The sequence below is a fragment of the Castor canadensis genome, chromosome 3, assembly GCF_047511655.1.
Source record: "Castor canadensis chromosome 3, mCasCan1.hap1v2, whole genome shotgun sequence".
NCBI classification, from domain to species: domain Eukaryota; kingdom Metazoa; phylum Chordata; class Mammalia; order Rodentia; family Castoridae; genus Castor; species Castor canadensis.
Genome location: NC_133388.1, coordinates 141,000,086 through 141,144,264, shown reverse-complemented (window position 1 = coordinate 141,144,264; position 144,179 = coordinate 141,000,086).

Genomic DNA, 144,179 nt, shown 5'->3' with positions numbered 1-144,179 from the left:
CAGAGCTGTATAAGATAGTTCCTGGTCTTAAGTGGCTGAAAACAGTAGTTAGTAAATATTAGTTTACTCTGAGGAAGTTAAAGATGATGCTGTGGGAATTTCATTTATAAGGTTAAGTTTATTATATTAAATGAATATTTTATTTTTGAAATTAGAATGTCCTGCTTTCATTCTAAGAATGCTGATAATAAATTGTAGTTGCATTTTGTAGAGTTTTCATGGGGCAAAATAAAAAGTTGACAGTATGACATAAGTTGGTTCCCCTGAAGATGAATTTTTTTGGCATTTATATTGTTGTCACTGATTTACTTTTTTGGGAACTGGTGCAAAAATATATAAATCAAATCTAATAAAAAAGAATAACAAAAAGCCTCAGATAATTAGAGATTGTTCATAATCTGTAAATTAGAAATACATTCATGCACAGAGAAACAGTGTTGGAAGTTTTGCTTATTTTAAAACTTTAATACCAAGTTATCTAGGGGACTCAAGTATAGGAAAGAATGTTAGTCAGTGATGGAGCAGTTAGTAAAATTTGGAAGAATTTCTTTGTATTAAAAATCACTTAGACTTCTGTTTCTGGCTAATATTGAATGACAAGAGCTATCTTTATCCTCCTGTTTCCAACAAATAAAAGGTAAAACATATTAAACAATGTTTTTAGCCATTGGAAAAAATAGCAAAGGGCAATGAGACTTTCTAAGGCTGTTACATAGTTATAATAACCCCTAAAACCCAGAGGCACAAAGTCTGTGTATAAATCAGTAAAATGTTGGTATTAAAATAAGCCCTTCATCATCTGCAAAAACTAAAGCAGCATTCTTTTTGAGTGTTTTACTGGCAAAATGAATATAATATGGATCAAATATTTAAATATATTAAAATACCACAATTACTAGAAGACATACTTTTATAAGGCTGAAGTTATTATTTTAAGATGTATATAAATAGCTGGGTGTCTAAGGCTTACGCCTGTAGTCCTACCTGCTTGGGAAACTGAGATTGCAAGGATTGGGGTTTGAGGTCAATGGGAACCCAACTGCTGGGTGTGGTGTTATGCTCCTGTCATCCCAGCTACTGCAGGACGCATGAAAACAGAACGATCTGTGATTGTCCTGGGTAAAAAGCAAGACTTTATCTCGAAAATAACCAGAGGAAAAAGGTTTGGATGTGTGACTCTCAAGTGGTAGAGCACCTGCCTAGCAAGTGCTAAGTCCTGAGTTTAAACTCCAGTACTGCCAAAATGAATATCTATACCTATTTGATGTAACTTAAATTATATAACATCAGTACTCAAGAGTACAGTCTTAGTAGTAGTATCAAATTAACCCCAGACTAAATTCTATTTTTCTTGCATATAATAAAGTTTATAAGCAAGCCTCAAAAAGATCAAATTATTTCTTAGCTAGATGCCATAATTAAGTTAAAATATTGAAAGCAATACAAAAATATACAGCAACTAACAAAATGAAATTTACATCTGACATATGACCTAAAATAACTGGGAATGTAAAGAAGAAGGAAAATATAGTTCAAAAGAAAAAAAATTATTCAATTAATACAGAATAATGATACATATGGTATAATCAGGAAATAAAAAAATTAACAGTTATTATTGCTTATTAACATAGACTAATAAGGGTAGAAGAAAGCACCCATGTCTTAAACAGAGACATGAAAGATATAACCCAAACTGAACATCTGGAGAGGAAAATTACAGTTTATTGGATAAAACAATATACTAGAAAGGACCAGAAGGGAGGAGACAATGTGGAAGTACAAATTAGCATCTCCGGGAAAGTAAATTTTCATTATTGTAATCTAATCTGTCAAATTGATAAATTCAAATGTGAAGTCTATAACAAAATAAATGCCAACTTGGGTTATCTCTCTAAATTTACTTTCCTCTTTCTGTTTTATGTTTCTAAAAAATGTCATTAAAATATTTAATTATGAAAAATTTCTGCATTGATATTAAAATTAAAACTTTGAGATACAAATTATTAAAATAAGCATTGTAAAGATCTTCCAGCAGAACATAAATATCTAAAGTTTAAATACTGAATTTATAGATCATTGGTAGAATAGATTCTTAAGGCACAAAACAAGCTGTTGAGAAATATAACAGACACACAAGCATAAGTTTAGTTTTTACTTATTTGTCAGATATAGTTTACCCGTACTATGAAAAAATTATGCAAGCTTCTTTCTAAGGAATAGGACTCACTTTAAAAATTTAAATTGGGCAGATAAACTTTAAAGATGGCTAATTTTAACACATTAAGTTCTTTTTAATTTTATTTTATTTTTAATGACATCTCTTGCAAAAATTATAAGATTTTTCAGAATAGATGGTGAAGGGTTAGATACCAAGATTTGTAATGACTATAAAAGCAGCCATTAGTACATTCTTTCTTTGAACTTCAGTACAGAAAACAATGTGCTGTATGACAACGTGAACTTGAACTAAATCATATTCCAGAGCAGCTCAGAAACAATAGGGTATACTATTCTGGTCTATCCTACACCTCCTGTATCCTTTATGTTGTGCACATGTATATACTGTAGAATTGTTTAAGGAAATACACTACATACAGTGAATTCATATTTTTGATAAAGCTGTTTTTGTAGCCACTGACAAAATTATTACTAATCATGATCCCCTTTATCTAAAATATGTGAGATAAGAGAAAAGCGCTAAAGACTTTAACCATCTTCTAACTTTGTTATTGGCAATTTTAGAAGAGGATACAATAAATTGATTGTAAACATTTTATCCCTAGTTTGTTAGAAATAAACTAAATCTATTAAGACTTGAAGAGTTTGTTTCTGAAAACAATATCTGTGGTCTTATCTTACATAAGTAAGCATATCACTGGTGAATGATCAGGCAAATATGTAAATACCAGAATACTGGAAGGACACAAAAAAACATCAATGGCATATTTTTTGGGGTTAGAAAAATATATGTTTTGATCCTCTATCAAAAATTTCCATATTTTTCAAATTTTCTACAATGAAATTTTATTGGTGTAGTTTGAATCGTCAATGTCCCCTAAGGCCCATGCATTAAAGGATTAATTCCCTGCTTGGCTCTGTGCATAATGCTGGAGTCTTTATTAGATGCTTGTGCGAGGTCTTAGGTCACTGAAAGGATGCCCTTTCCAGGGACTGTGAGTCCCTGCTCTCTTCCTTTTTGTCATCTTCCAGCAGTGAGGTAAGTGTCTCTTCCATCACCATGCACTTTCACCAAAATATACAATTTACAGTATGCATAAAATAATGAGATCATTCAGTCATGAACTAAAATCTCCAAAACTGTGAGCTGAAATAAACCTTTCCATTTTTAAAGTTAACTTATCTTGCGACTTTATTATAGTAACCGAAAACTGTTTAAAACAATTATAAATAGTCAACAGCATTATGAATAGGAATATATAAACAAAACTATTAATAGCCATGACTATTAAACACTATTTTGTGTACATCCTCTAAGACTTTTGAGAATGTTACACTTCATAATTTTTTCCTTGAAATGAAATTAATTCTGCTAATATCCATGATTTTTAGACTTTTTTGCTTACCTTATTAATGGTTAGATTTATGTACCCCTGTAGAATCTTTAATCTGAAATTATGTACATTCAGCTCATCAAAAAAGCCAAAAAGCTATCATGCAGTAAATATTACTAGTTCAATTATTTTACCAAAGTAATTAAACTTTATAAACTTGAAGGAATGTTTTTAGTGATTTTTTTTGTCAGTGACCATAGTTTATTTATTTTTTTATATTTAAGATGTTTTTTAAGATTTCTTTTTCTGATTTTTGACAGTACTTACTTCTGCTTAAAATTATTATAAACTTTTATTTGTATATCTTTTTGCTCTATGACTCCCATAGTAAGAATCTATACTCTGGTAGAATAGAGTTCTTCTCTATCCCTACAGCCTGCAATAATTCCACACACAAAAACCACACTCATAAATTATTTCTCGTTGAATGTTCTATTTAAACAGGGTTGAGCTATTCTTTTACAATCACCTGCCTCTGTGCTGCATACAAATTATTCATTATGGACAAAGCTAATAAAAACAACTTTTGACACATAGAAAAGTTTAGTAGTATATTTTAACTATAATTTTTCTGATGGAAATAAGGGAGAAATGTGTGAAAATTTTTGCCAATATATTTGGCTAAGTCAATAATTCTCTTAATCATATCTTTATTCCATAATGGGAACTTCCATTATTCTCAAAAAACTTAAAATATTAGGATTTCAAGATATGTACTACTAAAGTTTTGCTTATGCTTAGGATATAGAGAGTTTCAAAGTGTTTTCCCCAGACTAAAGATCATTTAAAAAAAAAGCTACAATTAAAATCTTAAGCATATATGGGTATTAATGTAAATTATTATAATTCTTTTAAAAAGAACATCAGGTTTTACAAACTATTTCAGAGAATGGAAAAACTTGAAACATTTCCAAGGAAGCATTGATTATAAAATGTCATAAGAAAGTTGGGTGTGGTGGGCACACACCTGCGCACACCTGTGATCCCAGAACTCAAGAGCATGAAGCACAAGTGTTATAAGTTTGAGGCCTATTTGAGCTACATAGTGAGTGTCCCGACATAAAAAGTAACCAAATAACAGAGTTAATAAATAAATGTGACATGACTATTATAAGAAAAGAATTATAGACTGAGCAATAATATAAAACAAGAAAAACATTGATTACCTATGATTGACAGATCATTTGAAAAACTCAACACCCATTTATGATAAAAAGGTGTTATCACCTAGAAAAGCAATGGAGTGTTTTTTTTTTTTTTTTTTGGTTGAGGACATCTACCTAAAGCCCTATGGGAGACATCAGACTTAATGATGAAACCTGAAATTAATTCCATTCAAAATAATCTTTATTGACATTACTTCTCATCAACATTGCATGAAGGTACTGGTCTATGAAATAAAGGAAACATTTATGAAAAAGTCATAAAAATAAAAATGGAAAAATATTGTCATTCATAGACAATATGATATACTGAGTAAATGAAAGAAAAAAAATAAAATTACAGAAATAAAAGAATCAGTATCAATGAAAACAGGTCATTATAAAAAATGCATATTTAAATAAAATATGTAAATATGTAATTTAAAATAAACTACCTAGCAATAATTTAAACAAAAAAGCATTACTTTAAAATCCATAGAACATTTTTCAGATAATTTAAAGACCTAAATAAGTAGAGAGATATTTTATTTACAGTTTGAAGACAATGTTTTAAAATTTTAACTACATCTATAATTCCTCAGTAAACATATTGGAATTTCAATTCAAATTGTAATATATTTCTTTTCCTCCTTTTTTCCTGTTACTTTCCTTCCTTCCTTTCTTTAGTAAATGCTGACATGCTGATTATAAAATCTATACATCTTGCACGTACCCTGTGCTAATCAGTTGGAATTAAGGACACTGTCCCCCAAATGTTGGGGCTCTGTTCTTATTGCTTCTTACTGCTCTTGATCATGTAGGTGCAGACATAGAGGTAGCCAGTAGTTGTTGCACTATATCTTCATTATTGCAAGCATCTCCCCTTCTAACTGAAGTGGCTTCTAGGGAATTTAATTGCTTTTTCTCTTTTTCTTGTTTTGGAAGCCAGACTCTAAAGAGTAGAGGATTCAAAGCAATCCCTGGTACAAGATTCCAGTGTAAGTTTAAGTAGTGAAGTTTAAGTTCAAAACTGTAAAAATGTTTTGCTAATTAATTTAGAATGAGGATTGAGTAATGCTGATCTAAATTCTTATTTATATAATATGATCTGAAAATTTTACCAATATGAATGTAGCTTTTAATTACTTTTTATGTCTAATAATTTTTATTTTATATATTTCAATACAGTGTTTCTAATTTACTAAAAATTCAATCACATTATACTTTTATAAACTATGAATTTTGTTAGCTATTCTCCTACATAGAACCAATAATATATCATTACTTTATTAATTTATAATTTTAACAGTTAGTAGAGATTAGTAGCTTTCCAAATATGAGGAAGGGGTTTTTTCTTCTGTGAGTTGCCTTTTCATTTTTGCCTATTTTACAATGGTTCTGTTTTTTCTTACCTCATAGCAGAAATAGTTTGCATAGTATCAATACTAAACTTTTTCATTTATAACTGTTGCAAACATGTTTTCCAAATTTGAGTCTTCCATATTGTATTTTCCATTAGATATTTGGATTAATAAAGAAAAACTACTTTGCAATTATTAGTTAGAAAAAGGGCAGCAAATCTACTTGGCCAATTCAAAGGAGAGGATCAACACGCACGCATAACTTAATAATTGCTATATAACAGATTTCCTTTCTTCCTCTTGTTGTCCAATTCCCATGTAGTTTACATTTAAAATTTTTCTCTGTGAGTTAGATGATCTGCAGGGTAGAAAGCAAGCCAGTGACTGCTGAAACTTGGGTGCTCTGGTAGAGAAGATACCCAAGGAAATTGCGCACCATAGCCCTGGTAGAGAAGCAGAGACAGTGTTACCTTGATTTGGCATCTATACAGTTGCAACTTAATCAGGGAGTATTTGAGAGTCAATATTAGTATTTCAGTTTTGCTGCACTGAGATTCCCAAGTTAACCCAGGACATATTTCTGAATTCTGGACAGGAATTCACAAGTACTTTACTGGATTATTTCAATTCTCCTTTCACAAGTCACAGATTTGAGTCATGGATACCTAATATAAAAGTCTAATTCAAGTAGGATGAGCAGTACAAATGATTAAAAGAGGAATTGGTTGGAAGTAGGGAGAGGAAATGAACAAAATACACAATGAGTTGGTCTTCAGCAGTTTTGTAAAATAATCTGAAGTGATTCAATGTTAGCAATTCCCAGTGTTGATTACTTCTTTCTTGAGGAAAATCTGCTGAAGTTTAAATGTTATTCCCTGTTGTTGTGTTTTGGTTCTTCTTTTATTTTAAATACATTTTTATTTTGTAAAAGAATGGTTTCACTATGATATTTTCATATAGGTATAAAAGGTACTTTGATCATATTTACTCCCATTACCCTTTCTTGTCTCCCTCATCCTCCTGTTGCTCTCCCACATAGTTCTGTTTGTATTTTCATGACTTTTTGCTTGTTCATTTGTTTGTTTTTAGGTTCAGATTCTGAATATGAGAGAAAAATATGTGATATTTATCTTTCTGAAACTAGCTTATTCCACTGAACATGATGATCTTAGTTGCATTCATTTTTTGCCAATGACATAATTTTAATCTTTCTTTTGGCTCAATCATAATCCATTGTGTATATACCTACCATAATTTCTTTACCCATTCATCTGTTGTTGGACACCTAGGCTTATCCTACAACTTATCTACTGTGAATTGTGCCACAATAAGCATGCATCTCTACTGTATGCTGACTTTGATTCCATGGAATCAATATCACTCATATTGCCTAGGAGTGGTACAGCAGAATCATAGTTCTATTTTTAGATTTTTGAAGAAACTCCATACTGATTTCCATAGTGGCTGGACCAGTTTACCTTCCCACCAACAGGGGTTCCTTTCTCTCTTACATTCTGACCAGCATTTGTTATTGTTACTGTTTCCTTGATGATACACATTCTGGATGGGGAAAGGGGGAATCTCAATGTAATTTTGATTTTTATATTCTTGATGGCTAATGTTGAACATTATTTTCATGTATTTATTGACTATTTGTACATTTTTGGAGAACATTTGGTTTTTGATAATCCAACCACTTTGTATCAAAAAGGTAAGATATCAATATTAGTCAACTAATTTAAGTCAGAAATCTGAAAATTTTCTTAGACTTATCTATTTTATTTCATATATTGTCTGGTTACCCTTTATCATGTAACATACTATTCCAAAATTTGACAGTATAAAACAAATATTTTATTATTGTATCTATTGAGTGTATGTGCTATGATTTAAGTTTAAAATCCCATCAACTCATGTAGAATAGATTAAAGCATTTTTAACTGTGAAATAGGCTAACTAAAGAGTATGGTATTGCTTCATGAATATGGCAATGAATATTGGAGCAAATAGCTGTAAAGCTGAGCTCTGATGGAAATATCTATCACATCATCATGAAGCAATCTTAAAATAGTTGGACTTCTTAAATTGTTGCTCAGAGATTCCATAGAGGGTGCTTCAAAGGTCAAGGAGTGGAAGCCACCACTAGTTTTTGAAGGTCTGTATATTGACATGTCACATTATCATGTCTTCTGCATTGTTTTGGCTAAAGCAGTCATACAAACCAGCCCAAATTCAAAGACAGGGAACCTAATAGCAGAGGTGAATTTATGACCAGTTTTAATTAATCATACATACCCAGTCTTTTTATTTTTGAGGCAGTGCAGGGCCTGGGCTTGCTAGGCAGGCAAGTGCTCTACCACTTGAGCCTCTCCTCTAGCCCTTTTTATACTGGCCATTTTGCACTGAGATAGAATCTCCCTTTATGCCTGGACCAGTCCAGACCATAATCTTCCTATTTGTGTTTTCTTGTGCAGCTGAGATGGAGAGCACATCACCAGGCTAAGTCAATGATTGTGATGAGTTCTTGCCAAATTTTTGCCTATACTGGCCTCTAATATCAATTCCCCTGATCTCTGCATCCTGAGTAGCTAGGATTATAGGTTTGAGCTACTGCACCTTGTCTATGTACACTCTTTAATAGTGTAGATTCTTTATGGTTATGGTCTCTTAAAATTATCTATCTCATTTATCCCTTTGCTTCTTCTTACTCAGGCTTTCATAACATGTCATTAATTTAGCCGCGTTGTAAACAAAGTGCCATTGTTTAAACAATTCAACAAGTCATTTTATTTAATAGAGCACCATTCAAATCATACACTGTTATGATCTTGCTCCTGTTTAGATCTAATATTATTTCTTGATTTGTTATCGACCTCATAAAATTATCTGAATGGAATGATTGGATTAACTATTTAAAATTACAGCAAAAATGGCCATACCACCCTGAACATGCCTGATCTCATCTAAAATTACAGCAAGAAAATAATTTGCTTTAATTCCTAGATAAGGGGTTAGTTATCTTTCAAGATATTATTCTAGTTTGACTTTTGTTTGAAGCCTTTAATAAACACATACCATATCATATTGGCCACTTCTTTGTGCCTCATTGTTTATTGGCAATACTTGTGGTACTATTATGCAAAGGCACGTTATCGTTACAGAACATTATGTACTTGCCTTTAAACTCATTAAAAGGAGTTACTATACTCCTATGTCTTGGTCATATTTGTAATTCCTTGCATCAGATGGCTCTTTCATTGACATGTAAGCATTTTTCATTAGGTAAATAAATATAATTAAAAAACACGGACCCTTATGCTGAGTCAGGCATTGCCCAGAGGCTCACACATGATGAAGAAGAAAAGGAAAATATGCAAAATTTAATATATTAAAAAGGAATGAAAAAGTTAAGGTAAATATAAAATTTAGGCTACACTATTGAATTCAGAATGTGGCTGAATTTCTTAAACAATTCAACTTTCTAGAAACAGCTAATTTCAGAGTGGGTCACTTTTTGTCCAAACTGAGTTGCTGACATAAATCAAGCCATTCTGAGAAACAGATGAACATATGAGTATTCTATGTAAATGATGACAATGACTGAAATTAATATAACTGGCCATTAGATTCTGGTTAGAAATGCCTAATACCTTTATTCTAAGGAGCTTGGGTAAAAGGTGGAAGGTATAGTAGTTATAGCACTGTACATCTCTGGGGTGAACAGAAAGTTCAGCTGAGCACCACCAGAACTCTCTTTTCTCTTCTAGCATATTAAGTCTGATTCCTTTGTGGTTGATTTCATTTTCTCAGGCTAGCTTCTCTTTTGGGTAGAAAACAAAGCTTCTAATAGACTACTGGCTCACCATTCATTAGCTCCCCATCTTTGAAAAACAAGATTTTTTTCTCTTGGATGCTAAAGTCAAGCATCCAGGGAAATTTCCAACAGGTGCAATTTGAAGTACATGCTCGTTGCAAGATGAATCAGTAGCATTAGGGGTGGAAGTAAGGGTGAATTGTGCTATAAGGGTGAATTTGTGCTTTGTTCAAGTACCCATCATGAGCCAATAGATAATGGAAGGAAAGCAGGTTTTATAAAAAGATGGCAGTTCTCACTGGGAAGTATGTATAGTTGAAAGAAGATTTTCCACAAAAAAGAAAATTGATGTTATAGAGAGACACCTGGTATGCACTACATATCTCATATCTTCTAGGAAAAGTCTTTGATAAGGACTTGTAATAACAATATTTACAATAAAATAGGATTTTTTCTGTCCCTAATAATAAAATTGTAATGATTAGCAGTCTAACATAGCATTGTGGTATCACAATGTGCTTGTTGACTTGGATCTTGATTTTTCTCTTCCATCATTTTTCGGTAGTTTCTATCTGCAAGCTTATTTATGCTCTCAACATGACTGCTGGAGCTCTAAATTTTACATATATAATGCATCATGAAAAAGAGAGAAATTAGCAAAGTAAAGGAAGGAGTTTGTTATCTGAAAAAAAATTCATAGGACCCTTACCCTTATGTGGAAATTTTTAGCTGAATCCATTGTCATCCTCTAAGAATTTCAGGAATTAAAATAAGTAACATAAAAATGGATATTGGACAAGCCATGAACCATCTCTTCTACATGCCTCAGTTTCTCTGATAAGATTCATTGTTGATTTACTGACCTTAAAATGTAAGTATTTTAAGAAGCGACAAATACATTATAAGTAAATTTTAAATTTGACTAAAAAGTCACATTTTGAACTGTTATTTTGAAATATTTATTATACCAAAATATCTTATAGTCTGAGCTTCTATCAAAGTCATTCATTCTTTTATCAGATTAAGTAAATCAAGACAACATTCTGCATTATTGGCAAACTGCAGCCTGTGATCATGAACATGGGTGCAATAAAGGTTAAGCACCAGGAGAACTATATACAAACTTGATTTTCCAAAGTTATTTATTCAACACCTTTAATGATGATGGATGAAAACTACCCTTGAATTTCTATATTTTCCTTTCCAATCAGAAAAATAAAAGCTACATGAAACATGACTGGTTCTTGAATCAAAAGCATGTTTTTGTTTTGGCTATTATTCTTGTGTTCATTTAGAGACACAAAATATTTTGGTTATAAATACTACCAAATGTTTTGAAAATACTATAACTTGGCAATTAAATTTGAAAATACCATTAAGAGAAATACCTTATAAATGTTATTTTCTTTCAAAGAAAATGATTTAAAAATATTCTGCATCCAAAGATGAGGAATTTAAAAAAATATTTGTAGATAGTGTCACTGTCTGGTAAGACTTTTAAAACAATTATTTCATTAATTTCTAAGACTGAAAAAATTCCAAGGCATTCTGAGTTGCTTAAACCCCAGAATGCTTACCATTCTGACTCTTCAGCCACAGTATTCAGTTACTACTTTGTCAAATGCCTAAATTGAGAGAAGTAGCATAAAAGTTTTCAAGCTGCAGACTACAATTATATATTTTGTACTTTCCTAGGTCAAAGAAATGCATGCTGCATATGCATTCATGTGTGTCCAGGGATGGCTAAATAGAATGTGAACACTAATGATGGCAATTTAATGAACTAGAACATAAGATATGACTCTCCACTGAGAGTTATAGATGAGCCCATGGACAGAGTAACAAATATGCTGGGTATAAAATTTGGATAGAATGTTTTTAAAAACTGCTTGAGGTTCTGAACACCAAATACTTAACCAGCAGATTAGAGAAGAGTAGAATTCAAAGAAATACCAAATTGCCAATAACTATGATGCTTTTTTCTTCTAGTATTCTCCGTTCTGGTTTTAAAATGCCTTGAAATCCAGAAATGGACATTGGTAATGAGAAAGAAGTCTACAATGCACCTCCTATGGTTCTGCTGTGAGTAGTGGGCAGGGAATTTCAATGTTCAGAGGGAGTGGGGAAAATCTTCCATTGCTGTTTGTCCTTGCTTCATCCCGTTGTTAATCACCAAACATTCTCATTGTGTTGGCACCTTGTGGAACTACAACGGCCTATAACCCTGAAAAACACAAGCCTCATTTGTACTTAAAGAGGTATGATCCATGAGGGTGGTGCACAGCTATGTTGTTTGTATTTCTCTCTCTGACTTCATTGCTCAAAGAGGAAAGTCCCAGATCTCTGGTTAGAGACCAAAAAGATGAGACCAGAATATCAGAAAATACTAGACATATTATAGAGTGAGAGTAGCATGGGAAAGTGACACCCTTGATTTATTAATGAAATTTTTTACTTTCTCATGGTTTTTTTTTTTAATCCATAGATTATGATTCCAAACAGCATAAGACCTCAACAACTAAACTTAAGATTTGTTACCTAGGTCACACATGTCCACTGACATGCAGTCTGCATGTGGGTGATGAGAAGTGCACTGTAGATGTTGCGGGAACAACGAGGGAAACAAAGTCACTAAGACCATTTTTACAGGAAGCAGGGAGTTTATTATGCCAGAGGATTCAGGAGAGACCATTTCTCAAAGCCCTGAGCCCCAATCTGTGTCAGGAGTTTGGTTACTCTTTAGGTGAGTTACACAATCAGGGGGATTTGCAGTAGAAGGGTTACAGGTGGTCACAGGAAAACAAGTCAGTTACAAAATGTAGGTTGGTTACAGAGTTTGCCTCTTAACACCCCTCATCCCCCTACCATACTATATGTAGTTACAGTTTCCCGAAACTTTGCAAGGCTCACAGGTGGCTGCAATATTGAGAACTAGCAGAAAGCTGTTTGTAGCCTCAGAGTGGGAAACCAAGGTGAATACCAGACACAATAAATCCCAGTAAAATAGCCAAGCTGGCCCCAACATAGACATCAAAACTTCCATACACAGAAGCTCATTTGAAATTGTTATCTGCATTCAACTGGTCTGCTAAAACAAAAATGTTAACACTCATCATAGGATTTAAGTAAGATCCATTGTCTCATATAATATTCAAAATATACAGGATAAAATCCAGTGAAATAAAAAGGAGGAAAATCTCAGCTTATAGAGAAATTGTAGAAGAGATAAAGCCAAAATGCAAAGATGTTGCTAGTTTGGCAGACTTTAAAGCAGCTACTATAAAAGTTCTCCAATAAGAAGGTATGAATCACCTAGAGTAAATAAAAAGGTAGAAAACTCAGCAAAGAAGTAGAAGTTATAGGAAGAGGCCAATGGAAAATGTACTATGTAGTAACTGAAATAAAAACCCACCAATTGGAATCAATAGTCAAATGAAGATAATTAAGGAAAGAATCAGTGACTTTAAAAATAAATTAATAAAAATTATTTAATCTAAATAATATAAAGCTAAAAAATGAAAATACTTTTAAAAATGAGAGGACTTCATAGAATTTGAGGAAAATAGCAGAATATCACAATTTCAGAAGGAAAGATGAAAAGTGTTCTTAAAAATTAAAATACTGAAAAATTTGGTGAAAGATATAAATCTACAGTTTCAAGAAATTCAGAGTTATAAAGATAAAGAAAAATTATATTATAGTCAAACTGATAAAAACTAAATATAAAATTGACTTTTAAAAGCAACATGAGAAAAATGGCCCATTATTTCTAAGGGAAAATTATAGAATGATAGATTTCTCATCAGAAATCATGTATGACAGAAGTAGAGTGATATTTGTAAAATGATACAATGCCAACCCATAATTCTATACCCAGATAAAATATCTTTATGGAAGGAAGACAAAGGCATTCTTACATGAATAATAACTTGGAGAATTTCTTTCCGGAGCATAAACTCTCAAATAATTGCTGAAGTAAGTTTGTCAGACGGCAAGGAAATGCTATCAAAGAAAACTTTGGAACTTCAAGAATGAAAAAAGGGCAAAAGAAATGGCAAATATTCCAATAAATATAATGGCTTAGTCTTTCTGTTCTTAATTTTTAAAAGAATGTTTTATGGTTGAGAGCAAAGTCTATAAAGTTGTCTGATGGAATTCCATACATATAAATGTAATGCATATGACAAGTAACATGCAGATGGGAAGGATAAAGGAACCTAGATGATAGTTTTATATATTTTACTTAAGGTGCTGAAAATATACCTCTAAACACACAATGAAAGCTAAAGAATGTATATTACAATCCAAAGAACAACCATTGAACCAAATATCAAAGAATATAAACAAAAAGACACTAAATGCACTAAAAAAAGATTGATGTAACCCCAAAGATGATAGGAAGAAATGAAAAACAGGTAAAACAGAGGGGTAAGAGCTTCCGGAATGTCTGAGGATCTCAGAATATCTTATTCCCAAATTAAAATAATAAATCCTACAAAATTTTCACATGTAGCTATATAAAGAGTCTAAAATTGACCAAAAATATGAAATGGAACAAAAATGTGAATCATTTCTTCAACAAAATCTACTGAACCTCAGTAAGAACAATGGGAGTTTGTGACTTTTAACCTGAGCCTTCCCCCTTCCTCTCACCTCAGTTCAGTGGACACAAGTGGGACCAGGGCAGTGGGAAGGCCTGGTTTTATTTGGAGGAGAATGCTGAAAATGTCACCTGGGTTCCTGCCAAAACCAGTGCAGATCTCAGTGGCAAACAATCAGGGCAGACCAAAATCCCAGCTAGGTGTGGCTTCATTGAATTTTGGATCAACAGTAGATCAGAAGACCAGCTAGACATTTAACAGGGAGACCTGTGGTATAAAACGGTCACAGCTGATCTTTAATACATCATGGACTAGACGATTACAGCATACAGGTGGTTACACACACACTTGGAGAAACTAGAAAGGGCCTTGTTCCTGATTGAATGTGAGACCCTGAGAACACAAACAGAAAGAAAAATGTCAAATGTTTGTCAACTGTCTTTCTTTAGATTCAATGTTGATAGCCTTTTTGTATAATTTGTACTGAATTTCTATTTTGCCTTGAATTGGTTGAACAATTTATCACTCTACATCATCTTAGGTATTCTAACAATTATTTAAAACAAAAAACTATTGTTTGTATAATTTTAAGGAATTATTTTTATTAGTTGGGGTGGTAAAAGCCATTCAATAATTCAAACTATCAATTTTTCCTCACTGTTCTCAGTGAGTGACTCAGAACTCAAAAATAAATTATAGAAAGAAGAGCAAATAACAAGTGATGTGAATAAAGGGAAAAGGAAAACAACTTCATGCATGACTGTAATTGAGCTTGTGAAGCATAGTTCTTACTTTTTTTTTTGCTGAAAATAGTTTAAGAAATACAGAGATAAAGAACATTAGATTAGATAATAAAAACCACAAATTAAAATTTTTATAATGAAATACTATGTCCAGAAAAGGAATATTCTAGCAGTTTCAACCAGTACAGGTAAAAAAAAATGTATGCTTTGTCCCTGTGGTGTAGACAAAAAAATTAACTTGTCAATTGTCTTGTCAACTTCCTCTTATTTACCTGATAATGGAAAATATTCCTAACTACAATGTTCTATCCTCATTTTCTTGTTACAATATCTTAATAGTTTATTCTGATTGCAATTCTTTCTGTGACACTTTCTTTTGTATTCTTCACAGTTGAATGTTCATCATAGGACTTAGTTCAAAGAATGCATTGATTGGCCAGCTACTATACTGAATTCTGAGGTACAAAACAAGTAAAAGTTGTGACCTTTGGAAGCAGATAGATTGCAATTTGAAATTCAGTTCCCATTTATGAATTATGTGACCTTTTGTTTCTCTTACCTTCATTTTTTTTTCATGCATAAAATTGAAATAATACCTATTGGGTTTTTGTGAGAGTTAAATAAGATAAATTATGTATGGTGAGAAGCACAATTTTTGATGGATAAATGGGAACTATAATTATAATTAAAAATAGATGTTGCAGCTCAAAGCTGTTAAATAATGTATATTTAGAAGTGCTGTTTTGTTTATTGTTTATTTCAAATTTCTCATGCCTTTTCCTAGTGGCAAAAGTATGATCTCCTCCATAGTGGATCAGCTATGTTTTAGTTATCTGCATTTTCACATATGGCTTTTTGAAAGCATCTAGACCTTGGCAATAAATACACAGTATCTATTTACCAAATGAATAGAAGAAAATAGTCATATTTCATAGTAAACAAAAGCTTCCAAATACTAAATTGAATAACTGTTTCAGGTGTTATATAAAATAACATACACACAAACACACAGATATCTACATAGACATAATACATGGATAACATGTAATACATGTATTTTTTTCTATTTCATGGACTATGGTCCATATTTTATAATATACTTATATAATGCATTCACACACACACACACACACACACACACACACACACACAGAAGCCCACAATGCATTCACATGCACACACACATTGTAAATTGTCTGGTAATGAGAGGCACCACAGAAATATTTGTGTCATGCAATACTTTTCCTCTTCTTCAGCTGAGCACTAGATGTGGCCCTACAGCTTTAGCTGTAGAACTAAACCAAGATAATCTGAACTGTGGAAAGTGATCCAGATGTTGCTGCTACTGCTAAGATACATACTTCAGAGCTTGTCAGCTGGGCATTACATTGCCAAAATTCTTGCCTTGGACACAGTTATTTGTTGTCTTGCTGAAAATGATGGAAAAATAGAACATTTGAAAGTCTTGCCCAAATAACTAGAGGCAGCTACAAAATGACACATTAGTGTAAAAGTCATTGTTCAATTTGCTTTATGACAATTCTGATACAATAGAATATAATAGGTTAATTGCAACACTATATATATACATATATAATTTATACTTATTACTGTGCTACATTACTGTATTAAAAGCATGATTTCAAAGTTCATAAAAACTTAACCAGCTATTGGTTAAATTTATTAAGAAACTCTTTAACAAAATGTTAATATATGAGTTAAAACTGAACTTTGAGATATAAATCCCTATTCATGCATTTTAACAACCTTAGTATTTGTTTATAGATAACTTTTCATATTTGAACCTCCTATAGTGCCTAACAAACTTTGTATTTCATAGTATATGTTAAATAAATTCTGCTGAAATTTTTTTTTATTATTCATTTATTCAAATGTGCATACATTGTTTGGGTCATTTCTCCCTCCTATTCCCCTACTCCACCCTCTCCTTCTTTCCCCCCCTCAGTTCCAGGCAGGTCCTGTTCTGCCCTTATCACTAATTTTGTTGAAGAAAAGACACAAGCATAATAAGAAAGACAAAGTATTTTTACTAGTTGAGTTAAGGATAGCTATACAGAAATATTCCTAGCATTGCTTTCGTGTACACGTGTTATGGCCCATGTTGATTCATCTCTAACTGATCTTTACACTGGTTACTGATCTCCTTCTCATGATAACCTCTTTCACTTTAAGGTTTCTGTATTAGTTCCTCTGGAGTGGGAACATCAAATGCTTTCATGTTTTGGGTTTTCTACCTATTTCTATATCACCCATATGTGCTCTCCCCTTGTCATGTGATTTAAGCCCAACCACATTGCTGCATTTGCCCTAGATCTAAAGTTGATATATGAAGGAGAATATACTATTTTTGGTCTTCTCAGCTTGGCTGACCTCACTCAGAATGATGCTCTCCAGTTCCATCCATTTACCTGGAGATGATAAGATTTCATTCTTCTTCATGGGTGAGTAAAATTCCATTGTGTATAAATACATTTTCTTCCATTCGTCAGTAGTGGGGCATCTTGGCTGTTTCCATAACTTGGCTATTGTGAATAGTGCTGCAATAAACATGGGTGTGCAGGTGCCTCTGGAGTAACCTGTGTTGCATTCCTTTGGGTATATCCCCAGGAGTGGGATTGCTGGATCACCTGGCAGGTCTATTTTTATATTTTTAAGAAGTCTTTAAATGTTTTTCCAGAGTGGTTGCGCCAGCTTGCATTCCCAACAGCAGTGGACTAGGGTTCCTTTTTCCTCACATCCTCACCAACACATGTTGTTGGTGGTGTTTTTGATGATGGCTATTCTAACAGGGGTGAGGTGGAATCTTAGTGCGGTTTTGATTTGCATTTCCTTTATGGCTAGAGATGGTGAGCATTTTTTCATGTGTTTTTTGGACATTTGAATTTATTCTGTTGACAAAGTTCTGTTTAGTTCAGTTGGTGATTTCTTAATTGGTTCATTGATTTTGGGAGAGTTTAATTTCTTAAGGTCCCTGTATATTCTGGTTATCAGTCCTTTGTCTGATGTATAGCTGGGGAATATTTTCTCCCACTCTGTAGGTGTTCTCTTCAGTTTTAGGGACCATTTCTTTTGTTGTGCAGATTCTTTTTGATTTTATGAAGTCCCATTTGTCCATCCTTTCTCAGGTATTTGATTTTTTCTGAGGCTATTGTGAATGGAATTATTTCCATATATTCCTTCTCAGTTTGTTCGTTGATGGTGTAGAGAAATCTAATGATTTTTGTAGGTTGATTTTGTATCCTGCCACCTTACTGTAGTTGTTTATGGTTTCCAAGAGTTTTTGGGTAGAGTTTTTTGGGTCTTCAAAGTATAGGATCATATCGTCTGCAAATAGAGATATTTTGACAGTTTCTTTACCTATTGCATTCCTCTTATTTCTTCTTCTTGCCTTATTGATCTGGCTGAAATTCCAGTACTACATTAAATATGAGTGGTATTTTAGCTAAATAAAGTTAAATTGAGCTCAACTGAATTGAACTGAATCTAATCAATTGGTTTCAAAAGTTAACATTTGATCTTTGATTTTCTATGACGTCAAACTGGTACACATATCTTATTTTTAGTAACTTATAAGATATTTCCCTGTAATGATCAACATATAAAAACAGATAAAAGTCAGGTGTTGTGCATACCTGTAGTATCAACTCTTGAAAGTTGGAAGAGGGGGAACATGAATTTGAAGGCAGATTAAGCCACGTAGAGAAACCCTATCTCAAAACACCAAAACCAAAAATAAAGTCTGAATAAAAGTTTGTTCAGACACCCATGTTAATGCACACTACAGATATTTATGATAATTTACTTCTTTTTTATGTTAAGTTTTTAATGTATAAATTACAATAAGAACTATATAGTGGAAATCCACTTAAAAATAAAAAGAATGAATTTTGTCATAGAAAAAGGATAAAATATTTTCCCATTAATATGTAGCATCTTACTCCATTTGTTCATTTATTCTATAAACATCTTTTGAGCAACCACTTTGTGCAAAAAATGAACTCCTAAAAGGGAGTATATAAAAAGATAAGAGACAATCCTCAAAACATGTATACATAAGGGAGATATACGAGTAACACAAGGAATCCATACATAATAAGAGTAGTTTATAATATCATGGTAATTGTAACATAAATATACACAGGTATTCTGTCTGGGCAGAGAAGCCAGAGAAGGACTAGTGGAAAGATCAGGCTTGTGCACACTCTTTAAAGAAATGCACAGGGATCCAGTTAAGCACATAGAGGAAATGCAAGAAACATTCTACAAAAAAAAGGGCAAAATATATAAACTGAGGGAATCACAAAACTACATTTACAAGTAACTAAGATTCTTCTTGCAGTATTGTAGTCACCTGTGGTTTTGTTGTTTGTTTTTTGTTTTTTTCTTTTTTTGATGTTTCTTATCACTTGAATGCTGCAGAATTTTAACTCAAAGAATCTTTCATAGAGGCATTAGTTTGATTTCAAGTTCGTTTCTTGATTTCCCTGAAAGTGATCATAGAGACACAGAAATCATAAACAATTCTTTTGACAGATAGATAGATAGATAGTCTTAAAAGATAGTCTCTGGGCATGCATCAAAGTGTTGAGAAAACAAGGACATAAGTGTGGCTAAAACAAAGGACAAGATCCAAGATGGCGACTGGGACACAGCCACAGACTGTGTAAGCTCTGTGAACCAGGGACTTTGCTGAGACACTGGAGACACACTTTGCTGAGGTAAAGCATCAGGGAGAGCCAAAACTTTGGCAATCTGAACCGTTAGCTCCTGGAGGCTTCTCCATGCCACCATTTACTAACAGAACAGCCGGTGCTACATGCCAAGCCCTGCCCCACAGGCCTGTGGAGCTGCTCCTCTACAGGCCATGGGATCTCCTTAGGCCTGTGTTCCTCAGGCCTGCACAAACTCTGCCAGGACCATGCCCCTCGGGCCTGCCAGGCCCACACTCCACAGGCTGGCTATATCATCTCAATGACAGGCCTCCACTTCCAGAGCCATGGGGCCCTACCACCACAAGAGGGCTCCAAACCTGACTAAGAGACACAGACAGACAGGTCTAGATGTTAAAGGAGTAACACCAGAACTACTAAGACTGAAATTTCACTGTTCCTGAACTGGTGATTTTTTTTTTTTTTTTGCCTTCCTTTAAAGGTTTGGCTGTATGGTTTGCTGTTTGATCATCCACCATCTCTCCCTGCTGTTTTCCTTGGTTTACTTTTTCTTTCTTTCTTTTTCTTCTATTTCTCTTTCATTCTCTTTTTCTCCTCCTTCCTTGGTTCAGTTAGTTTCACTATTGTAACTCAGCTAACACTAAATTACACATAGTCCAGGGACAGAAACAGTACCAAGGGGAAATATGGGAAGATGAAAAAGGGATGGAAACCACTCTCCCCCCAAAAATAAATTAGAACAGTGTTCAGAGGGAAATGAAGAAAATAGATACCCAGATCCAGACACCAACAAAACAAAGATAAACTATGCCAAAGAATCCAACGAAGCCCACAGAACACCCTGAAAGATGAAATTCTGCAAGTAATCACTGAGAAATTCATGGAGCTGTTACTAGACATGGTCAAACAAAACATACAAGAAGAATTCAAGAAATTCCAAGTGGACAAAAATAAAGGATATGAGAAAACACAAAAACAAATAAATGAAATCATAGGAGCCCTAAATAAACACCAAAATGAGAACACCATAAATAGAGAGATAAATAAATTAAGGGTGAAAGTTGACAACATTAAAGAGGAAGTGACCCACGATATGGAAAACCTCAGAGAAAAGAATGAAACAGAAATACAAAATAAAATGAAGGCCATTCCAGCAAAATAGAACAAAAAGAAGACAGACTCTCAGAACTTGAAGACAAAATGGTAATTAAAGGAAAAACTGAAGAACTATTAGTCAAACAACTCAAGACCTGTGAATGCAATATGCAAGAACTCACTTATTCCATTAAAAGACCAAACCTGAGAATTATGGGCATTGAAGAAGGAGAAGAGGTGTAAACAAAAGGAATGTATAGTATATTCAACAAAATAATAACAGAAAATTACCCAAATCTAGAGACAACTATGCCCATCCAGTTACAGGAAGCCTCCAGAACACCAAACACCCTTGACCAAAATAGAACTACCCCACGACATATTGTTATTGAAACAACAAACACAGAGACTAGAGAAAGAATATTGAAGGCTGTAAGAGAGAAAAAACAAATACCATACAAAGGTAAACCCATCAAAATCACAGCAGATTTCTCCATGGAAACCTTCAAAGCAAGAAGAGCATGGAGTGAGGTATTCTAGGCACTGAATGAAAATAACTTCAACCTTAGGATACTCTACCCAGCAAAACTGTCATTCAAAATAGATTGAGCAATACAAGTCTTCCATGATAGGCAGAAACTAAAACAATATATGACCACCAAGCCACCACTACAAAAGATTCTCCAAGGAATTCCTCACACAGGAAGTGAAAGCAAACAAAACCATGAAAGGGCAGGCAATACCAAACCACAGGAGAAGAAAAGACAAGAAAGTAGACAGTAACATTGATTTAGCTACACATAATCAAATCCTTAAACAACAATGACAGGGATCACCACATACTTATCAGTATTAACACTAAACATTAATGGATTTAATTCCCCCATCAAAAGACACTGATTGACAAACTGTATTAAAAAGGATGAACCAACAATCTGCTTCCTACAGGAGACCCACCTCATCAACAGAAATAAGCACTGGCTGAGAGTGAAAGGCTGGAAGAAGATCTACCAAGCCAACGGCCCCCATAAACAGGCAGGGGAAGCAAAACTTAATGCAGATAAAGTAGACTTCAAACCTACTTTGATCAAACGAGATAAAGAAGGACACGCCATACTAATCAAAGGGGAAATACACCAAAAGGAAATAACAATTATCAACCTATATGTGCCCAATGTCAATGCACCCAATTTCATCAAACATACTCTAAAGGACCTAAAAACATATAAACTCCAACACAGTGATAATGGGAGACTTTAATACTCCCCCATCACCAATAGATAGGTCTTCCAAACAAAAAATTATTAAAGAAATTCTAGAACTAAATCATACCATTTACCATGTGGACCTAGCTTGATATCTACAGAATATTTCATCAAACTTCTGCAAAATATACATTCTTCTCAGTAGCTTATAGAACTGTCTCCAAAATTGATCATATCTTAGGGCACAAAGCAAGCCTCACTAAATATAAGAAAATAGAAATAGTAACATGCATTCTATCTGACCACAATACATTAAAACTAGAAATAAACACCAAAAACAGCAGTAAAAAACATGCAAACAATTGGAAGCTGAACAACACACTGTTCAGTGATCAATGGGTCATTGATGAAATAAAAGAGGAAATTAAAAGTTTCCTGGAAGTTAATGAAAATGAAAACACGACCTACCAGAACCTATTGGACATAGCAAAGGCAGTTCTAGGAGGAAAGTTTATAGCCATGAGTGCATATATAGAAAGGTCAGAAAGATCTCAAACCAATGATCTAATACTACAACTCAAACTTCTAGAAAAAGAAGAACAAGAAAAGCCCTAAACAAGCAAAAGGAGAGAAATAAGTAAAATAAGGGCTGAAATCAATGAAATAGAAACAACATCAACAAAAATCATACAAAGAATTAATGAAACAAAAAGTTGGTTCTTTGAAAAAATAAATAAGATTGACAGACCCCTGGCAAACCTGACTAAAATGAGGAAAGAAAAAACCCAAATCAGTAAAACCAGAAATGCAAAAGGGCAGATAACAACAAACACCACGGAAATCACCAGAGACTACTTTGAGAGCCTATACTCTAATAAATTTGAAAATTTTGAAGAAATGGACAGATTTCTAGATATGACAATCCAAAACTGAACCAAGTGGATATTAATCACCTGAATAGATCTGTAACACAAAGCAAAATTGAAGCAACAATTAAGAGTCTCCCAAAAAAGAAAAATCCAGGACCTGATGGATTCACTGCTGAATTCTATCAGATACATAAAGAAGAACTAATATCCACTCTCCTTAAACTATTCCATGAAATAGAAAGGGAAGGAACACTGCCTAACTGGTTTTATGAAGCCAAGATTACTCTCATCCCAAAACCAGACAAAGACACCTCCAAAAAGGAGAATTATAAGCCAATTTCCTTAATGAATACCAATGCAAAAAATCCTCAATAAAATAATGGCAAACCAAATCCAACAACTCATCAGAAAGATCATAAACCATTACCAAGTCGGCTTCATCCCAGAGATGCAGGGATGATTCAACATACGCAGATCTATAAAGGTAATACTGCACATTAATAGAATCAAAGACAAAAAACACTTGATTATCTCAATAGATGCAGAAAAAGCCTTTGACAAGATCCAACACCATTTCATGATAAAAGCTCTAAGAAAACTAGGAATAGAAGGAATGTACTTCAACATTGTGAAGACTATATATGATTAATCTACAGCCAACATCATACTAAACAGTGTAAAGCTGAAACCATTTCCCCTAAAATTAAGAAGGAGACAAGGATGCCCACTATCCCCAGTCCTTTTCAACATAGTACTGGAATTCTAGCCAGAGCAATTAGGCAAGAAGAAGAAATAAAGGGAATACAAATGGGTAAAGAAACTGTCAAAATATCCCTATTTGCAGATGATATGATCCTATACCTTAAAGACCCAAAAAAAAAAAAAAAAACTACCCAAAAACTCTTAGACACCATAAACAGCTGTAGCAAGATGGCAGCATACAAATTCAAAATACAAAAATCATTAGCTTTTCTATACACCAACAGTGAAGAAACTGAGAAGGAATATATGGAAACAATTCCACTAACAATACCCTCAAAAAAATCAAATACCTAGGAATAAACTTAACAAGAGATGTGAATGAACTTTACAAGGAGAACTACAAACCCCTGAAGAAAGAGCTCGAGGAAGGCTACAGAAGATGGATAGATCTCCCGTGCTCATGGATTGGTAGAATCAACATTGTAGCAATGGCTATACTACCGACAGAAATCTACATGTTTAATGCAATTCCCATCAAAATTCCAATGACATTCATCACAGAGATTGAAAAATCTACCAAAAGTTCATTTGGAAACACAAGAGAATGCAAATAGCCAAGGTAATATTCAGCAAAAAGAACAATGCTGGTGGTACCACAATATCCTACTTCAAACTATATTACAAAGAAATAGCAATAAAAACAGCATGGAACTGCCACAAAAACAGACATGAAGAGCAATGGAACAGAATAGAGGACTCAAATATGAATCTACACAACTATATCCAACTAATTTTTAACAAAGGGGCCAAAAATATATGATGGAGAATAGACAGCCTCTTCAACAAATGTTGCTGGGAAAAGTGGTTATCTGTCTGCAAGAAACTGAAACTAGATCCATGCCTATCACCCTATACTAGTATCAACTCAAATGGATCAAGGACCTTTATATCTGAAACTCTGAAGTTAGTACAGGAAGGAGCAGGAAACACTCTGGAACTAATAGGTATAGGCAGGGACTTTCTCAATAGAACACCAACAACCCAGCAACTAAGAGAAAGAATGGACAAACGGGACTTCATAAAATTAAAAGCCTTCTGCACAATAAAAGAAATGGTCTCTAAACTGAAGAAACCACCTATATAGTGGGAGAAAATATTTGCCAGCTACACATCAGACAAAGGACTGATAACCAGAATATACAGGGACTTTAAGAAACTAAACTCTCCCAAAATCCATGAACCTATTAAGAAATTGGCAACTGAACTAAATAGAATTTTCTCAAAAGAAAAAATTCAAATGGCCAAAAAGCACATGAAAAAATGCTCACCATCTCTAGCCATAAAGGAAATGCAAATCAAAACTACACTAAGATTCCACCTCACCCCTGTTAGAATAGCCATGATTGAAAACACCAGCAACAACATGTGTTGGTGAAGATGTGGGGAAAAAGGAACCCTCGTACACTGCTGGTGGGAATGCAAGCTGGTGCAACCACTCTGGAAAAAAATATGGAGGCTTCTTAAAAATCTAAACATAGATCTGCCATATGATCCAGCAATCCCACTCCAGGGCATATACCCAAAGGAATGTGACACAGGTTACTCCAGAGGCACCTGCACATCCATGTTTATTGCAGCACTTTTCACAATAGCCAGTTATGGAAACAACCAAGATGCTCTACTATTGATGAATGGATCAAGAAAATGTGGTATTTATACACAATGGAATTTACTCAGCCATGAAGAAGAATGAAATCTTATCATTTGCAGGTAAATGGATGAAACTGGAGAACATCATTCTGAGCAAGGTTAGCAGACCCAGAAGACCAAAAATCATATGTTCTCCCTCATATATGGACTTTAGATATAGGGCAATTACAGCAATGTTGTTGGACTTGAGTCACATGACAATGGGAGAGCACATATGGGAGGAATGGGGATAGGTAGAAAACCCAAAACAGGAAAGCATTTGATGGCTCCACTCCAGAAGAACTAATACAGAAACCTTAAAGCAACAGAGGTCAACACAAGAAAGAAAGGGATCAGGAACCAGTGTAAAGATCAGTTAGAGATGAATCAGCCTGGGTTTAACAATTTGTACATGAAAACAATGTTAGAACTCTTTCTGTATAGCTGTCCTTATCTGAACTAGCAAAAACACTATGTCTTTTCTTATTATTGCTTATTTGTACTCCTCAACAGAACTGGAGAAAAGCACAGAAAAGGTTCTGCCTAGAAGTGAGGGGGTTGGTTAGAGAGGGTAGGGGTGGGAGTCAGGGGGGAGAAATGAACCAAACAATGTACTCACATGTGAATAAATGGATAATAAAAATAAGAAACATAAAGAAATAAAAAATAAAACAAAGGACAAAATTCTTTCTTGGATTTTTTCCTTATTCTTTCAAGACACATAATGACTTTGTCACATATTCAAAATCAAGACTACAGCTCTTCACTTTTTTCCTTTCTCATGTCATAAGATGAACAAGAATATTTCCCATAAGTTCCAGTTAGTAGTTTTTTAAAGGTCACTAATTTTCCCTCCTTGAGACATATGCCAATATCTGAACACATCTCTGAGGCCAAATAGGGAAGTAATACCATTATCTCAATCTTTCTGATAGCAAAAAATTCTGTGACCATAAGGAATAGTTGAAGTTGACCGGAATCATACAAAGTTGAGAAGATGCTTTCTCTAAAGATTAGAAAAGCTGGTACCTCAAAATAAAGGCAGAAAGAGAATAACCTGGTAAACAAATCATCTTAATCTGCTGAAGCATTTGGAATTTTTCCATGACATGTAAAATTTTCACAGGATTATGATCAGAGGAGTAATGTATGTGTACATGTGTGTATACATGCACTTTATTTTTTATTGGTTGTATGGAGATTGGTTCTATGGAGAGATAATGAGAATCTACAGTATCACTTCCATAGATGTAGAGATATAGGGAATATATTTGAGTAATTGGCAGTCTTTGTCAAAGTAGTAATTGTTTAAATGGGAGATAGGTTTAGAAAAGGAGAAGGTGAACATACATGAGAAAGGGAAAAGAATCAAGAATGCCCCTTACCAAATTACTTGTTAGTTCTGATTTAATTACATATAAAATGCCTGTTCCATTTATTCCTTTTTTTGAGCTTTGTAGTCACTTCATTTAATCTAGTCTTCATTATCGCTTGTATAGAATATTTTAAGAAATGTTCATCAATCTGTATGATTCCAATATCTTACCTTTTTTGTTCTATAATCTTTCTAAAATACAGTATTTTTTTTACTTTTGTTTATAAATATTAAATGCTGCTCTGAAAACTAAGGCAGATAAAGAATTCTAGTTTTTCAATATGATATGTGAGATTTATCACAAATATTAACCCATCAGCTATGTTGGATAAAATTTACAATCTGTAAGTAACTACAACCCAGTAGAAACCAAAATCAACCACACTAATGTAATATAAGTTCCTTTATACAAGAAAATCTGAAGTTTCTCAGCCTTGTTTGTAGCCTATGTTTTCCCAGATGGAAGTCCACTAATTTTTTTCCCCTATAATCTCTATTAAGAGGGTCAGGTTGAGAGTGTAAAAATGAGAAACATTAAAAAATGAAAGAATTGGAAAAAAAGAAGATGACAGATGCTTATTACAATCCTGTAATGGAGAACAAATCATGAGCTTTATTAGTCATGAATTGTTGTTACAATATCCATGAGTTTTCCTGCAAATATTCAACCTAATATCTAAAGCCAGATTTGTTCATTACCAAAGGTTTCTTATGCTTTGTGCAAGTTTATGACTGTTCCAAGGTTAGTGGCAAATCTGAGACCTTTTAATAGTTTTTCTGAATTTCAAAATGTCTAGCGTTTTCATCGACTTTGTGCAAAGGGCTACTCTAATTAAATCTCTTTCTATTTGAAACATCTGTGATTATCGTAATTATCACCAAGTAAAAACTGAGAATTTTATTGCCAGAAATGTTCTATGAAACCAACAATAGAGATTGGATTCTGGAATTTATTAACTGATGTATTTATATTTCAAAACAGAGAGGATATACCAGTCAGAAATAGGATATCTACAGTCTATAGCCTACATTGTATGCAGTTGAGGAAACAAATTTTCCTGATATGTTATAGGAGAATAGGAATATAGGAATGCTTGGGTTGATTAATACTGTAACAGCAATCACAACCATGTACTCAGGTCCCCAGAACACTCCCTTCATATATTAATGAAGTGATCTCAGGACTCATGGAAAGGTCCCTGGTGACTGTCCTCCTGGAATGGTAGAGCTCTCAGTGCTGCACTGACCATCAGCAACAGGGAAAAATGTTACCAAAGTGGTGAACAGGATGAGAGCAGAAATTAAAAGGGACTTGTATGAAGAAGTGGCTATTTTATCGTAGAATTCTCAGGATAGAAATGAGTTGTTATCTATAAAATCACAAGTTATTTTATATAATTTAAAGAACCCTCAGAGAATTCCAAGATGGCGGCTAGAGGTAGGAAGCAGAAAGCGACCCTCCTATAGTGAAATCTTGGAGAGACACTGGAGACACACTTTGCAGGCATAATCACTGAGAAAAGGCATAACTTTGACCCCTCCACATCTCCAGCCGGCGCAGAGAATCTGCACTTCACGTTAAACGGAGAAACGAGGAGGCCCCCTGGGCGGCCAGTGGCCGGCACCCATACGGCTTGGGAAGACGCGGACCAGGTGAGCTTCGCGGTACCGCGGTAGCCCCACAGACAAGCCTGGGCCAGAGCAGCATAGCCCCCTGGACAGACCGACCTCCACCCGGGAAAAAAAGAGAAACTGAGTACTAAGCAATAAGAACAGTTAGGACACGCTGGAAAGAGGGTGGGGCGCCCTTAGCGCTGAAGATCAGGGGAAGGGAATCCTTCCCGGGACTGTAAATAAACGAGCCGGGCGGGCCAGAGAGGCTCTGGCGGGAGCGGGGCGCGCCCAGCAACCAGGAGCAGGGAAGCTTGTGAGAGGAGGGAAGACCCACTTCCCACGTGAACTGTAAATAAACACGCAGGCCTGACAACGTGGGGCAGTGTCACCTTTCCCAGTGTTTGGAAAGGGAAAAGCCTGTAGCAGAGGCCCCCGCACAGGAGAACTCTGAGCAAACAAAGCCTGTGGGACCAGGTGAGTGCTAGCTCACCCCAGAGATCTGCATAAATAACATCGCCAGCTACAGGCTGAGAGCAGCAGGCAGGCAAGCCACAGTTGCAGATACCACTCTCAGAACTGCCTCCAGATGCTTTTTTCTCTTTTTCTCCCTACCTTTGATGAGAGAACAACCGAATTACACCTGCAAGCCGAAAAACTTACTGAAACTGTATTGCATTTGAACTGGGGACACTTGGTGGGGCTTTTTTTTTTTTTTATCTTCTGTGTGTGTGTGAGTGTAGTTTTGTTCTACTTTATGCATCCCCTTTGATGAGACAACTACAGAACAACATCTGAGGCACCAACTCCAGGACTGGAGATTGAGACGGACATCCAAATTATTAAGACTGAAATTGCATTGCATATAAACTTGGAAGTTTTTTGGTTTTTTTTTTTTTAATTTTCTATTTTCCATTTTATTTTAATTCATTTTTATATATAGATATTACTTTCATATACTTATTTTTTATTTTTTTATCTTTGATTTTCAATCCTCTCTCTGTCTCTCTATTGTCTGTTCAGCTTACTGTCGATTAGCACACTAACACTCCCTGTTTATACCTTTGAAACTCTCTTGTCTGATACCTTGTTCTGCTTTCTCCCTCCTGTCTGTATATTTGTTTTCCCCTTTTCTTTAACTTCTTGCTTTCCATCTCAGCTCACTCTTCCATTCTCAATATTACCATTGTTATTATTACAAGCTAGAAAACACTTAATTACACACAGTACAGGGACAGTAACAACACCAAGGACAATGACAGGAAGACAGAAAAAACAGGGAAACCAGTTTCCCCACAGCAAAAAATTAGTACAGGAACCAGAGGGGAATGAAGAGAACAGAAACTCAGATCCAGACTCCAACAAAATGAAGATAAACTATGCCAAAGGACCCAATGAAGCCCACAAGAATAATTTAAAAGAAGACATACTACAAGTACTCAATGAGAATTTTATAGAGATGATACTGGACAGGGTCAACCAAAATGTACAGGAGACACTCAAGAAATTCCAAGACAATAAAAATAGAGAATTTGAAAAAGCAAAAGAAGAAATAAAGGAAACCATAGAAGCACTGTATAAACACCAAAGTGAAAGAGAGAACACAATGAATAAATGGATAAATGAACTCAGGACAAAAATAGACAACAATGAAGAAGAAAACTGCCAGGATATGGAAAACCTCAGAAAAAAGAATGAAACAGAACTGCAAAACAAAACGGAAGGCCAATCCAGCAGAATAGAACAAACAGAAGACAGAGTCTCAGAACTTGAAGATGAAATGGTAATTAAAGGAAAAACCAAAGAACTATTAATTAAACAACTCAAGACCTGTGAAAAGAAAATGCAAGAACTCACTGACTCCATCAAAAGACCAAACTTGAGAATCATGGGCATCAAAGAAGGAGAAGAGGTGCAAGCGAAGGGAATGCGTAATATATTCAACAAAATAATAACGGAAAATTTCCCAAATCTACAGAAAGATATTCCCATACAGATGCAAGAGGCCTCCAGGACACCAAACAGACTAGATCAAAATAGAACTACTCCACGACATATCATCATTAAAACAACAAGTTCAGAAACTCAGGAAACAATATTGAAGGCTGTGAGAGAGAAAAAACAAGTAACATACAAAGGTAAACCCATCAAAATCACAGCAGAATTCTCAACAGAAACATTAAAAGCAAGAAGAGTGTGGGGTGAGATCTTCCGGGCACTGAATGAAAATAACTTCAACCCCAGGATACTCTACCCAGCAAAGCTATCATTCAAAATAGATGGAGCAATAAAAGTCTTCCATGATAAGCAGAAACTAAAACAATATGTGACCACAAAGCCACCATTACAAAAGATTCTGCAAGGGATCCTGCACACAGAAAGTGACACCCAACTTAACCATGAAAAGGCAGGCAGCACCAAACCACAGGATAAGAAAAAGCAAGACAGTAGAGAGTAACATCAAGTTAGGTACACACAATCAAACCTTCAAACAACTAAGATAACTAAATGGCAGGAATCACCACATACCTATCAGTACTAACACTTAATGTTAATGGACTTAATTCACCCATCAAAAGACACCGTTTGACAAAATGGATTAAAAAAGAAGATCCAACAATTTGTTGCTTACAGGAGACTCATCTCACCGACAGAAATAAGCATATGCTTAGGATGAAAGGGTGGAAGAAGATTTACCAAGCCAATGGCCCCTGAAAACAAGCAGGAGTAGCAATACTTATCTCTGACAAAGTAGACTTCAAACCTACATTGATTCAACGAGATAAAGAAGGACATTCCATACTAATAAAAGGGGAAATAGACCAAAAGGAAATAATAATCATCAATCTGTACGCACCGAATGTCAACGCACCCAATTTCATCAAACATACCCTGAAAGACCTAAAAGCATATATAAACGCCAACACAGTGGTTGTGGGAGACTTTAACACTCCATTATCATCAATAGATAGGTCATCCAAACAAAAACTCAATAAAGAAATCCAAGATCTAAAATATGCAATAGATTAAGTGGACCTAGTAGATGTCTACAGAACATTTCATCCAACCTCTACACAATATACATTCTTCTCAGCAGCCCATGGAACCTTCTCCAAAATAGATCATATCCTAGGGCACAAAGCAAGCCTCAGCAAATATAAGAAAATAGAAATAATACCATGCATACTATCTGACCACAATGCAGTAAAAGTAGAACTCAACAACAAAAGTAAAGACAAAAAACATGCAAACAGCTGGAAACTAAATAACTCATTACTTAATGAAGAATGGATCATCGATGCAATAAAAGAGGAAATTAAAATGTTCCTGGAAGTCAATGAAAATGAAAACACAACCTACCGGAACCTATGGGACACAGCTAAGGCAGTCTTGAGAGGAAAGATTATAGCCATGAGTGCATATATTAAAAAGATTGAAAGATCCCAAATCAATGACCTAATGATACATCTCAAACTCCTAGAAAAACAAGAACAAGCAAATCCCAAAACAAATAGAAGGAGAGAAATAATAAAAATAAGAGCTGAAATCAACGAAATAGAAACCAAAAAAACCATACAAAGAATTAATGAAACAAAAAGTTGGTTCTTTGAAAAAATAAACAAGATCGATAGACCCCTGGCAAACCTGACTAAAATGAGGAGAGAAAAAACCCAAAGTAGTAGAATTAGGAATGCAAAAGGGGAGATAACAACAAACACCATGGAAGTCCAGGAAATCATCAGAGACTACTTTGAGAACCTATATTCAAATAAATTTGAAAATCTAAAAGAAATGGACAGATTTCTAGATACATATGATCACCCAAAACTGAACCAAGAGGAAATTAATCACCTGAATAGACCTATAACACAAAATGAAATTGAAGCAGCAATCAAGAGTCTCCCCAAAAAGAAAAGTCCAGGACCTGATGGATTCTCTGCTGAATTCTATCAGACCTTTAAAGAAGAACTGATACCAACCCTCCTTAAACTGTTCCATGAAATAGAAAGGGAAGGAAAACTGCCAAACACCTTTTATGAAGCCAGTATTACACTTATCCCAAAACCAGGCAAAGACACCTCCAAAACGGAGAACTATAGGCCAATCTCCTTAATGAACATTGATGCAAAAATCCTCAACAAAATAACGGCAAATCGAATTCAGCAACACATCAAAAAGATTATTCACCACGACCAAGTAGGCTTCATCCCAGGGATGCAGGGGTGGTTCAACATACGAAAATCAATCAACGTAATAAACCACATTAACAGAAGCAAAGACAAAAACCACTTGATCATCTCAATAGATGCAGAAAAAGCCTTTGATAAGATCCAACATCATTTCATGATAAAAGCTCTAAGAAAACTAGGAATAGAAGGAAAGTTCCTCAACATTATAAAAGCTATATATGACAAACCTACAGCCAGCATTATACTTAACGGAGAAAAATTAAAACCATTCCCTCTAAAATCAGGAACCAGACAAGGATGCCCACTATCTCCACTCCTATTCAACATAGTATTGGAATTCCTAGCCAGAGCAGTTAGGCAAGAAGAAGGAATAAAAGGAATACAAATAGGTAAAGAAACTGTCAAAATATCCCTATTTGCAGACGACATGATCCTATACCTTAAAGACCCAAAAAACTCTACTCAGAAGCTTCTAGACATCATCAATAGCTATAGCAAGGTAGCAGGATATAAAATCAACATAGAAAAATCATTAGCATTTCTATACACTAACAATGAGCAAACGGAAAAAGAATAGCCTCAAACAAAATCAAATACCTAGGTGTAAACCTAACAAAAGATGTGAAAGACCTCTACAAGGAAAACTATACACTTCTGAAGAAAGAGATTGAGGAAGACTATAGAAAGTGGAGAGATCTCCCATGCTCATGGATTGGTAGAACCAACATAGTAAAAATGTCGATACTCCCCAAAGTAATCTACATGTTTAATGCAATTCCCATCAAAATTCCAATGACATTCATTAAAGAGATTGAAAAATCTACTGTTAAATTTATATGGAAACACAAGAGGCCACGAATAGCCAAGGCAATACTCAGTCAAAAGAACAATGCAGGAGGTATCACAATACCTGACTTCAAACTATATTACAAAGCAATAACAATAAAAACAGCATGGTACTGGCACAAAAACAGACCTGAAGACCAGTGGAACAGAATAGAGGATCCAGATATGAAGCCACACAACTATGAGCAACTTATCTTTGACAAAGGAGCTAAAAATATACGATGGAGAAATAGCAGCCTCTTCAACAAAAACTGCTGGGAAAACTGGTTAGCAGTCTGCAAAAACCTGAAACTAGATCCATGTATATCACCCTATACCAAGATTAACTCAAAATGGATCAAGGATCTTAATATCAGACCCAAACTCTTAAGTTGATACAAGAAAGAATAGGAAATACTCTGGAGTTAGTAGGTATAGGTAAGAACTTTCTCAATGAAACCCCAGCAGCACAGCAACTAAGAGATAGCATAGATCAATGGGACCTCATAAAACTAAAAAGCTTCTGTTCATCAAAAGAAATGGTCTCTAAACTGAAGAGAATACCCACAGAGTGGGAGAAAATATTTGCCAATTATACATCAGACAAAGGACTGATAACCAGAATATACAGGGAACTTAAAAAACTAAATTCTCCCAAAACTAATGAACCAATAAAGAAATGGGCATGTGAACTAAACAGAACTTTCTCCAAAGAAGAAATTCAAATGGCCATAAAACACATGAAAAAATGCTCACCATCTCTAGCAATAAAGGAAATGCAAATTAAAACCACGCTAAGATTCCACCTCACCCCTGTTAGAATAGCCATCATCAGCAACACCACCAACAACAGGTGTTGGCGAGGATGCGGGGAAAAAGGAACCCTCTTACACTGTTGGTGGGAATGTAGACTAGTACAACCACTCTGGAAAAAAATTTGGAGGCTACTTAAAAAGCTGGACATCGATCTACCATTTGATCCAGCAATACCACTCTTGGGGATATACCCAAAAGACTGTTACTCCAGAGGCACCTGCACATCCATGTTTACTGCGGCACTATTCACAATAGCCAAGTTATGGAAACAGCCAAGATGCCCCAGCACAGACGAATGGATTAAGAAAATGTGGTATCTATACACAATGGAATTCTATGCAGCCATGAAGAAGAACCAAATGTTATCATTCACTGGTAAATGGATGGAACTGGAGAACATCATTCTGAGTGAGGTTAGCCTGGCCCAAAAGACCAAAAATCGTATGTTCTCCCTCATATGTGGACATTAGATCAAGGGCAAACACAACAAGGGGATTGGACTATGAGCACATGATAAAAGCGAGAGCATACAAGGGAGGGGTGAGGATAGGTAAGACACCTAAAAAACTAGCTAGCATTTGTTGCCCTCAATGCAGAGAAACTAAAGCAGATACCTTAAAGCAACTGAGGCCAATAGGAAAAGGGGACCAGGAACTAGAGAAAAGGTTAGATCAAAAAGAATTAACCTAGAAGGTAACACCCATGCACAGGAAATCAATGTGAGTCAATGCCCTGTATAGCTATCCTTATCTCAACCAGCAAAACCCCTTGTTCCTTCCTATTATTGCTTATACTCTCTCTACAACAAAATTAGAGATAAGGGCAAAATAGTTTCTGCTGGGTATTGAGGGGGGGGGGGACCGGGAGGGGGTGGAATGGGTGGTAAGGGAGGGGGTGGGGGCAGGGGGGAGAAATGAACCAAGCCTTGTATGCACATATGAATAATAAAAGAAAAATGAAAATAAAATAAAATAAAATAAAAAACTGAAAAAAAAAATAAATAAAGAACCCTCTTACACTGTTGGTGGGAATGTAGACTAGTACAACCACTCTGGAAAAAAATTTGGAGGCTACTTAAAAGCTGGACATCGATCTACCATTTGATCCAGCAATACCACTCTTGGGGATATACCCAAAAGACTGTTACTCCAGAGGCACCTGCACATCCATGTTTATTGCGGCACTATTCACAATAGCTAAGTTATGGAAACAGCCAAGATGCCCCACCACTGACGAATGGATTAAGAAAATGTGGTATCTATACACAATGGAATTTTATGCAGCCATGAAGAAGAACGAAATGTTATCATTCACTGTTAAATGGATGGAATTGGAGAACATCATTCTGAGTGAGGTTAGCCTGGCCCAAAAGACCAAAAATCGTATGTTCTCCCTCATATGTGGACATTAGATCAAGGGCAAATACAACAAGGGGATTGGACTATGAGCCCATGATAAAAGCGAGAGCACACAAGGAAGGGATGAGGATAGGTAAGACACCTAAAAAACTAGTTAGCATTTGTTGCCCTTAACGCAGAGAAACTAAAGCAGATACCTTAAAGGAAAAGGGGAAGAAGTACTAGAGAAAAGGTTAGATCAAAAAGAATTAACCTAGAAGGTAACACCCACGCACAGGAAATCAATGTGAGTCAATGCCCTGTATAGCTATCCTTATCTCAACCAGCAAAAACCCTTGTTCCTTCCTATTATTGCTTATACTCTCTCTACAACAAAATTAGAAATAAGGGCAAAATAGTTTCTGCTGGGTATTGAGGGTGGGGGGAGAGGGAGGGAAGGGAGTGGGTGGTAAGGGAGGAGATGGGGGCAGTGGGGAGAAATGATCCAAGCCTTGTATGCACATATGAATAATAAAAGTAAAATGAAAAAAAAATAAATAAAATATGGCAGAGACAGGATTGGAAAAAAAAATAAAGAAATAGAATTTTGGTCTGATATATAGAAAGCAGACTGGAAGTATGACACTACATAGGTTTTGTTTCTCACTCACTTTCCAGATCTTTACCACTGTCCATTCTCAGAGCACCTGGTCTATCACATTGATGACACTGCATACTGGGGCCTGGCAAGAGGAAGTGGCACATAATCTAAATTCCCAGATGAGGACCTTGTGGGACAAAGACACAGACAGTTATCAGAGTATTTGGGAGACTTCTATCTGGCAGAGAATGAGTGAAATATTAGACATACGACTCCAAAGCAAAAGTAATACCAGCTTGCTTATCTCTAGCACTGAAGATTGAGCTCAATATTTTACTTGCCTCTGTGAAATTTGGAGGCATAATATTCAACCTCTGAATATTTGCAGAGGTTGTTTACCTAGCCAACACATTGGTTTCCAATTTTGAGTGAGACCTAAGGCAGGAAAAGTCTCTGCGTTTGTTACATGTTATTGTGTAAGCTGTTTTGCCCCACGATTAGTACATCCGGTGCTATTGGGAGTTTATGTGGCAAACAGGGATTCTACATGGAGCCTCTGACAAGTCCATCCTTGACAAACTACAATGCATTTCCCAACATTTTGTAGCAGTATATTATTCTCTTCTACAAAAAAACTATTTCCTTATTTTCTACTGGGCCTGGTTAAAAATAAGTGTCTTATCATGAATGCCCTTTGACTTGATATATTTTTCATAGAGTAGATATCTTCTGCTCTCAGAAACCTTAGAAAAGTCAAATAAGCAGAGAAACATTTTATCAAAGTAGAAGTCATATATACATAACTGGCCATATAATTTTTTCTATATGCACTTCGTTTCCACTTTCTCTTCAATCAGCTGTTATGGCTTCATAGGGATTTTCTGCAAATAAGCTGCCCAAGAAAGAAAAAAAATAGATCTTACTTTTGAATAGTTACATGCGATATGGTGGCAACAGCCAAATTGTGCTCTATTACACATTTGGAGACTGATAGACACATAGAGCAGTCCTGAGGAAACTGTGATAGGACATTTTGCCAAATAGTATATCTATTATATATACTACTGATATAAGGAGAAATGAACAGATGTATGGGTTTTCTTGAATTTACAAGCAGTGATTAATTATTGGTCTGGACAAATCAGTGATTAAGAAGGCACAAAATTGGTAGACTGATTATATGGAGTTCTGTGAATTTTGCTGATGGATTTTTGGAAAGGGCATATAATATAGTAATACTGATGTTTCACATGTGTTTTCACCCAATGCAGAAAGTCTTTCAATAATCAGATGGAAAAAGTTATCTGTTCTTTGGATGTTAGCACACCATTTTTCCAAATATTGTAGTGCTTGCTCTATTAATTATGAATAGAGAGGCCTTAGCAGTAGGAAGGGAATTATACATGACTTCAGCAATATGGACTTCTTACCATGGTTGACCAAGCTACATTCACTGCTGAGTATCAAAGCTTCTAGTTTAGAGACCAATGGTAAGGCCCTGATTGAGCCTTGCCTTGGTCCATTTTGTGCTGCTAGAAGAGAATATTTGAGATTGGAAAAGTTATAAAGAAGCACATTCCCCAGTTTTGGAGGCGGATAAGTCTAAGGTCATGGTGCCTATAGGTTTGGTTGTCTGTTGAGAGCTGCTGTTTGCATATAAGATTATGCTTTGTAGATATATCCTTTGGAGAGGAGTGATACGTCTCCTTATATGGCAGAAGGTGGAAAGGCTACAGTGAAGCCTCTTTTCTTAAAGGCCTTACTGTCATTCAAAATGGAGCACTTCTCACGTTCTAATCACCATTTATGTGACCCGTCTTTTAGTACCATCACATTGCCATTGAATTCCAATACCTGAATTTTGGAAGGAACACAATCTAACCATAGCAAACCTAGTCTCAGTGACCTAATTTGGCCACATGTTGGCATGTTGATTTGAGTACTTCCATCATTGATAAGGCAGTAGTTTTTCCTTATGAGAACAGAACTGTATGAGAGATGGATAGAGTGCTTTTATCAACATCATCATCAATGGAGTTACTGAGTGTCATATTAAATGCCAAAATATCCTGAGCCGTATTATTTTTTTTATCAAGGACTTTATTTGCTGGAAAAAATAGCAAATCAACAGGCCTGTGAAATATGATTCATTGGTTTTAGAATTTCTTCTATAATCAAAAAAAGCTAAGTTTATATGACATTTGAATGACACATTGAAAACTCAGAGAAATGCTGGTTTTGTAGACTTTCAATGCTATATTACAGGTTACAACTGTGTGCACTTTCTATTATAGCGAGACATACAGCTTTCTGAACCAGGAAGTTGGAGAGGATTGACTTACTATTATTGCCAAATATCACTTGCACATACTTGTTCTCATTTCCTGCAACTTAAACCTTTGATGACTACAGATATTAGTTATGAAGAAAATATAGCAATGTGTCCAATTAACCAGATCTTAAGACTGCCACCTGCCCTATTGAGACTCCTTATGACACTGAATACACAAAAAAGGAGCCTGCTATACTGACTGGGATGAACGATCTTGAAATATTAAACTAATATTGTAGTTTACAAAAGGGAACAAGAAGTGTATGTCTGAAATTGAAAAGGTTTTCTGAGGTAACATTTTATTATTTTAGTTTATTTTTTTCCAGTTCAACAATTTATTTATTTATTTATTTTATTGTTGTGCTGGGAAGGGGTACATTGTAGCATTTACAAAGGTTCTTATAATATATCAAATAATTAGAAAGAAGACTATAAAATTTGATAAAAGTGGGCCAGAAATGAGCAGTGTAACTGAATGGATTTGTAAGAGATGGCTAATATGACTTAATTTGTGTGAGAGCTAGTCTCCTAATACTAGGTGAAAGCATGATATTGTTTTTATTGTTGATGTGTGGATATTAAATATAGGCAGAAACAGTGCTATACTGAACTAAGTCTTACTGAAACATTATTGTATTGGTATCTTAAAATAGAATATTGGGAAGGTATTTTTTTCTCCAGAGAATTGATTGTTTAATATTAACTGACACACACTGGGTAGATACGTGTGTATATTCATTGATAATGGTTCTGGGTTATAAGTAACTTTAAAATGTTTTTTCTTTCAAAGTGTCCCAATCTAAGATGAGATGGAATAGACACATTTCTTCCTGTTCCTTCCATTAATTACAGTCTGTAAGAACAGTTCCTGTTTAGGAGTTGGTACCAGTGGGAGGGGGGAGGAGGTGGGAAAGGGCATGTGAGAGTAAACATAGTGAAAATATTGTGCACCTATGCATGTAAATGGAAAAATGATATCTCTTGAAACTATCCCAGGAATGCAGGGGAGGAGGGATAAAGGAGAATGATGGAGGAGGTGAATTCAAATATGATATATTCTAAGAAGTTTTGTAAATACCACAATGTCTCCCCACCTAGCACAACAATAAAATTTTTTTTAAATAAAATGTTCTATAAATGTTAAAAAAACCCAAATGTAATATGGTATATACTGGATAAAACCTTGGAACCAAAAAAGAATAGTAGGGAAAAAGAGGAAATCTGAATAATATATGGACTTTACTTAATATTAGTATATCAACATTGTTTCATTGTGACTAATGTACCATACTAATGTAGTTAATAATAGAATAAACTGGGTATAAAGTCTATGCTAAAAAAGTGTAGTAATAGTACAAAGAATGAGGAGAGGAGAGGAAAGAGCAAGAGAGAGGATGACAGTGTCAGTAACCCTGAAAGATGGAGTGTGTGTGTGTGTGTGTGTGTGTGTGTGTGTGTGTGTGTGTGTATCAGCCAACTTCTCATCAAAATTAGAAAACAAAATTTAACAAAACATAAAGGACAGAAATACAGAAATGACATATTGTTTTATAAATGTAGTATAAAATAAAACAAGAGACATTTCTTAATTTCCCCATTAAATTAGTTGTGAAAATGTTTTTGTCATTTAAATGAAAAAATGTTTTCTAACAAAAATTGTTCTTTTTCATCATAAAATTATGTATGGAATAGTTCATGGTTTATAATACCTAGTTTAAAATAAAATTGAATGTTATGGTCAGTATTAGTACACAAGCTAGAGTTAAACATATTGAGCCCTGTGTATAATTATCAGAAACTCAGTTAAAAGGGAGTGAAATTCTTCAAAACAAACATTATTTTAAATATGTTAAAAAATATGGAAGGAAGACATGAAAGTGAAAAGGGAGGCAAATAAATTAAAGTAACATGTTCAGAAAATCAGTGTACATATATTTTAAATGGTTCCTCCATAAGCATCTCCATGTTTTAAGGAGAATAAATACTTAGGAATATCTGGGATAATTGTTCTGAAAATCTCAAATATATTTTCATTTAAAATTGAATACCAGTTATTATTTTAATTTTTGTATTGTTTAAATTGTTATTGTTTAATTTTGTATTGTTCAAACCCAGTTTTATCAAAATATCACCAGTGCTTCTTTAAAATTTATATATATATACCTTGCCTTTATAAGGTATTATGCACATTTATATTGGCCATAACATATAAAGTTTTCTGCTAAAAAACAATCAGCCAACTATTTCAGTTGCTGACACATAACCTTCTTACTTAGTATATGCATTAAAAAATACATAATCATTTAGCTGAAGTTATTACACAATTATCTGAATTTTCAAACTGTTATATGCCTAGTGTAAAATTATTAATCGTGATGACATTTTTAAAGGCATGGAGTCAACCATTGTAGTTTAGTTGAATGATCACATTTTAAAGTCACAATAGCCTTGAAAGGTGAGTAATAACAATGCTGTGTTCTCAGTCTCAACTATATGAGAATTGAAATTTGTGTGTTTAAAATCACTGAGCTAGCAAGGAGAAGATCAAGTGTATGAATACATGGTGATCTTTTTGTTGTTGTTCATTTATTCACATGTGCATACATTGTTTGGGCATTTCTCCACTCTGCCCCCCTCCTTCACCCTTTCACCCCTCCCCCCCTCAGTTCCAGGCAGGTCCTGTTCTGCCTTTATCACTAATTTTGTTGAAGAAAAGACATAAGCATAATAAGGAAGAAAAAGTGTTTTTGCTAGTTGAGTTAAGGATAGCTAAACAGAGATTCCTCCTATTGTTTTCATGTACCCATGTGTTACGACCCATGTTGATTAATCTCTTACTGATCTTTACACTGGTTCCTGATCCCCTGCTTATGATAACCTCTCTTGTTTTAAGGTTTCTGTATTAGTTCCTCTGGAGTGGGGACATCAAATGCTTTCATGTTTTGGGCTTTCTACCTATTCTTGTATCTCCCGTATGTGCTCTCCCCTTATCATGTGATCCCAGTCCAAGCACATTGTTGCATTTGCCCTAGATCTAAATCCCACATATGAGGGAAAACATATGAGTTTTGGTCTTCTGAGCTTGGCTGAACTTGCTTAGAATGATGTTCTCTTGTTCCATCCATTTACCTGCAAATGATAAGATTTTATTCTTCTTCACGGCTGAGTAAAATTCCATTCTGTACAAGTACCACATTTTCTTGATCCATTCGTCAGTAGTAGTGGGGCATCTTAACTGTTTCCATAACTTGGCTATTGTGTATATCCCCAGGAGTGGGATTATCGGATCATATGGCAGGTCTATGTTTAGATTTTTAAGAAGTCTCCAAATTTTTTTCCAGGGTGGTTGCATCAGCTTGCATTCCCACCAGCAGTGGATTAGTGTTCATTTTTTTCCACATCCTCGCCAGCACTTGTTGTTGGTGGTGTTTTTATGATGGCTATTCTAACAGGGGTGAGGTGGAATCTTAGTGTGGTTTTGATTTGCATTTCCTTTATGACCAGAGATGGTGAGCATTTTTTCATGTGCTTTTTGGACACTTGAATTTCCTCTTTTAAGAAAGTTCTGTTTAGTTCAGTTGCCAATTTCTTAATTGTTTCATTGATTTTTGGGAGAGTTTAATTTCTTCAGTTCCCTGTATATTCTGGTTATCAGTCCTTTGTCTGATGTATAGCTGGCAAATATTTAAACAATTCCATTCACAATAGCCTCAAAAAAATCAAATACCTAAGGATGTGAATGACCTCTATTAGGAGAATCACAAACTTCTGAAGAAAGAGATCAAGGAAGACTAGAAGAGGGAAAGATCTCCTGTGCTTATGGATTGGTAGAATCAACATTGTAAAAATGACTATACTACCAAAAGCAATCTATGTGTTTAATGCAATTCCCATAAAAATCCCAATGACATTCAACACAGAGAGTGAAAAACCTACCCTAAAGTTCATTTGGAAACACAAGAGACCACGAATAGCCAAGGCAATACTCAACAAAAAGAACAATGCTGGCAGTATCACAATACCCAACTTCCAACTATATTACAAAGCAATAGTAATAAAAACAACATGGTACTGCTACAAAAACAGACATGAAGAGCAATGGAACAGAATAGAGGACTCAAATGTGAATCCACACAACTATACCTACCTCATTTTTGACAAAGGTGCCAAAAATATACAATGGTGAAAAGACAGCCTCTTCAACAAATGTTGCTGGGAAAAGTGGTTACCTGTCTGCAACAAACTAAAACTAAATCCATATCTATCACCCTGTACTAGTGTCAACTCAAAATGGATCAAGGACCTAAATATCAGACCTGAAACTCTGAAGTTACTACAGGAAGGAGCAGGAAACACTCTGGAACAAATAGGTATAGGCAAAGACTTCCTCAATAGAACCCCAGCAGCCCAGCAACTAAGAGAAAGTATGAATAAATGGGACTTCATAAAATTAAAAAGCTTCTGCACAACAAAAGAAGTGATCTCTAAACATGGTGATCTTGGTTTCATTCCTTTACTACAGTCCTAACTGTAATGAACAAGGAAGGGAAAGAAAGAAGTTACTCTGGTGATCTCTTATAAAAAAACATAAATCTGTTTTTATTTCTATTTTTTATTTATACAATATAACATTGTAAAATGTTAGTATTAACCAAATCATAGCTTCAAATCTGCAACTTTGAAATATGGTTGTTTAGTGATTTTTGCCAATATTTTGAACTTTAGTATCCAGAATATGCAATATAGTAATGAGTTTAATTTTCCACAGAATAAACACCTTTCCTTGGTCAAGTACTATAAGCAATGGTATTTGCAAATTTATTGTAGGATAGATCCAGCACGTGTTTTGTTCTCATTATAGAAATGTGGAAAGGCAGGGACTGAAATCTTTGTTTTTATAAGTCTTACCAATGGAATGCAGAAATTCTATGTGGCAATGGGTGTAGTTTCAGTTGTGAACTCCCCTGCTTTGAAATCTTAGACTAGAGTATATCTTTTGGTGCCTAGGTTAGAAATCTGAAACCCTCATTATTTCTGCATTTGTTAAAGTATGTCTTTTGTTCCACTTGCAGACGAAGCAGTTGGCTTTGATAAAAGTTGATCTACATTTGGAGATCTTCTCTGATCTCAGCTTTCTACATGGTTCAACCCAGGGCACTTTAGAATGTTTCAGAGGATGCTTTTAACTGGTTTCTTTTTTTAAAAAACTCTTTTACTTGGCTATGTTCATTTACATACCTGAGACTTTCAAATTCAGCATTTGTTCTCTCTGTTTCTAGGACTGAAAATGTTTTGTGGCTTATCTATAATTAAAAACTTTCTATTGCATATGTTTTGAGGAATTTTATGAATTAATGCCCTGTCTTTCAAATAAGAAACCTTATTAATAATTTCTTAGAAATATATATATTTACATATGCAGATATATATATGTGTATATATTTGTGTGTATGTGTCTGTGTATGTCATAAGGAGAATTAGCTAATGTTACTGGTGTTACCATGAGGTTCTCTGCCTTATCTCTGGGCTACAGATAATTCATTCTGCATTACAATGTGGTGATGTAGATTTGACTGTGGTATTTGGAATAATGAAAGTCTTCTATAATGGTAAATGCTTTCTATCCTAACTCAAACATATTGGGTACATTTTGTCTGTGATTATCCAAAATGTTCCTGTCAAGACATTTTGGGGATGTAGCTCAGTGATAAAATGTTTGCTTAGCATGCACAAACTCCTGGGTTTGATTCCCAGTGCTGTATACACATGGACAAAAAGTAACACTTCCATACACATTTCTCTTTTAAATATGTTCATTGAAGAATGTAGCATGATTTTTAGCTGCTAGGGATACTTTGAAAGCAAAATTATTTTAGAGTTCCATATGTAAATATTACTCCTAGAGCTAAAAGATAATCTCAAACATAATCTTAATTTTAGGACTAATTTGATAGTTTCAAGCTACTCTCAGCATCTGAATATTTAATACAGTGGAATTGAGGTTAATTTAGAGATGGAAAATGATGCCCCATACATGGTTACATATTCTACGTACATCAATTTTCTGGATTGTTAGATATACTATAGGCATTCCACCAAAACACAAGAGGACCATGTTTCCTTGCTCTGTTCCTTGTCAATGAGTGAAGACAGTGGATGTACTATAGACCCATTCCAATGGAATGGAATGGCCACAGGTTTATTTTGAGAGTATTCAACCACCCAGTCAAAGTACACTTGAAATTGTTCTGCAATCTGAGGATCCCCCTGCCACAACCCTGCCATTTCACTCTCTTCTTACATAGACTTGTAGTTCTATCATCAGCTGAAGGTTCTTTCTTCTCTGACCTGCTGTTCCTCTATCCTGCTGGTCTCTAGTCCTTTCTTGCCTTTGACTTCTCAAAGAACCCAAACTAATGCAATTGGTAACTAGAATGTTCCAAGAAAACAAAAAGTAGGATTTGTGATTTGTTCACTTTTCACCATGCTGGCAAAAGTACAATATCCCAAGTGGCAATTGTGACATAGATAGTTTCTGAACAACATAAAATGTCTGCTAAATATTTTCCTAGCTAAAACCTGAGAAAATATCCTGGTAGATAGAAATGCTTGAAGTTCTAGCTGATTTAGGTATACTGTAAGAGATGCTGGGAGCCAAGCAAATAAAACTAGAAGTGGGTTTCCAGGATACTTTGTCCAAAGAATTGGAATATCAGATTTGGCAAGAATTCATTGACTTAGAAGCATACTATGGGCATGGAATATATAACACCATGGCAGGAAGCTGTAGTAATAAATCATATTTACTACTATCAATGTTCTTATAAGCATAAGAACATATGACTTTGATATGACTCTAGTGCTATAAAAGACCAACCCTTGTCAACTGTAGATAAGTACTTCATCCCTTAGAAGGGCCAATTGTCCATCTGCATAGGGATACTTATTCTGGGTATGAGTTTGGCTTTTCTACATTCAGAGCCTCAGATCGGCTATCAAGAGAAATCATACAATACCTGATCCATAGACCCAGAACTATATACAGCATAGCCTCTCACTAGAAGCCTCACTTTATAATGACAGAGGTATTGAGAGAGCTCGTGATCTTTGAATTGACTAGTTGCATCATATAGTGCATCATGGAGAGCTATCTGGCTTCCTAGAGTAGTTGAATGGCTTTCTAAAGGCATGGATAAACCACTAGTTTGGAAGCAACACTGAAAGGATAGGATGCTACCCTTTAGGATTCAGTGGAGACATTAAATCAGAGTATATGTATTATATGGCACCATATCCCAAATAGTACCCAAATGAACCTTGGAAATTAGATATTGTGTATTGCTCCAGAACCATTTCACCTATAGTACATTGTGATAATCCAGGACTCTCCTTTCTCACCTTTCACTGAATCACTTGATTACTTCAATTCAGGATAGAAAAGAGATGTTCATTTACATTGCAAAATGTAGTTCTCCTCTCTCTTTTCTTTTCCTCTTCTCTTCCCTCATCCCTTATACCTTATGTTCTGAAGTTTCTCTTTACCTTATTACTCTCTTTGCCCTAATAAATATATTGCAAGTCTTGCCATCTGTTTCTTCATGGACATAAAATAGCTCAGTGTATCAATTCAGAGAGCTGCCTAAGATAATCCAACATGGTCTTCTCTTATGTACACTCAGAAAATATCTAAGTGAACATTTGTTGGAATGCACATGAAGAGAAAGGTACCAGGCAACATTTGTTGTTGCTTATCCCATTTTTTAATCCATCTGGGCTGCTATAAGAAAATATCTTAAACTAGGTGGCTTATGAGCAACAGAAATTTATTTCTCACATTTTTGAAGGCTAAACAGTTCATGATCAAGGCACTCATAGATTCAGAGTCTAGTGATGGCTTGCTTTCTGACTCATAGATGGTACCTTTGTACCGCAACTACACAAGGTGAGTGGGAAAAATTAGTTTCCTTGAATCTTTTTTGTTTTTTTAAATGTTTTTATTAGTATATGATGATTTTAAAGCGAGTTTTGTTTTGACATTTCCATATATACATACAGTGTACTCTGGTTTTTAAAGGACACTAATACCATTCATGACAGGTCTGGTCTCATGACCAAATCATCTTCCTAAAAATTCAATCTTTTAACATTGTCACTTTGGGAGTTAGAATTTCAATATGTGATTTTTGTAGGAGCACAAACATCAAATCACAACACCGTGTAACAATATTTCTATCTTTTCTCCTGAGTGAATGTGGTTAGCTAATAGTCTATAAGGACAGAGGTGGGGATGTAAGCTAATATAGCCATTATGGAAAACAATATGGAGATTCTTCCAAAAACTAAAAATAGAACGATCACATATGATTTCTCAATCTTCCTACTAGGTATATATCTAAAGGAAATGAAATTATTATGTTGAAGAAATATCAGCATCCTCTATGGAATCAACAGAGGTGCCCATGGACAGATAGATAAAGAAATTATGGCAAAGCTTTACAATAGAATACTATTCAGTCATAAAAAGAATGGAATCCAGTCCTTTTTGGTCACATGTTTAGAAAGATTGGACTCTTAATTTTAAGAGTGAGTGAAAATGGCAGTTGACTCTGTAACTGGTATTGACAATTATATACTGTGAAGGGATAAAATGAGGGTGTCACATACAAACATAATTTGGAAACACTTTTTACTTTTTTCTCTGTCAAATAAATTTGTACATAAGTGCAGTATCATCAGTCATGCAGGCTTTCAAAAAAAATTAGGTACATTAAACTTTGACATGGCCAAGAAGGAAAAGTAGGTCAAAACCTGTAGTCATATGTGGCATTATTACTACATTTGGCAGTGGCTGCTTGAGATTATTAAAGAATACATTATTATTTGGGAGCTTCTGGTCTACTTTGGTAATAATTCACAGAAACACACACAATACTCAGGTTGCATGTTGCTATTCATATTGAGCAAGTGTTCCCAAAGTTGGATGCTCACTGATGTTGCTTTGGGAGTTTTTAGAAATGCCCATGCCTAAATCACACCCCTGGAGATTCTGAAGGTTCTGATTTAACTGGTCTGAATGGAGGCAAGGACTAGTATTTGTAAAAATTTTTTTCTATGAGTCTAATATGCAACTAGGATTAAAAATAATTTTAAAAATTAAAACCATGGATAGAAATGTGGAAAAGAGAAGGAGAACTAGAAAGAGCTGATTATTATATCATTTTAAAAAATTAATAGAATACTGTTTATCCACTTGAACTGCTTGCAGAAGGATTGCAGTAGTTATTTTATACCAGTAAGTGTTCTTAGGCACCTCACTGTCATCTATTTCTTCATTGACTAAATCAAATTATACTTTCATCTCAATCAACAGATCCAAGTCATACTATTCAATCAATAGCATTCAAATCTTGGATGTTGTTTGTACCATTGTATCTTTGCCAGGGTCTCCCAATCTACATCTGCGAGAGTCACGTGTGTTGGAAATTGTGGCTTTTATTCATTTCCTTTTAAATCAAAATTCCAAATGATCATTAATTTTATTTATACTTTTATTTTTAGTTCTTCTAAATAAAATAAGATATTGCACCGTGTCAAAAAAAAAAAATACATGCAGAACTAAAACTGGCCAAGTAGTAAGTTGTTACTTGGGGATTAGTCCACAGATTCCTTTACTCCCATTCTGCTGCTAACTTACTAAGGCATGCTGTTATATGGCTCAGATGCTGGCTACAGACTTTGCATTTTAATTCTTCATTGTAGTTTCTTAAGACTTAGTGAGCTTCAACACACTAATTATCACACATCCTTCAATGGGTTAGTTTCCCCTTCATCATTTCTGCAAATATTGTCAGTATCAAATGGGTCAATAAAAACACCAGGATGGTTCAAGTCTTGCTGGTCAACCAGTGACCATACATTCAGAATCAAGTGGTGTAACATTCCATGAATGTCCCCAAGACATCAGTATTAAGCTGCATTGACACGTTTCTCAGACAGAACAAAACAATAATTTCTAATCTGCTACATTCCATTGCTGGGTTGCTCAGTCATTTCATAGTGACTTCTGGTAACAATTAATACAACCATAAAAAGAGGGAAAATAACAGGGGAAAACATGCACACAAATTGAAAGCAGATTATCTGAATGCTATTGTCCCATGAATTCAGATCAACCACACATCTGCCTGGAAACTTGTAAACTAGCATTCATAAGTGATGTTATCATATAAAGTGTGGTGGAGAAATCACAATGGAGCCTATTTGTACATTCTGGAATTAATATCTATGTGCAGATAATTAAGAGAACAATAAAATTACACAAAATGAATATACACAAGGGAAGGTAAGAACTGAACATCATCCAAATGTGTCATCGTGAAAACCTTGTGGGAAATAAAGCTTTATGGGATGCTGTCGGACAGCATTGCTGCTGGAACCAGAATTTAAATCTTACAGCTTGGAAATAAAACCTTCAGTTAATAAGGATGTGTGGGTGGAATTAAACTCAGCACTCCTACTATTGTAGTCAAAATTATGTGCATAATTCCCATACACTGCTCTGGAAATAATTCTTGCAACTTCTTTTATGAGTGCTTTTAAACAACATATGGTAGCATCAAATGATATCAGGACAAACCTTCTTTGTTTGTTCATATGTACCTCCTTTTAACATTATAAATATTTACATATGCACTTGGTATCAGAAAAACCAAGAAAGCAAACCTAAGTTTTCTACTGAAAAAAATTCTTTTGGGAGGCTATAGGGTTTACTTAAAGGTGATGAGAGTACAATAAGCAAAGTTTTCACGATGTGGTGCTTCCTGGTATTGGGAATGTATGTTGAAATAGTATTTGCAATAATACAGATATAAGGCCAGAATATGGCCTTAAGTGATATGAATGCTTTGTTTATGTACTTCACAATATAATGCAGCAGGCACTGGGAGAAAGTAGGTCTCAAATTTCAGGCACAATTAAGTGCACATGCAGCTTTTGATACACAAATCATTAGACCTTGCTTTCTTTATAACAGACTAAATTTCAAAGTCAATACATTTATATTATCAATCTTTTGTGCATGTGAATGGGCATGCATATGTGTGTGTGCACATGTGTGATAAGGAAAAGGGAGTTCAGATTTGTTTTGGGTACTACTTTAAAAGTCAACTCAAATGAAATGAAAACATATCTTGATTTTTATAGATGATTTTAAAAGAATATCACAAAAACTTCATCACAATGGAATTTTTGGATGTCGTTTCTAAATCGTCCCAGACATGTGTTTCCTTTTGAGAAAGAGGAAAAAAAGGACTAAACTCATTGAATGGTATAGGCACAAAGGTTTCTGTTACTTATGGCTTTAAAATAATAAATTCCCCTGTTCATTTATCTTTGTGAAATTGTTACTAAATAAATAAGAATACAACTACTTTCAGTAGTGGGATGCTATTAAAGAAAACATAACATAACATGTTATATTTCAGTAAAGTGCCTCTTCTTCAGTAACGTGCCTCATCATAAAGTTAATAATAATGAAATTAAAATCAAGCATAATATGTGTATAATAAATCCTTTTGCTACGATTGTTGTCTGTGCCCTCTGATGATACATAATATATATTAATTTGTATGTTGTTATGACATATATACCCTTTTTCATATGCCAATAAGGCTTCCTTAATTATTGTATAGGGACACAGGATGGGCTTCTAAAGAAAAATATTAATAGGACATTTGCTTACATCTTTTAAAAAAAAAAATCTCAGGATGTTAGTGATGAAAAGGCCGTCAAATATTTTGGTTAGACCAGGAAAGTAGAAATTGGTCACTATAAGAGACCGAAGCATAAATTGACAAGAGCCTCCTGCCTGTGTCAAGTGTAGGTGCTCTGTTATAATTGCAGACCCTCAGCTTCCTGCTGGATACATCTAGAGATAAAGGCTTCTTGATTGTGATGTTGCTCATGCTTCTAATTAATTCTCCGAGCTCAGAATTTTAGAGAGAGAGGAGAATAATCTTTGACTAATACCAAAACTGTGAAGAAGGTAGAATACTTTTGGTGAACATGGAGTTACCCCTTATCTGCTGCTCCTTCTGTTTCTGTCAGGTATTTTTTCATCACTGCTCCTCAGCAAACTTTCTCTGGGACATAAATTTATTTAAAGTTTTAGGTACGTAAGGTCACCTCTTCATGGGTCTTGGATTAAAAAAGTGTATTTGGCTTAAACAAAAACAGTGTAAATTTCTGAAATAAAGAAATATCCTAACTTATGTGTGTGTATGTGAGAGAGCGAGAGAGAGAGATAGATAGAGAAAGAGAGAGAGAGAGAGAGAGAGAGAGAGAGAGACATAGAATGCAGTTTTCAGCACAGTTGCACATTCCCTTGGTGTTTGCACACTATTCTGGCTATTTAGTAGAATAGTCCTATCATTAGGAAAAACCTCAGATCAGAAATCCTTCACATTTATACTACTCAGAATCCACAGTATCAGAAACTATAACAACTCAAATGGTTATTTATACATTTTCTTCTGCTTTCTTTTTATTTACTAATCTCATAGTTGCTCAGTGAGTGAGTCTTTACCAGGACTTCTTGCACGTTCCTGACAACTGTGCTTATTGAGTTATTTAGATTTGTGATTACTACTGGGAGTGCCACCCTTGTGAGTGAATAAAATTTAGTGATAAATCAGATTTGATAGTAATGTGCACAAAGGAAAAAGATAAATGCAAGTGCTGTTTAATAGGTGGTTCAACATTGGAATCTGATGTTATGAATAAAGAAATGCGAGGAATGTTTTTTTGGCTTGAAAAGAATCCCAAACATACATAGTGCTCTGTAAAACTGGAAAGAGACATGGTCATAATCTAAAGATTTTATTTTATCATCGGGGCATTCCTATTAAAAAAGTGAGTCTCTAAAGATTAATAATAATGAAGTTTTTTGCTCCACCTAAAGCATATTTTGAGTTGTGTGCATTAACCTCTCCTCTTCATATATTGGCCACTTTCATTTTTGAAATTACTGGGTGAATGCAGGGCTATATGAAATATGAAGATGATACAACTCCTTTCCTTGAAAAATTCTCTAGTCCAGCACAAGGAAGAATGTATATGCAAATAGTGTCTATGACAGTGTGATGTTTTCTTTCATAGAAGTAGTACAAAGTTCTCTGAAAATATTGAAAGGAAGATATCCTCCAAGTAGCTGACATTTCAGTTGATCACCAATGAATCAGTAAGGATTGTTGTAAGCAGAGGTGGTGCTAGGAGAAGCCAGATCAATGAAGCAGAAATTATATTCCAAAAACATAAGGCCTTTATGTAGTTGACACACAAAGGGGAATAAAAGGAGACAAAAAAGATGGTTAAAAATAAATATTGTAAGATATGTTGGATCTAGATTGAACAAACCTTGCTGGTAAAAAGTCATTTGGACCTCATCTTATGCAAATAAAAGGTTTTTAATACACATCAATCATAATTGTGGCCATATGGAAGTGCACAGATTATGATGGAGAGAGATTTGTATGGGAGAAGAGGGCTATACCAATCAGTTATGATAGTGTTGTAAACTCAATTTCTTTTATATAAAAGACACAATCTTGGAAGCTAAGCATCAGACTGTCAAATTTGCATGGGTTAAATGTGAAAGCATTCAAAATCAGCAGACCCTTTGGAAGGCTGACTGTTGGTGGCTTGCCTTGCACATGGTATAGAGCATACAGCAAAATATAGGGTGGTTCTGATTCCTCATGGCTTAATAAGATGAGATGAAAGGGAGTGAGACTCACATTTTCAGCTGCACATCTCTAATACAAAAATATCAATGGGTTGTAGAAAACTGGAATGACAAAATACTACTCTTTTGCATCCTTCCAGTGTAGATACAGGGGTTAGAAAAATAATTCCAGATCCATCACAGTGATATTGTCCACAAGTCCACAATTATAAGTGTTGGTCTTCTGACATAAATATTCTTCTCAGCTTCATGAAACTACATGTTGGCATATAAGTGGTAATAAATCATATGTAACATTATGGAGAGGAATGGGTTCCCTCTCACTTCTGGGCTCTTTCCTCTGATTTCTAATACAGGTGCTGACCTTCCGACAGGGGCTTTCCCTGTGTCTCTGCCCCTTCTTCAGGTTGGTATGCTGGGCTGTGTGGCAATGGATGTTGCCTCTCCCTATCAGACACCTTTGGGTGGGGGGGATCTGCTCTGGGTATTTGAGCCCAGGCTCTCCTTGGGGAGGATGAGCCTTTTGATTAGCTTGTTTTTGTAGCCAAATTGTCCAAAGTGTTCCCTCCATGAGCTGGTATATGAGCAATCTCTAGCCCTTACTACCTGCAGGGCAAGTCTGGATGTTAGAATTGAGCTTTTTGGTCCACCACTTTTCTCTTGGAAGTCTGTCAGTTTCACCTCACTATGGTTTGTCCAACATGGTAGAATGTGGTGTTGTTTTCACCAGAGTACAGCTGGGCTGCCACATCACCACATAGGCTGGATGAAATTTTGTAGTTTGCAGGTAAATGGATGGAAATGGAGAACATCATCTTTAGTGAAGTTAGCTAGGTTCAGAAGGTCAAAAGTTGCATGTTTTCTCTCATGTGTGGTATATAGACCTAACACAAATAAGGCAATATGAAAAACAGGACAAACTAAAGAGAGGTTAGGGTAAAAGAAGGAAGTTAAGAAGGTGAATATGGTTGATATACTCTGTATAAAAGAATGAATATAGAATTTTTAAACCTGTTGAAATCACCATAAGAAGGGGACTAAGACTGAAAGAAGAAAAGTAGAGGAGATGTACCAATTTAGTTATAATATGTATATACATGTCCAAGTAAACTCTTTGAGTAGCTGTGTTAAACAAAAATGCTATTTTTTTCTTTTTCTTTTACAAAATTAGAAAACACAAGGGCAGAACAGGTCCGTTTGAGGGTGGGGATGGTATCAGTGAGAGGGGGAGGAGGTGGGGAAAAGATGTAGGATGGTGAATATAGTATAAATACTGTGTACACATGTACGTAAATGGAAAAATGATATCTGTTGGAACTATTCCAGGAATGGGGGAAGGGGGAAATAAGGGAGAATGATGGAGGGGATGAATTCAAGTATATTTGTTATATTGTATGAACTTTTGTGGATGCCACAATGTACTCTAATCAACACAAAGAAAAAAGAAAAAAAGTCAATAAATGTTATCTCTTTCATTGGAATGTGAAAAAAATCATATGTAGAATATTCCCACTTAAAAGAAGAGACTATTTCTCTAGTCACTTATTTAAAAGGATGTTTCATGTATGTAAATTACTTAAAAGGAACTTAAAACAAATTAAGGGGAATTAAAAAAATCTAATAGCTTGGTTATTTCAATTATTCTATTTTAGGATAGGTTAGTTTAGTACTGAATATGACAAGTCACTTAATTGTTCCTGAACTGTGTTTATGAACTTCTAAATTAGTTGATATCAGAAAGGAAAGACAACCCCATAGTCATTTTATTTATTGATTGATTGAGTGATTGATCTTTGGTGGTATTGGGGTTTAAACTCAGGTCCTTGTGAGGCAAACACTCTGTCACTTGAGCCACACCTTCAGCTCTGCATTCACTTTATATTGCTCATAATTGACCATTTTCAATGGCTCTATTAAGAACTATGGTTATAAAGTTAATATAATTGACTATTCTTAAGGGATTTTCCAAAAAGAAGAAAAAGTGTAGACATGCAAATCGATAAATTGTCACCAAATATGACAAATCCTATAGAAAGATAGAAACAATTATTTAGGATATTACAGAAGTGACATTAGAATTTTTTCCTGAGTGAGCAGGACTTAACAGAGAAAGTCATGCAAACAGAAGCATTACAACTCAGAAATGTCTAACTCTGAGAAGACTAGATTTTTCAATCTTCAGAGATAATAGATTGAAATTTTTCAAAGCAGCAAAGAGACAATAGGTACTAACTAATACAAGTGCAGTTAGCAACTTGAAGTGTCTATCTTTTCAGAAGATGCTGAACAGTTGATTTTATCTTGCCAGAAATGGTAACAAAGGAAAATCTTCTGTTTCATTTTGGGCTAAATTCCTCCAAGTTCCAGATTTTCTTCCCTTGCAGCCACATTCTTAATAATACCATCATCAGAAATGCTATTTTGCATATTGGTATACAAATAGATACTATGAAAAGCCTGTCAGTCTTGTATTTTATCACCTTACCTTAATGAAAAATAATCATTGTACTTTAAATTTCACATCCTGAATTTGATTCTTAGTTTTGTTTTTGATAAGTGCATAAATTAAGCGATATATTTATTATGTTCTCAGAACCTTGCTATACTAATCTGTAGAAAGTGGATGGACAATACTCCCTTCTTACCTGCTATACAAAATGGAAAAAGCAAATGCTGCCTTGATCTTGCTTTCCCATGGAAAACATAAAATGCCATAGCTGTTATATAATTATCATCATGATTGTGGTGTTGATAAATGTCTGCTGAATTACGATTAGAAAGAATACCCTGGTAATAAGATTATATTTTTCTCAGCTTTCCTTTTGAAAGAGAATGATGGAACTTTAAGAAAAATGTCTACTTTCTAGTCTTATCCCAACTAATTATTGCTCATGTGACAATTGTCTTCCCTGTCTGAATCTCAGTATTTCTCATGTACATGCTGGGGAACAAAAGAACACATATGCATAGATAATACTTTTTAAGATATGGTTTTTGCACATGTTTGCAAAATTTACAATATGCACATTCAACAATTACATAATAAACATATTTTACACAATGACTGAGTCTCAAAAAAGTCCATGAATTGCTTGAAGCCATAAGTCTATAGCTAAGGAATTAAACTGTGATCTTCTCTTTGTTTTGTTATATTATTTCTACAATAACATGTAGCTGCCATCTGTATTTCTAGTTTTATTACTTACAATGTTCAGGGAGGATCAAACAAAATGATACATTCAGATTCCAAATAAATAGCCATTTGTAAGGTGCTGTTATTATCCTCATGTTGTAGAAAATATGGGTGGAAGACATATAACATATTAGTGCCTATGTCCATGTATATACAGGTCTTTTTAATATTCATTTTAAATTATGTACTGGTCTATTTCCCAATTATAAAATAAACATTCTTTTTTGTCTTTTACACTTTAACTATTCTTTATGAGTCTGGAAAAGTTTAATTTTATTCCCAGTACATAAGAAAATTCATCGATATAATTGTATTAAGAAAGAAAAGGCCCATTCAAGATATATTTGACCCTAATTCTCACACTTAGGCCCTGTTTACTTAGGTTTCATTATCAGGTATAATATCCGCAAAGAATTAGCTTTAGGCAAAGAAGAAATCTTTACTCCATTGGAATAATCAACTGAATTACCCTGGGATAGAAAAACAGGAGTGAAACAAGGATTTAAGTACTTCCAAGCACAGTGTTAGATTTGAAGACCCTTGTCTGCTTGCACTAAGGGATTTTAAACAAAAAGGTATCCACTTACCTTAAGAAGTACAAAGTTTATTTAAGAGCCCCTGATTTCTTTAGAATATGATCTGAGTCTTGGCAATGAGCAGAAACACGTGATTTCACAACATGTGCCCACATGTGGTTCACGAACTCCACATGTGCTCTTTCAGAGGGTGCTGTGACCTTGCTGTGGATCACATGTGTTTTACATATGCTTTGTATGGTTCACATCTGTTTTAAACATTTTTCCCTGACAGTAGACACCCTTGTTATATTACCATTTGCTATAATAATTAAATTCGAGGAACTTAACTTGAGAGGATTGCTGGGGGAGGGTGTTTGTTAGTTTTGATTTATATTTGGTGCTGTGTTGAGTGATACCTATTATAACTGCTTATCGTTCTCTTTGTAGGCGTACTGTTGCTGCATTTCACTTCACCGAAGCCAGACTAATCCAGAGATGTTCTTAAAGTCCTATGGCTCACATGAAGGTTATCGTTTGAGAAGAGACCTTGAAAATCTACTCTGGGTTTAAAGTAAAAAAAAGATAAATAAATAAACTGACATTTCCAAGAGAAAAGACTTCTTTTAATTTATATTGTAGATGCAGAGCTAAAAGCATACAAGCACATACAGTAAATAACATGATATGAATCACATAACAAAATTAAATTTAAACAAGAAACACAGGCTATAGATTACAGCTCCAAAAGCAGACACAAAATTAACATGGACACCTGTCTGTTTTACTTATATCAGAAGAATGTAAAACTCACTGTGATTTAATGAGTAATTTTCTGTTACACTACACTAATTATCTCCTCCTTTCACCCTCCGGAACTATCTTTTCAAATTCAAGTTTTATCTGAATATAAGCTGCCTGTTAAACATGGAAGCAATAGGTTTTTTTTTTATTACTATTAATTAACGAGTATTTTTGTCATCTATCTTTAAAGAACATTCTAAAATCAGTCTTGCCCCTTGAGTTAAAACGATACCGTGTTTAATGAAGTCTAAGAAACCGTGACTCTATTCTCTGTCTTTCCGTGATATGTGGATATAATGTTCATTAGCATTAATAATAGTTGGAAGTAAATGAAGCATATCAGATTGTAGCTACCTTACCCATACACTGAGTTGGAATGTGTTGCCCCTCAGCCAACATGTTACCTAATGCTCAGTTGGCCAAATGTTAAAAGAGATTTGGTGCTGCGGGCGATTAAATCCACAGTCTGCCCCTGAGGACCAAGCAGCCGTAAATAAGCATTTTAAAAGAATCTCAGCCTTTAATGAAGAACAGGGGAATTTTCTATCAGTAATCAGAAACAGCTTTGGAAATACAGGGATAGTGGTATGCATATTTTGATTTGGTGCATAGAACATGCATTGTTTTAGAGACATTCCAAGGATGGATCTGATTGTCTTAGTAAATACTTATTGGATTTTGAGCATTTGAAGAATTTAGAGGCAGCATACTAGAGTATATGGAGGAACCCTGCTGAGGAATAATTACACTTAATTAAAAATGAGTAATATGGAAAGTAGTGAGATAAAGAGCAGATACAGCAAGAAAACAAGAATTGGTAATGCCCTTTTTAAACTCAATCCATGTAGTCATGCATCTGTCTTACAGGATAACCATTTGCAACTTTGCTAACACCATGTTGGATAAAAGGCATCTTTAATTCCTACTGTCATAGCAATTTTCATGACTGTGATAAGAGAAAACACTAACAATATGGTGCAAATTCATGAAAATAACAGCCCTATCCAAAATATTTTGATAATAATGAGCCTATTTCAGAGTTACCACATCTTGACATTCTACTCACTGCCTCCTTGATAATGGCCACATATACATAATCTATCTAATAGTCACCTGAAATCTTAAAAAATTCACAACCATACTCTTCAGATTTTTCCTAATTCTTCCTGATTCCCAAACCCTGGCCATTTCATTGTTTTTCTACCTCATTAAAAATCAATTTCATCCTTCTACATACTCATACCAAAAACATTGATGGTGTCCTTAACCCCTTTCTTTCTCACATTCACATCTCATCTGAGCTTGAATGCTTTCTTAATTGGTGGCTGCTTTTAGGCCAACTACGGCTGTGTAGGTGATTTTACTCTCTATATAAGGTTGTATCCATATCTAAAGGGCTGTCCCTCTTTAGACTAACATTAAAATTTACATGTTGGAGTATTATTTCTTGTGGTAAATTTTAAGTGGAACTGTGAATAAACCCTGTTGGTTTTGTTTTCAAGTTCTGTATATACAGAATCCAAATTCTCTTTCAATTTTCACCTTTGTTAGACTTCTCCAAGATACTATTTCTTCTCTGGATTACTGCACTAGCTATCTAATTGCATTATCATTTGTCTTCTTATAACCTATGTACAATATAGCCATTAAAGCTTGCTTTCTCTTTTTCTGTTTTTTTCTTTTACCTTATCTCGTCATGCATCTTTTCTATTCAAACATCCAAAGGTTTCACACTGCACAGAGAGTAAAAGCCACAATTTCTTTCAGAGTTCTGCATGATCTCGTCTCCTGGAGCCTTGTAATCACTTTTCTTCTCTCACATTGCTTCAGGCACACTGGCTTCCAATGCCCTAAACACCAAGCATGATCCTGCTAAAAGGTATTTGCACTTACTGTTATTTTACCCTTAAAACTCATGACTTAATGTTGCCCTGGATTACTGGCCTTCTTCCTTTAGGTCTGTACTCAAATGTCACCTTATTGAATAACTGACATTTCCTAGCTCTATGTTATTTTTCTCCATTTCATGAATCTCCAATATGGATTCATGTGTCCCTGGAGTATAGAATAGTACAAAGCACTTGATATTTATTCAGTAATCATTTATTTAATGAATTAATTTCTTCATTACAATGGAAGAAACAAAACTGTAGAAATCTGACCAGGATTTGATTCATTCCAGAAAACTATAGATTAAGGAAAGGTGGTAAGCATGCAAGGAATTCATCAATTAATTGGTAAAATTAAGAGCTCTCAGAGATGTAAAGAGATTGTTGAAGGACCCTAGATGGGAAAATAGATGTTAGATATTTATCATATGCTTACTTTATGTTGGTCACTTTTTCTATGTCCCTAATGTATTCTACTTCATGAGGTAAAGTCTATCATCAATTCCTTTTCAAAAATGAGATCAAGGTAGAGAGAGCTTAAATAACTTGTTCAAGTCTTAAGGCTTTAGAATGTATGAAATGTGGTGTTCAAACTAAGGTAAGCAGTCTTAGGATGCTCCTTCTTAAATACTGTAACTATGGAACTCCCACTTATATCACTCCTAAATTAGTGGAATTGCTGGATTTCAAACTTAAGTACTCAATTCTAACATTAGTTTGACTTTGCCCCACTAGCTCTACTTCAAGATTGTATAACTCACAAAAGGTCATGGGATACCCGCTAAATGTCTTATCTCCCTTTAAGTACAATATACACCAAGTAGATAGTCAACTTTATTTATATATTTCTTTAGACAGTTCTGGAGTCTAAAGTTAGGGCCTTATGCTTGCTAAGCAGGTACACTACCACTTGAGCCACTCCACCAGCCCTTATTTTGTGTTGGAAATTTTCAAGATAAAGTCGTACTTTGCTTGAGCTATCTTCCATCTGTGATCTTCCTGACCTCTGTCTCCTAAGTAGCTAGGATTATAGAAGTAAGCCTCCAGTGCCTTAAAGCATCAACTTTAAAATTAAACTATTCTCAATGAGAATCACTCTAAACTTACTCTGTGAGTTTAATAAGGCCATTATTGCATATGTTATTTTAACTACCTTCCAGTTAGAACTGCTGCATGTAAATGACACCTGTGATTTATGTCTTTTACATGTTTAAGCTTAGTAAGATATTGAATAAAATTAAAATCCTGTGTATTTTTATGAGGAGGCAAAGATTTTATACTCATAGTGTTCACATGCTCTCTCACTAACTTATATGTGTACATATGAGTAGGCAAATACCACATATACAAAACACAATAAAGCAAGTTTGCATTTCTCCTTGGAAGTATTTGGCTCTATACACAAAGTTTGAAATTACATTTGTTATTGGAACTTGGCCTTTTCTCTCGAAAATGTATTTATTAGTTAAGAGAAAATAACTGCATTTAATTCAAGAAAATAAGTCATCTTTAATTTTAGTCTGTACTTCCTGGCTTTTAGTGATAAAAGAAATCTAAACGATTATAATACAATTTAATCAGTCATGGTGGTGCACATCTGTAATCTCAGCTACTTGGGAGGCAGAGGTAGGAGGTTAAAGGTTCAAGGCTGGCCTAGGCAAAAGTACCAGACCCAGTCTGTAAAACAAACTAAAAGCAAAAAGACAGGGGTCATGCCTCAAATAGTAGAGTACTTGCCTAGCAAATATGAGGCCCTGAGTTTAAATCTATATACCGCACAAAAAATGAATAAATTACTTTGATTTCCCATATTACTTAACTGAGTTGAAAAAAAGTTCAGTGCCTATGCAAAAGGGGTACTATTTAATAACGGCCAAACAGAACTTACTATCCTGCCTATTCCTTTGTGAATGTGCACAGAGAAAGTATCTATCTTAAATAAGTAACTGCAAGCTCCTACCAGATAAGGTCCCCTTGTGTCCTTTGTGTTACTGTAGTGTGTCACATCATTTCTGATCCTTCTTTTTATTTCCTTAATTTTTCCCTCTATACAGATAAAAGGAAATATTGGAATTTAAAAAATAAATGTATCAAATGATAGTATGTTATGAATTTAAATGTAAATATGCATATTTTAGATCAACATATAGATGGATCTCATTATCCCTATTGTATCAACAGACATTGAACAGTAAAAGTAAGAATTAACATGTTTGGTGGGAGGTAAGGTTTAATAGAAAAAGATGAGATGTGTTTCACTCCTTATATCCAAAGTGACATTTTTCCAGACATTTTTTCCTTGTTTTTTGACAGTGATCCATTTTAAATTATTTCAGGTTTCTTTCTTATACTAGTTTTTATTTTTTGCATTCATAAACTCTCCTTACACTTTTCTCACTGAAAATACTTGGCTTCCTTTGTGGATTAATAAATTTAAAACAAAAGTTGGGCAATGTAGTTAGTAGACCAGTTTATATGCCATCTGCCACAGTGTATTAGTGAATATTCTGAGCTCTGAAGGGCTTTTAAGAAATACAAGCTCTTAATGCTATGATTGTTATTGTATTAACAGATGCTATTCTATAACTTCAAACTACACAGCTGTATTAAATATCTTTTTATTCAGTTTTGGTTTAAAATTTTTAGTATAGCCAAGGCATCTATGTTTTATGATCATGAATTTTGAATCCATACTTAGGTTAGGTATTATTACTTACTTCAGTTTAATAAACAGAAAGATGAAAATGGAGCAGCTGAATGAAGCCCTAAAAACCCTGCCTTCCTGTGACTTGACTCAACCACCTGGCTGCCTACAAAGAGATCTTGACCTGTGTCACAAATACATTGCTGTGGAGATTAAATAAGAAATAGCTGCAAGTGATTTTGAAGGGCAATTCAGGATGACTTTTGGGTGTTAGTTTACCCTGGTTGCCCTATGAAAGGACTGATACTTTGGTGTTAGACTTCTTGTGGCAGGTAAACACTACGTTTTGATTATAGTAGGAGATGGAGATTAAAACACATTGTTAGTTACAAGATTGAAGACCAAAGGCCAAAGAACAGATGATCTTACACTTTTGATCTCTTCTGGTTTATTTGTTTGTTTTACAGTAAACAAGGTTAAAGAAAGCCAATAGCCTTCATTATTACTTTTCCTTAACTTTTAATTTTATGCTGCCTTAAGATATTATCTTTTTGGCCTAAGGTTTTATTATTATTTTCCCTTTAAAATGGGAGGAACAGTGCTTTATTAAATGAATTCAAAAGTTTGGTGTCATTGTTCAGTGTCAGTTCTGTAAGGTTTTATTAGTAGATGACATTGTGAATTAGTATTGATGGGAAAGATGTAGGTAACAATTACATTGTAAATATTAACCAAATTTTAAAAATTGCTTTAAAATTGATTTCCTAAAATTAAATAAATTCATTTAAATACTGTTTGTTTATTTTCTGAATTTTTAAGTTTTTTTTTCATTTTTATCAGTATATATTAATTGTATAAGGGGGATTCACTGTGACATTTCTGAATAGCCTTACATTGCAATATTGGTTAGTTTTGCTCTTGCCATCTCTCTTTTCTTCCCCTTCCCTGTCCTACTTAAAACAATTGCAAAAGGTTTCATTGTTCTCTTTCATCTATGTATGAAAGCACATGTGACCATATTCACCCTCCTTCATCTCCTCCATTCACCCTCTCCCCCTCCAACAAGTACCCATCCCACCCACCACAAGATCTGTTTTACAGTTGTTTCTATGTCCTTAATTCTAAAAGAAACTTGTTAACAGGGATATGTTCATTTTGTCAGACTGTATTCACTACATTTAGTCTTGAAATAGGTTTGCTCTATTTCATGAGCAAGGGTATTCCTTTTCATTCCCCCAATAACTTCAGATCAAGTGCTCATTATTGCACACCTGGCCTCCTGTCTTCCTCTAAGCAATCTTTTCAGCTTTTTTATCATCTAAGGTAGATGGCCTTCCTCAGTTTCTAAAGGTTAAAGGTCAAAATACATAGTCTTGTGTGAAATCACTGAACAAGGTGTCTTTGTCTGCTCAATTTTTTTCTTACTATTTTCTACATAAGGCCTTTACTTAAGTCAAATTATTTTATTAATTAGTCATCACTCTCATTAATTCAACAACTTTGCACCTATCACCCTTTTTGCAGAAGGTCTTGTTTTATGTGCCCACTATGACACAAAAAATTTCAAGGTAACATCTCTCCCTAAAACTTCAGTTTCAAGCATACTCTCCTTCCAATCGGGGGTTATTTATTCTTTTCCAAGCTTCATTTAAAGACTTTACTGGAAAGTTCTAATCTTAATGGCTAGCCCCTCTTCTATACACATATACTGTCACTGTATCAGTAAATTTGCTGTTTTTGCTTATCCATAGAATAAGGGAATTTATATTTATTTGTAATTTATAGAGGTTCTTCTCAGTATCCTTCACATAACACATAGGTATTGGGAGGAAACAGATAAGTAAAAGTAAATATTATTTAGATAGAACTTAAGTTTGAGTCTTGTTTGTGCCACTGTCTAGTGTTCTTAGGCCATTTATTTAATCCTTAGTGTTTTTCCTTCATAATGGGGATGATAATAACTACTCCTTAGGGAGTTACAAATCCTAAAAATTTAATCACCTTTCCTCTTAATGATGAAGAGATACTGAAATGAAAACTTATGAATGTGTTCTTTGGATAATCTCTTTTCTTTTTTCAAAGAAAAGATTACAGAAGAATAACAATTCATTCTTGTTAGAATCAAACCAGGATTGTCCTTCTGGCTTATGCAAACATTTAACCTCTACATATGTACAATTGTATTAGCACACATTTTCTTTGGACTAAGGTTATTGCCCTCCTTAAGAAAGTCTGGTTTTGATATTTGGCAATAAACAGAAGAAATTTCCACTTGCAAACTTTGTTAAGCCTAGTTCTCACAAGACAACAGATTTGTCCCTTTTAATGATAGTTGCCTAATAACAAACTTCACAGCAAAATATTAATGGGTTCAAATAATGTCCAACTTTCTCAGTGGCCCTTTCTTGTTATAGACTGCTAAAGTGACCAAGAGGAAGTGGTTTTACTTATTTGTGCCCTGGGGTAGCATCTTCTGCTTGATTACAAGAACCAATTAATCAGCTTTTAGAAATTATGGGCCCCAAAACCTCAGGCATCTCAGAATGAAACTGTCACCATAGGAAATTAAGGTGCCAACCCCTCAACCTCCATGGTGGTTAATTTTCCATGCAAATTAGATATTTCCTAGGTCTGTGTAAGAAATGATATATAGACAGACATGGTGGCTCATGCATATAATCCTAGCTAATTGGGAGGAGTTAGGAGAATCATGGTCCAAGGCCAGCCCAGGCCAAAATCTGAGACTCTATATGGAAAATAACTAAAGAAAGAAGAGATGGGAACATTACTCAAGTAGTAGAATGTTTTCCTAGCAAGTGGGAGGCCCTGAGTTTAAACCCAGTACTAAGAAAGGAAGAAAGAAGGGAAGGAAGGAAGGAAGGAAGGGAAGGAAGGAGGGAGGAAGGAAGGAAGAAATGCAAGAATGGCATTTTTTAATTTGGATGAAATGAAAATTTAGCAGTTGTTTGAGTGTGAATATTAAGGTATTCATTATTTGCCTTTTCTCTTTCACTTAACCTCCTGCAAACATAAACATTTAACTTTGAAGCCTTTGGAAATGTGTACTTAATGAAAAAGTATTTGCTAAGAAGTGCCCAGAGCTGGAACTCATGGTTGATGGATGCATTTATACTCTTAGTGACATAGTACTACTCCTGCCTCAGCTTAAATTGAGCATTGTGCCTGTGCCTCCTATGTTTCACTCTTCTGGTTTACTTAAAAGACTATGAAGTGACCCTGCTGAGGTAAGCTTCGGGTCACAAATACCCAAGCAAAAACATTTACCATTATGCTATAATGAAAAGCAGATTTTAACAAATTCAGGAAAAAAAGTATATGAAGAAATATTAAAGATCTTTTATGTGGAAAAGGCATGTTTTCAACTGAGTCCCTGCAGGAAACAAATTTATGGTGTTATGTAATGTAAGTGTGTTTCAGGCTTTGAGATAGGGTTCTAGCAATTTAATGGAGGAAAAGCAACAAACTCAAGATATCCAGACTTGAACTTGAAAGAAGTACAGATGGAAAAAATATACAATGATCAAAAGTTAAACATTGCTGTGATCATGAACTAAGTTTATCAAAAGAAATGGTTTGCAAAATATCTATAACTCAATCATTTAAAATATTCTTTTAATGCTTCACTGCATGATAAATGTAAGGTAGAATACTATATTTAATAATTTCTGACAATTGACTTTACTCTTTCATAATTATTTGTATGTATGGAGAATAATATATTGCCCTATACAGAGTACCAGGTTTTAATTCACATGTGACGTGATCAACATATAAATATGAAAAAAATATATTTATTTGTCCTTGGATCATCTCTTGCTGTTATTATCACTAGCAATAATAATCATAATGCTATATACACTACTTATAATTAAACCATTTTTCTTTTCATTTATAAAATCCAGAAGTCTTACAGAACTCATTTGTAAACATTCAGATGCCAATGCTAAGGTACTTCAAGCATATTAAAATTAACTTTTTATGCATTGATCTAAGCAGGAAGCAGTTTCCACTGATGTCAGTAAAAAATTGCTGGTATATTCTTTGTGACCTTTTCCCCCCAAAATAACCTGGCTTTTATATGTATGTCATAAACAGCTAAATAGCATCCTTTACATATAAAATTTTACAGTCACATGCCAGTATTTAGACCTGACATGAAGTCTCTGATGAACATCATGTTATAATAAGCAAAATGACAAGAAAACAAGACTTAGAGGAAAAGAATTCCTTAAGGGAAACCAACCCCAAACTTTCCACTCAAAGAATCAGGGACATATCTAGTCCTCCATTCAGCCACTGGTACTAATACTAATACACTCTGAGAGGGATGCATCTATCTAGTAGAATAACCACAGGTTATGGCACAGACCTTTACCGTGACCTCTGGCTTTGCATGTAAACAATATTCTCACCATGGAGAGCTGTCAGCTTGAAGGCAAAAAGAATTTGAAGACACGACTTTGGTAAACATTTGCCTATGCCAATTTTCTATAATCCCCATGCTATCCCAAACAGAATTTACAAACTCCAATTAACTCTGGCAGTGCCTTTGATGTTATTTTTCAGCGTATCTCCTTATCTTTCTCTCCTTCTTTCCTTTTGTATTTAATTTTAACTATAAGGATCATGGCTAAAAATATCATCAATGTTTGCATGAGACATTAAAGCAACCAATGGCTTTCTCACAGAAAAGTTAACATTCTAAATTTTGTTGGTGAAAACTTGGAGTCCTATTTTCACTAATGACCTAAAAGGGTAGGCAACTGTGTGCTGCCTATATCCCCAGCCACACTGACTTACTCACTGCTTCAAACACATTCATCTCTCTTCTATTTTCTACTCTGCATATTTGTTGTACATTATGTTCTGCCCTCTGAAATATTCTTTTCTTCGTCTCCTCAATGACGATCCTTGTAATCTTTTATATTTGAACTCTTTTAGGAAGCTTGATTTAATCATTTCAGACACAGCCTAATAGCAAACAGTTAATAGATACACTACTCTTCTGGTGTTGTTTTTTAACTAGATTGTGTATTCACATGTGCAAATAAACAAATTTCTTTGTACCTGGGAGTTAATCTGTTTTCTATCTCCTGTACTGCCTTTCATCATAGCTTTCATTCATAAAGAATATTCATAAAGAATATTGCTTCACCAAAATCCATTCCTTAAATTGTAATGAACTCATCTAAAATGATAAATAATCTGTTCATATTGAGTGAGACCTGTAATCCTAGCCAGGGATGATAGGACCCACTGTGATCCTACCTCTGTCCTCTTCAACTTTAACCTGAGCCTCTTTTCCTCTTTGTGCTTATGGTGAGGAATTGTATGTTTTTTTTTCTCTGCATACGTGCATATAGTTTTGCTTTAACTCATTTATACACTTTACATAAGCCCTTAATCTCCTTGCCCTGTCATTTTGGTCATTTTTTAAACACGTAAATCAGACATCACCGTCATAGAAGCCTTTACCCCCAAAAACATACCACTTAGTTTTGAGTAACATCTGTCCTCTGATAGTGCCTAAGTATTTCTCTGTTATGGCAAGATTTTTTATATAAAATTCAAAAGTACTACGTGTCTATGTATCCCTCTCCACCAGTGGAATCAAATGCTTTAACTGCTTTTGTTTTCAGAGCCCGAGGCTGAACTTTTGCATCTTTAGGTTGGCTAATAATAATGACCCTTAAAATACAAGAGTGAGTGTGTTCTCAAAGTGTCATCAGTTAACGAGTGGTGGTTAATTTTATTATGAGAGCAATGGCCATTCATCTTTATCTCAGGATGAATATGTACATCCTTAGGTCAATTAATGATAAGCCAATCAACTGCTATTTGCTTAGTCAGACTGTGTCTTTGCCTGTGGTGTTCCGAGAGCGAGGCAGTCCCAGATAGCATTTAGTGGTTGGCTTTCTGTTTCTACAAGCAAGGAGAATGATGCAACTGCCTTTTTCAGCCAGCTGAATAAGGAACTGTTGATGTTTCATCCTTACACATGACAACTCTGAGCTATGAGGGTGCTCCTCAGCGAACACTGAAGTCAATTTTCCTTCTCAAATGTGCCACTATATTCTAGGTCCTTCTTGAAACATTTCTCACATTGTTTTCCCATATATTAAAGTTTTACTTTTGGTTTGTGCTCTTCATTCATCCTGAATTATATTTAAACCTGTGAACTATTGTGAAACATATATATATATATAGTGAAACATAGTGTAAAACACTTATACATTAAATTAAAATTTGGAATTAGATTTTCCTATAATTTGATTTCCTCTTACCTAAAATATTTTGAAGTTTTCCTGAATATACATAAAGATCCTGAACATTTGTCCCACTGAGAATGAGGCTGCAGACTGCTGCACTATTTGCATGGCTGTATTCTAGAAGTGCTCTGAAGACAATGCACACATTTTGTTCAAGTGATATGGTAGTCAACTTACATTAAGCCATTTCAAATGGTCTCTTTTGCTGCTGTTTTGTTTGTAAGTCTATTATTTTAAATACATACTTGTATTTCTAACAGCTAATTTAAGTAAACAGTTTGCTGAAAATATTTTTTCATTTTAATTTTCAATTTCTACTTTGAAATGGGTTTAGTGAATTTCATTTGTCATTTAGTAATGTCTTACCAATGCTAAACTTTTTCATAACAATTAAAAGGCATGAATTTATCCACTTGCTTGTATAAATGCAAACGGATGATTATTCTTGATTTTACAAAGCCTTAAAAAATTAAGTGTGTATGTAGTTTTGTTTTGTTTTGGGGTTTTTGGAGGTATTATGGTTTGTACTCAGGGACTCATGCTTGCTATGTAGGTACTCTGCCACTCTGAGTGTATCTATTTTTAAAAGGAAAATTTATCATAAGATTTTTAGGACCTGAGAATCTTCACTGGTCTCAGGCACATTTAACATCTGCGCATGGGAGAAAGGACACCTATTTCTGTTTCATACATAACTCATAACTTTTGCTTGGTTGCATTTCTTGCATATATGTCAAAGAAAAAAAATTCATGCCAAAAGAGAATGGAGAGATTGACTGTTTTACCTTTTCTTGTTCCTGTCACTGATTTTGGGGATATTGTTGTGATGGCTTTTATATTTTCTCCTATGTCTTGATTACTATACTATTTGCCACAATTTAACAGAATAATGTTTATTGAAGATTAGTGTGAATATTAAAATTATAAATTTATAATTGTGTCACAACTAGCTGAAAAGAGAACCAATCATTTAACTGACCTATCTACTGTTGTCATTATAAATTTTATACCCAGTTGGTTATTGTAAGACAACGTACTGAATTCCCTCAGTCACTGATGAAAATAATTTATGAAAACATTCTCGAAACCTGTCTTTTTTGTTTACTAACTTGTTTAGTCTACCAGGTCAATTTAAGATACTAACGTTTATGCATGTTTTAGCCACTATGGTTACAGTATTTATGTGTGCTACATTAGTGGTGAAGATACTGCTTTGCTTCAGGGTTTAACATAATTTCATGGTGGTTAATGTGATAGGATGAAACTCTGACCTTCTCTGTCAATTTATCTGATAGCCAACAGCCATGAGAGGCCAGTCCCCAACAGCCATGAGAGGCCAGGATAAAAGAACGTCAACAGAAGATTTACCTGCCCCAGATCCTTCTGAGTGGCCTTAGTGTCAGGGTTGGACTGCAGACAAGATTTCAATGACACATACAATGTGAAGGTTTGAGACCTTTTGTATTTATAGAGCCTCAGAAGGGGAAGGTAGGGCTGTACATATGTTGGCTGGGAAAGAGAGAGGTGACCCTTCTGTAGTGCCTTTATTGGGTTCAGGACATTATTTAAAAGGGTTTCTGGCAAGGAGTTTTAATTGGTGGGTTTAAAGCAAGCAAGGCTGAGTTGTGGGAGGCCACACAGTGACTGATAGGGAGTCACTGTGACATAGTCTAGGCCTGTGTGAGTGCCAGCTGGGCCAGTTGGGCAGGCTAAATTTTATTGTCCCACAAAGAAGTGGTTATCAGGATGTATAAGACTCATGTGGTTCTGCCACCCAGAGGAATTGGGAGGGGGTGTAGGATTGGTGACTGAACCTTGTTAAAGTCATACATATTTAAGACAGACAACATAAATTTTTTTGCTTTGTTCACAAGTGAATGTATGAGCAATAAATATGAAAAAAATACCACCTAAATTGTTATTGTGACTAAAATAATTTACTGTGTGGGTATATGCAAACTTTTATTATTTTTTATTCTAGGAATCCATCTGCTTTCCTTTCTTTCATTGATTCAGAGTATGCCAACATTTAAAGCCAACTCTGTTCTTCAATGGTGTGAGAGAAATATCAGCATGAATTTATGTCACTGATTTCAGCAGTGAAGTGGGACTATAAAAATTAAGATTAATTGGGGAATATGCTTTACATTACATGTCAGAAAAGATCTAGAATTTTCCAAAATAAAAGCTGTAAATATAATGTTAAAGAGCTCTCAGTAGGACCAACTTCCTGTTAAATTAAATGAAAATAGCTATGGAATAATATTTTTGGCAAGTAAATCTAGAAGGCTTAAAGTTTTAGCTTCACAATTAGGTTTTTAATACAAACAGTCTTATTTATTATCTTCTTTTTATAGTGTAGAATTTTATTTCATTCTTATTATTCTTCCCTACAAAGTATAATACTGTTTTTTATATTAGTTTTAAACATTTAATATATTTTCTTTTTTTTTAAATTTTCCATTCACTTTTTTTTCTTTATTAATATATTCACATGTGCATACATTATTTGGGTCATTTCTCTCCCCTGCCCTCTGCCCCCTCCCTTTCCCTCCCATCACCCTCGCTTCCAGGCAGAACCTGTTTTGCCCTTTTCTCCAATTTTGTTGAAGAGAAGACATAAGCAATAATAAGAAAGACAAAGTGTTTTTGCTAGTTGAAATAAAGGTAGCTATATAGAGAGATTTCTAGCATTGCTTCCATGCACAAGTGTATTACGACCCAAATTGATTTATCTCTACCTGACCTCTTCACTACTTCTGGGTCACCTTCCCATATTGACCTCTGTGGTTTTAAGGTTACTGTATTAGCTCCTCTGCAGTGGGGACATCAAACTCTTTCAAGTTTTGGGATTCCTACCTATCTGCATTCCTCCCATATGTGCTCTTCCCTTAGTGTGTGACCCAATTCCAACAGCATTACTGCATTTGCCCTTGATCTAATGTCCACATATGAGAAAGAACATACGATTTTTGGTCTTCTGAGTCTGGCTAACCTCACTCAGGACGATGTTCTCCAGAGCCATCCATTCACTTGTGAATGATAAAATTTCATTCTTCTTCATGGCTGAGTAAAATTCTATTTTGTATTAATACTACATTTTCTTAATCCATTCGTCAGTAGTGGGGCATCTTGGCTATTTTCATAACTTGGCTTTTGTGAGTAGCTCTGCAATAAACAGGGGAGTTCAGGTGCCTCTGTAGTAACCTGAGTTGCATTCCTTTGGGTATATCCCCAGGAGTGGGATTGCTAGATGATATGGCAGATCTATATTTAGTTTTTTAAGAAGCTTCCATATTGCTTTCCAGAGTGGTTGCACTAAGTTGCATTCCCACCAGCAGTGTACGAGGGTTCCTTTTTGCCTACATCCTGTTGGCAGGATGTATCATTTTTGATGATAGCTATTCTAACAGGGGTGAGGTGGAATCTTAGTGTGGTTCTGATTTGCATTTCCTTTATGGCCAGAGATGGTGAGAAATTTTTCATGTGTTTTTTGACCATTTGAATTTCTTCTTCTGAAAAAGTTCTGTTTAGTACAGTTGCCCATTTCTTTATTGGTTCATGGATTTTGGGAGAGTTTAGTTTTTTGAGCTCCCTGTATATTTTGGTTATCAGACCTTTGTCTGATGTATACTTGGCAAAAATTTTCTCTCACTCTGTGGGTAGTCTCTTCAGTTTAGAGACCATTTCTTTGTTGTGTAGAAGCTTTTTAATTTTATGTAGTCCCATTTGTCCATCCTTTCTTTTAGTTGCTGAGCTGTTGGGGCTCTATTGAAGAAATCCTTGCCTATATCTATTGCTTCCAGAGTATATGTGCTCTTTCCTGTACTAACTTCAGAGTTTCAGGTCTGATATTAAGACCTTTGATCCATTTGGAGTTTATACTATTACAGGGTGATAAATATGGATCTAGTTTCAGTTTTTTGCAGGCAAATAACCACTTTTCCCAGCAACACTTGATGAAGAGGCTGAATTTTCTTCATGATATGTCTTTGGTGGCTTTGTCAAAAATAAGGTGGGCATAGCTGTGTGGATTCATATCTAGGTCCTCTATTCTGTTCCACTGGTCTTCATATATGTTTTTGTTCCAGTACCACGCTGTTTTTATTGCTACTGCTTTGTATACACTTTGAAGTCAAGTATTGTGATAATTCCAGTGTTGCTCTTTTCGCCAAGTATTGTCTTGGCTAATCATGATCTCTTGTGTTTCCAAATGAACTTTAGGGTAGATTTTTCAATCTCTGTGATGAATGTCATTGGGATTTTTATGGGAATTGCATTAAACATGTAGATTGCTTTTGGTAGTATACCATTTTTACTATGTTGATTCTACCAATCCATGAGCACGGGAGATCTTTCCACCTTCTGTAGTCTTTCTCATTTCTTTCTTCAGGGGTTTGTTTGTAGTTCTCCTTGTAGAGGTCATTCACATCCTTTGTTAAATTAGCTCCTAGGTATTTGATTTTTTTTTTTGAGGCTATTGTAAATGGAATTATTTCTATTAATTCTTCTTAATTGCTTGTTGTTGGTGTATAGAAAAGCTAATGATTTTGTAAGTTGATTTTGTATCCTGCTACTTTGCTGTAGGTGTTTATGGTGTCCAGGAGTTTTGGGGAAGAGTTTTTTGAGTCTTTAAGATATAGAATCATGTCATCTGCAAACAGAGATATTTTGACTGTTCCTTTACCTATTTGTATTCCTTTTATTTCTTCTTCTTGACTAATTGTCTGGCTAGGAATTCCAGGACTATGTTGAATAGGACTGGGGATAGTGGGCACCCTTGCCTCATTCCTAATTTTAGTGGAAATTGTTTCAGTTTTTCTCCATTAAGAATGATGTTGGCTGTAGGTTTGTCATATATAGCCTTTACAATGTTGAGGTACATTCTTTTTATTCTTACTTTTCTTAGAACTTTTATCATGAAGTGGTGTTGGATCTTATCAAAGGCTTTTTCTGCATCTATTGAGAAGATCAAGTGGTTTTTGTCTTTGCTTCTATTAATGTGCTGTATTACATTTAGAGATTTGCATATGTTGAACCACCCCTGCATCCCTGGGATGAAGCTGACTTGGTCATGGTGAATGATCTTTCTGATATGTTGTGGACTCAATCTGCCATTATCTTATTGAGGATTTTTGCATCAATGTTCATTAAGGAGATTTGTCTATAGTTCTCCTTTTTGGAGGTGTCTTTGTCTGGTTTGGGGATGAGTGGTATACTGGCTTCATAAAATGAGTTAGACAGTTTTCCTTCCCTTTCTACTTCATGGAACAGTTTAAGGAGAGTTGGTATTAGTTCTTTAAATGTCTGATAGAATTCAGCAGAGAATCCATCAGGCCCTGGACTTTTTTTGGGGGGAGGCTCTTTATTACTGCTTCAATTTCATTTTGTGTTGCAGATCTATTCAGATGATTAATATCCTCTTGGTTCAATTTTGGGTGGTTATAAGTTTCTAGAAATGTGTCCATTTCTTCAAGATTTTCAAATTTATTGGAATATAGGCTCTCAAGGTAGTCTCTGATGATTCCCTGGATTTCTGTGTTATTTGTTGTTATCTCCCCTTTTGCATTTCTGATTTCACTGATTTGAGTTTTTTCTCTTCTCATTTTAGTCAGGTTTGCCAGAGGTCTGTCAATCTTGTTTATTTTTTCAAAGAACCAGCTTTTTGTTTCATTGATTCTTTGTATTTTTTTTGTTGTTGTTGTTGCTTCTATTTCATTGATTTCAGCCCTTATTTTTATTATTTCTCTCCTGCTTGTTTTGGGTTTTGCTTATTCTTGTTTTTTAGGAGTTTGATATGCAGCATTAGGTCATTGATTTGAGATCTTTCTGTCTTTTAGTATATGCACTCATGGCTATAAACTTTCCTCTTAGGACTGTCTTTGATGTGTCCCATAGCTTCTCTTAGGTCAAGTTTTCATTTTCATTAACTTCCAGGAAACTTTTAATTTTTTCTTTTATTTTATTGATGACCCACTGATCATTGAGCAGTGTGTTGTTCAGCTTCCAATGTTTGCATGTGTTTTACTGCTGTTTTTGTTGTTGAGTTCTAGTTTTAATGGATTGTGATCAGATAGAATGTGTGGGATTAGTTCTATTTTCTTATATTTGGTGAGGCTTGCTTTGTGCCCTAAGATAATGATCAATTTTGGAGAAGGTTCCATGAGCTGCTAAGAAGAATGTATATTGTGCAGAAGTTTGATGAAATATTCTGTAGACATTGGCTCTGTTCAGTTGATCTATGGTGTGATTTAGTTCTAGGATTTCTTTATTCATTTTTTGTTTGGATGACCTATCTTTTGATGATAGGGGGGTATTAAAGTCTCCCACCACCACTGTGTTGGAGTCTATATATGCTTTTAGGTCCTTCAGAGTATGTTTGATGTAATTGGGTGTGTTGATGTTGGGTGAATATAGGTTGATAATTGTTATTTCCTTTTGGTGTATTTCCCCTTTGATTAGCATGGAATGTCCTTCTTTATCTCTCTTAATCAATGTAAGTTTGAAGTCTACTTTGTTTGAGATAAGTATTGCTAATCCTGCCTGTTTTGGGAAGCCATTGGTGTGATAAATCTTCTTTCAGCCTTTTACCCTAAGTCAGTGCTTATTTCTGTCAATGAGATGGGTCTCATCTAAACAGATTGTTGGATCTTCCTTTTTAGTCCAGTTTGCCAAAAGGTGTATTTTGATGGTGGAGTTCAGTCTGTTAACATTCACTGTTAATATTGATAGGTATGTGGTGATTCCTGTCATTTAGTTCTTTTTGTTGTTTAAGGGTTTGATTGTGTGTAGCTGAGTTAATGTTATCTGATTCCTTGTCATTTTTTCTCCTATGGTTTGCTGCTGCCTGTCCTTTCATGGTTTTGTTTGCTTTCATTTTCTGTGTGCTGAATTCCCTGAAGAATCTTTTGTAGTGGTAGCTCGGTAGTCATATATTGTTTTAGTTTCTGCTTATCATTGAAGACTTTTATTGCCTCATCTATTTTGAATGATAGTTTTGCTGGGTAGAATATCCTAGGGTTGAAGTTGTTTTCATTTGGTGCCCAGAATACCTCATTCCATGCTCTTCTTGCTTTTGTGGTTTCTGTTGAGGAATCTGTTATGATTTTTATGGGTTTACCTTTGTATGGTATTTTTGTTTTTTCTCTTTTACAGCCTTCAATATTCTTTCTCTAATCTCTGTGCTTGTTGTTTTAATGATAATATGTCAGGGGTTAGCTCTATTTTGGTCAAGTCTGTTTGGTGTCCTGGGGGCTTCCTGTACCTGAATGGGCATAGTTTTCTCTAGGTTTGGGAAATTTTCTATTATTTTGTTGAATATATTATGAATAACTTTTGCTTACACCTCTTCTCCATCTTCAATTCCCACATTTCTCAGGTTTGATTTTTTGATGGATTCAGTGAGTTCTTGCATTTTCCTTTTGTAGGTCTTGAGTTGTTTGACTAGTAGCTCTTTAGTTTTTCCTTTAATGTTCATTAAGTCCTCAATAAAAGATTCAGAGATTCTGTCTTCTGCTTGTTCTAGTTTGCTGGAGTGGCCTTCCATTGTGTTTTGTATTTCTGTTTCATTCTTTTTTTCTGCAGTTTTCCATATCATGGGTCACTTCCTCTTTAATATTGTCTACTTTCATCTTAAATTCATTTATCTCTCTATTTATAGTGTTCCATGTTTCACTTTCGTGTTTATTTTGTGCTCCTATGAGTTCATTTATTTGTTTCTGTGTCTTCTCACATTCTTTATTTTTGGTGTGTTGAAATTTCTTGAGTGCCTCTTGTGTGTTTTGGTTAACCATGTCTAATAACATCTCCATGAAATTCTCAGTGATTACTTGCAGGATTTCTTCCCTGTGAGTGTTCTTGTGGGCATTGTTGGGTTCCTTGGTGTCATTTATCTTTATTTTGTTGGAATCCAGAACTCGGTATCTGTTTTCTACATTTCTTTCTGAATCCTGTATTTCATTATTTTTGGTGGGAGTATGGTTTCCGTCCATTTTTTGTCTTCCCATCACTCCACTTGGTACTGTGCAACTATGTTCTTGATAGGCTAGTTGGTGGTTTCAGTGTCCTGTTTTCTTTCCCTTAGTTTAATTTTGTTTTGTGGCTATATTGGGTTTTTAGCTAAGTGTGTTTGTGCTATTTCTGTCCCTGGTCTGGGTGTAATTTAGTATTAGCTAATTCACAATAGTAAAACCAACCAAAAAAAAAACCCAAAGAAATCAACATGGAGGAATGAACAAACAAATACAAACAAACAAGAAACAGAACAAACAAACAAAAATTCCAGGTTCAGGAACAACAGAATTTCAGTCTTAGTTTACATTCTGGTGTTACTCTTCCAGCATCCAATCCTGGTGTTGATACTTAAACAGAAGCTCTGTTGTAGTCTCACCATGTGGTTGGGTAGTGTTTTTGTTTTTTTATTTTTTTCTTTCAGAGGCAGCTACTTGGTCAGCTCCTTCCTTAGTGTGGTGTGGCAGTTTAAGTTTGTATGTGTGATGTCTTCAGATTCCAGAATCAGCTCTGTAGTCCACCAGCAGTCCTGCCTTGGAGTTGGGTTTTTGGTGTGCTGGTTTCCTGGGGGCTTATTTCTCTGCTTCACCTCCTTCCTCTGGGGCAAGATCAGTGATCTGCCAGCTGGCCTCCTGCTGTCAGTGTATAGTAATGGTTTGCTGATTATTATTCAATTTTGCAGTGTCATTTGACTTTGGTTTTTGCTCACTGGCTCAGGAGATGACTTTTGTGGACCACTACCTGCCCTATTTCAGGCAGTGGCTTATCACCTGCCTGCTGTCTGCCCTTCTGTCTTTCCAGCCTTTATTTATTGAGAGTTCACATGGAGATTAGCCCCTTGCTCTCTCCACCTTCTTCAGTGTGCTTTTGGCCACTCTACCCCTCTGCTGTGTGTTATTTTTCAGTTCCTTGTTTACTGTTCAGGATTTTTTTGCAGGGGGTTGTTCAGTCTGCTCAGGAGGCTATGCTGGTTTATCTTGGGGTGGCTGGTGGAATACCGCATGACACTAGGCGCTCACCTGTTTGGGCTGCTGAATGTCTCCCAAGCAGGTTTGGAGCTGGCATCTGGTGGTGGCAGCTCTCCTGTTTTCTCAATGTAATGTGGCATGGAGAAGCTTTCTATGGTTTAGGGGTTCAGGGTGTGAAGTTTCGATTTTCCTTGGTACTTTATTTCCACCAAGTGTGGCTCCAGTGTCTCAACAAGGTTTTAGAGTCACAGAGCTCATGCTGTCTGCTTCTGTGTCCTAGTCTCCATCTTGGATCTGAATAATATATTTCCTTGAATTAACAATGTGTACATTAAAATGCCTTCAAACTCAAGATGTGTAATTTTAAAACATCTTTAATAAATTTAAATATGTATGTGTAGTCTTGTCTTATAGCAATTATATTGTGATAATGGTTTAAATAAACTGGAAAAATAGAGTGGTTTGACTTTTTTTTAACATAACAAGTTCAGCTTTGTTGAAAACATGCCAAAGTTTCTGAATATTTCACCAAAATTAATCACATCATCTGAATAATAAAATAAAAATAAATCTATGCAATGTATATATTACCATAGATAATAACACTACACTATAATTGAACACTGTTTTTTTTTTTTTTGATGAAAACATACTAACTAGTAGTTACAAAGAAGGTTGGAACATAGGTCAAGAAGAGGTAGAACACTTGCCTAACAAGTTCAAGTTTAATACCAGTACTGAAAACACTAAGCTAGAAAAAATTTTCAGCTTTATTAATAGCAAAATTTTCACAAATTATCAGAGAGTTCTAGCTAAAGGAAAGAGATCTACACCATTCTCAAGGTAGTGCACAGGTGGAAGGTACCACAGCAACTGGAGTCCACAATGAGGGATCCTTGGAATAACTGAGAAATGATTTTTCTGGAATCCTGTTGTATTATTGATGAAGGCTCTAATGCCTGTTCTTCACTTTTTTCTTTTGATCCTTATCACACAAAACTGAGAAAAAAATTGACAAAATGTTCTTATTAAGTACATAGAAATTATAGAGTGTTAAGGTATCTTGAGAAAGATGAAAAGCATGTACCATATGAAGTCAAGAAATTAGCAAGTAATTATGAAAGCAACATCTGAATCTAGACTAACGCTGAGTTGGCATGTGACACTTGATTACAAATTATAGAAGAAGATAAAAGTGGGGAGAAGGGCTGGGGGTATCTGGCCAGGAAAGACAAAGTGCTCTTTCTTCAACACAAAACATCTCACACAGAGATCTAACTTTGAATCTATTCAGAGTCAGTATTTTGTTCATGTTTTTATTACCTATTTCTTAAATTATACAAATGATTAAATAGTTTAAGGTAATTTCCCAAAAAGTGTTACATGACTTCCTTAAGTGACAAACTGCTTTAAGAAACAGAAGAACCATGAGTGATCATGGTTCAAATGGCACATCTTGGAAAATACATAGCTTGAATGAATTTTTTCTGGGTTATTTATATCAGTATGTATGCATGGTGGTGCCTTTTATTCAAATAATTAAAATGCAATGCCAGCATATCAGTTTTACTCCAGTCTTGGCCACTAGAAACTCCTACTCTAAATTTAAAACAATATTTTAAAAACAAAAAAATGACTATGTAATCTATTCAATAGCTAGAAAAGGAGGGACAAACCTAAAAATGTGTAAAACAGTTAATAAATGTAAGAAGTAACAAAATATAGAAAATATACCTAGGACTTTAAAAAGAGAGGTACACCCTGCCTAGACTGTTTTAGGTAGAATATTGAGGTTTCATATACAGAAGAGATGATCATGTAACTATTAATTGCAAATTGGTACCGATACATTTTAAATGTAATGTTTCATGAAAAATTTTCTTACACATGTAAATTGCTAAAACCAAATGAGGTTAATGTAAAAAATCAAGAATAGATGAGCAAAAATAGACAAAGTATTAAAGTACAAAATTAATTTTTCCCAAATGTACTAGAACTTGAAAATTTTTCACAGGAATTTTACCAAACCATGAAGAGTCAGGAAACTCCCATTTTATAGATATTGTTTGAGAGCAGAATTGCAGACTTCTTTATACATTCTCACATGAGGCTGGCTTGAGTTAAATGCCAAGACCAAATATGGGCATATTTAAATTCACATGTAAAATATACATGACAGACACAAAGTTGCAGATCATTAAAAATTGACAAATCCCTTTGTGTTACCATAAATGATCAAATAGTATTAGTCTAGTAATGCAGGCATAATTAAAAATATAGTAATGTGATAGCACATTAAGAGTTGAAATAAAAAGGACTTACTGAGATTTAAAGTTTTCTAAGTATTCATGTTCACCACACAGCCCATGTTAAGGAAATAGCCATGATCAGAACTTCATGATACCCACTGTGACATACTCATGACTGGTTAGTTGGAAGATGAAGTCTGGACTCAAGGTCAACCAATTCTTGGAAAATTTTATGTGACATGAATATGTTGACATAATGAATGAGATCAATCAAATTGCCTTTTTCTTGGTGGTTTGAATTAGGAAATACCACTGAATTAATGGGGCAATGCAAGGTGGCAACTGAAGGTAGATGAATTATATGAAGAACAGTAAGGGCACGTTTACATGGAAAACAAGGAAATTTTTTTAAATGATGAGAAAGAAAAAAGTTATTTTGAGGAGAAGATACAGAGTCTCCAAAGAAGATAATATTAAGGAATAAAAATTAGAACAAAGCAGACACCATGATAAAAGTATCAACTAGCCCATGAAAGACTGAAAAAGGACCCATTCCCTAGGAATTCTTGTTTCTAAAGCAATTTGCATCCAATAGGCTAAATACAGTCAAACTCTTATTTCTATACTGCTCATAAACCAGTAATTTTTATAGGTATAAATTATTTTTAAAGGCAAAAATATTTAGTGGCAAGATATAAATTTCTGTGTCCATACATACAGTTATTAGAACTTGGACTTACCATTCATTAATGGATTATCTGTTGTTGTTTTCATGCTTCCATGCCAGAATGGAATATTCAATACACAGACAGTCTGTGGTGGTATCACATCATTTTTAAGGATGCCTCGTGTGTGCAAATCAAGAGGGCACAGTTAAAACAGTGTTCCAAACAATGCTGTGTGGAAACAAAGTTGTAAGTTTATATACAAAGAGGAAATATGCAAAATCTCATAATAGATCATTATTAACAGATGAACATTTATAATTACCAATCAAGTTTGATGCGGGGAAACACCAACTCTGAATTCCAATTAAGTGAAATTCTGTAGCCTCAGAACATAATTTAATACTTCAACTTAGCCAACTTGTTATAAAAAATTTTTTAATTAGTATATTTTGAATTTTTGAAATTTATTTTCTCTCGTGTCAGTACATACATATTATATATTTTAACTCTTGATGCAAAGTCTTAAATACTGAACAGCAAACATTTGCAAACCTGTCTTGGGTTTCAATGCACATATATTCTTACAACATGTATTGTTTTGTTTGAGAGAAATTTTGGAATATTTTTCTTGAGCAAAAGAAAAGGAATAACTACAACTATCAGAATGCCAAGAGTGTAGTCTAAAATGATAAAATTTGATGCAAGACAAATTAAATAAAATTAAATAGCTTCATATAAAAAGTTGTAGATACCAATGAAAACATTATTGCTCCACTACGTTTTATGATACTTGTTAGGAAATAACAAAGTAGTCAAATGGTCTGACAGAAATTAATACTTTTGTAGCAGTTCAAGTAGCCAAAACAAAGAAGAGAGAATTTGGTTGAATTCATGTCTATAACACATAAAAGTCTCTATGTGACAGTCTGGAGGACACTTATTTTGCATTGTCTACACATCTTTTATGAAACTGTTCATATTCCAAGACATAAGGGTAACTTAATTGCAGTCTAAAAAAGAGATATTCTTATAATTTCCTTTGACCACAAAGGAAGAATAGAAAACTATTTTTTAATCATATGATAAATAAGTCTATCACCAGAAAGTTAAAAATAAAATCACTATCATCGCAATTACTGGGTGCAAAGTGAAATCAAACCTGCACTATAAGGATGTTGTAGACCACAACATATAAAACAGGGATAAAGTTTTATTTTGGAAACACAAAGCTTTAAAAAATTGAATTATTTTTTAAAGTACAAAAACATTATTAAAAACACAAAGGACAGAAAATAGTTGTGGGGAAAGCAGTTATATAGTATGAACAGTGAAAATACATAAATAGATACAAGTAAGAGAAACTTTGATATAAAACAGAATATACAAGATATAGATCTTTTTTGCTTAGAGAATAGTAGATACAGCATGATATGTCTAATTAAATGAGAAATTATCTGGGAAATATAAGGCATATTATCATTTCACAGATATTTATAAATCTGAGCAAGCCATGTTGGAAATGGAAGGGCCTCTTACTCATGTGCTTATGATGATAATTCTTAAAATCTCAATAAATAGTTAATTTTATACATAAACAGTTTAATACAGAATGATAAAGAAAGCTCTACTGTTGGATAAATCATGAGGAAATGCCATGTAGATTTCTGACCTCCAGCAGGATATCATTTTTCTCTTTGGCTGTAGTGTTTCTAGATTTTATGCTTTTCCTTAGGCTAATGCAGAAAACTCACATTTTCCAGTAATAATATAATAATTTCCAAATCATTGGTAAACACTTTTTATGATATTCTCTCTTAATTTTGTAATCACTTTTGTTTCTAAAGTTATATTTTATTAATTTTTTCACTACTTATGCATTTCATTTTTTCTTAGTCAAGCTTGTCAACTGTTCAACCAATTTTCCTCATTTTGTGTAACTTTAATGTAATGAGGTCAAGCATTCTATCTCTTTGGCTGACTGTTGAAACACTGTTGACATAGGCACTTAGGGTGTACTTTAATGACTCCTTGTTTTACAAGGACAGATGTTTATCTGCAGTTCTAAATAGTATTCTTTTTTTTTTTTAGTAGTATCTCCTGTCCATATTCTCTCACTTGCACATATGGAGACTGGTGATTTCTTTCCTTCCAAACACAAGTCAGGACTGTATTCCTCCCTCCTCGAAACTAGACTTTTTGCCGTGCCCCTAGATTTGGGCAATGAATTATACAGTAGAAATGTCATCCCAGCAGGATGGTGCATTTCCATTGATTTGAATTACTAAGCTGGCACATGATGGGTGCTACTCTGGAGAATAGCCTAGACATGCAGCAGATTTGTGACACTGCAAAATGAAAACTCAATGAGTTAAGCCACTGAAATTTGGGAAATATTTCTATCTTGCCTAGTATTAACTATAATAAAATATATCTCAGCTTCTGAGTCAATTGTTCATATCTCTTACGCTTTCCTCTTTCATTCCTATGTATACTGTTATTCTAGAAAATTTCTACCAAACTTCCTGGCCAATAATTTTCTCTTCAGATATAACAATTCTGCTATTTATTTCCTCTACTTTTTTCCTTTGTATTCAATATAAATAAACTTTCATTTTTATAATATTCATTGATTTTTTTGGAATGAATTCATATCTCTCAGAATAATAAACATGTTCATTTAGAACTTATTGTAACTATTCTATTGACTTTGTTTTCTCTGACAGTAATTGCACCATTTGTCTAATGGTGCAACTTTTTATAGTACTGTCTTTCCTTAAATATTTTTATCATTAATAATCGTGTGTTCATCTTAGACTGTCTCTTATCTCCTGAATTAACTTGTGGAAGAATGCTTGGAAGTCAGGATATGATGTTCTGTGAAGAATTACATTAGGCCTTGCTTACTGTGAGAATGGAAAACAGAGAAGGAAGGCATTCTTTTTCCTCCATTCTCTGTTGGAAGGGAGATACCTAGGTGGTTGTCTTTGAGTAGGGGCTCTTCCTAGACATCATTACTTTCTTACACTGCCAGTGCTCCTTCTCTCACAGAGTCTCCTATATCCACTCCCTTATCAGAGTTGCTGGTTCCATTGCATGAGTTTGTTCATGTGTGCATGCATGAACATGCATACAATAGTTCTTCCTGCTCCAGAACTGCACCTCACAGCTATTGTGTTTTCCCCTGAATACGTTTTGTGACCAGAATCCATCTCCTTCAGGGCAGGTGCCACTTTTTGCTATGTTATTTTCCTATTATAACATCTGGCCCATTTATGGAATAAGTTAGACTTGAAAACTATCTTAATTAATTATTCCACTAGTTTTCCTTTCAGATCTTCTCAGGGGACTAACTTAATCTTGTCTCAAGTGCTATTTTGCAGAGGTCCAATAACTTTATGGTGATATTACACTATAAATAATTTTTCCAGGTATTAAAAAATATAAATCAAACTAATAATGGCATGAAAGTTGTCCAAATTCTGATCTAATTAACTCTTCTGTCATGCTGCAACTTACATTTTTTTGTGTTTCCAAGTCAGGTTCTGGGGGAAGAAAAGGTAAAGGTTTTACATGCATAGGATTTTACATGATCATTCCCTTGTGATCTAGGTGAAATGGAACTTTCTGGATATTTTCTAATTTAAGAAGTGACCTTAGTTTTACTGGATTGTGTTTGCTGCTTCCCTAGAGATCTTGAGTTACAGTTTCTATGCCATGACAAGATCTCTTCCACCAGATAACTTAAAATGTGCCCCTCTCTTGGGCTTTTGGCAACACATTGCTTACTTAGCTTGGAATACTTCAACCTTTTCAAGTGTACTTCTTGGTGTTTCCTTCTGAAGATAACTCCAAACTCACTCGTGCCCACAACTGATCCCAGGAAAAAAAATGTGTTCAGTAGAAAGTAGCATTCTCTCACCTGTTCTCTTTCTCTTCTCTCCTTGCACAAGCAAATGATATTAGAATTTTCCTATAGAAGTGAACCTCATCCACATCTCCCAAATTCCAGAGAACTTAAAGCATAGCCTTCAGAAAAAGATTGACAAGTTTCATGTTCTTTTCTTTCTTTTCATTCCTTAATTGAAACTGAGAAATTGGTTTTAATATTTTCTGAAAGTTGTAAAATGTTTTAGCTGTTCTTATCTTCTTACACATCTAGTAGAAATTTTTGTTTCAATTTTTGAACATGTAAGAGGTTCTTCTTTTGTTTTTTGCATAGTTACGTTTTATCAAATACCAGTATCAATCATTTCCTGCTTTCTACAGGGGATGTGTAAGGCTGAAAGCCTGGGCTCAGTCCACAATCTTAAAGTAAAACTTCTTCAGTAGTTTTATTGCTTATAGAATACATTACTTTTTCTGATAGATATCTTTTATTCTGCCTAACCTAGAGCTTAACATTTAGCTGTGGAAATAAATTTCCTTCATTAAATATATGATACTATTTATGGAGCATCTATAGTGTCTATTATATATACTATTTATAGTACCTTCTATATCTAACTTTCAATGTTCTAATGTTCAAGGGTGCAACAAAATATAGATAGGTAGAAAGATATAGGTGCACATATATATCAGAAAACATTTCAATAACATACAGCAAACAATGTACAATTATGTTCAAGAATACCAAAAGGCATGTACTTGTCTGTGAGTGAGCAGCAGGGAATATTAGGCAAAGTAATATCTCTAGATATTACTTTTCACACTTGACACTTGGTCTTAAGTGTTCACCCAGATTATTTTATTTCATGTTGAATTACAATTCTGGAAAAACTGCCAAGTTTGGAAAGGTACCATAACTTGAAGCTGTCAGAGTCAGTGATATAGACTCAATTTTAGCCATAGTAGTGAAATCTGCTGCCATATGGCATTCCATATTTCCAGACGGTCATTCAAAACATTAAGTGAAGACTTTGATGTTGACTGTTAACAGCTGTAAATCACTTTGTATTTTAATCTCCCCATAAGCATTCTGAACAGTTTTTCAATCATTGCCTTCTTTCAATTGTTATTCTTTGTTGTGCTGGCATTATTTTAGCATTATAGAATACTCAAGGCAATAGGTAGGTGCTTCTGACCACATTATTATGTTACACAGAGAATTAATTACCAAATAATACACAATGATTTTTTTAAAAAAATCTTCACTGCTTGTTGAAAAACACTTTGAAATGTTGTGAAGGGTAGAACCAAGGCCAAAATAGGATTCCACCAAAGCTTTTTATTTCAGTTTCAAAATTTTCTTTCTAAATGGAAGGAAAACTTTTATAGGCAATCAACTTCATCTTTATACTAAGATTTGGGAAACAACCCCCACCTTTACCCATCTGACAGCTGTAATCAGTTGCCAGGTTCCCGTAACCTAGGGAGTGGTACTTGGGACCTAGATGTCTGTAAGGGCCCAGAGAAACCACTTACCTATTCCTGGAATGAGGGCACACCAGGAAAGCTGGTGAGTGGCTATTTCCAATTCTAACTCCCTTTTCATATAAAAACAATAATGATAGCATGAAATTAAACATCCCAAGCCCCCGTGTTGTAGTGCTGAATTGCAATGAACCTGGCTTCAGTGCCTGTGGAGTGATGGCATTCCCCAATCTCATTACTGGAAACTCTACCTTGTCATTTAACATTTAGTGGAGTGTGCAATGTTGCAGGTGAAATCTTCTTTCAGTTTAAATACATTACTGTAACGGCAAGCTAGAGTCCCCTTTATCTGTGGGAGGATGGATAGGGACATTCATTCATTTTTGCGTACATTGGATAAATATTTCTTAATGCCTGTTGTCCATCAGCATGATGCCATTCGCTAAGGGAACTAACAGGAGTGTTATTTGTAATCCTGAAAGCTGAGACCCTTTAATTACGTTTGCAGTTACCTTAACCCTACTTGTTAATGAGCAATCATGAGAACAGACACTATTTTTGATGACTAATATTAACAGCCACCATGTTAAATACTTCACAAAATCAGCTCACTGATTGTATTATTAACTTCACAAAAATAAGATTTTATAATTTAGAAACTGGTCTGAGAAAGGTTCCTATCTTAACTTCTCATTGATATTGCATCTGAGCTACTAAATCAAAACTAAACTGTGTGTATCTTCAAACTGGAACAAAGGTTAAAGCAGGTAGGGGAGTAAGATCAATTGGAAGCACCATAAATCCAGCTTCTACATCAGAAACCTGGAAAACAGATTAGCTTATTCTTTCCTCATTGGTTACATATAAACATGAACTCACGCTCTAACAACTTTTCTTGCTAAATCTTTTCCAAGTGTTTTTCTTCCCCTATATTCCTACTGCTGGTTTTCTGTCAATAACTTCCTGAGTTGTTTTTCTGCTTCAAATTTTGTAACTATGATCTTTATTATTTATTGATTGGCTTTACTGGGGTTTGAACTCAAGACCTCATGCTTGCCAGAGATGTGTTCTACCACTTGTATTATGACGCCAGCTCTTTTTTGCTTTAGTTATTTTTCAGGTAGTGTCTCACATTTTTGCCCAGGTCTGGCCTTGGACTGTGAGCCTTCTACCTACAGCTTCCAGAGTAGCTGGGATTATATATATATATATATTTAAAATATATATATATGGTCTTATTAAGGTTTGGCCCAGGCTGGCCTTGAACTGTGATCCTCCTGTTCGCTACTTCCTGAGTTGCTAGGATTACAGGTATGAACCAGTACATCTGGCTTCAATTTGTATTTGAATTATCATATAATGATCAATCTAACATACACATCTTACCAGATCACTATCATGTGAAGAACTTGCACATGGCTCTTCATCATCTAATACAATGCTTCATATATACATTTCCCCTCGTGCCCTTGTCTCCTCTGGAATCTGTGATAGAATAAAGACATATATTCCACTATACATGTCATTCTGCTCCATATAGTCTTCATTCTAAACATCTTTTCTCCTTGGATGCTGAGGGTCTCACTCTATTTGACACACTTAGCACACATCTCTACTTTAGAATTTCCTGTGTGGGTCTGCATATACCTACTTCTATATTTTTTTCTTTCCTAGCAAACTAAATAATTTCAACACAGGGCTTTGTGCTTTTCAAAGAATGATTTATCAGGTACTAGTCCAGGGCATAACAATACATGTTGATTAAGCCAAATGAAAAGAAAAAGACAACAAAACAAACCACCACTACCAAAACAAAAGAAAGCACCAAAGTAAGATAATCTTAGTTTTTGTAGTAAAATATGTGAAATATATAAGGGAAAATGGTGAGAAATCAAAAGGCCTTAGTATTTTGCCCAGGTTTTCCACAATATTGCATTCACTTGTTACATGATCTCAAATGGACTACTTGTGATTCGGATTGGGTCTCAATTTCTTAATTAGTTAAATGAAACATTGGTCATCCTTGGACAGCATTCAAACATATGTCTATGGTGACCATCCTAACTACACGGTTCACCAGAAATGACATTTCAGGAGGTGCATTTCTTCTAGAGAATACAGATGTGAATTAATACAGAAACATTTCCTCATCCTAAGAATCTACTCTAATATGACATGCTACTAGTTGGAACACGCCACCACTAAACATTGGGACTGTACCATAGCTTTCATGCATTTTAACTGACATGAAAATTGCCACAGTGGTATTGCATTTTGTCTTTACACCTAGGGAACCAACTGAAAGCTTGCAGAGCTAAAGATGCAAGAGCAGCCTGGGCTCCATGATGGAGCACTGCTTCCTCATTGACAGAAAGGCTGAACTTGAGAAAACACTATGGTCTGTGTGGCACTGGACTCCATATGAAAAGATCTCACGTTAGTCTTGCTGGACTATTGGTTTAGGGGACTGGCAGGGCACTCATCTTTAGTTTTGATGTACTCAAGTTACTGGTATTGAAAAGTTGTCTTAGGAGTTTACAAAAATAGCAGCATGTAGTCTGCAAGTCATATGTACTGCATTTCAGCCTATTCCTCCTACTTCGAAGGCTCAGATTGTAGTTTTAGAATTTGGGGCATTATGGGTTGGTTGGATGAAGGAAAATAAAAATTCTTTGTAAATTTTTTATACTGGTAGAGATAAAAGATTTTAGTAAGGAATTTGGAATTTGGTCACAGTCAGGTAGTTCCTGCAACTAGAATTCTTTTGACTTTATTAAGAATCAATTAAGCATTGTTCCCCTAGTTATTGTCATGGTCCCTTGGCATTTATCCAGTATACATTCATAGTCTCTTTGTAGGTGAAGTACAAATGGGACTGATTTAGATGAAGGACAGCTTTAAAACTAATGAGTGGATCCCAGAGACAGAGTAATGAAAAGTTTTAGAAGAAATTTTCTCAACTATCTTCTCTGCATGTGCCCAACTTTAAAGCATTTAGCAATTTCCAACAAACTTCTCAACAACAAAGAGACAAAACTGAGGATCATATTTATTAAAAAAAAATGAAAATTACATAGAATAATGTAACTAAAAATCTACAGTTTATAGCATTGAGCCTTAAATTTGTCTTCAGAAGAAGAGACAGTTGGTTTTACTCTAAGCAGTTATAAAAGTCATAATTAAAAAAAATTGTTGAGGAATTTGTAAAAAGCAGATCATCTGTCTCAGCTTTTAGTGAGTTTATTTTGAATCTCCTGAAGCAGACACTGCAAATTTTTACATTCTAACGACTGAACTAAAAACATATATTTCAAAGCAAATAACATTCATAAATTACTTTTATGACACATGAGGTTGCTGACTGCTGTGCGGGGAGCATGGAGTAATGGTGCTAATATGCACTCTAGCTTGATTTTCTCAGTTCCCAACATGCTCTAATTCTACACTACAAATCTTTAAATGGCAGTTATATTTTAATTAATGTGATTATGTGCTGCCATTAGCAAACCCTCCCCCAGCACATTTCTCCTGCCAGGCCTGCGAATGCCAGTAAACCATTAACATAAAAGGGCTGTTTGCTTATTAAATTCATCCACACAAATAGGCAAGGGTTGCAATTGTTGATTTGCCATTGAAAGAACAGAATGAGAAGGAGTTGCTCAGTGCCTGGCAGTTGCAATTATCTGGTGTAATTAAGTCTAATTTATAACCCCCCCTCTCAAATGAGAAAGTAACAATTTTTGTTAATTAACAAGAGCATTTGTAAAGATCGTTAACTCCATCATTCACAGTCTGCCTGGAAAAATGGGAGCATATGGCTGTTAGGATGGTATATGTTGCTTATGTATATTTGTGCATTAATCTGTTTAGAAGGTCTAATGATTGAAATGGGAGCTAGAAATGGATGTTATATTACTGAGCAAAGAAGATCTACTGTTTTCATTTATCTTTACAGCAATGTGAGTGTTTTGTCATTATCTTCTGCATACGGTTTCATTATTCTGATACAGCTCTCCACATTGCCTCATACCATCATGCCCATAAGCCTGCAGGCTACAAGAGCACTTATCTTTCCTGATGACTGTTGAATCATTTAAAACAAGTTATTAGTGAAACAATTAAAATGATATTGGTTCACAATTGTATTTATAGCTGGCAGGCATAATGGAACATTCTGAATAGCAGTCGGGGGTTCTCAGATGGATGGAAATGCTGTTAATCAGAGACAAGAGAAACCTCTAAAGAAAACCTAAATTGCAAGAGTACATTAATTGTATTGGAGCATTTCATTTAATTGAGAACAAAGGAAAGGTAAAAATCATATTATCAATGTTTTATGAACATAGAGAAATAGGAAAATTACTATGTCATTTGTCACATATCTTCTTTGGAAGTGAAAATTAAAAAGGCGATATTTAACTTTAGCTAGAGAAGGCCAAATATATCAAGTTGCTACACATTTTGATTTTCAAAGGGAACACCAAAATAAAACTTAATAAATAAATTAATCCACCAATAAATACAGAGAAAGGCAAGGGGTAGAATACTTCACATTCAGGGGAAAATTCCAATCAGACTTAGAGTTAAATGTCTATGAAGGCAATGAATTGATCTTTGTTTAATTCCATTCACGATTATTAAGAAATTATTGCAACCCATTGTCTTTGTGGAGGATAGAAATGTATTATTTCTTGCTTATTTTTGGTGGTAGGATAACTGAATTTATGAGAGATGATTGACAGCATATCAGTACATAGACAGCAAGAGTCTTTTTTTCTCATAAGCCAATTCATCTTATATATTACATGACTGTAATTGTGAATAAAAACTGTCAGTCACACTGGATTGTGTGTGTGTGTGTGTGTGTGTGTGTGTGTGTGTGTCTTATATATGCTTGAGGAAACAGAAGTAAAAGACTGGGATTAGGGTAGGTAAGGTGAGAAGTCAGCTGATTGGAATAACCAAAGTTAACATTACAGTTTTTTCTCTAATAAACATCTTCACTTGACACTTAGCTTTGTGTAGTGGAAGGCCAGTATATTATATGGCTAGTTCAAATCAGTTGTGGGGTATTGTGAGCAAAACATAGACCCAAATATAAGTAGTGTCATTGATATCAAGAACTCAAAATATTTGATTGAGTTGCATTTAAATACAGAAGTTTCAAATATCATAAGAATAGCGCTGTCAGCCTAATCATGGTGAACCCCATATGGCAATTGTGTAGCCAAACATACACAGAACAGAAACAAATTTCTCAATATAAGAACTTAAAGTGGAAATTAAAATAGTGAGATGAGGTTGAGAATCAAGAAAAACTTTATTGATTGAGAAAACCTGAACCTGCTGAAATTATTGCACCATAAAAGCCAAAGATATTTAGATACAAGTTATCCATTTATATCCTTACTGGCAAGATTTTGGATCTTAAAGAAATAGATTAATAGCTAGCACTTGTTGAGTTCTTTCTTCACACCAACTATTTATCTAAATTCATACATTAATTTTTTAAAACATAATGTTCTTCAAACAATTACATAGATTAGAATATTTGCAAATAGAAAGTTTATGTAATTTGCCTAATGATAGCAATTTAATTACTGGGAGATAGTCTTTGTCAACTGCCTAGACAGAATATAAATGATATAGTTGAATATTTAAGCTCATTAATTAACTCTAATCACATATAATAGTTAAGATAATTTTTTAAAAGAATTTGTAACAATAATTTCCCTCATTAATTTTTCCAGTCTGAAATTATAATTCCATGATTAAAATATATTTACGTAAGGACAGAATAGATTTGAATCTTAATAGGCCAGATGAACTTAATATTAGAAGACTTAGCTGCATGACTAAAAGGGGAGAGAAAGGGTAAGTGGAAAAAATGAAGACTGGAAGTTAACTGTTCCTCAGTCTTTTCCATTCTGGCTTTCCCCTATACTTAGCAACCTCCTGAGTGTCTTAAACTTTCTTGTTCCTAGTAGTATTCTATTTTATATAAAATATAGTAAAAATATAATAGGCTGTTGTTACTTCTTGATCATTCTGACAGTAGATTTTCATTAAGTTTATTATTATTGCAAGTCTACATAAAATTTTATCTACACATTTGATTATTACAAGAATTTGAGTTTGCTCATGGCCATTTTTTTCCTTAGCATTTCTAAACTGCAGCTCACTGTGCAAACAATAAACACTGATAGTAGAGGGAAAATCTTAATAATATGATATATGGTTTTTAACTATTTTTTCATTTAAAAATATGTAGAAACCAGGTGTAGTGGAGTACACCTATCATTTCAGCACTCACAAAACAGAAACTAGAAGATTATGAGTTCAAGGCTGGCCTTGGCTACATAGTAGACCTTGTCTCAAAAAACCAAGGGTGAGGGATATAGCTCAGCAATTCAGTGGTAGAGTGCCTAGAGAGCATGCACACTATCCTGAGTTTGATCCCTAGCACCACGGAAAAGAAACTATTAATTTTTTATTTAGTTAGAATTTTAATGCACTGATTTTATTTTATACACAAAAAATGAGAAAACTAAACATTAAAGTCCATCTTTACTAGTCTGTTCATCTTACATATCTACCTTATTTAGAAGTAACTAGTAGATCCCACTGTTTTATGAAAAGAAATACAATAGAGTTAAGCCTTAGTTTCTTGTCCATGTGTCCCCTTCCATTCTATTTGCATTAGCTAAATTATTTCATATATTTATATACAAAATAACATATAATATTGTATATTTAAGCCTCTTCAAAGAAAACATGTCAAATCTACAAAAAGTCTTTGTTATAAAGAACTGAATGAGATAAAGCTAGTACAACTTAAGTGTAGAGGTTGAAGGAAAGGAAAGGATTATTTTTTATTTTTTGTCTTATTAATATTAATGTCCACAGTAAAGCAAGCAATGAGATACAAATTTATTTTAAAAGATGATGACTAAAGAAAAACAGAGAAAGCTATCTTAATGTAGATACTGTTAAACTCTGAAAATATTATTGTCCTGAGAACATTTTGTATCTCTTTGTCTGGAAACTTCAGTATTTGAAGAATTTCTTGTATAATCTCTTTTCAAATTCCAGAAAAAGGAAACAGATAATTAAAGAAGACCACTTGCCTTCTGGTGTAAAGAGTTTGATAAATGTTTATTTAACTATACATATAAAGATATCATTTGATGAAATGAGGTAACCCAAATGTCTAATTTAGTACATATTGAATCTTAAAATTTCCTAAATATTATGTTGTACTACAGCTTAAAACACATTTTAGGGCTCAAAATTCTGTCATTATGCAATGGTGTTGATAGTGTTATCATTGTATTTCTTTGATAAAAGGAATATAACATTAAAAGGCAGAATAATATGCCATTGATGTTATCATTGTATATAAACAAATTTAAATACAAAACTAAGAAAAAACGATAACCACTGATAACTGTTTCCTATCTATACAACTTTATGCTTTATTTTCATGGCAAAGTATAGCTAATGTTATAAAGAGGTGGAGATGATATAAAATTTTGTGATGATATAAAATTTTGACTTGAAAGATAGGTGGCAACACTACCTCCAGCTCCCTCTACTTTTAAATATACCCATATACATGTGCAGTTACTACAAAAGCTAATTGGAAAGTAAATAAAAGTTTAGTAAAAGTTATACGTCTGAAGGTAGTCAATCAAAATAAAATGAACTTGTAGTCATCAGGCTGCATCTCCCTAGTCAGTGATTCTGCATGTGTTCGGGTTTAAACTCTGGGTACCTTGATATTTAATCAGAGTTTGCACTGACTGCAGTTGACCTGCCAGTCTTGCCAACCTCAAGGTTTCAGATATCCTGAATCAGATACTGGGTGCTGAAAAAATTTAATGATAGCATTAAGAGAATTTTTTTAAATCATCTTTAAACATCAAACCTTTTATATTTTTCACATCCTAGGCATTGTTGGGAGCAGGTTGTGTACTGCTTTTTTATTTCTTCTAGTTCAAAATTACTAATAGGGAGAGTGGACAGAAAAATGAGGACTTGACTTTTTCAGTGATAAGCTTCATTCTGCTTTCCCTCTGCCCTCCTCTTTTAGAGAGAGTGGAACCAAGACTGGGGATCTGAAATAAAGCTGAGTCTCAGACAAGAACTGCAGTAATTCCTTACTTCTCCAAAATCCCCCAAATTTTAACTATTTGTCAAGTTTCTCTAAAAAAAGGCAGTGAAACATGAGGAAATGGGAATTGTTGCTTGGTTATACTATGAAAGCCCTTTCTATTGATAATGGAATTCAGTGTGGTTTCATAATGGATCCAGTTAAATTTAATTTGTTTTCTCAGTAATGTGAAATCAATGTCAGACTCTGATCTCTGTTTTGAGAAAAGTCTCTCAAGTTTCTCTGGTAAGTTTTCATGCTCCCAGATCCATTGGTTACTACACAGAACATTCTTTTTCTGTTACAACTTGCTTGATCCCATTGCTCGACTAACTTCAAACATTATTTTCTAATTGTGTTTGATCTAAACATATCAGCTCTACATCCCTGTCATCTTTGGTCAGCACCTAAGCTCAGAAATGTCTCATTCTGTATTCTCTTCTCATCTTCAACAAAATATTTACCTCTGATCCAAAGGTAAGAAAAAGGCATTGTTTTACTTCTTACCTGCCTCTTTCAAATTACATACTATATGCTTCCTTTGCAGGTTGTTCATCTAAGAGTCCTCATTCATTGCATTTCTAGATAACAAACTTAGCAGGAAGCCATGAGAAAAGATGGATGAAATGAATATTAATCTGTGTCTCTAGGATGTGTGAGCAAGGAGGGATGGGGTACAAAATTATCCAGGGAGATCAAAAGTTAAGAACACATGATCAAAATATTTGAACTCTAATTCTCCAATTCATTCCAAACTATTTAATTATTCTAATTCTTTCATACTCTCACTTACATGATACTTCATGTGAATGTAATTTCCTATTGAGTAGCCTAATGCCTGCTCATTTACCAGCAATTTTAGCCTCTACTGCTCAGGGTTTTAGGGCATTGTAAGTTGCCTCTTTTTTCTTAAATTGATGTAAAGGGTGTTAAAAGGTAATATACCCAAGCAGCTCAAGCAGAGATCACCCTTGATCATCATGAATACTTCACATATCTTTACTATTCCCAATTCCAATGTGTATTTGATTTATACTTGGCTCAAGTGAGTCACTGAAACAATATACCCATCAATCCCCACTAGACAGCTTCTGTTCTGCTATACCCTCTTTGTAAAACATGATTCTAATTCAAGTGCACAATTGCCCTTTCCATCATCATGTATCTACTTCTGAGTGGAAGTGTTGGACCAAACACCACAACCTTGAACATTATCAATCATGCAAACTCATGTTTTCTTTAACTCTATTTAATGCTTGCCTTATTAGTGTTACTGCAATCACACAATAGCACAAAAATGGAAGCCCTCAGCTGTTGACTTGGAAATATTCATTTCGCCTTGATACTCTTCTGTGGCAGAAGACAGGTGTCTAATTGCCTATGTAAAGCTAAGCTTTCTTGCTTTCCCACTTTTCTACCTTCATCAAGACCATAGTTATTTCACTATGCTTCTTCCTGTCTTATCTTTTTCCTGCCTATTTCCCTATACACACCTGGGTCAATGAAATCTTGGTAAAATGCAGACCTTATATTATTACCACTCTGCTAAAATTACCTTCAAAGAAATGAAGGTCTTTTAGAAATCTCCTCACTCTACCATTCCCCCCCCCCAAAAAATATCTAAAAACATCAAGGTAAAAAAAAATCATCAAGGCAAATGTTGTTATTAAAATTGCTACTTCCTCTAGAATTACCTAAAGTGTTACTTCCAGAACACAACAAAGGTTTCTCAGGTTAAGAAGACAACATTTGCTTCTAATACATTACCATCACCTAACATCAACTTTCAGACAACTGAGAGTTTTTAAAGACAGTATTATTGCTTTCTTTATTTGTACATTGAGTGTAAATAGATAGTAACTGTGCTTTAATTTTTTTTACTACTTGACAATGTTTGCTGGGTTTGCACTGCTTGGAAAGGACATCTTTAGTTTGAAAATTTTGTTAAAATTTCCCCACATTTCTTTTAATTATATATTTTACTTATTAGGTGGCAACTGCACTAGGCTCACACACATAGATAGAGATGACAAAGAGGGAACCATGCTGTGGACAGGTTCTAGTAGAGAGAAAGAGCTACCGGTCTGTCAGAGAGGTTGATGACTGTTTTGGCAAGAAATTATCACAGGTAGAGCATGCTATCTTGAGAGTTTTAGGAAATATCTCTTCAGTTGTATACAGTAATTAGTGGGCACCTATAGCCTTTTTCATGTCAAGCATTCAAGTTACTTGGTGTGTCTTAAAACAAAGTAGGATCAAAGAGGCAGAAGTCCCCAGGTCCAGACTACACATTAAATGCAGCATTCTGGTGTACAGAAAAAACACATAAAGAAGCAAATTCATAAAGTTTTTTTATTGCAAATAGTTAGAAGAAAGGTCCTGAAGTATTTCCAGTGGGTTGTACAGGAAAATTGTTACATATTACAAAGTATGTATTTATCTAGTCTGTTGTTTCCTGTTTACTTATAGGGAACCTAAAATAGTTGTGTATAGGCTCATATACACGTATACTTCTGATCTGCTTTTAATTCTAATTATTTATAAAGTCACAAATACTTTGGGTTTTTATCATTTTTTTAATTTTATCCTTCAATACTTTTAAATCTTTACTTTATGTATGTTTTAGTAACAGAGCCCTGAAGTTTGGAGTTTTTGTTTTTATTATTTCATATTTGTTAACATTATTTTACTTAATATCAGGATTCAAAAAATTTTTCAAAAATCTTTTAATTGCACCTCTAATTTTGTGATTTAGTGAATTATGGGTGGGATTACAAAAAAAGAATAGGTCATTTTAACTGGTGTGGGAAAGGGACTTTGCAACATTTAATTCACTAGTAAAGCTCTAGGTCAAGGTAATAATTATATGGATGAAGCTATGCCATGTGGCTGGGAGCTGAAAGAAAACAATATCACATCCTTTTCCTTACATATCCCAAAATAGCATGTCTCTGATGTCTGTATTTTAAGTTAAGAGTGTAGGGGCAAACAGAGGAATAAATACTTGACTTCTACTAAGTTCAGTTTTTAAATTATTCGTATAAAGTACAATAATCAAATATCCCATATAGCATGCAATGAGTGGGAATGAAGACTTACCCATTGCTCTGAAATAGCTGTTCTCTCTAGCATGACCCTCAAATCCACAGGTTTCCACAATGTTGTTTACATGAAGCGGTAGGAGTTTGAATTACTGGCTGAGTCATCACAGAGACCTCAAAAAGAAGTTTCTGTTGTTTATTTAGGAAATTAAAGAGATTTGTAGAAATATGGAAATTATAGTTTGTCATTGGCAGAACCTTCTCTGTTTGAAGCATTGTGAAGAAATATGCAAGTGCTATAAACAACTTAACACTAAAATTTTTCAATGCCACAATTGAGAGAAATAATAAAACATAGTTGATAGGCATAGAGATCATGAAGGAAATATTGCTTGTTTAGGGGGTTTTGCACCACAATGTTCTATTACTGAAATAATTAAGTTTTATTTCTGGCGCTGATACTGGAATTCTGTACATACTATGGGGCAGAATAACTTTAGGCATTTTAAGTATATTTGATGTTTCAAGAACAAACCAGAGAAGGAAGCTTTGGTGTTCCCAAACCACTCTGGATATCTTAGATTTCTCTCTGTTCAAAGAGTGCACCACAATCATTTAATGCACTGCGCCAGAAAACTCGTGCTTAAACATTGTTTGGCATTGGAGAAAACACACAGCCAAACTGAATGACTTCCCAGATCTTAGCGGTATGTTGCACTTCCTGGGCTGATGGAGACCGACACACGCTGCTCCCTAAATCACCTCTCCTTTAGTATCCCCAGTCCTGCTGATGGGACTGAGCTGATGTGAGCCAAAATCTAAGGCTGTTCCTGCTGGATTTCATTCAGCTGGAAGAACACACATGTAACAGCCACTGGCAACAAGCATTGCTTATATGGGACATTCTCCCAGCCACTGCTTTAACTTCAGTGACCTTTTCTCCAACTTAAGACTGCAAGGAGGTTGGCGATGAGGGAGTGAAAAAAACCAAAGAAAACAAAAAGAAAGGTTTCAGAGTTTTGGTTGGCAGGGCTGTAATCTACTGAGACCATATGAATTTGGCAGCAAGAGGCCAGCTGTGATAGCTGAGACTTCCTCTTTTATAGAGTACAGATAGCCCACTCGTTAATTTGCTTTTCAGAGAAGATTTCTTATCATGGTGTATATACCTTTTTAAATATTTCCCCATACACCCACCAAATTAACAAGTTCATTAAGCTTCAATTCAAGGAGACAAAATTTACTTCTTTCAGATGTTAGCCTGTTGCTGAAGACTAGATGCTTACTTTCAGTTATCTAATTTTTGGTCTATAAACTTTCAAAATTTCTCATTTTACTTGCAGTGAAAAATAAAATCACAGAGATAATCTAGCACATGCTTATAAGGATGACTGTTTTCTTGCTGGTCAACACTTCAGGAGATGAGACACAAAAAAATTCTCTCTTTTCACTGATCTCTAGATCTGGTTAGGCTTGTGTCCCACAAGCAAACTTGCTAGGGGTTCTAGAGCAATCAGGAATACAAGAAGTTTGAAATGAGAGACAAGGATATGTATCATTCCCATCATAACTCTGGAATATTCATTCTCTTCAGTGATGTTAGCTAAAGATATATAAACATCAGTAAAAAAAAATTCTACATATTCATCTCTCTCAACAAGTAATTCGATAAAATTGAACAACACTTTCAGGGAAAAAAGATACTTACTTTTATTACTCTTTGTACCACAAAGTAAAATTCACAACACTTAAAAACATAAAAGACGTGGTTGTTAATCTTCTTGGGAGGTAATTTTCTATTTCTCACCTCTTAGTTATTGCAAAATGAATTTAGACTATAACAGAGAATCAGGAATTGTTTTCAATCTGGAATTGTTTCATCTTTTGTTAGTTTGATGTAGAAATGTCCTTTAACTTTTCTTCCTAGGACTTAAAACCTCTTTTTCTGTGACATGGAAAGGAATAGGGACTTGCTTCCCTACTCTTCTATCTGATGGCTGTATGCATGTGCATTTGACTTGTATTTGATAGTTAGAAACAGAGTACACTGGATGCATTGGGTCTAATTTATTTCAAGCATAGACCAGTTAACAAGTTGATGAAAGCGATCTTTATATTACTGCAGATGAAACAGTTTTCAATTAGGGTAATATACAATGTCTTGTGAGACAGTTTTGCAATCTAAGTATCTACTACTTGGTGTCAACTGAGTGTTGTACTTTTATGTGGTAGCTAATCGTTACAAAGTGGATTAGATCCTCAAATATTGCAGAAAATTTAGCTGTTGAAACCTTTTAAATTTCTAATGCAAATTAGTTCTTGATATTTCTGAAACATAACCAGTTTATTGCCTCCAATAGACATGGTAAATTTTACTTACACAGGAGAAAAATAGAATACTCTCAACCCAATGTAGTAGTACACAGTTGCAAACAAACTAATAGAAGCATAATAAAGTTGACTCAGAATAGAACATCTTCATACTGTGTATAAATCCTATGTAGATATGGAGATCATTTATTTTCTACATCAATGGAACATTTTTCCTAAGGAGATATTATACTAGTTTTTAATGATATTGGATTGAACTATGACAACTTTTTAAAGATAATTTTAATGATTTTTGCCTTAGATCCTGTAATTTGAAAACCTACATGAAATCAGATGACTGTTAGCCAAATGCTCTTTAGTCAAAGGTGGATATTAAATTTATAATGACTTAATTGCCAAGATTGCAGACCTAAATACAAGTGACAAGTTAGAGAATAACATTCAGAATTAATGCTTTAAATTAACTACTCACAACTATGTAGACTTCATTGTAACCTAGCATGTTGAAGATAGGTAAAGTTTATATTCAATAATACTCTTACATTTTCTAGGATTTCTTGGTTTATTAATTCAAATCTTATTCTCAATGCATACATGCAGCCAAGATAATTACTAGAAGGCAAGATCAAAGCCAGCATATTATAGTCCTATTCCATTTTCTGCTGATGTGAGTGATCTGCCTTTCCTTTGATGTTGTATGCTTCTACAGCGAAAGTACAGAGGATAAAAATGCTACACCATGTAATCTGGCATTTATCCCATGAGAGCAGAATTCCAAATTGTGACACATGTCAAGAAGTTAAAAAAAAATAACTTAAAAGAGACCTATGCTTTATAAAGTGACATATTCTGCATTTAAACACCATCAAACATCATTTTCCATTATAAATTTAGTCCCTAAAGTAAAATTCAAAGAATTTTTGCAATTTTAGTGGAAGAAAATAGTTACCATATTTACTAGCAATTACATTAAACATGTGTCTGAGCCTTTATCCCACCTAATGAGAGCTGTTGAAAGGAAGCAGAAGCCCAACACACATGCACGTACATTTGTGCGTGTGTATACATCCAAGGATTCAGAGGCACTTGATGTGTACTCTACACTAAGAGCCAGCTGATTTTAATTTGCTCTGAATCATCTATCACCTTAGGTCATGAGGTGGAACAACCCTCTGATCTCTGGACTGTTTTTGTTCATTAGACAAAAGAGTTCTTGGTCTATAAAATCACATTTAAATTAAATATTTGTCCTAACACAATATCTTTGGGAAAGTTCTATTGGATATTAAATATTGTTGTTCTTATCTGACTGCATCTGACAGTGTCCTGTGCTGTCCTTGTTTGTCTTTTAGAAACATGCTAAATGTGTATGCATATGTATGCATGTTAGCTTACATATACAAGGACAAAAGGGACTGTAGTATTAGTTCTGAAATCAGCTTTCTGGTAAATTAAATTGAATTCTTGCCTTTCTGAAGGAAAATGACATTTTCCAATAATTCCTCAGTCACTGGTTGATTCTGGTTTGTTCTATTTTGGACTCAGATCCCTCCAAAGTACCTTGATCAGACCTACATGCTTTGACAGGAAAATGGAACATTGTGTGGACTTCATGGCTGTTACTTCTGAAGCACAACACCCAATGTCGAGAAAATTGGTTTTGATAGAATATGACTTAACCCATCACTTCACTGCGGATAGAAATCAAAACTGTTTTTATTTTGAGAAATAATGACTTTTCTTTTTTCTATAAACTGTGTTTTCAAGGATTTACAAGTGTCAGAATGATTATAAGGTGTGGTAATGAAACAAATTTAAATTATCTATTTTTCTACTTATTTCTTAATTTTTTCTTCTCCATTGACAGGAGTGAGCTTCCAATAACAAGGTGAAATACAACAAAGAGCAGATCATTAAACAGTGGGTGCCAAATATATGCATAAATACCGCTGGTGTTTTTTGGTATGTGATATGACATAGAATAAAGGGGTGCTAGAACAGTAAATATGAGCAGTTGTCATGATGACAAGCCCTGACACAGTTCTGTGATGAAATTATAAAGTACATTTCCAAACAACTGCTTTTGAGATATGATTAGAATAGAAATCAGAAATCGTATTTTGCCAAAATGGTTTCATTTAGAACCAATTATACTTGTGTAATCTCAATTTCTTTAACTTGATTATGATAAAAAAATTTTACTGTATCAATTAATTTTTTCTTCATCTTCCTACCCTACAGTATGTCAAGAGAGACATAACAAAAAGTCTTACTTCCTATTTGCTTATCTCTTTTCTTACCAGTTGCTGCTTTTCAGTTCCCTTTACTAAATGAAGTCTTCTTCATTTTCCTTACTTGTAAGCACTGGATTTATCTAGGTATTAGGCAATTTTTTTCCCATACCCACTGTCTAAGGGTATGGACAGGATGTTTGTGTCCCCACAAAATGCATGAGTTGATGCTTTTTATGCTCAGTGGGGTGAAATGAACTGGTAGGCCTTTGGGATGGGATAAGTTCATTAGAGTAGACCTAGGGCTCTTATAAGAAGAGACTCTCTGTCTCTCTAATGCCTGTTCAGCTTACTGTCGATTAGTACACTAACGCTCCCTGTTTATACCTTTGAAACTTTCTTGTCTGATACCTTGTTCTGTTTTCTCCTTCTTGTCTGTGTATTTGTTTGTCTCTTTTCTTTAACTTCTTGCTTTCCATTTCAGCTCACCCTTCCATTCTAAATATTACCATTGTTATTATTACAAGCTAGAAAATACTTAATTGCACACAGTACAGGGGCAGTAACAACACCAAAGACAATGACGGGAAGACAGAAAAAACAGGGAAACCAGTTTCCCCACAGCAAAAAATTAGTACAGAAACCAGAGGGGAATGAAGAAAACAGATACTCAGATCCACACTCCAACAAAACGAAGATAAACTATACCAAAGGACCCAATGAAGCCCACAAAAATAATTTAAAAGAAGACATACTACAGGTACTCAATGAGAATTTTATAGAGATGATACTGGATAGGGTCAACCAAAATGTACAGGAGACACTCAAGAAATTCCAAGACAACAAAAATAGAGAATTTGAAAAAGCAAAAGAAGAAATAAAGGAAACCATAGAAGCACTGTATAAACACTAAAGTTAAACCGAGAACACAATGAATAAACAGATAAATGAACTCAGGACAAAAATAGACAACATTAAAGAGGAAACCAGCCAGGATATGGAAAACCTCAGAAAAAAAGAACGAAGCAGAACTGCAAAACAAAACGGAAGGCCAATCCAGCAGAATAGAACAAACAGAAGACAGAATCTCAGAACTTGAAGATGAAATGGTAATTAAAGGAAAAACCGAAGAAATATTAATTAAACAACTCAAGACCTGTGAAAAGAAAATTCAAGAACTCACCGACTCCATCAAAAGACCAAACTTGAGAATCACGGGCATCGAAGAAGGAGAAGAGGTGTAAGCAAAGGGAATGCGTAATATATTCAGCAAAAGTTCTTACCATGTATTAAATGTATATTTGAATTCACCCTCTCTGCTGCTACACACCAAATTCAAATCATCAGCAAACCTTTCCAGTGTCTAACTACATTCAATGATGTCAACATCATCACCTCTCATCTAGACTATTGTACTATCTTCTTAACTGTTCAGCTTGCAGTCTATTCTCTACAGGTAGTCAGGGCAACCCTACATTGATAAAAGAAAAAATCAGTCACTTCTGTGTTTCCGATCCTTTTGGGGCTCCCAATTTACTCAAAATAAAATGTGATCTCCTTAGTGTGACTTAGAAGAGCCTCCTGATCTGGTCCCCATTCACATCTCTGATCTTTGCCTCCCATACTCTCTTCACTCACCTCTCTTTACCTATCTCTTTTATAATGTTTTCTTCATAGCGTTCTTATCAATGTGGGCTTTTCTTACTGCACTAACAAGAATTACCAATAATGTTTAAGTCACTTTTATCAGCCTATAGGCTTTTATTTTTTCATATATTTTTATTTTTAAATTTATTTATTTATTTTGCACTATGGGGATTGAACTCATGGCCTTGCATTCTACCACTGGCAAAGACATTGGGTAAACTTTTGTACTCTCACTGCTTTAAACACTATCCAGATGTCTCAAATTTTTACCTTCAGCCTGAATCTACCCTCTGAATGGAGTCTCATGAGCCTAATTGCCTTCCTCACATGTCCAAACATTCCTGGAACAGAGCCTTCTGAGAGGAGGAGGTGCCTAGGTAGGTGGGGATTTCTAAGAGGAGAAGGGGATGATCTGCTAGATGGGGAAGAGAACAGACAGAATGAAAAGGCTGTAGCTTTTACATATTCTTAAAATTTCATAGTTGCCTCACAATTAAAAGACAGGGAAAACTTCATTGACCAGCACCAGTTGAAGGATTGATGACTTTTGGGCTTGTGTGCCTAGGTCCTACAAATGTATTTTGAGAAAGAGATTTCCTTTGGAAAAATCTGAGGCAATAATCTTGGGAGAGCTCAGGATCTATGTGGGTTGGCTCCCTGAATGTTTTGAATAAAGTGTCTACTCAATTTTATCCAACAAACAATGAACTTATTGTTGATTAATAAAATTTCCCTCTCCTCCTCCAAATACTTTGATTGACAGTTTTGATAACAGATATAAACAATTTCCTTAATAATTGTTACTATATCTAGTGAATAGTGATTTTTTTTAAACAAATCTGATACAAAACAGTAAATCTGATTCCATTTAAATTCACCAAAGAGAATACAAGTAGGTATGAAAAGGTGGCCATTTAAATATCTCAGAACACTCTAAGTGTATGAAAAACATGTAATTCTCCCCTTCCATGAGTAAACTGCATAGAAACCTACATAACGGCACACAAAGCTTTCATGACTTGGGCCCTGGGCTACACATTTAAGTGGTCCCTTCTGGATTCACATATAAACAGTGGCACCATATATTAAGAACCACAATGATTTCAAAGCAGTTATAACATCATTAGCATGATTTTATTTTTATTTTTTATGGCTTCTTGACTAGTTTGATAACTACCAATAGGCTTTTAGGACATACCTAAAATGCCAGTTACACATACTTTATGTTGGAGAAGATAATAGGTAGTTTTAGTATTACTCATGGAATCATCCACAGAAAGCCTCTAAGACAAAAATTGGGGAGGGTCTCAAGTTACAATGTACATTCCACATACAGGCCTCCTCATTATCAATTAATTCAACTTACTTCTTCATCAATTTTCTCCCCCTTCAGTCTTGATGGTTTTATGACCTAGACCCAGGGAATACCCTTAGGCAATCCATGTGATAACTGACACATTTTCTAACATGGTATAGTGATGCCCAAGTCACTGCTTTCAGGCAGTGACTGGAGCCTATTGGAGTCTGCAGCAGGGGCTTCCTTTATCCTCATACATCAGAATACACTGACAGCTCTCCCATACAGGGACCTTGCAGATCTCTCTCCCAGGAAATATATGCAAACACCTCCAGAACATTGTAATGGTTGCTAGGCATCACAATGGTGACATCTTTATGATAAACACAGTATGCAAAAGAAGGCCTAATAAAAGAATAACAAATTATTACATCCAGAGGGCAATTTTACAAGATTAACTGTTGTAATAAATTACTACTAGAGTCAGAATAGCACATTACCCTTTAAGGTATTTCACAGTAGAGACAAAGTGAACTGGACTATAAAAACCCAGAAATGTAGAAGAGAATAACAAACTGCTTTTTCACATTTCTGAAAGATAGTCATGATACTTGCCTTGTAGTATGGTGAGTTCACCAAGTAATTATTATAAAATAAAGTTATGCATGTAATTCTTGCTAAAATGACTATGGTTATTATTTTTCAAGCCACTGTCAGATACTTGGTAACATTGCAATCTACATATTATCAACTTAATAAAAAGCCTGTAGCATTTTATTTGTAAAACAACTTCAATACATGAAATATTACACAATAACTGCTAGGAGTTAAAATATATTTTATAAAATGAATAAAGTACACATGTTGACAGAATAGTCACTGAACTGCTGCACTTGATTTTATCAGATATTCAAAAAATTTAAAAAGTACTTTAGGAATTTCGTATTTAATTTGTATTACTTATTTTTTAAATAACCAATACTTATTTACTTTTTAACCTGTTCTTATAGTATAAGAATGAGTGAAAAATAATTCTATATTATGAACATAGAAAAATGACAAAATACATAGAATTATGAAGTTATTATTTTATTAACGGAAGAATAGTTATTCGGATGTTACCAATTTTTCATTCATCAATAGTAATTCTAATTTCTAGTGATAAGTTTAGTCTTTTCCAAGAAGTAAAAAAATTAAAAGAGAGAAGAATTGGAGGAGGGAAGAAATTAGGGCATATGAGAGAAGGGACGGGAGAGGAAGGGGGTATGGAGGGGAAGATGAGAGAGAGAGAAAGAGAGAGAGAGAGAGGGAGAGAGAAAATGAGACAGAGGGAGAGAGAGAGGAGAGAGAGAGAAAAATAAAGAACTTTCATTCAGTCTCAGAAGTTGTGAACATCAGTAGTCAGCTTCTATTCATGTCTTCCTTGCCACCCACCACCCTCATAGCACTTCCTACTGTGGCTGCTATACAACCATATTTTACAAATGAATAAATTTATGAGTTCCAGTAGTAACACACTTTAAGTTCCTAACAGAATGTGCCTTGCTTATCAGAGCAGGAGATATTCCTATTGACTTATGTTGAGATTGCATCAAGGTAAATTGTTAATGCTGACAATACTGTTTTTCTAAGTGGAAAAGACTCATGAGTTGTTCTGACAAATACTCATGTGGGTAGAGTATGAGTTCTGAGAGTAAGGGATGAGGAGGTGTAGAAGTAAGTTGCCCAAGAACCTGGGCATTACCCTCCTCACTGGGAGTCTATGGACTATGAAATCCAATTGAGTTGGATGTTCTACAGATACTCATTTGATTTCTAACAGTGGAATTACTTATGTTTTTATTTTTATTTTTTTCAGCACTGGGAATTAAATCCAGAACCTTGCACATGTGGGACAAGAACTCTACTACAGATCCATATAACTAGCCCTTGTACCTTTCTTTTTGATATGATTTGATTTTAAAACTACCATGCACAGAATACTTCATTTATTTCTTCTGTGATGCTTTTTCTTTTCCTTATGCACATCCAAATTTCCTTTTTTAGGTTGGACTGGGGTTTGAACCAGGCAGGTGCTCTACCACTTGAGTCATACTCAAACCCCTGGATACAATTTCTGACCTTAATCATTTCCCTTCTGGAAAAACTCATTACATATGTCCTTCAGCTGGCAATGAATTCTATCACAGAATTAATAATCTGAGACTTTATGAGAAAGTCTTAAGAAAGCCTTTACCTTTCTTTTCATTTTTAAAGTTATTTCCTTAAATTAGAATATTAGGTTTATTATTTCAACATTTTAGGCATTTCATTCCTTTTCTTTATTGACTAGTTTCTGATGAGAAGTCTGCTGTAACTCTTATCCTAATTTCTCTATAGATAAGATGTTTTTATCCACCTCTTGCCCAGGCACCTACCAGTTTTTTTCTCTCTGATTTTTCTAGTTCCAGTAAGATAGGTCAAGGTATAGATTTTTAAAATAGCTATATGGATTGTTGTACTCTGGGCTTCTCGATTTGTGATTTGGTTCTGCCATTGATTCCAAAAAACCCTCAGATGATTTTCTTCTCTCTTTCTTGCTGTTTTTTCCCCTTTCTTCTTATGCTCCTATCTCTCTTTACTCCCTCCCTCCATTTCCTTCCTTTCTTCCTTTTTTCTTAACACTCTTACCTCCTTATTTCCTTCCTCTCTACCCTCCCCTTTTTCTTTAGGTTTAAATTTATTTGTTTCTCCTTCTGGTATTCCAATTATATGTGAGTTTCAGGGTTTTTAAAAAATTATCTAACAAATGTATGTCTTCACTTTTTCTTTCAATTTTTTTCCTCATTCATGGCTATTTTTCCATTTATCATTTGTATTACAATTTTTTTTTTATTTCTGGAACTTTTTATTCTTCCTTAGAGTTTCTCTCTAAACTATTATTTGCTTCCTTCTGATCTCCCTTTTTTTGTTACCCATTTTTTCATGCATGTTGCTTACTTTTCCACTATAGTCTTTAACTTAGGATTCATAATTGTTTTAAATTTCCTATCTGATAATTCCCACATCTGTGCTACATCTGATTCTGGTTCTGATGCTTGCTTTGTTTCCTTGATACTTTTTCTTTCTTTTTAACATACTTTGTAACTTGTTTGTTAAAAAGCAAAGTGTGATATAAGAGGTAACAGAAACGGGGTAAATAGCCTTTAATGGAGAATTTGGGTTAATCTAACTGGAAATTGGGCCCATTTAATGCTTGCTATAGCTTTAAATACCAAATGCCTCAAATTCTCTATTGCTGTTTTGTCTCCTGTGTTGTCTTTAGGCCTCCTAGCATCTTCTCATCAGGTATAGTCTGTGTCTTGCAGCTCTTTCTACTGGCATTCACTTTTATACCTCAGTACTGTTGGTATAGTAAAAGGGTAGTAGGCAGGGAAAAGTTCTATGATCTTATGACTGTGCCTCATGGTTTCAGTGGGCCTGTGTCTCTGGTCTGTGACATTCACAAGTGTATTTTCAGTAAGGATAGCTTCTTGTCTCCACTCTTAATTGAGACAGGAAGTGAGAATTGGAGTTATGTTCATTATATACAATAACACTTTGGGAAAATCACTTTTCCTGGAGAGTACAACTTTATTGTGGATTGCTCTAAGAATGTTTAACAAAGTCTATTCTCCTTATACCCTGCTAGAGTTATACAGGAATCTTTCTTGGTTCTTTAAGATAAGAACCAATTAGTATTTTGGCAGTAAAAAGCCAACAAAAGACTATGCTTTCTAGGAATTTTTCACTATCATACTAGTCCACTCTCAATCTCCAGAAATTCAACAAAATTGCCATTTAAATGTCCATTCAGTTTATGGCTTCAGTGAATTTTCCTTCAGGTCAATAGGTTGACTGTGACCATATGAATTCACCCGTCTCTTCATAATTCTGGATTATCATTTGCCCTGTCAGGTTTGTTCTCATTGATTTTCAGGTTTTCGAGATTTTTCCAAAGAACAAGAGTGACAACTTCTGCACTCCTTCCATGCTGCGCCTGAACCTGGAAGTTATCTATCTTGTCATGAATGCACCTCTCATGTTTAAAATTCTATAAATTGATTTGCTGAAATACTGAAAGATGCTGAATGCTCACCTTTTATTCATTGGTAGAAATGGACTTCTTGCATACCTGAAATTAAAACTATTAGAGAGCCACTAATTAAACTAATATGTACTACATGTGACCTCTATTTTATATATCTCTCTGGGACAGACTGCACACTTGATGCATGCCAGTGCATATCATAAAGTGAATCTGCCTGGATTCTTCTTAGATAGAAAGAATTTTGGCTCTTTTTCCATTTGGTGACTTGGATGAGTTCAGTGTTGAATGTTGATCTCATCACTTCTAAAAATTGGAATAATATTTATTTATAGGAATGAGTGTGCTTTAATACACTAAAATAATACCAAGAATTTCTTAAACACCATGCTAGCCTATGTGTCTCAAGAAGAGTGTTTTCTGTGAGAAGCATTATCTTAATTTCAAATTCATCCTCTATAGCACTGACTTAAGAGTTGAAGCCATTTAGATTTAGTAGTATTTTAGGGAACATAATATTTCCATTTTCTATAAGAATAAGAAAAATGAATAAATTCACTCAAGATATACCTTTTTTGTTGATGTTCATACCACTGGTTTTGGAATGTAACAATTCTATTTCAAAGCTTGTTGATTCATTAGGGACTAACTACCACACATTAATAGAAAATGCAATTGACATTATTATATAATAAATGTTCATCTGGAAGCTTCCAATGTATACCTGCAATATGGGAAAAGGGTAAGATTTTTTTTGGTAGAAAAAGGTCAAGAGAGCCATTGGGCTATACTTTCATGAATTAGCAGAAATTTTTGAAAAGAAGGTTTTGAGCTTTTTGCAACACAATCCCTTAGGATACATGTGCTTTATATGCTGAGTAATCCCTAAAGATTAGCCAATTTTCAATGTTCCTTATAAAGTTCTGTAATTAGCTTAAAATAAATGTGATATTCCACTAGCACCTAAACCTAGAAAAAATGTTTTTCAGTTCTTATTTTGGTAGGACATTCTAGGCATGTTAGAGCAATTAAATACAGCAATAATCCATGGATCAGTGAAAATGATCATTGGCTTTTCAATTGTGTAGTAACTGTGCCTTTACATATTATCATTATAATGTTAATATTTCATATTTATGAGTCTTCAATCTTAGAAGAGCAAAGTACTTTATGAGTATTAAATCAATTAATTCTATTTGACAAGTCTTAGTATTCCCAGTTTACAAGTGAAGAGGCAACAAGTAAGGCTGCTGTGTCAGCAAAAGTTTGTAGCATATCTTGGGAAAGAGAAATGTGTTATATCCAAAACCTTTCTATTAAGAAGCCCTCAGAGTCTGATTTTTTATTTTTGGAGGATTGCAGAAAGAGCATAAGTCAATGGTAGTTTTCGAACTTCATGGAGTTAAGTCAGCCTCAGTTTGAAAAGTTGAAGCAATATCAATGAATTTGTTACCTATGTGTTCTTGTTATCCTTAATTAGCAAACGGCTAAAGATAGCATGGATTTTTCAGTTATTTTCCTTTATTACAAAAGGGTAGTTACCTTAGAGATCTTCCTGCCCTAACTTCAAGGAATTGGCACAGGTATTTTCCTTTGCTGTTTGGAAAGGAATTGACTGATTTGGTGTCACACAGCTCATCATCTGAGCTCTGTTTTCATCTGACTTTTGCCCTTCATTTATGCTACTTTCATAATTTTTTTATTTTTGTAAATTTTTGCTTTTTATTTAAGTTTTGATCTGTGGCCCTTTCCTTGATATCTGCTCTTATAATCTTAGGACTTCATATATGAATAAAACTAAGCTGAACTTTTCCTCCAAGAAGCCATTGAGCAAATAAAAGATGGAAAATCCAATTGTAGAGCAAACAAGGTGTCAGGGACAAACTGATACTTCACAGACAAATACCTGGAACTGACAAACACTTTCAGTTCTGTGGAAATGAGGTTAAAAACTTGGAAACAATTCTTTTCTGTAGAACGAAAACCCTGATGAAGGCTCTGCTTCATATCACTGTCAAGTGCTAACAGCTAGCAATAAATGCCAAACCTATGAGAAGATCATGCTAGGAGAGTCATTTATTTAGAATTAGTAAGTCTTAGTGCTTTAATACAATTATCATTTGAGAATGAATGTCTATTTTATTTACTTTTGCTTAGTTCTCTTAATGGTAATTATTTTCAAAATTAGTTTAACATTTCTAAGCAAAGAAATGTTTATTTTTCTTTTATTAAGGTTATATGTTCTTTAATTTTCAAAAAGTAGCAAAAATATTTCATAGACACACAATATTGTTAGAAAATAATGTATTATTTTCTCTAGTTGGGGCTTTTTTCTGAACTTGCTCACTGACTCTCTAGTTCTATAACTTTCTCTTGATTATTTGTCTGTGTGATGCTTCTTAGCACTTGATCTAGTTAAACCCTATTTCTTACAGATTTGGTATCTTTTCTATATATTACTACTACAGAGTTTTCATTACCTTCCTACCTTTGACTTCTTGCTTCCATTTTTGCACTGATGGATTACATTGATGTTGGTGTCAATATAGGAGATGGGTAAGTACTACAGTTTATTTATCTCAAGGAAACCCTTGAGGTAATTAAATAGACCATAGTCTATAATCAGAGACATAGCTGTACTTGGATATGAATTCAGACCTTAAATGGTAAGCAAGACTGAAGCAAAAAAGTGAGCAGAGAAATACTATCCAGGCTCAGGTTTGGGAATTGATATAAAGGTTAAAAGGAGTTGGAAATATTTCCTGAAAGAGGTAGAAGAATTAATGATTCTTCAAATTTAGAGCTCTTTATCCAGATTGGATTAAAGTTTTGTCTGTCTTTAATCTAGAATTTATGTAGGAACAAACATGATTATAGTTTGAGAATATAGAATAAAAATGAGAATATAGAATGGATTAAAAATGACAACATTGTTGTGACCAAATGATTTCCTCTTTACTACGATTGCAAAGTAGCTAGATCATGGCCAAGAATAATCAAGAGAGCTCTTTAATCGTGGTGTGTTCTGTGCAAGGATATGGACAATTCTTTATATCATATAGATAATTCTTTGTGTTTTAAAAAATAAATATTACACAAAAAGAGGAAACTGAGTCTTCTAGGAAGTATGTAGTTAAAATTTCATTCTTGCAAATACAACATACTATTTATAAATAGTAGTTATTCTGTATGAGTAGTTGCTATCTGCCAGAACTGGGCTATATAAAGCCTAATGTAATACTTTAATGTCCTCAACAAGATAGGCAATATTATTGTTTCATTTTATCTATGGGGAAATTTTTATTAAAAATATTATATGACTTTGCATAGATTACATAAAATAGGAAAGGTTTTAAAGTTTCTACTCTTCCTTCTAACCTGTGCTATGGTCCTTATGTACCTAAGTGAAGCAATAACAAAAAGTCATATACGTATTTTTAAGACATATGTCAGGTACTATACTATATTTCTGGTGCAAAAACGAATCAGACACTGTTAGAACCATTAAGAACCAGTACTCTGGTGGGGAAAAAACAGATGAGTTAAACAGACAATAAAAGTGTTATGACAAGGGTTAATACTGAAGTATACACTTGGTGTTGGGGCACAATTGGAATGATTTTCAAAAGAGGCATAGCCAGATATAGTGGCTTATGCTTGTAATCCTACCTACTCAGAAGGTGGAGATCAGAAGGATTGAGGTTTGAGGCCAGCCAAGGGTGAGTGTATGTGTATGTGTGAGGGAGGCGGGTGTTAGTGAAGTCCATCTCAACTAATAAAAGCTGGGTACATCCCAGCTTTGCAGTAAGTGTATACAGAAGGATCATAATCTAAGGTTGGTCCTGGCATAAACAGGAGACGTTATTAAAAAAATAAGTAAAATGAAACATGCTGGAAATGGGGGTCAGTGGTAGAGCCACTGTCTAGCAAGAACAAGGTCTTTATTACAAACCCCAGTAACAATTAACTTAAATTAACTACTACTAATTAACTAAATGAATAAAAAGAGACTTTCTATGCATGCATAAAATGTACATAAAGCTAATATTCTTTACATATATAAATAAACAGTAAAGGAATGTGGAATTTCAATTTTAGACTCGGATTATTAATTACACATAGCTATTATATCATTATGCTGGAGCTGAAAGTATAGGTGATTGGTAAAGTGTTTGCCTAGCATGTGCAAGGCCCTGTTCCAATTACCATTATATATGTAATATCTATATATATGGAAAAACTCATTCAATTCTCAAGCTAATTAAGAGACTTCATGACCTGATGTCTGCCACTTGCTCATAAAAAATGTGGATGTGGTTAGGATCTGCATACTGTATAGCAAGGCTAAGCTACTAACAAACTAAATGCTAGCTAGTTCTTTTCTTAATTTTCAATGTCTAAGTTAATCAAAATCTCAACCTCAGATCTCTTCATTTCTTTCTACCTTCTTTTTCTAAACAATCATCACACTCATGTTGATGCCTGCCCAATTTATGTCTATAGCTCTTACTTTGTCTTAAAGTCCATGGACATAAACCCAGTTGAGGGTTAGAAATATATTATACTTACCAACAGAATTCACTTACTTTCTTCACAACTTACTTCCCTTTATTAAGTCATAAAATCATTCAACGCCATCGTTAGCCAAATCCCTAAAACCAGAATCTTCCCTCTATGCTATACTGCCAATTACTCTATTTCATCTCATTCTAAGATGTTGGTGGTCATGACATATTTTCATTTTATAGTTCAGAAAAAAACCCACAGGTAAGCTATAAATCATGGCTAGTTTCTTACTTAGGACATCATTCAATACTTCAAAAATGTTGGTTTTATCATCAATTAATTCTATATATACATTAAAAGCAAACTATGAGGAAAATAATTCAGGTATTTTTAAAACTATTTAACTTTCAAAGTCCCATTTTTCTGAACTGTTATTTTATTAGCATATTAGCATGTATTCATTGCACAAAGGGATTTCATCACACATGAATATGCTATACTTTGACCATATTCATCCCATTACTCTTTATTATCTCCCCCTACCGTTTTTTGCAATTTTAATGGATTACCTTATTCTAGTTGCATAATGTTTATAATGTACTTCAATAATATTGAACCCCTCCCATCACTCTTTCCATTCATCCTCTCTACACTTACTGTTTCCCGAAACATTGAAAGAATGAATGAATAAATGAATGAGTGCATCTCAAGTTCTTTTGGAATTGAGTAATTGTTACTATCTGGTTTTAACATTCAATGGTGTCTTAAAGTGATGGTGACATAGCATTTATAAAACAAGTCTTTTTAGATAAATTTTTGGTTCATAAAAAATTAAGAGCAAAGTATAGACAATTTTCATATACCTCCTACCAAACACATATAGCCTCCATGCTATTAACATTCCATACCATGATGGTACATTTGTTATAGGTGATGAATTTACATTCCTATATTAACATATCACCACCCCAAGGCCCTAAGGTTCATTCTTTGTGCTGTTTATTTAATGGGTTTTGATAACCTTATAATGATAAATATGTACCCTTATAATATTATGGATAAAAGTTTTATTGTCCCAAAATTCATTTATACTGCCTTATTTATTCATTCCTCCCTTCTGAGTCCTTACAACCACTAAGCATATGTAAATAACTGTTCTCTCAAGCAACCAATTATTTGCCAGTCCTAGTGATTATTACAGAACTCTGGTTTTCAGGATCACATTGCATATTCAACATCAAGGTTTAGTGTTATTAATTTTTGTAATGAAGCATGCTCAGGCAATTCTGTTAGAAACAATTGTACAAACTTGCAAACACCAAAAGAGATTTGTAGGTATTTTTTCCAGTGTAGTGCTGAACATCTAATAAGTCCTCCTATAATATCTGATGCCATGGAGGTGTGTTTAACCTAAGACCTCTGGTTATTCTACAGTTCTACTGAGGTACAAGTTAATAGCAAAAAAAAAATTATTTTATCTCTAAAAATTAAAATTATTTTTCTGACAGGTAATTTTTTTACCTAATTATAAAAATAATACTACACATTTTATTTTATTTCCTTGTATAATATTAACCTTGCTTTCACAAAATAATGTTTCTTCTTCAAATTTTCCATTGAAGTGTTTTCAAATAAGACTGGCTATTTTTTAATCAAATAATTAAACATCTCAAACATATTAGTTTAATATTTGAGGGTGAATAATGATTTTCATTTTTGAAAGTCACTTATCTTTCCTCAAAATACTCTTGATTATGCCCTATCCCTTTAGTTTCAATCATTTTTGTCTGACTTTCTTTGCTTTTTATCTAGACAATAACAAGATCTTTCTTACTGATCTCTCTTCCTTTAGCTTTCATTCCTTTCATTCTATCCTGTGCAGTGTTTCTTGTGAATGATTCTAAATCCAGTGGTTTACATTCCACTGCTGTTTCAAACTTTTCAATGATTCTACTCTAAGAATATTATGTTGGGATCTTCACAATTGAAATCATCTTGCATGTCTTTTTTCCAACTTCACCATTTCTTTAACAAATCATAGACTTTTCTGACTTAGAGGTCTTTCACTTGTAGCATTACATTCTGGTTAGAATGTCTTCAAGCTCCTATAGATTTGTATTGTTTCACATTACTTAACAGAGTTTATACCTTTCTATGAAACTTTTTCATTCATGGTTATTCAGGTAATTTATTTCCTTATAGAAGCTTTGAATGGCTGTGTTAAGTATTTCTGATGTGTGTTATTCTTTGGAAAAAGAATTCACAAAATTTGTACTTACTTTCTGAGTAATTAAATTCCACAGTCATTTAAAAGAGAGTAATCATATGCATATATTCTGAAGATGATTCAAAAGCAAAGTAATAACTTTACTCTACATCCCCTTTGTTCTATTTTATTTTACATCCCAGATATAAAAAAGAGATTTTAAAGGAATTTTATTGAACCACAAAAATAATTAAATACACATTAGCATTTTAATTTGAGCTGTTTGTACAGTTAACTTACATAGATAGAGACATTACTACATGTAAAGCTGTAAGAATGTGTGTGTTTAATTGTTAGTGGGTGTACAAAACATTAATTTTTGGAACTTGTCTTTTAAATCTGACATAGAATGGAAATCTATACATCAAAATGAATCCTGTTAGGAAAGGAATATATTTTATTATAAAATAAATTTTTATATAAATTTCTCTTTATTATAGAAACAGAAACAAACTACAATGAAGATTTCTTTGAAGATAAAAAATGTATTCTTTTTTAAAATTGCATTTAAAAAAGTCTATCATGTTATCAAATGTCTTTATTGATACACTTTTGGCCTTTAGACCCCCAAGCCACTAAATTATTGCAGTTGAAACACAAACTTTATGGAAACTGAATCAATAGTTTTACAAAAACATAACATAGTTATTTTATTTGTATCCTGTTAAAAACTGATGCTTCATATCAGAATATTGCCTATGGATTTTACCTATATTGCAGAGTAAAGACAGGAATAAACCAGGAGTGGTGACTCCAACAAGTAATCCTTGCTACTTGGGATTGGGAGATCAAGAGGACTGCTGTTTGAAGATAGACCAGGCAAAAAGTTTGCATGACCCCATCTCAAACATGAAAGCTGGATGTAGTGCCAAACGCTTATTACCCCAGCTATATGGGAAGCATAAATAGGAGTAAGGATCACAGTCCAGGCTAGCTCCAGCATAAAAATGTGAGATCCTATTCAGAAAATAACTAAAGAAAAATATTTGGGGGTGTGACTCAAGTGTTAGCTTACCTGCCTAGCAAGTCCAAGGCCCTGAGTCCAAACCTCAGCATCAAAGATAGAGATATCTATCTATACATACTTGCTCATGGAAATATTTGTTCTAATCAAGCTGGTTCATGGACATGTCAGGCTCTTTGGACCACTTAGATTTTACTTATTTTGTAGATTTAAGAAGAGTTCACAATGTTTATTAATGTCAATGTATTTTTTTAAAAAATCCAAATTTTCTCTACTTTCTATACTGATTTCATATTGCTTGTGAGTCACTATTTATACCCAGAGAGAACATAAGCAACAGCAAACTAACACCAAATAAACAAATCAAAACCCATAAAAGCCTAAAGACTTGCATATACAGTAACTTCACTTTTTATATGTCAAAACAGGTGTTATTAACTCAAGTCAGCTGTGAAGGTCTGGTTTGCCATGTACTTATTTTCATCTTCATGCTTCTCTTTCCCATCTGTCTGTAAGCTATTTAAGTTTTTAGTAAGTTTAAATATCACCTTGGGAAAGGAAAGAGATGTGTGGTTCTTCTGTGGTTTATTCTGATTTTTTTCTAGCCTGGTAGCTACTAATATATGACTAGAACCACCTGGTCATTTGGACTCTTGTCTAACTGGAACATATTGTTGAAGTTCACAGCTTCAAGTAATGAGACCCTATCTTTTCCCATCTTCTCTTTTCTCCTTTTTTTTCATTACTGATTGTCATTTAATACACATATTCAGTAATGTACTTTAGAAATTATTTACATGTGTAAACATTATTTGGGCTACCTCTCTCCCCCTGTCCCCTTCCTTCCAGGCAGAACCTGTTCTGCCCTCTTGTTGAAGAGAAAACATGTGATAATAAGAAAAACAGTGCTTTTGCTAGTTTGAAATAAAGAGAGATTGCTAGTGTTGTTTCCATGCACATGTATATTACAACCTGTGTTGGTTCATCTCTACCAGACCTCTTCACTACTTCCTAGTCCCTATCCCATAGTGTCCTCTGCCAGTTTAAGATTACTTTATTAGCTTCTACATGGTGAGCATTATCAACCACATTCAAGTTTTAGGTTTCCTTCCCTTGCCCTATTCCTTCCATGTGCACTCGCCCCTTAGTGTGTGACCCATGTCCCATAATATTACTGCATTTGTTTTAGGTCTGTAATCTGCATATGAAGGAGAACATGTGATTTTTGGCCTTCTGAGCCTGAGTAACTTCACTTAAGATGATGTTCTCCAGTTCCATCCATTTACTTGCAGATGACAAAATGTCATTCTTCTTTGTGGCTGAATAAAATTCCATTGTGTACAAGTACCACATTTTATTAATCAATTATTTGGTAGTGGGGTGTCTTGGCTGCTTTCTCACCTTCTCTTCTAAAACCAATGATTTAAAAAAAAATTATTCTACTTTTGTCTTGGGGTAAATAGGAATCTTTTATCCCAGGATCAGTGTTTTGACGGCATAAAACCATTGGGGGCTGTGAGTACATGTGTGGAGTGGGTGGGGTTAGTCGCTGAGCATAAATCAAGGCAGTGGCACTGATCTGAAGTAGTAAATATTTTATTTTTTTACAACAGTGCGAAAATATCTTGCATGTGACTTATTATACAGTGCATAGGTAAAAAGTACAAGATAAGCCAATGTGTTTTGATGTAATAATGTATGGTTAAGAAAGTACCTTATGCCTCTAGCTTTGTTCCTCTTTCTCATGATTAATTGGTTGTTTGGGATTCCATTTGTTTCTATATGAATCTGAGGATTATTTCACTATTTTTGTAAAAAATATCATTGTAATTTTGATTAGGATTGCATTAAATGTATAAATTGCTTTAGGTAGTATGGTCATTTTTGTAATAGTAAGCCTCCCATAACATAAATATAGGATGTCTTTCCCTTTATTTAAATGGTATATCACCTCACATACATTTAAATGGCTATGTTGCCAGAGATGTGGAGAATTAAGACCTTATGCTTTTTTGGAGGAAATATAAAATAATACAGTATTATAGAGAACAATATGATGTTCCTCAGTTACTCAAAAACAGAATTACCATTTTACCTAGCTATCTTCTTCTGCACATCCACCTAAAGGAATGGAATCAAAATTTCAAAGAGATATGTGCATGTTCATATTCATTGCTACATTATTCACTTAGTAGTCAAGATATGAAGAAAAACCTAAGAGCTCCTTGATGAATGGATAAAAGAAATGTGATACATTGCATACATCACATATTTAGTGTATATGTTACATTATTAGTCATCATCATAAAAGAAAAGAGTCTGTTCACCATCAGACCATCAGGGATGAATCTTGAGGACATTTACTAAGCTAAATAAACTAGTCACAAAAGGACAAATACTGCATTATACCACTTATGTGAGAAATCTAAATTATCAAACTCATAGTCATAATAGAATAATAGATGTCAGAGACTGGTAGGAGGGTAAAATAGGGAGCTTCTCTTTATTAAGTATGGTTTGAGTTGTGAAGATGAGTAAGTCCTAGAGATAGCTGTTCAATTTTGTGTATATAATTAGCATCACTGTATTATGCGTTCAAAAGTTTGTTAGCCAGATGCATTTGCTCATGACTGTAATCCCAGCTACTTGAGAGACAGAGATCAGGATGATTGTGGTTTGAGGCCTGTGAGGTCAAAAGCCAAGACCCCCATCTCAACCAATAGCTAGGCATGGTGGTGTGCATCTGTTATCCTAGCTCTGTGAGAGGTATTAGTCGGAGAATCAGTCTAGGCTGACCTGGGCAAAAACTTCAAGACCTTACATGAAAAAACTAAGGTGAAAGGGCTGGGGATATGACTCAAGTAGTAGAGGACCTGCCTGGCAAGTGTAAAGAGCTGAATTCAATCACTAGCAGCACAAAACAAAATTGTCAAGAGGATAGGTCTCATGTTACATTCTTGCTAATGTTCTTATGGAAGCTTAATAAATCAAACATGAATAAATAAATAATCACTTGAGTACTGTCATAATATCATAGAAAATAGCCATAGTTATGAAAGAAAGGAACTAAAATACTTCTGTCTTTCCCTTCTAAATGTCAGAGCTTGACTTAAAGTTCTTTACTCTTGGGTCACCAAAGCATATCACAAAAGTTATGTTATTCACTGAAGTAAATATGAAAAATCAACTGTCTTCCATGACGGAGAATGTTAGAGATTTAGAAAAATGTAAATCAAAGCCATTTTCATCACCATGTTCCAGGAAATTACTTGTTTTCATCAATCATGTTTTTTTATATTAACATTAAAATTTTGCTGGAATTTCTGATACATCAAATGCTAGATTTTGAATTTCTAATACACTCTTATGACTCAGTGAGGTCCTGAATAATTTTTAAGAGTATAAAGTGGTCCCAAGGCACAAGAACTCTATTCTAAATATACATTCTAACAGGATCCCGGGGTTTCTCTCAATCCTATACCACGTGTAGTAAGCCCTCTCTCATCTCCTTCTCGTCTGTCTTCTTGGAAGTATCATGCTGTATGAGAAATGAAAAGCAGTGTTCGCTATTTGGAGATCTTTATCAGTTGTCCTCCCATTAAACATGTCTGGCTTCTTGATTCTCTCTCTCATTCTAGAATACACTCTTCCCTGAAAGATTGTAAGTACTGTCTACAACTTTCTCTTTCTTCTCTGGAAAGCCAAGGTTTTGAAATTATTGACTCACTGTGTAGTTTTAACATCTTCTTTTGAAACACAGAACTTAGGTAAGAAGTAATGTCCTTTAAGGTTTTCAGTCATAGATCCTCTCCCTGGAATACTGAGACTCAGCCATAGAGCTTATTGGTAATGGTTAAAAGACTGAAAGAAGAAAATAATAGTATATATGTATATATATATATTCATTTATGCATGCATTTAAATAAGGCATAAAGGAAGCTGGGTAATGTTTCAAAGCATTATCTAGCTATGTATCATCTATCTATTTCTCTAATCTATCATCTATTTTACTACTTAGTATGCTCTCTTCAGATTCGACATTTTTTTTCTGTTTTGTTCTTTTTTATTGTTGTGTTGGGGGTACATTGTGGCATTTACAAAAGTTCTTATAATATATCAAATACATCAGCTGAATTCGTCCCCTCCATCATTCTCTTTTACTACCCCACCCCATTCCTGGAATAGTTTCAACCAGTCTCATTTTTCCATTTATTTACACGTATACACAGTACAAATTCAACATTCTTATGGGACATTTTCCCTGCAATAAAATTTCTCATTCCTCCTCTTTTAGTAAATACCTGTATTTATGAATTTTTAGATTTACCACTTTAGAGACTAAATTTTGTTTCCTACACCCCATTTTATATAATTGAAATCCTGTACTCAGTACCACAGAATATGACCTACATTTGAGGTAATGCCTTTTAAGTGGTAATTAAGGTAAAATGAAGCCATATGGATGAGTTCTGGTTCAATATTACTGGTGTTTAGTTCTGGACACACACACACACACACAGACACACACATACACACACACAAGATCAAAGATCATGTGAGGATGGAGTTAAAAATGGCCATCTACAAGTTAAGGAAAGAAACCTCAGAAGAAATGAATCCTGTTGACATCTGGATCTCAGAATTCTAGCCACCAGAACTGTAATAAGCAGAAAATTAATTAGAGTACTAATGCTTTGTGTTTTTCAAAAGGTCAAGTTCAAGTATTGCTGCTTCTAAGAATATTTTTCTAATGTCCTACTTGATTTAGGTGCTTATTTCACATATTCTGGTATCATCATACATTGAACTTCATTCTTACCTATAACTTATTATTTATCTCATTGGACTAAAACCAAAAAACTGCACTTTATTGATTTTTACCAAAATATTCCTTCATGTAAGGATCTATGTTGTATTCAACTTGATATGCCTGATAATTTGTACCGGCATTTATCTAATATAAACACTAAATGCAAATTCTTTTGCTAATCCAAAAATATACTTTTGGCATGGAGGGTCATCTGTTGGGAAAATTGTGAATTTTCTGAAATAGGCAAAATGATTACAGGCTGTCCTTACAGTGGAATACTCAAGGTTGTTCAGCAAACCCTTGAGTAATCTGAGTCTAAAGGTATCTGTTTCCCTTAAAGCAACTGAGGCCAATAGGAAAAGGGGAACAGGTACTAAAGAAAAGGTTAGATCAAAAAGAATTAACCTAGAAGGTAACACCCATGCACAGGAAATCAATGTGAGTCAATTCCCTGTATAGCTATCCTTATCTCAACCAGCAAAAACCCTTGTTCCTTCCTATTATTGCTTATACTCTCTCTACAACAAAATTAGAAATAAGGGCAAAATAGTTTCTGCTGGGTATTGGGGGGAGGAGAGGGAGGGGGTGGAGTGGGTGGTAAGGGAGGGGGTGGGGGCAGGGGGGAGAAATGAACCAAGCCTTGTATGCACATATGAATAATAAAAGAAAAATGAAAAAAAAATAAAGGTATCTGTTTCTATTTTGCAATTTTTAGAGGCAGAAGTTAAATTGTATGACATTGATAGTAATAGGTATTGTTCCTGTTCATAAATGTGTGCTTGAATTTTTCTGGAAGAGATAAAGAAATGTTTGATTCTGCCCTCTCCACTCCAAGAGATGTTTCAAACATTGCTCTGTTGCCCTTTGAATATTAAGCAGTTGTTCATCCACTTGGAAATTAATTTTAACATTCCTTATTTTATGCATATGTATGTCTGTCTGTCTTTGGATTTCTTTTGAAATAGTTTTAACACCTTACTTGTTCTTGCATATGTTCATTTTATATTTGTATGAATCATGCTTTTGTCTTTAAAATGATTCTTTAATGATAGCATATGGACAAAACTCATCTCTGAAATGCTGTTTCAGTTCCCTTTCTATTTGCCAGTTTTCTTATTGAAGAACTTTTTACTTTCTCATGAAATAGATGATCTGCTATTGTATAAAGCCCATCCCTCTTCTTTGCCTTCTGTCTCTTCCTCCCTCTGTCCTTCCTTTTTCCCTGTCTTCATTTTTTCTCTTGTATTATGCTCTTTTTGAAGGATACATTGAGCGGTTTTGTATTGCCTGATCATCACAAGGCCAGTTGCACCTTTTTAAGACTCTTATTTTCATGAGTGCATGAAGTCATTTGAGTGAGAGACTTTCTTTAATTCATTATTTTTTATCATGCTGTTAGTGTGCTGTTATCCTCAACTCTGCCTGTTTCAGGGTCTTTTAAAATTCTTTTTTAAAATTCTGATTAGAATGAATTTGACCTAATTAGAAATGTGTAATCAGAATGGATGGTGGCAATACTCAACCTTCACTTCAAAGATCTTACAGTCATTTCAAGAAGAAGTCAAAGAAATAAACTAGAACTTGTTAGCCTGGGGATAAGTGATCTCTCTGCCATACTGGAAATTGGCAGCCCTTCTATCTTTTGTCCTTAAGGAATTTGAGTGTTAAACTAATTGCTAACAATACCAAACATTTTGACAGAAAAATAACAGGGTCTACTTGCATGACAGAAAATGCTATTTTACAAAAGATCCTTTTTAGGTTACTATTTACAAAAAATCTCTATTTCAATAACTTGTGACATACCGCAGATAAATATTCAAAGTATAGATAGAATGGACTCTTTCTTTAATGCCATACAGAAATGGTTTTAATGATATCAAAGGCAATTATATTAAAAGGTTCTTTGGGGGACAGAATAAAAACAGTCTACATGATTTATTTATGGTGAGTGATATGATTATTATATGGAAAATAGAATTAGTTGCATTACTAACCCTCCTGTCTATGTATTAATATTTGAATGAATCAGTCCTTTAAAAAAGTAATGTTTGTTACACCTTTTTTTCTTTAGTATATTATTCTTCTCAATGTTTAAAAGACATCTTGGTTGTTTAGATTTCATGAGGCAAATATCTCTGGTCAATTTGGAAACTGCGCTCCCAGAATATATTTAATATCTTTCTGAAATCAGTTGTATCTATGCTAGGGACTCCATTAAACAATGCAGAAATCCTGTTCTGGAATGCAAATATATTGATTGGATTATGCTTACATATAGTAAATAATTGAAATTTAACATTAATGTCATATAAAAAAGTAGTAATTTAGTCAAGAGGATGAGATGAGACAGTCGTCATAAAATGTATAATTAAAAGATACAGAAGCAAAGAAATGGAATTCTTCGGTAATATATGTCAGAATTTGAGAATAGAAGTATTTAATAATAAATAATTTTAAAACATCTCTCTTAATATCCACCATTAAAAATATGTACTTAGAGTGGCTTGCAAGTGTGAAACCTTAAGTTTAAGCCCCAGTCAAAAACACATCCTTGAAGTGGTCCCCACTTTTCATTCATCACTGTATGAACAATTTATGTTCTTTCTGCCATAAAGTATTCATGTTATTGACTGCCATGTACACTTTGTATTACCATTGGCTAGTCTTTTATCAAACATATAATAAATTTCAGCAATAATTTCCTGAAATTTATTTTAAACTAATACATAAAAACCTAAAAAGGTGCAATTTAGTGGGGTACTATGTAATGTTTCAATGCATGTATACATTGTGTAATGTTTAAATAAGTTTAAACATATCTATCTCCTCAAACACTTATCATTTCTTCATGGTGAACATATTAAAAATCCTTTCTTCAAGCTTTATGAAATGTAACCTTAGTATGCACTTATACACCAGAACTTCCTGTCCCTATCTAACTGTAAATTATTTAATATTAAAGAATGGATGCTTTTGTCCTTGTTATCTTTTATTCTAGAAGACTAAATTTGTAGTTGATTTAACAGTATTGAGAGTATATCTTGAATTATATCTCAAATCCTTTGAGATTGTATCTTGAATGATATGTAAAACTTTATGGACTTATTAAGATAAAAATTTATAAAGAAATCTTAGACATTCTTGTAGTATTTATTGCTTCAGAATCAAATAACTACAAGTATAGCTGCTTAAAACAATACCCACTTTTTAGTTCATAGTTCTCTAGATCAGAAGCATGAAAAGTTCAATGCTATTCTCTACTAGGAGTTTCAAGGTTCAAGTCAAGGTGTCAGCTTCACTGAGCTTTCCTCTGAAGATTCTGAGGAGAAATCCAGTTCTAAGCTTATTGTGTTTGCAAAACCCAGCTCATTGCAGCCTTTGGTCTATGGTTGCATTCCTTGCAGGAAGAACCATTCTCTGTGTTTAGCTGTCATCCACACTTCTTCTCACATGGTTCCTCCATCTTCAAACCAAACAGAGTGCCTTGAGTCCTTATCACAATTTCATTTCCACTGACTTACCCTTCTACTTCCACACAGAGAAAACTCTGCTTTCAAAGGGCTCATGTATTTGGACTAGTCCATCTGAATAATCTCCCTTTGGCCATGTAATTTTAGGAATCATGGCAAGGTATGACGGTCACAAGTGCCATATTAAAATTATGCCTGTTGTAGAGACATATGTGAAGTATTAGACAAAAGGAATTTAGGGAAAAGGGGATGACTGCAATTATTGTTGTAACTAGAGAAGACTATTGGATAATTGTGTTTTTTTAAAGATTCTAAAAGTTCTTTCTCTAAAGTCAGCAACATTTCATAATTTCAAATTATTCTTACCTTTTAAAGCAAAATTAAAATTTATGAATAGGTTAGGAAGACAAAATGAGAAATTTACTTATAAGATTTGAAGACACAACCTCTCTTAGCATAAGTTCAGTCATTCCAACTGAATTGACTTGACAACTAAGTCCATCAATGGACCAAGAATGTGGAACCATCTAGTGAGCATATGAAACATGAGTGTGCTGATAACTTCCTTTTAAAGAAAAAATAAACTGACTGAATCGAAGATTCTTTCTTTTTTACATTGATGCAGACATTTTCTTTATGCAAAATGCATTCCCATACATGTATAGAAGTACATTTTATTTAATTTTGAGATATATTTATGGTAAAGTCAACATGAATTTGAAGTTCCAAATTATTTAATATGATTTCTTAGTTAAATAAGGGTTGTCAGCAAACATGAAAGTCCCTTTGGTGCAAAGAAATATAAATAATATAAGAATGAACATGCCTATATGCCCACTGTATAACATGGTGATTTCTCATTACATATTCATTCTATGAATATTTCAGAGAAGGATAAACAAGTGATTTTATTGAAAACCTCAAATCCCAATGTCTTATTATTTTGTCTATAAAACAAGTATCTTGGTTCGATTTAGAAATATGCCCTATCATGCTTTCTTCCTTTTCTTTTATGTCTTTCTTTTTATAGTTCAATTATGTATTTCAAATTTTATCAGAAAACTTTCTAAAACTTAGTAACTTTCAAAAGAGATTTTTAAACACTTGATTTTTCTTTTTTGTAGTGGGGATCAAGATCAAGTACTTATACTTGCTAAGGAAGAACTTTACAACTTGAACTATAACTCTAGACCTTTTTGCTTTGGTTATTTTTGAGATAAAGTCTCTCTTTATGCTTGGACTGGCTTAGACCCTGCTCTTCCTATTTACCTTTCCTGCAAAGCTGGGATGACTGGTTCTTACACCACCTTACCCAGCCATTGGTTGAGGTAGGATCTTACAAAACTTTGCCTAGGCTGGCTTCCAACCAGCATCTTTCCGATCTCTGCCTCATGAGCAGCTAAAGTTCTAGGTTTGAGCTACAAAGTCTGATTTAAATCAATTTTATTGGAATTGAAAGTGAAAGTAGAGACTACTTAAGTATGATGTCTACTAAATGAACTGTCTAATAGTAACAGAATGGGCTTCAATGTAAAAAATCAAGAGCTCAAAATTTGGTGCATTCTTCCATTATTAATACTTTGATGTTTGAAAGTATTGTAGCGTCTATGATCGTAACTTTTCTCCTCTGTCAAACGAATATAATGATACCAACTGTAGGAAGCTATCAAAAAGATGCAAATTATGCATACAAGTACTCCTGATATTAAGTAGCTCTACATCTGCCAGTGCACAGCAGTTATTTAGATTCCCATAGTGTTCCTGGAGAATATGACAGGAAGTAAGAAGGAGATTCCTTAATTCTAAAACTGAAATGAAATGAAAGAAATTCCTTGGGCATAAGAAGTATAGATGATAATATTGTCCTTTGACTATAGTGGCATTTTATATAATTGATATCAAAGAGCACATGAGAATAATTTTGGGTAGGGAGAAAGCATCATTATTGCAGTGTTGAAATAAAAGGAATCAATTCTAAATACAGTAAAAGTTTTTTCCCACAGTTGCTCAAGTCAATATAAATATTACTCTCTTCATTATCTTTCAAGTTTTTCATTGTTTATATTTTTCATTCATATTTGATCCATTTCTTATGATTTACTGTGAAGTTTTATTTTAAGAGTACAAGAATATAAAAATGCAGAGATATTAAGCTTTTTAAAATAAAATAAGCTTTTAAAAAATTTTAAAATTTTAATAAAATTTTAAAATAAAAATCTTGAAATTTTTCTGTTGCTCTGACTTTATTGTTAGATCTATGATGCCTCAAAACAATCATGCCATATACTTTATTGTTTGCAGGAACATTGGCAGTGATGGCCTATTTAAGCAGGTGCCACTAAGGCAAGAATCCAATGATGTTAATTCAAAGCCCTATTTTAGTCCTTTATTTTGACTGACCTATAGAAGACAACATCTTTGCTGCCCAATCTTCTTATTTTCAAATATAGATAATATTGATGCTTGTTCTATAGCACATGGTAGATGGGAGCAACAGGTTAGATGATCATGCAAACAGTATATGGCAAACTGAAAAACACTAGGCAGGCAAGTAGTAATTATTCATTTGCTAGGCAAATTTTATCAAATCAACTTCATAGTAGTAGATGAAGCTAACATCTAAGTAAGAACCAGCCAATAGTCTTAAGTAAAGATGCAATATCAAAATGAATTATACTTCCCAATTTGAATCTGTATTTAGCCAAATTATACAAAAAAGCCTAAACATGAGAGCCTCGTTACATAACAAAGCTACATTCTTCTTTTAATATCACAATTAAATTGTGTTCTCTCTTCTATGTTTCTTAGGTAACATCAAAAATCTACTCACATAATAATTAAACTGCTTATCTCAAATTATAAGCAATTAAAAATTTATATTCTATTAAAACCCAAAATACAATACATATACTCTAGCTAATGTTCTATCAGTAGCTTATCAACATTCACATGTTAATGAAAACTTCCTGACTCAATTCATCTAATTAGGCAGAAATAAATATTTGTTACTTCCCCAGCTCCTACGAGCATGAAGAAAGTAATATTTGTGTACTGATTAAAAGTATTTTATAAATACTAAAAAGATAATGAAAGTAAAAGAACTTATACTTAATTTAGAAATATTAGAACATTTTTCAGTTGTCATCTTTAGAATTTTTATCAAGCAAAAGAAATAGAGGAACATAAATGAACTAAAATAAAAATTTCACATAAATATAAATTATTGTTGGATCTTCACTATTATCATTGGTTAAATGTTTGTAAACACTAAAATGAATTAGGATTAATGATGAATTAATCTGTTTTGTAGTTGTGATACTAGTTTGCACATATAAGACAATGTTTTAAAAGTTATAAAAACAAAATTTACTTATACAATTGCTAAGTTATATTGATTAAAAGACTAACACCCTATGGGGCGTTAACATTATCATTAGGGCCTTTGTGCTGGGGGCTTTTCTTAACATTTTTACAGTCTTCGTGTCTATTGTCATTTCAATAAAGTTTGCATGGTCATATTAAAAGATTTACTCATTTCTGTTATTTATCCATATCTACATAATTCCACATTCACTAATAGCCCTCAAAATTGTATTTGAACAAGACATTTTACTATTTTCAAATGCAATAAAAAAATCTCATCAGTTTACATTAATCATTTATTGGTATTAATTTCTAGTAGAGCTATGACTATATTAAAAATGTCCTCCTTACTGTTAAATTAGTTCTTACAAATCATAGCATAAAGGATCAAGTTTGCCCTAGGAATGTCAATATTGTACAATTTGGTCATAGCTGCATTGTTCTGTTTAACAAATTTCTCAGTATGAAAACTGCTGCTAAGGGTAGAATGGAAACTAAGTTCATGAGATGTTTAGTAAGTAAAAGTGGAAGGCATCCTCCAATTTCTAATTATGTACTTGTTTATAACAGAAAATTCTTTCTACAGAGATTAAGTACCTGTTCTTTAGCCCGAAATTTGATTTTTTCAGGCTAAAGGAGAAATGATGAGAATACTTCTTTTTGGGTACTCACCTAAGGAAATGAGAAGTATGAAAATATAAGAAAGAATGCTTTGGAATTCCCAAGTGAGTCGTTTTTTATTTTTCTGAAATATAGTCAGTACTGCTGTGATAGACTTGGTGCTTTTCTGTGATCATAAATACTGATGGTGATAAGTACCATAAATCTAAATCCAACAAAATGAAACTTTTTGCTTTTCATAATGTTGCATGAACCAACCTTTTCCATTTTATACACCTTTTTTCCATTTTATATCACAGATTTTTTTCAGCTGCCATTGTTTTTGTATGCTTGGTTAAGCAATTTGGATTGTGACTTTGTAGATACTTTGAAGAAGTAGAAGATATTTAATTTGTTATGTAGCAATACTCAGTTTTTAATTTCAAGATAATAACTATTACATCAATATGGAAGATTAATTTGAAAAATCACCACTCCGTTAAGCAGTATCTGAATTATTGGAAGTCTTGCTAAATATGGTTGTTGAGTGAATAAATTGAGTAAAGGAGGTACAAGAAGCCAAGATCCTATTTGAATGGTTTAAGGGTTAGATGAGATTCTTTACTCAGCTTGTGGAAATAGAGAGAAAAGAAATGAGGGACAGATGAGACTTGGAAAGATGCCTGAGAGAACTGTTAATTAGAAAGGTGGACTAACATGATTTAGCATTTGTTACATACCATATTCTGTGTTTTGACATGTTCATCCATTTACTCCTCACAACAACGTGAGGAAACTTGGGTTCAGAGAACTATGACTCCTCATATTAGAAAATATCTGCTTAGTCTTAAACTTGAGCTACAGATGCCACTGGACTTATGATTGGGTGACATGGCAATGAACTCATCCTAAGTTGAAACTGCATTTAAAACATTTAACCTGTGTACATCATAGCTTATCTTAGCCAATATTAAATATGGTTACAACATTTATATTAGCCTACAGTTCGGCAAAAGCATCTGACACGAAACCTTTTTTAGATAACATGTTGAATGTCTCATTTAATTTATTCAATATCTGTGTCCAAAACCTGCTGACAACATAGCACCCTGTATGTATGGATTGTTTATCCTCCTGATAGAGTGACTAAGATTGGTGCTCCTTGGCACTGCCCAGCCTCACTAGAGCGTACTATACTGTGTATTAGCCTAGAAAAAGGTTAAAATTCAAAATTAAGATTTGAAATAGGATTTCTACTGGGTTCATATCACTTTTGTATCACTTTATAAGTAAAAAAAACCAATCATGTTAGTGAACTTCTGTGGTTCTTTTTAGTGTTCCCTGACCTCTACTTTTGGCTATGTTGATTATTTAGTTTAGATCTATATTCTCAGACAACTCTATGTGAAACTCTCTCACAGTATCCTGTCTGACTTTCCAAAACTTAACTGTATGAAGCAGCAGACTAGAACACATTCTCCCTGCTAGCAACCAGCTTCCAAAAAGAAATAGGAGCTTAAGGCACAAGATTTTACATAAAAATCATCAATTAATTAAGACTTCTTCACTGCAGGATTAGCATAATGATAATGGGTGCTTCTTCACACTGAAATTAAAACAGTAGGAAAATAAATATTTGCTCTTCCTAGAAAACCTTGTTCAATTGTAGGTTTCTATGTCATATCAAGGTAGAGATGTCTAGTAGGCCCCAAGAAATACTTTCCTGAACCTCAAAAGGGTCAAGACTTGGAACAATCTGTTAAGAATTAATTTTTAAGTCTACTATTCTTTGGTAGTCAATCCAGTATTGATCATATCTGAGATGATCTAGAGATGGCATTTATAGTCAAATAGTAGAGAGCCAATGACAAAAAAATAGCAATTAAGGGAACTTCTGAGTAGAAGAGCTAGCTAGTGAAAGGGAAAAAGGACATTTTAAAAGAACCAAAGAAAGTAACATTATAGGAAATCTGGGATATGAGAAGGAATTTCAAGGATCAGAAAGATTTGGGCATGATAGCAGTAAAGAACTTGTGGAGGAGAAGACAGCAGTAGCACTGTAAGACAGAGAAAAAAAAATGCATGAATCTAACCTGAGAGGAAACAGAAACGGTGTGGTAGGAATGGATTGCAGATATACATCTGCTTTGGAAAGAAGTAGAAAAACCTGAAAGATGTAAGATCAGGTGAAGAGATGAAAGTAGTTGGGAGGGAACTTGAGAAAACTACTGCTGATAAGTTGTGTTTATGTTTGATGTGGCAGGAAATGGGTCATCTGTTATGTGTACTTAGTATCAGGCTGGCTAGGGGAGAGGAGTCTTGGAACATCTGTGACCCAGAGGGGTAGGGACAGTCAACAAGATCCAAGTTTGGGCTGATGACTGTCAGATGGACTTGGGCACTTAGATGCTTCCACAGGGAAATTAAGAGTTATGATAAGTGTCATGCTTCCAAACTACTGTGTAAGAGTCTACTGAGATATTTTTTCTTTTTCTTTTCTTATCTACCTTTATCTTTTGATGAAGAATAAAACAAAAGGCTTTATTGCTGAATTGCTTCAGCCTTTGCCCCTGAAAATCTCTGTGCTCTGCAGAATTATGTAAGGCTTTAGTCAAACATCTGCTTTTTATTTATCTTTGTTTATTTAAGTCTCCATTTTATTATTTTATAAACAGTAGCACAGATAACGAAATTATGAAGGTTATTTTTGTTGAAGGAGAGTTTTAAACAGTGCTCAGCAAGGATAAAACATTCAGCTGGAAGGAAAAGTTTCAAATTCTCCTCTTTTGAGAAAAGACTGATTTTCATTTAGTCAAGGAACAGAAAACATGTTTTCTCTTATTTTTACTTATAAATGATAGCAGTAGAAGGTTACAGGGAGCATTTGAAGCATCTGATACTATAGATATCTTAGTGGTGTTACAAAGAGACCAGCTTCTCTGACGAAATTCAGAAGAACTGTAATGGGACTGTGATATTTCTGGTGATGTTTAAAGGCTGAGAGGAATATTCTGGGTTTCAAGGAAAAAAAAGTCACATTACAATTTTTTTTTTTTTGGATTTTCAATGTACACTTTTGGGGTATATTGTTTTTGTACTTCCAAAAGGAAGGCTGTTCCCTAATATTTCCAAGTCATTGATTATATCTTTCTTTTCAAAGATATGGAATAAATTGTGTGATTCATAAGTCTGGGAGAGAAATTAGCAAGCCTTGCTCAGGTTTTTTCTCCCATTTTTTTTTCCTAGGGACTTGTCTGCTCTACAGGTGAGGCTACTACACATTGTGTCCTGAAGTTATATTTTACGTGAACACATTGATCTAATTTTGAGGTTGAGGGTTTAAAAACAGTTCATTTATTGCTGCACTTTTAAACAATATCCTGAAATTGAGCTTTTATCTGTAATAAAAGTGGCATTTTCCTCTGACCAATGTGTCTTTCTCAAAAATCTCAAAAGCCAGGTGGAAAGATGTGGTTTGTTTTCATTTGAGGATAGAGATCAATTAATGTCTGTCACCTGAAAATGTCTTGAAGATAGATAGAGCAGACACTTGATGTTTATGTAGTACTTATAATCATCTCAACAATGTGATTTCATAGAATTTATTCATATCTTTTCTGTACAATTCATCTTTAAAAATGTTAATTTATTTTTCATCTTTATGCCCACTTCCCAGTTCACTGAATGTTACATCATAGGTAGTTAATAAATGTTGATGTAAATTCAAAAGATCTTTAAGAAAAGCAATTGTATTCACTTTACTATAATTTTAATTTAAAAATAATCAAATATGAAAGATGACATATGAGTAAAAATGATAAAATGATAAGCATTTGGGAATTTTCCTGTATCACATTTTGAATGATAAAACAACATGCATATGAAAACTGACTCATTTTATATATATTAAATATGAATCTGAACTTACAAATAATCATTTTTACTAATCAAAAAGTATCAGAAATAGGAAAGAATTTCATTAATCCCAAAATAGAGAAAAATGACATGGAAATCCGAGGCATAATGATGGAGACCATAGTAATACAGTTTTTTGTTTAGTTTGTTTGACTCTTGGCAAATAAATGCCATAACCATATGTAATGAGTTTTTTCATAGCTTAGGGTTTATTCAAATTTAGAGCTGGTACTTTACTATGGAAATTATGGGCAAAATGTAATTGAAAATAAAACCCATGTTTATGCAAGTAATCCGTCCTTGAATTTGAAATTATGTATTTAAAACCATCAATGAACTCACCGGCTTCCAAGAGAGGCTGCATACATATATGCGCACAGTGTTTTGAAAGATCACAGCAAGCATTTTCACAAAACACCCTGAGTACCATGTAGCTAGGCTAAAAAAATTCAACTAAAAAATATTACTGTAATGAGTTTGGAAAGAAGTTTTCATTTTTGTCAAATATTAAGCCATTAGCTCACACAAGTTACATCTTTGGCTAATTTTAATGTAAGACAAATTTTCTCAATTAATTTGCATTAAATTTGAAGGTAAATGATTCAATACACACCGGATCACAGCCTTTCCTCAAATCAATGTGGGAAACAAAAGGGTTAAATTTAATATTGTTGCCAACAGGTGCAGTCTGTGATCAGAAGACTTCCAAATTCTTTGTGTCCCAAAGGGAAGAATCCACTGCAATCCATGTGGTCATAAACAGAGTTTGTTAAAAGTTAGGGATAGGAAATACAAAAGGGAGCATGATGGTTGCAGGTGGAATCTGCAGGCAGAGAGAGCCTGCTTCTCTTCTCCAGGTGATTTTAAAACTTATGCTAATCTATAAGAAGGGAGGAACCAGGTGATTTCCATCCAATAATCAAAGAGGGGGAAGGGCCTGGGTGGTTCCCAGCAAGGTAAGGGTGGTCTCTGAGCCAGAGCAAGATTAATTTGAGATGTAATATTTTTCTGTGAGTCCCGAACTTTCTTAGCTTTAGTCTTCCTCAGATTTATTGAAATCATGAAGTTTGAGTATGTATTTTCAAATGGAAAAATTTATTTTATTCCTTATTGTGAACATTTATCATTCATAGAGCTAGGGTCAATTCTTGATAGCCCAATGAAATGTTTCAGTGAGGCTTAAGTTGAGTAAGCAAATTTTAAAACTACATATATGACCAACTAATTATTACAATAGAGGTGTTGCTATAAGTTTTGGCATTGTCTGGGAGTACTTACTTACACCATATAATGATAAGATGATTTATACTCCATGTGCAGTTGGCCACTCCTTTGTATAATGCATGCAATCTTTTCATATAAAACAAAACAAAATATTTCAATTGTCCAGATGAATTCTTTAAAATACACATATCCATCTCAGGAAAGAAGTGTGAATATGATTGAGCATCCTTGCACAGAAGAATAGTAAACTTCTATTCTCCTAAACAATTAGCATAGTGATTAGTTCCATCCAAATACTTCAAACATTTAAACTCATAATTTTAGATTTGAAGACAAGACATGAATTCCAAAATTGATTTATCAGATGAATAATTTGGTCAATTACTTTATAACATATAAAATAACATAACAAAACAAAAGTGAAAAGATGGAGAGAGGGTACACAGTCACTTCCCATACTGATGGCAAATTCATGTTTCTACTTTCTAAGATATGAAGTAGCCAAGACACACATTATCAGTGTTTTCAAAAGCGGTGGGTATTTATTGATAAAGTGTACTTTTTGTAAACTTGCTTAGGTGACTGGATTTAAAAAGAGTTTATAAGGTTTTGAAAAACTGAAATCATTCTTTCCTAGCCAGTGGTATGCTAGAGCATTTGTTTGCAGCAAGGCATTTCCGTCGTGCTTTTGTCCCTTTTAAACTTAGGAAATTAACTTTGGTTAGAAATGGTTTGTATTCTTCAAGACTTAAAAATATATGACAAACTTCATATATTTCAAAATTTTTTTTAAAGTTATAATTATATGACAGGAAAAACCTAGCACAAGTACATTTTTTAATAATAGAGTTTCAGAAAAAAATTGCATTCCTTTACACAAGTTTTACACAAATGTTCATGGAGTTCATATTTAATCAAAGGAAATATTTTTTATCAACAAGCAGTATAGATGAAAACCACAACATATTTTCTGCATTTGGCATACAGATATGTTATACAGAGGACATATCAAACAGAAGCTTTGATGTGCTTTCCTTTCAAGAATATACTCTTCATAATTATGGAAATTTGTAAAAATTCAATATATAATTTTTCAGGTCTAGTTCCTTGTAGGTATTTTCTACCATTGAGATTTTATTTTCAGTATCAAAATAATTATAATCTTAACTTGCTTAATTTCTTTTACCTCAAGAGTTTATTATACGCATGTATGAAAATGTCATAATGAAACCCATTACTTTGTACAATAAATATATTATAAAAATTTTAAATGACAGAAAACAGATTCAAATTATTGTAGTATTAGAGAACATTCATTTGTATAATCTTTTAAGTGTGGGCTTACAAATAGTGAATTGTTAATTTTACTAAATATATAAATGACATTTAGTATCATAAATAACTCTTACATAATTTGTACCACTTATTATTAATGTATAATTATTTATTATTATTATTAATATATTAAGCATAAATTTCACATACATTTTGTGTACTTTAGCAGTATAAACCATTGTAACATGAATTAAGATCTTCTCATATATATCTTAATCTTTAGGTTATTTCATAATTTTTTAACCTTCCCATGAACATAAAAGCCTGATGTTTCTCTCAGCTTGACTAAACTTTAAACAGGTTTTTTGAGCTATAGGTCCATGACTTAGCTTTCTTTGAGCATTTACTTTAGAGAACCTGCAATTATAAATTCTTTCCCTACCTCTTTGAAATGTAAATCTTCTATACTTTGGGACCTTGTGATTTCAAGTTCTCTCTGTGGAAGGAAGGGAGCATTTCTATCTCCCATCTTCCAGTCTCTGTGGCAAAACAAGAGTCCACCTTCTTCAAACACAGACAGCCTAATCACATCCCCCCTCTCATGCCCTCCAAGTACTTTTCCATAGGTTCATTCCAGCACTTAAAAATACTCCTGCTTTTTGTTTTAGCAGAGTTGAGTTCAACCTCTGTCCTATGTTCCAAGTATTACAAATTTAAAAATCAATAAAGGAGCACATATTTAAAATATGATAAATTTATATAATGAAATATTAATCAAGCACCAGAAATAATGATGGTTCTATATGGTCATAAGTGCTGATACATTGCTAATTCAAAGCGACAGAATTGTAGATAGATAGATCGATAGATCAATTGATCAATTGATAGATAAACAGGTATTGATATAGATACAGTTATGTGTGTGTGTGTGTTCTATGTGCTCCTATGCAAAAAGATCGCTGGAAAATGCAGAAAGGTACAATGGATGTTTAATGGTATGACTCCCAGGAAGTAGAGAGAAAGGAGAATTTTACAATTCTTTTTACAACCCAATATACTAATTTTTAAAATAAGGCTATATATGCTAATAACATGTATCAAGTGCAATTGCTTATACTAAGTAAGTGCTCTTGTCTATAAACTATTATTAAATGCTGACATGATAAATTCAGGACAAAGATAAACAACTCCGCAACGATACCATCCAGTGGAATATATTTTCTATACAATTTTGATCAATAAAAATATCCCCTTGTTAAAGGCTCAATAAAGGCGATGATCTTTCATTGTGCATGACAAATGCATCTCTCACCAGTTTAGCATCTTGCATAATTTTAAGTATGGCCCTGGAGCGTTATTGTATGTCACTGGGCAATAGTTCTTATTTGGGCAATCAATGCATGTAGAGATTCCATGATACAACTGAAACTGTATCTTGAATCTTAGAGTTGAAAGGCAAATATAGAGGTTTCATGCTATTATTTATATGGGAGATCTCAGAATTTAATCAGATAAGACCAATTAAGAATATATAGCTTTGCTTATTGAATTTATCATTCTATATTGTCGTGGGCAATTAGCATTTCACATTTGGGAGAAATGGGACATGTTGTGTTTTGGGAAGGGCAGCGTGGGCTTGTTAAAGAATCCATGACATATGAAGAGAGTTAACCTAAGTTGTATGCACTGAGCGTGAAATAGGAAATGCAGTGCTCAGAGCCACCCGTTAAGATCCTCTTATCTCCCTGCAGAAGGAAACTGAACTTTCCGTGTTACTGGTGCTGTGAGGCAGCCTACTATGTTTATGATGAATGGGGGCTGGGAGTCTAGTAAAAGGATTTTATACTCTTTTGGCTTCAGAGCAAAAACAGCTGCAGAAATAACTCTCCCTACCCATTACCAAACAAAATCTATTAAGCATCCACATCCAGGTGGATTCTTTCATAGCCAGGCTAATGGAAATCAACTCCAAATCCACTGGCACAAGGGGAAATAAACATTTTCTATCCCCTATTCCTATTTTCTTAGAACGCCCTCATTTTTTTGAATTCTGGAATATTGTGTGTTGTTATATTTCAGAAATGGTGACAATTCTCAAAAACATATACAAAACTCCATTATTTATTTTTAAAATTAGCCTTTTTAAGTCACAAGATAATATATCCTCTTGCACCCCTGGCCCAGGTTAGCTCACTTGAGATTATATTTAGTGAAAAACTACAGGAAGATCAAACTTTTTTTTTTCCTTTTCCCTCACCCTTTACAAAGTCTATGTGGAATTATATTGCTCTTAATGACAAATGCTGGTTTCTGTTTGGACAATAAGTTTGACTTGAGCTCATTTTTATCTAATTTTTAAACCTGCAATCCTTCTTTTCTAATGCGTGCTGGCCAGAGGTGTGTTCTTCAGAATACTATATGGCAAAATCTAAACAAGTGCCTTCCTTAATATGATAACAATGGGTAGATGCTGCGATTAAAACAAAGCCAGTTAGACATCTGCAGATGAGGGAGCTATTTATATTAAGGTTTTTTGAGAGTTGATGACATCCAATGAGCCATTTCCAATGACCTGAATAGCAACCTGTTGAATCTGTATTCAATCACAAACTCCAAGTTTCTCTCCAGAAGCTACACTGACGTAGGAAACCCTGGAATGTACAGTAAAAGCTACTTTTGTCTATTCTAAAAACAAAGGAAAATGGCACAGAAGAAAGCCTTCTCCTAATGTACTTCCATATACCTGAAAGTTATAATCCACTGAGTATTCTGAACGGATATTATGACTTTGAATTTCTGTACCTGGGATTCCACTTTTGAAGAAATTCCATTAAGCATAGAACAGAAAGCAGATAATTCCAAGTTACTATAATAAGGATACCCTTTTAGATGGAGAAATGAATTCTGTTTCTGTAATGCGCACAGATTAAAAATTAATCAAAACTTTGGAGAAATCAAGTTTGAGGAACTTGACACATTAAGATAAATTGTTGGATTTTTAAAAATCTTGCAATGTATTAAAAATGTAGTGCCAAAAATACTATTAGAAGCAGTGTCTTAGAGATCTCATGCAGTATTTAACTCAGTAATCACAAGGAATTTTGGTAACCTCCAGACATTCTTCTGAGTTACATGACTCATATCTAGGGATGAGCATAATACCTGTAAAATATTTTTTTTGCATCATGAAAGAGAACTAGATATAAGTGAGGTTAAAAATGGGAGACAAATATCAAGAAAAGAATTCAGTAAAATCCCTACTGTATTTCTATTAATAAAAGAGTAATCACTGGAAATCATGAAAAATGATGGCAATCATATTTTTTTAATCTTTTCTCAGGTGTTTTTGGCAGCTGTACTTATAGTTTTTCTTGAAAATATCTCAATCTATAAAATTGGTTTCATGCAAAGAAGATTCATGGTGAAAAACCATGACTACCTCTGTAGATATTCATATATTTGCTCATATCAAGGAAGGGCCCAAATCAAAATTGAAATCTCAATTTCACTATTAGAATAAATAATTTCACAGGCTCTAAGAATATGTTATTTATAGAAAAAGTACAAGTCTATGATAGTTTTTTGGGGTTGGCTCTTTCCTTAGTATCAGGATCCAAGTGTGATCCTGATCTGTTGCGATGATGAGGAAAACAGGGTAAATACAAAATGACAATTTTCCAGAGATGGGCAAATGGAATGTCAAACACAGCTAGATCCTTGATAAAGTCTTTGAGTCACTGAATTAATCCTGGAACTGTTTACTGCTAGGTTTTCATTGACATTTATTTTTAAAAACCTCTTTATATTTTCAGTTATTGGTATCTAGGTTTTCTGTTGCTTCAAATCCCTGAATAGCTTCCCACACAGAAAAACCCTTATCTTGACATGGAATATCTTCTATGATAAGGCCCTACTGTGTTTATCACCATGGTGCTTTCCACCTTAGACCTGTTACCTTAGTATACATCCTATCAACTCTGGCCTACCTCTTGTTACGTTGATAGCATCATTGTTTTCCCACCGATCTCATTCCTTAGGTCTCTGAATGCCCCTTCTCAGAGATCATGATAGACAAGGAAGTTGCCCTCAAAAATTTTTTTTCTGTAACTCAAATGTACATTTTTCACTTTTATTCCACAAGACTGTTTGCAGTTTTCATGAATTTCTGACCTCTTTAATCATATCACTCTATGTATAAGCCCATGAGAGCAGGGGCAAGTATGTTTTAATAACCTGTGCTACTTGGCTTCACACCAGGGGATTACAAGCACTTGGTAGAAACTTGATGAATATGTGTTAAATGAATAGATACATGGGCCACTGGCTAATGCTTCATATAACACACAAGTAGGCAAGAACCATTAAGTTATTTAGCCCCTTGGAAGACTAAACATCATTGTAATGAAGTCTGAGTCTAAGACCCCAATGAATAAATTTTCTTCTTGTAGTGTTTTCTTCCCTCAAAAATAGTAGTGTTATCAAATCATTGGGATCTTAGGATGTTGGTATTATGTATTCAGATTTTCTTTGAGTTTTTTTTTTGTGTTTGTGTGTGTGGTACTGAGGTTTGAACGTTTGAACTCAGGGTCTTCACCTTGAGCCACTCCACCAGTCTTTTTTTTTGTGATGATTTTTTTTTTGAAGGTAGGATCTCACAAACTATTTGCCCAGGCTGGCTTCTAACCAAGATCCTCCTGATCTCTGCCTCTTGAGTAGCTAAGATTATAGGTGTGAGCCACCGGCACTCAGCATTTTGAGCATTTTTATGTGTATTTGTTACTTCTACCTGCAAAGAAGTTTGGAGTCACTCTGCTGATTTCACTTTTAATTTAATTATGTAATAAACCAACTCAAGTGCAATATAATAGAGAAGCCATGGTTTGAACTTATTCTTTAATAATTTATGTCACTTTCCATTATTGGAAACACTATGATATCTTTCCATTATTTCTTATTTAAAAATAAAATTATTATATGGTAGTAAGATGAAAACAAGTCTTACATCATAATTTTAAAAATGTAGTAAATGGAAAGTCACTCAAATAAACCTAGGAAAAAAGAATGACTTGTAATGAAAGAATGAAAATGATTGAAAATGATGACAACAGTTAGATTTCATTATTAGGTATATCAGAAATTAAATTTAGCTACAGGTAATGGAGACCCAAGTGTAATAGCATAATGACATTAAGGTCTTATGTTTCCCTTTCTCAGTCATAAATTGCAACGTGACATTTCTAAAATTAAAATGCATATTTAGGCGATTGTATGTAGTTGGCACCCATATTACTACCTTCACCCTTAAATTTGCCTTATGACAGAACACACCACTAACAATGTCAACTAAATATTTCCTCACCTCATGGGACCATTGTGAAAAAAAGAGAAAGGAAATAAAAAGGTTTTCACCTCTATTTATGACCAAAAATGTCCTTTTTGTGAAATGAATGTTATAATGATTTCTTGTGGAAACAAAACCAGGTTCAAAATTTGTCTCTTATAGAAACTGTACTGCAAGAGAAAGGGAATTCTGCTAGTCAAAGTTGAGAACTGACATTTATTTCACTATTCTACAAGTTATATACTTTATTTCAAATACAAGTAAATTTAAGTCCTGTTCTCAGAATTGTCTTGGAATCCACAAGGAATAGTGTCCACTGAAACCTCAAGTGGAAGAAATAAGACCTCATTATCCTCAGCAGGTGAGGGAGAAGATCTTAGGTCCTAGGTCAAGAGATGTCAAAAAGCTATTTCATGAGACTGCTGATAACAGTATTTGAAAAGAGTGATGCTATTATCCAGGAAATTGTTAACCATTTATCATTTTGTAGAGAGATTTTTTTTCCGATTCAGACATTTGTCATTGTTTTATTATGAAAAAAATAATTCTTTACTGCATCCTATTTGAAACTCATCCAGATCATTCAGCTTTTCAGACTTTAGGGTTTGGGATGGGAAGTGGTAGCTTGGTGCAGAGAGATTGGGAGAAACAGGAATCTTCTTGAAGCATATGTAGAATAAGGGATTAATGCAGAATTGGGATTGCAAGTTTTTGTTAAGATGCAGAAAAGCTACTTTTGAAATAATATTTGTAGTAAGTATTCACATCAATAAAATGCCAAATATATATATGACAATGTAATTTATGTATGCAAATAGGAAGCTGTTATAAATGCATATTTTAAATTGGTATGCTAATATAATATTGAATATTAATTGTTACTGGATTGTCAACTTGAACATATTTTGGCAGGCTGTAATAAAATCAGTACAATATATCTGGATGATAGTATAATAGATTGGATGGGGTAAAACAACTGAAAAAAATATATAATGGCCAGAGCCTAACCTATTTGGTGTAATTTTTTATTTAGCTTGCAAATATTGGAAAGAAAATCGAATTAGTAAAGAAATACATCTAAAATATATTTAATCAAATTAAATGTTCTACAAATATTCTTTGACTAATTCAATAAATATTTTAGACATAATCTCTATTGTGTAATATAAAACTATCTCTTTAAATCATGATTTCTTTATTGGATGCAATGTCTTCATCAATCTTTTTAAAGGAAACTACAAATGAATATTGACACACGTAAACTAGTCTTTCAGTTATGTGCACAACAGGAAAGAATGTAAAATAATCTAGGAAAAATTCTTGAGGAGAAAGGAAGCCATGGGGATGTTGCCTCCAGAGAAAATGGAGAAAGGAAGGAAAAACAGAACTAGCAACTAACAAATAAGTAGAATCAAGATGGGATATTTTGATATTTTGGAGGAAAGAATAACATTTTCATGTGAAATTTTGTAGTTATTATGCTAATTAAATCAAATTTAGATATATTTTAACCCTGTAGAGTATCCAGTGTGAATTTCATTATCTTTTCTATGAAATCATCAGTGAATTCTATATTGCTCAGGAATAATTTTGTCTTAATACATTAATGAAAATGCTTTTAGTCAATGTAAATTTTGAGTCTTACAACACATTGGATGAGAGAAAAGAATAGAGAGGAAATGCTTACTCTTATATTTTGAATGCTGAGTGTCCTCCAAAAGCTGTGTATTAAAAGTTTTGTTCCAAGAGTAATGCTATTGGGAGGTACTGTGGAAATTTAGGAAGTAGGACTTTATGGATGTTTTATAGGTCTTTAGGGTATGTTCCATTTAAAGAATTGTGGGACCTTGGTCTCTTCCTGTTTCTTCTTCAGCTTCCTGGCTATGAGGTAGTCACCTGCTCCTGCCATTGCCATGTGGAACATCTATAAGAGTCCCAAAGCAAAGGGTCATAATCTTGGACTGGAACTTCCAAAAGTATGAAGCAAAATCAACCTTTTTTTAAAATATAACATGTATTGCATTATAGTTATCAGAAAGCTGTCTAACACAATTACCATACAATTGCTTAACCATTACAAACAAGGGCAGCATTTGGAAATAGAGGAATAAATCAATATGCTTCAGAATAATCTCACCTGTCTTTATTTGAAGAGGAAAGGAAGAATGCTAAGAGCATGGTTTTTTGATTTGATGACTAGTCAGGTGCTGATAGTTAACATCCAAATCAATTAATACATATATTAATTAAATCAATTAATACATATATATGAATCCTTCATTCATATTGGAAAGTAATAATGAATGATTCTGTTTAATATTTCAAGAGATTTTTGGTAGAGATAATTCATAAAAAAAGACAAAAAGTCTCATTACACAAGTGGTGTGGTATTAAGGAAAGCAAATAGAAAAGAATAATAGGAATTTATAAATATTTCTACTCACTGAAATTGTAGAGGCAAAGGTTAGCAGTAGAACACACTGGAACAGATGGAAAATATACATATATTTGAAACATTTTTGAAAATGTTTCCTTGTTTTCACTCATCAAACATTTATAACTATATTTTACTTCTTTAATTATATTATTGTTGTATGGAGGGGTAAATTGTGACATTTACAAAAGTTCTTACAATATGTCATAGTTGAATTAACCCCCTCCTACCGTTCTCCTTTATCTCCCCATTCCTGTAATAGTTTCAAAATGTCTTTCCACTTTCATACATGAGTACATAATATCTCTACTACATTCAGCCTCCTTCACCCTTTCCTTATATCTTCCCCCTTCCCAACAGTATCATCCCCTGACAGGACTTGTTTTACATTTTTGAAAAAAAAAGGTATTTTGTTTGCTTAAGATAGCTCTACGGGGAGTTTCTTTGTGACTTTTTCATGTATGTATATACATTATAACTTGAATTGGTTCATGCTCTCTATTTTTCTCCTTTCTACCTCAGTCCCCTTCTTATGGTGATTTCAACAGGTTTAAACATTCTGTTGTAGATATTAGGAAATAAACAGTAAGCACAACAAAGTTTTGCTATCATTGTTATATTCATGTGAAGTCAGACAATAACCAAGTAGAAAAATGAAGATATAATTTCATGAAATGTTACCTGGGCTATGAAGAGAAAAAGGCCTGGGCTGAGAAAAGAAAGTGAAAAGCACAGCTAACCATGGTTCTCTAGAAAAATGGAATTCAGTAGAAAACTGAGTGGTCTGAGAAACAAGCCTTTTGACTATCGTGGGAAAAGGTCATTGGTCCCCGAGGGATGAGACAAATAGCACTGTGCATATTAAGACTCAGACTTGAGTGACATATTCAAAAAATAGCAAGAAGGTAATGAAATGTGGAGTACAAGGGGAAGTGTTTGATAAAAATATCATCATTTCATAGCAATCAGGCATCTGATGATAGATAACCTTCCTAACAACTAGAAAGCATCAAATATCTGTTGTTCTCACCGTAGGGCTGCGGAGCAGAAAAATAAAAAAGGCTGACCAATCTTTGAGTACAGATTATAATGACCAAAGTTTGATGAAAAAACTTACGAAGTAAATTTTACAAATAATGGTTCTTTGGTAGGTCTGTTTCTGGCTCAGGTCTCTGCACCATTTCTGAAAGCTGCTGAATCACTGGGATATTTTAATTATGTTTTTAAAGAGATATTGTTAGTTTTAAATGCACGTTAGAATCACCAGCAAGTTTATAAAATATGTATATTTAGATTTCATTTCAAAATGTGTTTTGAACAAATAATTTTTGGAGTGTGTGGCCTCTCATTGAGACTATTTCACCAGTTCCCTAGATAGTTTTAATCTACAGGTACAGTTGACAATTGCAGTTTCAGTTTCTCATTTGAAGGTAATGTCAACCTTGTTTAAAATTCACCTCACTCCAAGATGACTACCTAGAGAAATAAATAGTAAACTGAAAACTAAAATAAATAAATAACATCAGCAGTAGCAACACATCCTAAAAGACAATTCATTTAATTTTGAAAACATTAGAAATATGAGAAAAATCTGTAAGGAGGGTAAAGGGAGATGATTGTTTGGGGAGAGACATAATAAAGGAACCCAAATAAGAATTTACTTTTGTGATCTAAATAAAGTTTCATGCATAACATCTCTGGAAAATGCTACATTACAAAGTAGGGCCAAATAAGCAACATGCAGTATGATTTTCTTGAGAAGTACCTGTTGAAGGAATAGATTGAAATTTGACATCATATGACTGGTGTTTGAGAGAATGTCATTCTGCAATGAGCCTTTAGCTCATAGCAAGTTGAAGAAAGCTGTGTGACTTTAGAGCACCACATTTAAGTTCTTCTTTCCCAAAGTACTCCCCCTCCCCCTATTTAATTGCAGAGAATTTAATAGTGGAGTTTAATTGTCTCTTGGTGTCAGTTTTGGGTTCAAAAATGTATGTGTTTGATTTAAAATTAGTCCTTAGCAGTTGGGTGACTTAGCCTCTTGGTACCTTGATTTTCTCATTTACAAAGAGCTGCTGTGGGGCTTAACAATTTCAGACATGTAAGGAGGTTAGAACACCAACTGGCACGGAGCAGGTTCTCAACAATGTTAATGTCATTTCTATGATTATCCCAAAGCTAGATTTCTCCAAATCCACTTGCCAACTAATCTCCAACAAGGTATTAGCTGTTTCTGGTAAGGGGTTTATATTTAAGGGTATTAAAGTTTAATTAGGTGGCTCCTGAAGGTGAGAAAAACCTTCAAAGCACAAAGACAAGACATCTAATTGT